The 144,179-nt window shown below is 40.2% G+C and overlaps 1 protein-coding gene across 2 annotated transcripts; it reads left to right on the plus strand.

The window, feature by feature from the left end:
• Nucleotides 1–2,424: 2,424 nt before the first annotated feature.
• On the plus strand, nt 2,425–116,026 carry NRP1 (neuropilin 1). Of its 2 annotated transcripts, none has more exons than XM_053947876.1 (17): nt 2,425–2,636; nt 5,875–6,049; nt 48,463–48,644; nt 53,115–53,342; nt 60,901–61,056; nt 63,740–63,906; nt 82,113–82,268; nt 84,955–85,099; nt 86,541–86,872; nt 91,383–91,527; nt 94,397–94,501; nt 97,481–97,540; nt 104,650–104,781; nt 108,520–108,791; nt 109,280–109,373; nt 110,962–111,021; nt 112,265–116,026. In XM_053947876.1, the coding sequence occupies exons 1-17, from the start codon at nt 2,570–2,572 to the stop codon at nt 112,552–112,554; spliced, it is 2,766 nt and encodes a 921-aa protein (XP_053803851.1). In that variant the 5' UTR covers nt 2,425–2,569; the 3' UTR covers nt 112,555–116,026. The 2 variants fall into 2 exon arrangements, with proteins under 2 accessions (XP_053803851.1, XP_053803859.1); XM_053947884.1 differs by having other exon boundaries at nt 94,397–94,480.
• Nucleotides 116,027–144,179: the final 28,153 nt, after the last annotated feature.

Here is a 144,179-nt window from a genome sequence, read left to right on the forward strand (position 1 = left end):
GATCAAACTGCATTTTAGTGCACAATATTAGGGAATTGGAATCACGGAAGAGAAGGGGAATGTCTGGAAAACACTCAGAAAGTAGTGGTGAGAGAGTGTGTAGTATGAAACCAGCAGACAGATTTCCTACAGACTTAATCTCCAGACTTCAGCTGACCTTAAACTCAGGGCTTCAAAAGGGCAGCAAGGGAGAGTGAGAGTAGAAATCTCAGACTCAGAGCTAGAGACAAAGGGATGGAGGAGGCTGGATTTGTGTATGGTTTCTGTACACAGATGTAACACGTTTGTATTTAATCTGTGTGGCTGCAGACTGACAACTATGTTTGAAAACTATTTCAAGCAGGGCTATATCTTTAGAGTGGACAGGGGTTTACTGCCATGGCTACACTTGGAGGATGGCCCTGTCCTCAGTAAAGTCCAGCTCTTTTCCCACTGCATCCTTCAGAAAAACTCCTTATGGAGTAGGTCTTCTATCAGGCCTTTTTCCGGATGAAGCATTAACAGAGTTTGCCTTGACTGTGCCCCAGTAACAAATTGTTTTCAAACTGCCCTGGGACATGACAGTGGCTGACATCCACCACTGGCTGCAGGTAATTTTCCTAGCACAGACCCATCTTTGGGGACCATTTAATACTGTGTTTCAGCTTTCAGCCTTGGAGCTCTTTCTGTAACCCCTACCCCAGCAACTGGATTGTCCTCACATAGAGGGTGTGCAGAGTAGTCCACATAAAAGAAGCAGTTGGGTTCAGCAAGGTGATCATTCCCCAGGTGCAGGGACAGCTTGTAAGGCAGAGCAAAAGGGCAAGAAAAGACAGGGCCCATAGGTGGTGAGCACCAAACCGTGCAGCCAAAGCAGCAGGATTCAGAGCCTGGTATGTCCCTGCTTTGTTCCACTCCTCTGGTGCCAGTGGTGCTGGTGGGGAGAATGCTCAGGAGGAGACACACACTCCCCAGTGGGGATTTCATGCTGCACAGCCTCCTTCGGGAGCAGAGCCGGCCCTGGGGGACCCCAGCAGCTCCTCAGCCCCTCAAGAGGCTTCATGAGAGACAGACAGACTGAGAGGGGCAAAGCTGCAACTGGAGCTGAGAGAGACGGGAATGACAGCCCGTCTCTTGCTGAAGGGAGGTGGGAAAAGGGTAGGAAGGGAGGGGCATACAGGGAGGTCTCCCCCTGAGATGCCGATATGCAGTGGCCAGATGAGCCTGATACCTGGGGGGTCCTGGCAGCTCACCCCACATCAGCACAGCCTACTTCCCCTAGGACAAGAAGGGACGGTGGTGTCCCACTGGGGAAACGGCAGGGACCTTCGATGGACACGTACTGTCGCACGAAATAAAAAAAAAAAAAGTGTTGGAAAGGGAAGAAGGTGGCGGAGGAGGGAAGGGCGGCAGAGGGTATGGCCCGGGAAGGGACGGGGCAGGGTTCCCACGGGGTACCCGAGGCGAGCGAGCCAGGAGGTGGGCAGGGATGGGTGTGTGTGTGCGTGTCTGTGCGTGGGGCCGGGGCGGCAGGGCACAGCAGGACACGGCAGGGCACGGCAGGGCAGGGCCGGGCAGGGCTGCGCGGGGCCGCGCAGGAGCCCGCGGGGCGGCGGGCGCAGGTGGCGCCGCCGCCCGCATCGGCTCTACCTGCCGTGGCGGGGGCCGCCGCCTCTCGCCCCCTCTCTGCTCCTCGCGTTCCCTCTCGCCAGTCCCCGCTTCGGCTGAGTGCCAGAGCTGGGGCTTGCCGTGTTTGTTTGTTCGTTCTTCCGCGCTGCCGATGTCTTGGGGGGCTGAGAAGGAGGAGGAGGGGGAGGAGGAGGAGGAGGAGGGCGGGGAGGGGGAGGGGACTGGGGCTTGGGAGACGGCGGTTCCTCGGCCTCTCTTATTGCCGCTGAGTTGCGCTCCTCTTCCTCAGGCTGCGAGCAGGAGCCGCCCGGGCGCTTCCCACTTCCCCGGCCGGCCGGCAGTCCCTGCTGCGGCAGCGCGCTCGCTCGCTCGCCTCCCGCCGGGGCAGGTGAGTGCGGGGCACCGCCGGGCACCGCCGGGCACCGCCGCCCCGGGGCTCCAGGGCTCCGGCCCCGCGGGAGCCGCGGCCGCTGGAGAGCGGGGCGGGCAGGGGGGAAGCAGTTTGCCAAACTCCAGCGCCCCGCTCACGAGCTGGTCCCCGCTCACGGCCGCTTTCCCTTCCTTATTTCCCCTCCGCAGAGCACCCTCGCCCAGCAGAGCGCTCCCGAGGTGTCGGCAGCCGCCAGTATTTTTTGTCTGTCTAGTTTGTATGTTTGTTGGGTTTTGTTTTTGTTATTTTTTTCCCCTCGTTTTTATTTGGCTTTCTAGTCTCGCTGGGAATGGCAGGGGCAGCGGCGCCTGGAGAAGGAACAAGTGTGGGGAAAGGGAGAGGGAGCCGGAGCTAAATGACAGGATGCGGGCTGCTTGAGGCACAGAGAGAAGCCAGCCTCCTTCTGTCCCCGAGACTGCCCCTGCGGACCGTGCTTTCTGCTCTTCTCTCCGGCTGGAGGATTTAAGGAAGAGTTGTGCGTGGAAGGCATTTTTATTTTTTTTCCTCCTTTCCCTGCTGTCGGAAGGGAAAATGGATTGGGGACTTCTCCTACACTGTGCGGCCCTCACCTTCACCCTCGCCAGGGCTCTGCGGAGCGGTGAGTGTCACGGGGGACGTCGGGTCTCAGCTCGGGCAGCTGCGGGGCCGGGCTCCGGGGCTGCCGGCGCGGGGGGCGGGCGGTGGTGCCCGGCGGGCCGCGGGACCGGCACCAACAGAAACCCGGCTAGAGGGAACTTTCTGCCGGAGGAGGGATACGGCGCAGTCCTCGTCTGAGGGTCGCCCTCCCCGACATTGCTTTCCGACTTTATTTTCTGGTTTTTTGGGTTATTGTATAAAGCAGGCTGCTCATTCTCATTAGATCAGGACAGCCAATTATCTTAATAATGTCCCGTTCCATAGGCAATTAAACGTCTCTCCTTCGATATCTGAAAGATAATGAACACTTTAAAGGGAAGGCTCTCTTCCTCGCCCGCCCTTTCTCTTTTCCAAAGCATAAAATTTTAGATCATGCCTCCTACTATCTGTGTGTGTACCTGCGAATAGTCTTCACACAGAGGACTCTCTAGAGTACCCCTTTCCCAAGTCTGCAGTTTACATGCAACTTACACTGTGCCAAGAGAGGAGCTGAGCTGCTCTGTGAAGGCTCGAGACTCCCTTCCAAGAGGAGAAATCCCATAACAAATGAGTGGTGTGGCTAGTTTACTGTCAGGCAACCCTTGAAAACACAACTAATTAAAAGCTGCGTGCTCCTCCTTTCCCGAACAATGCCGGGGCACTGTGAATATTCCACTGCATTATGCATTTTTAAAGATGGTCTAATTGTGGGACTGCTTGACGTTTAGCTCTTGCACATGAAACAGGTCATGTGAATCTTCCTTTCCTGACAAATCCTGAGCAATTATTATTAACTAATTATCAAATATTTACTTTTGCCTGACTGGGTTTTCAATCAGAGTAATTAAAAGAAGAGAGCATCCTCCACTTACATTGGTATATTGTTTTAATAAGAGACTGCAAGTGGTGTGTCAAGCAAGAGTATTAAAATCACATGTTTTATGATGGAAGTTAATCTCTTTCCCAATATGTTTTGAGGAGGCTGCTTAGTTTAATCAGGAAGAGCTTCCTCCTCCAGTGCTGTGGCACAGGAGCAAAGGTGCTAGAGGAGTGCACCAAGCCTGGTGTGGGGATGCTCCGAGAGGTGCACTTTGCTCATCCCCCCAGTCCAGCTCGGGGTGTGGGCAGCTGCCTCCCACATAGACCCATACTGCCACCCTGTACCTCTGAGGGACAGAAGGGGACAAATGCTCTTGTTGATCATTTCTCCCTGTGAAGAGGAGGATAGCGAGTTGCTGGGCATCCACCACAAAATGTGGTGGTCCTGCTGGAGTCACCAAGGCCATTAACCTCCTCTACAACCCACCAGACCTACTGATGCCACCTTCACCTACATGCAGTATTAGTGTCCACTAAATTGATTCATTAACCTTATTTGGAACTAATGGTCCAAAGTAGTTAGAAACTGCTCTTCTTAATCAAGTGTGAGAGAGATTGCACAGAGCCAAGGAGTCTAGCAGACCGCATTATCTTATTACACTGTCACTTTCCCAGAAGTCGCAGATTAAGGAGCGCTGGTGGTAGTGAGTCCACCTCAGCGTCCTCTGAAGTGACTCTGTCAAGTGACTGGAAGCAGCACTGCTTTATTTCAGGCATTTAACAGATGCCAGACCCTGCCATGATGTTTGCAGGGCTGGAGTGGGCTTAATGAGACAAGATCACTTTCTGAGTATGCTTACACAGGGAGGAAAAGGCAAGATTCCCTGAGAGCCCCAGACAGCGGATTAGCAAGATCACCAGTGACAGCTTTTGAGCTTTAAGCACCAATGCCTTTTGTTCTGGTTAGGGGAAAAGAGCCTGTTTGCAAAGGCAAAGCAGAAATATAAGATAGCCTTTCCCAGTGACATGCTTGGCAGTATATGGGTTTTGACCATACATCTGAGTACCTATCAATCCCTTCCCTCCTAATTTATGGCAAATAATTTCTATAAAGAGTGTTGCTTTATGCATTTTTGATGTGCGCTTCCTCATTCACTTCCATTTGACCTGGTTTTTCCTACAATAAAATCCTGTACATTTATAAATTCATGCTGAGAGCAAGGATTGCCATTTTGCTTTCACAGGGAATGTATTAGATAGAGCACTGGAGCCTGTATATACCATTATTGAGATGTAATGATATATCGTCTTGCTTTAGTGGGGACATTCTTCCTTTCCATAGTTTACTGTCATGTTTTATTGCTCAAAATTAAACAACCAACACTTGGAAAAAGTTTTTCCTACCTGAGAGTCCACAGAAAGAAATCCATAGTAGTAAAAAAAGTGATAACACAAACCTGCACTGGACAGTGAAGTGAGTGACTGTGTAGGTTGGATTTTTTTTGTCCCTCTCTTTTTTCCTATAAACCTTAAAATGCAACCCTGACAATGCTGACCAAGGGAGCAAGACACAGCATACCACATTTCACCGTCACACTTTGTGATTCTAGGAACTTTTGCAACTATTTTGCTATTAGAAATAAATCTTTGTTGTTGTTCAGGGGAGGAAGGAATGAAGGGAAGAGGAAGGGAGGTTGTTCTGCTCCATTACTTTGATGCAGTCTCCAAGCATGAACAAACGTCCTTGAAAGAGTAAATAGCGGATGACTTCTGCTTCACTAGAGCTACTTTGTTCTCTTCTATCCTGGGTTTGAAGAGCACAGATAGTTTCAACCTGTCTAGATTTATGGACTGATAAAACAAAGGGAGGGTGTCCTGCAAATGAGTTTGGATCCGCCAGTACAATCCTGATCGTTAGTGACACAGACCAGACTTATCCCATAGCTGGGCAGGGGGTCAAATGGCATCTCTTAACATCTACCAGCTTTTCTTGGAACTTTGTACTTAAGAAGAGTATAGTTTTTGGAGTTAATTTTGTCCCATTTACCTTTCTCAGCCAACATTAACTCTGTTATGAGGATGCAAGGCCTTAACGCTGTAAGGGGTACTGTTGGAGTGCAGGGCTTTTTAAAAGGATACTGTTTATAAATTGGGATGCCTTCTGCTATCTGCTGCCTGTCCAGCCACTGAATTTAAGGAATGGGAGATGGAGAGGGAGTCCTCTTCCCTCCGGTAGAAAGTAGCCCAGAAGCCTTTAAAAGCAGAAGGATGCTAAGTTAGCCTGAAGAAGGCTGCAGGGCCGTAGCATTCCCACGGCAGTCTGCCGGGTCCGCTGCCGCGGGCCGCGCCCGGATTCTTGCCGGGGGCACTGAGACCAGCCCATGTGTTCGCTTCCCCCGCAGACAAATGTGGCGACACGATCAAAATTTTAAGCCCCGGGTACCTGACGTCTCCCGGCTACCCGCAGTCCTACCACCCCAGCCAGAAGTGCGAGTGGCTGATCCAGGCGCCGGAGCCCTACCAGCGCATCATGATCAACTTCAACCCGCACTTCGACCTGGAGGACCGCGACTGCAAGTGAGTGAGCGAGCGAGCGCTGCGGAGCGCCACGGCGACACCTGCCGGCCGCCGCGGGCAGCTCCGCGGGCAGCTCCGGCCCGGGCGAGCGGGGGAGGGAGCTGCGTGTGTGTGCGTGTGTGTGTCCGTGTGTGTTCGTGTGTGTGTCCGTGTGTATGCGTGTGTGTGTGCGGTTTAAAATGTCTTCACAGCTTTCTGAGATGTGTACTCTGCGTCTGAGCTGCGCCCGCCCGGTGCGCTGCGAGCGGGGCGCGGTGGTGATGGGCGGAGTGAGGGTGCGGTTGTGGTGAGGCACCGTTTGCTGGCCCGCTTGCTTTTGTAAGTCTCTTGTTTGAGTTTGAGTTTGAAAAAGGAGCTTCTTTTCCTTTTGTACCCCCACGACTACAAACAGCCCATGGAAGAGACAGGCCATTTATAAATTGGCAAATCTTCTTAACGCAGAGTTAGTCTGGCATTTACCCTCACCCTTCAAGGGGCAGTGGACTGGAGAACTAACTGATAGTCGTATTGCCTTCTTTCTCCTTTTGCTGCTGATTTATAGCCAGTAGCTTTTCTTTCCCCTCCTCCTGCTCTCCTGTAGTGCCCTGAGAGGAGAAAGGAGAGAGCTGAACTCCCTTTGTCCCCTGTCCTTGCATTCCCTTTGACCACCCGTTCCAAAAGTGACGAGGAGAATTGGAACCTCCCAGAAGCTGTTCTCCACTTTTCCCCAAATCTGTAAATCTCACAGCTTGCACAAGGCAACATATGGTCAGATCATTCCCCTCTTCAACATGCCCTCTGAATTCAGCCAGCTTGTTGCACGAGGAAAATATTTTAGTGATTCATTATTTAAATATTTCTGGAGTATCATAGTTATTTAAATATTTCTTGTGTATCATAATTTTTTATCCCCTACTGATAACTGCAAGAGAGTTGCTGTTGATTAATGCTACCAGTCAAGATTTTCTCTGCATGTCAGAAAGATTAAACTCAATAGCCAGTGGTGTTTGGTATTTCATGGTAGCATACAGGATTTGGTCCCATAAAATGATGCTCAGTTTATCAGGAGTGGTTGTGATAGACAATGAGATGAGAATGTTGGACTTAGGGAAAGAGAGCAACTGTATTCAAGCCTTAATTTTTACTATGCATGTCTTTGTCCTATTATTTAATAAATTGATTACTTAGATCACAATTATTGTTTTCTCTTGAAGTTTTTAATGATGTATTGTGGTACTTAGTTACTTTTTTGTGGTATTTTATAACCACTTATAGATCAGCATTTCAGTGCCATAGTTGAGTGATAATGCAGGAAAACCCTGTGCTCATAAAACTAAACTTTGTGAAAATGAGTTTTTACTGTGGTGTTGGAGCTGCAGTTCATATTCACACCATATGTTCACACCCTGACTTCCCATTCTTTAATTTTTAATGTCTTGTACTCAGGCAATGGTTCACTTCTCTGTGTCTTCTTGATACAGGTTTTGCTTTCATTCTGTGGAATGCTGCTAATGCTTTAAAATATTTGTCACTCTTTGCCTCTTAGAGAGAAATTAGGAAATTAAATCAAGCATATTTCAGCATCAAATCTTTTTTCTCCCTTGCTAGAATGCATGTTTTTCCAACTCTGTAAAACCAACATGGTCTTTGGCAACAGTAAAATGGTGTACAGCATACAATTATTTGAAGAACAAGTAATCTTTGTGGCACAGTGTTGTGCTAAACAGTGCTAGACTGAGCTGAACTGGGTCCAGGGGAAGGACTGACTCCCTCCCTCTGTTGCTTCCTTCTCAGTGTTCATTGTCCACTCTCCCTGCTGCATTATTTCTGCCCCTGAAATGGAGCCCAAAGCAGTAGTGAGATGGTAGTGGGTGGAAGGAAGTCTCTCAACAGGGTTGTTTGCATTGTGTTTGCAGTGTATGATAGTGATGACTTTACCATTATTTTGTCTGTGCTGAAACGCTAATTTTCTAGGCTGTGCTAAATTACTCAGCTGCTACTTCATTTATATTGAAAATTGCTCTTTTTAACTTGAGAGCGATTGTGTTTGTGGGGGGAAAAACCCAACAACAACAACAATAACAACAACAAAAATCCCTTAGGAGCAGAACAATTATTTCAGCAACAGGAATTTGTCAGCAATCTCCATGGTCTGAAATTTCAGCATCTACTTATAAAATTCACATTCCTTGTACTGAATATTGAATTCAACAGGCGATTAATGCAATAAATGTATCACAAGATTTTTTTGTTTTCCAGCTAAGTACATTTTGTTTCTCTAATATGCTTAGCTTATTAGAAACCCAGTTTGCAATCTAGAAATGTGTAATTTAGGTTACAGTCTAGTTTATTGAAAGGTTTAGCACTGGAAATTAATAACCACTTAAATATGAAATGCAGATAGAAAATGAGAGATAAGGGAATTCATGTCTGGGAACAAAAAATGTCCCATACAATTAGAGTAGACTAGAGAAGATTAGCTTGTTGGCCTAGCTCCCAAAATCCTCTTTATAATGCTGTTCGTTGCAACTTGGACCTTAGTTAGCATTGAAATCAACTTTAATAACAGGGATCCCCTGAGCCCAGGAAGGGAAACATTTTGACTTTGGAAAGGTTACCTTCTTATTCCATTGTACCAACAAGAAAATCAAGAGGCTTTACCTAACTTTAAAAAATATTGCTCTATATAGAGGGCTAGATGTATTGAAATGTAAAACTGGTGAAAGGTTGATTCTCTGGGGAGAATCAAAAGCAGCACATTTAAGCACTAGCTGTTACTGAAGCTGTTCCCAGTTAGTCTCTTTGTATGTTAGGGTTTGGAATTAATTTAAGAATATGCCCTTGATTTACCTACTTATTATGCTATGCTTTAATGAATAAGTATTTCTCAAATGACTGCTAATAAAATTCATATATGTATGTTTTTCTGACAATCAGAACCATTTGAGTTGTTTTAAATTTCAAGTAAACATGGTGAAAATTCCTTTTTCTCTGGAGGCATTCCAAAGAACTCAACTTTCGCAGTTTTGAAGAATAAAGATACGCAAATAATTTAAATTATGCTCACACAAGCTAGGTTCATCTAACAAAGAATCTTCTAGACAGGACTACTGTACCAGCATTATGGAAATGCTGGGTTTCAACAGGAAGTACACAAACATGTCGACCACAGATTGTTATCAAGGACATAGATAATGAAAAAAATAACAGTGTCTTTTTAACATTTAACTCTAATGAGTGTTATGCCTCCTCTTCAGGAAGCGAAGAAACAGAAATTATGGTTGTACTTTAAGAGAAAAGTAGATTTTTTTTTTTTCCATTTTGCCTTTTCTCAAGCAAGTTCCAATAATAAGCATGCATTCTTGGAGTCAGGAACATGGTTAAAATGAATAGAAGAGACAAAACATATGGCCACATATTAGTTAAAATGCTCCAGTGTTTGTTGCATGTGGCAAATGCTTTTCAGCACTTAGTGCAGGCTGTACAAGTCTCGTGTTGTTGAAGTATCCTACTGTGTAAATGTAGCCATCTTGAATCCAGTAAAACTTTATACCTAGATAATAAACAAGAATGTCACTGATACAGTACTTTGAATTTATGGAACTTTTCCGGTTTCCCAGCAATGCACACTATCAGCATGATAATTTATAATGGTTTGTGACAAATGTTGCTGAGCAAAGAGGTGTGTGGTTACATTCAGATCAGATGTCATTATCTAGGGAGCAATAAAAATTTCACAGACACTAGGTTAAAAACATTAAGAAAATGAATGTGAAGCTTCAGAAGAAAAGGGCTTAAGAAAGGTGGAGGGTTGGGTAGAAAAAGCCCAACAGTGGTTTTCTTACTGACAAATTATTAACTTTGTTGCCAGACTTGACTGTATTGTTTTACAAGGTTTTCATAGATATGCCACACAGCACTATTATTTTAATGGCCATCATTTATAGATGTAGTAAATAAATATCATTCTTGCTTAACACTTGTGGATTATATACAACAGTGCTGTCAAATCTCTCAGAATGGAAAAATGACCCATTTTGGATACATTCAAGTTATAGGAGAGAGTTACAGGAGAGATAATTATTCTTCATGTTGCTTTTACTAGGGATTAGTTACACGAATGAGAGCAGAGCTATATAGAAATTGTGGTCAGTTATAGAATATAGAGAAAAAAAAAACCTATGTTTGTTTATATAGAAGAAAATGCCTCCTCCAGATCCCTGGGTAAGGAAGAAAGCAAAGGTATCAGACCTACAGAGTGAAAGTATAGCTCCATATAACTCCCATAGACCTTAATGATGTTAGAAATTCATTCATCCATTTTACTTCTAAATAACGTCAATGGATTTATGGTACAAATCTGTAGGTATAACAAACTCAGGCTGGTAAAATAAACAGGAGCAAGCGAAGTCATGGCTCAGCCTTTTCCTTTAGTTTCTGCATAGTTTAAGCTTTCATTTGCTTTTGTCTAAATCCTGGTTCCTATTCTTCCATGCAGTGAGGTCTGCTTTCTGCAGGCCTTGTGCCTCGCGTTTGTTCCTTTTGTGCAGGGGCGGTTCAAGCCCTTTGGGCTGAGCCGATGGAGTAAGGGTGCCCATGTCCTTGCTGCCCAACTGCAGAACCACCCATGAGCCATCCTGCTGGGCTGCCCACTGAGCATGTCAGAAGGCTTCTGCCATCAGCTTCACACAACAGCTGCTTCTTGACTGCCCCAGGGGCACCTGGAGCCTGGACAGGCTGCCTGCACCCTGAGCTGCTCCCACAAACTGCCCCAAGGCGTTCTGGGCTCAGTGCAGCCCCACTGCCCATGGAAGCAGTGGGAACTTTGCCCTCCACTCCCACAGAGCTGCCTCCCATCATTCGTGATGACTGTGGGGAAGGGTTCAGCACAGGCCCCGTGGGATGGTTAATGACTGTATCAGCTCTTTGGATAGCAAATGTCAGTCAGAGATTCCTAATTCCCTCTGCCCGGCCACCATGGGGCTGGGCAGGCAGAGAGTGCCTGCAGCTGACAAGGCAGGGTGAGCAGCACAGGAACAGAGTTGCTCAGGTCTGTGGAAGGCAGGGATTGTGTTTGCTTACCACTGAGCAGAGAGGTCTGAAGGAATCAAGGCCTCTGAGCTTTCCAACAGAAATATGGCTTGACTGGCTGGGCCCCATCAGCTAGCATCAACACTGGCCTTTTAGTGGATTTCAGCAGGACAAGGTATCCAGGAGACATGGGAATGCCCCCTCCTCACTGCTGAGGGCAACTGGAAGGATGCCCACACTCCCCTGCTTGCTCTGGACTGGATTCACTAATCCACCCAGCCCACAGGTGTGGAGTCACCCACCATGGGCTGCACTGCCCGGGCAGAGGTGGGCAGTGACCTGGACATGTCTCTGTCAAAGCCAGAGTGGGATGTGGGCACTGACACACTGGGAAGGCCATACCTGGGCTGAAGAGGGAGATCCTTTGGCAGATCCTTTTGGTCTCCCTCAAAAAATCTGTCCCTCAACAGCTGTTTGGGGTTACCAAGAGATAATTGGAAATACTAAAGGGATGAAGGGGGCCATCCTTCACTCTATTCCTAAAACAAGAAACAAGTGGTTTTGGCTTGACATGAGTTGTTGCAGTACATTGGGGGCCATGTGGTATCTCATGTTTCTGGGTGTGCTTTGAGGGCATTTCTCTGCTATATATATTAAGCACATGGAAAGCTTTCTCAGGGAGCACTCAGCTAGACCCAGACAGCCCTTCTGGAGGCCTCTGCTGTTTTGTACCCTCCATATGGCTGCAGGAAAGTTTCCTGTCAAGGAAAGGAATCAGCTCAGACCCTGTGCAGGACCAAGGAAGCAGAAAACTCTTGTACCCCAGAAGTTTTTCTTTAACTTGAAGATTTTGCATTATGAAAGTATATATAATGTCTCTTTGCCATGTATTTGCACACACAGATGCAAGTATTTAAAGATAAAGATGCTGTTATTTTATTGTAGGGACCAAATTAGAGTTAAAAGAAGTTGTAAATTATATTATTTTCTGATTATACACTGTAATGAAACAATTCCTTTGGTTTTCATCCAAGCAGTTAACTCTTGTGAAAGTCTCTATTGTGAAACTGTTTAACGATTCGTTCTTTTAGAGTAGTGGTTTGAGTTTTCTCAGGAAAAGGTATTAGGAAATCCATGAAATCCATTAGGAAATCCAAACTGCCTGGTCATAGCTAGAGAGTTTGTGCAGGACTGTGTCAGGGCTGAGGGGTGGGATGCAGAGCCTGGTGTTGCACTGTGTGTATGGGTGCATCCCCTGTCACAGCAAAGTCTTGACTTGGGTCTCGGTACAGCAGCACCTTAAAACTGTAAAACCAGTCATATACAGATGTTTCTATTACTCTGAACACTTAACTGTGGGGAGAATTCTGTCTAGATGCACTAGAACCAGATGCCCTTCAGAGAGGAAAAATTTGAGGGTCAAATGTGGATTCCCTTAAGCTTAATCCTTCATCCTTTCTGTGAACAGAGATAAACAATTTCAGGACAAAGGTCTAAGTCCTTTCTAAATTGAAACCCAGAGTTGTTGGAATTAGCCCCATGAAACTCTCAATATGTTTTCAGTCAACCTCACACTGCTCTTCTCTCCACCCTCCTCTCCTGTGCTAATCTAATTGAAACAAAAACCTATGTGTTTGTTTCTGTTAGTTTCTTAGTTTCTTAATTATAGTTTATTGAAAGCTATAACATTGGATCATAATTTGATAATTATGATATAGAGATCTTTTTACAGGTAATGTGAAACCAAATTAAATTATTTTCTTTTGCAGTATTTCCAAAGAATGAAATTATGTCTGAAAAGTGGATATACGTGCACTCATATGTATATGTCTAGGCTTATATATCATACTAAACTGCTTGGATATAGGCATATTTTATGTGCACCTCTTTAGGGCTGTGCATATATGCATGTATTTATGTATATGTTATAGATTTCTTAGTTTATGTAGAAGTTCCTAAAGTAAATCTACTAATTAAATAGCTAATACCCATCTTAAGGCTGATAATTAGGTATAAAGAGAAAAAGAGACAGGATTAGTGTTCAGATCATGTTCCAAATGCCTCTTAATTGGGTATTTGTAATCAATCCTGATTGCAAGAGGCAGTGGTTTGGCAGAATAAAGAATGAAAAAGGCTTAGCCCTACTATTCTCCTGTTAGTTGACTTGGCTGTAGTATTTTAGGACAGGACCCAGTGTTAAACAAGGTAATATTGTCAGCCTTAGTAATCCTTATAAAACATCTAAAAAATACTTTCTAATGATATTTTTTTCAAGCTAATAACTCTCTCAAGCTAGAGAGTTATTTTTATCCATAATCTTAAAAATTGTTTTCAAGTGAACCACAGGAAAGACTTTGTTCTCCTGGCCTCAGTCCACCACTGACTTCGGAAATCATGTCTGAGTTCACTGTGGGTTTTTCATTGCATTGACCTTGGTACTTTTCTCACCAAGCTACAGTTTTCCATCATAAAACCACACAGCTTGGTATAATGATTATTTCTTTATCCTGAGTAACCAAACAATTTTTTAAACAGGGTGACAGATTTCCCTCTTGCACTGTGGGAAGCAAGCACCTGGCCACTTCCAAATAGACTTTTAATTAACTTCCTGAAGGAGATTTGAGAGAAGTTTAATAAGTCACCTGCCAACTTTTTGGGAGCATAGGTCATTTGCTTTTCTGTAGGATTTCACAAAAATGTGAGAATAACCCCCTTCCCAAGTCCAAAACTTCCATGGAGGAAATTGATTTTCATGGGCAGTATCAAAGGTTTTTAAAAGTGTAACCTCAGAAATAGAATTTCTGATTGTTTCTCATGCATAAGGTACTGTGCAACTGTGTGAACTTTATAATAATTTATTTAAACATGATCAGCTTGTGCATATTTAGACTTATCTTTAAGGTTAATATCATTACAAGTATTATATGTAATGCTATAAAATGAAGAATTTAGATGGCTCAAAAGGACCATTGAGAAAATATCTCCATATGTGCAAGAGACACCCATTTAATGTGGCGATTTCATCCAGAAGAAACTATGCACATCCCAGAAGCTGGGACAATAACCAGCTGTTGTTCAGGAGAAACTGGCCAGTTATCTGCTGCCTTCCACACTGATGTGGAGTTGCAGTGGCCACACGTCCCATGCCTCCCCTAAATACAGATGGGCTGAGCCTCACGCTGAGTGAGAGCCTGGCTTAATCCCTTCCCTACGCTCCCAGCACTGGGGCCCTGTTGCACATTTGTGCTCTGGGCTGCTCTGTGCCCCCATGTGAAGACAGAGCCCATCAGAGCTGTGGTGTGGGAGTGGGAGTGGAGCACCCCACTGCAGGTGGGGCAAGACTGAGCTAAAATCTCAGCCCTGCGCTGGGGCCATGCCATTCTTTGAAAAAAATGTACTGGTAGTCCTTTTCCTTTATTTTTTTTTTTTTTTCTTACAACACTCAGTATTAAATTGAAAGTTGGTAACCTGGAGAAAACAAGTGGTCTGTTCAAACCAGAGTGATTATTCTGCCTCAAGCTTTGAGAAATGCTCCCTCAAAGCCAAAGTTTTGCTCAGTCACATAAACAGTCACACTGAAGTCCATTAAAACCACAGACTCACTTGAGCAGGGCTAATGAGTAGGACATACACTTCTGGCACTACACAAATTAATAATCACTTTTTATAACTGTGGTTTTCAGATGTTTGCAGAGTAATTTACAGTACAGTAGAAGATTCAGCCTCATACTTCATAGATCACCATGAAGAGGTTATTAGTTCTTCTCCAGCTCTTAGGACTTACTAGGGGAACGAGTTCCTAAGTGCATGAGTAACAATCAAAGTTTGCCTTCTTATGCCAATCTGTCATTAAGCCAGACAACTTCTACTGACTTTCTTGTGATGTATTCATCTGTAACAAGGACAGCAGATCAGCAATTTAGAAAAGGTTTAGTTTGATCACCATGTAGAAATGCAGGCTACACTGCCTATTTCCATAGTGATCACACCACTTTGCCAGATGCAAAATGAGAGGCTTATATCCCTCATGCTAAAAGCCCTTCTTAGAGGAAATCCTAGGCTGTCGCTTCATTTGATTAGCTTTAGCTAAGTCTAGAAAAATATGCAAAGGTAGCTCTTAAATAAAAACTCTTTTTTTTTTTTTTTTTTTTCATGTTTCAAAGTCATCTCTATAATCTCTTTTGGAGACAGAGACATAAGATATATTAACATGGAAGGCATATGTTCTGATTGCTGAGTGTTTTTTGACATTCCCAGAAAACCCCTGGGACTTTGTGTCACAGTTCTGTAAACTTTATCTATTTGTATATTCATATCTGGGCCTAAATCCAAACCTTCTTTACATGCATTACAGCAGGCAGTTTAGGTTCATCTCCTTGTGTTCCAGATGGCAAGCAGTTAAATCAGGTACACATTTTAACCACTCCACATAATCTAATGCGCTAATGCATTTCAAAAGTTTTCCAATGTATTCTTATAGCACAAAGACTATAAAATGTACATATATAAAATAGATACGGACTACAATGAGCTGTGAAGCAAGTGAAGACAGCTCCACTGATGCTAGTAGAGCTGCACCTGCTAATAGCTCAAACACAAAATACCATAAGTATTTTGGTAAGTAAGTATAAGTAAGGAACATAATTATGTTCCTTACTTGTTTCCATTTTCATTTATTCTCCACAGCTACACTAGATGATGGCCTTCCAACAGTATAATAATCATCTTTATCTCATTTCTCTGACATAATTTTCAAGCTCCTTATTACTGTTGAGCAGTGTAGCTAATAGTGCCCAAATTGCTTCTCATTCTTCTCATTAGAGTAAGTCATTATTCAAGAAACCATCCTTTCCCACACAAATATCTCTCCCCCAAACTTAAAACTTACCTCCAAGCACCAGTCTCACATTTGCCAATTAGACTCCTTCTACTGGCTATTACATTTATACTTTGCACATTTTTACACTTTTTTTACTAATTGTACCTGTGTACTCCTTGGAATTTTAATTTTTGTCTTCTAAGCCTAGTCTTCATGCACTGATTTTTGGACCAATTTAATGATTTCAATTAAGGTTTTGTTTGTGTATAGTTAAAACAATTCAGCATACACTGGGGGATACATATATTCTAGTATAAAGGTGCCTAATGTCAGTATTTTCGCAGAGTAAACCTTGCTAATGTCAGCAGTTTGCAGCAAAGACTGCACTGCTTTATCCAGAAAGGTTTCTCAACTGGTGAAGTTCTAGTGCCTGTAAAAACAATGTACAAACCTACTTCTGTGTGACATAACTAGTCACCAAGGCTAGTAGATTTGGGATCCTGTATTAGCTATATTTGTCAGCAGAAGTTAATTGGATTGCCTTACTGATTGCAAGTTGCAAATTGCAGTGTAGACATAGCTGTGCATACTGGGGGCCTTCCTGACACATCCATTCTTTCCCAGCTTTTAGTCTTCAAACAAAAGCTTAGCCAAAGTGTCTCAGCTAAGCAGTTCCTCTGCCTGCTGTAACTTATGCTTTCCAGGAAGGGTTTTTTAAACTTGTGTTACTAGGCAGCTACATAAATTACTGTAGTATGACCTTCAAGCACCTGACTTACTCCATGGAAATTATCCATATGCACACTCTCACCCTGTGATCTTCTATATGGCATGCAAGTTTCTTAGTTGGTCCTCCCCATACCTGAAATTACAAAGTAAAAACATGCTCATAGGTGTAACCACAGCTCATCTGATGATCTGAAATCAAACTCTGAGTACTCTGAAAATAAATACCGGATCACCAGGTAACTTTTGCACGTCCCCATATGCTCAGCATAGAAAAGAAAATAAATCCTTCCTTTCAACATCCCAGCTTCATCTTTTTCTCATCTGAGAGACACCAGGTAATTTTGATTTAAATATGTAAAGAAAGAAAGCTGTTTTTCATTGGCTATATTCCTAATTTGTTTAAAGATCATTCTACTGAACTTAGTAGAACCCCTGTGATTTATATCAGCTGAGTGAGGAGCTGACTCTACACTTCCACAGCTCCCTAGAAATTCTCAGAAGAAAGGTCAGTATTGTAGCTGAACAAATGTTAACTCAGAGTGAAGGCAGTTAAAGTTTTGCCATTCATCAGGATTGCACTTTGATACTTAGGCCAAATGGGTAGGAGCTTCTTAAAAGTAGATGAAATAAAGACAAAAGTAATTCTGTATGTGTACAAAACTCTTTCCATTAACATCTTTAAAGAAATGCACAGGATTGGATGCTGTGGTACTGTGACTCTTTATAGTGATAACTCTCTCCTACTGCTTGATCTTGGGACAGTCAATCATCATCTTTGTGCTTCTGTTTCCTTAGAGAGCGTAATATTTCTCTGGTTTTCAAATATCTGAGGACGTGCTTATTAATGTTTGAAAACCCTTAGAGACTGCTGGTGGAAATGTAGAGCAGTATAATAGTAATTTCCCATTGTTTTGTGTTGTTCATCTTCTAGCTGTTAATTTTTTTTAACAATACACTGCTATGTAAAAATGCATGTGGCAATCATCTAACGTTCAGAGAAAAGTGTTACCAAACAAAAATAAAGCATAGGGCTCATGCTCACAAGAGACACATTATCTGTGATGAGGAGAATCTGTAACAGACATGGCACTAAGTCAAAACTGTGCAGCAAACAGCATCCAAATGCAAGCAATTTCAGATGTGTGCATATTGCCAGTACAAACCAGGCCATTCTGCAAATGCAGAGTCCCCCAAGGAGCAGTGAACCTCACAGCAGCAGCACTAATGGCTGTCTTCTCATGTGCAGCGGGGGAAAGCAGCACTTTAGAGCTGCCTTGGGCAGCTGTTAAGTTATTCATTCTTAACTTACTTCTATAAAGCTGTTATTGGGTGGAAGCAGATGACACAGAAGATTTTGGACCTGTTCTGTCTGCTGTGGGGGGAGCATTCCCCATTTTTGCACACAGGGTGAAATTCTGACTTCCTCCCAGTCAATGACAAAATTTCTCCCCAGTCTTGCTTGAACTGAAAAAAAATTATTTTAGGCCCCAGAAAATCCTTTTTTGAAGAGCACTTTAATGGTGCCAGTGTCTCTTGTAGGATTTTTCTCAGTGTGTACATTATTTTCCTTCCAATGCACACTATTCAAAGGCATTTGTACTGCTAGAACAATAGTGAAATAAAATCAAAAAACAACCAATCACAAACAAAGCCAAAAATCATCCCACAACCATTTTCTGTTAGAGTACATGTAATGCATGAGGTACTGTGCTGGTCATCTGCCTTGTTTCTTAATCTCCTTTCAGAACATTTTAGGCTGGTTTATGATTTGCTTGTTCCACCTGATGCCTTGTCCTTCCCTATCTCCTCTCTACAGCTGATGTGAAAAAGACTCTCCTCAGTACAACACAGCAGCTCCCTTTATCAGTTTTGTCCACTCCAAATTTTGGACATCATAAGTCAGGCCTCAAAAAATTGTGAAACTTTATAAATACCCTTGTATCTCAAAAATTAGTGCTGGTTCCTGTTTCATTTTTTATCAAGTATATTTTGGGTGCTTTCCTCTGCCTAAATGAGAAGTTTGGCAATACCATGATATCAACGGCTGATGCTTTAAAATATGTAACCAAATTTCATGCTACTCATGCTAAAAATAATGAGAGCTGGTAATGTTAGATTCTTCCTAAAGTCACAACTTTCTGATGCTTTTGCTGTTCTCAGTCATAGCCCTGAAACTGAAGGGAAGATTTACAGAAGAAAAATAGAACCAAAAGGAAATTGAACTGTTAATTTATATTGATTTCACTTCGTGTCTGTTTCTTCACCCTATGATTTATGTTTGATCACTGTATGATCAAAATTTTCAGAAATCAAAATTCATCCCAGAAAAAAAAAATACCTCTGACTTTACCATCCTTTTCCCTGAGAACACTGAAATAGCATTAGGAGTCAAATTGTTATGCTGGCTACATATTTGCTTGGCTTCAAAGCCAGATTACAGGAATGAGAAAAAATTTGATTGAAAGCCATTAAATACCAGGACATGACTTTTGGCTCAGGAAGATCTGCAAATTGTTGGCATGGTTGGTAGAAAGATCACACTGGCTGCTTCAGGATCCTTTCCCTGTGCCACAGCTGTCCTCTGCCAGTCCTGCTTTTGATAAATTAGGTGCACTGACACAGAAGAAACTTGCCTGTGCCATGTTCTTTTATGTGTTGTGCAGGCTTGTTTGCAGGGGATTGTTCTCATTCAGATATTACACAAAAATATGGTGCAAAGCAGCTAACACTGACATTAAGGGGCCCATCCTGCACTTAACTATACCTTTTTTTTTTTTTTTGGTCAGCATGTTTCTAATGTTTCTGAAGTAAATGAAGTTGTGGCCAACCACTTTGAATTTCCTAAATGGTTTGGATCCTTCCCTGCTGCAGTTACAAGAGTAACTGCAGTGGGTCTAATATGATGTGCACAAGCTGAGAAGTGGATGCATAGCTCTAAGCTCAGGGGCTGTTCTGAAGACAAAACTAATTTTTGAAACATTTTTATAAACTCAAGGAAATCTTAGTGTCTTTATTTTGTTATTGCTTTACAATAATAATCCCAAACTGGCCTGGGAGCCATTAGTCAGTGAGCACTGGCCCCTTGGAAGGTTTCAACTTGTCAAGTTTAGCCATTTTTTGAATGCACAGAGGAAGTCATTAAGGCACATCAGGCTGCTGATTGCTATTAAACTCTGCAGAGACTTCTGTGCAAAAATCAATGCCATAACAGGGCTACAGGAACCTAAGAGGTGGGAAAAGCATTTCTTTACCCTCTGGTAACTCAAAAATGGATTAATAGATTTTGTGAAACTTCAAAAAAAAAAAAAATCACCTATAAGCTAGGGGCCAAATGTAAACCTCTGTGACAAAATAATACAGCTCAGAAAGCTCCAAACATGTGAAAATAGGTTTATAATGGAACTGTCACTGCTGTAACCTCAATTGAATGTTTCTGTGCTGGGGAAATCTCACACATCTGCACATCTACGCATGCACGTGCTTATTTATTGCATCCCAAGGAACACCTTTTTTTTGCTGTACTGCCACTAAGGAACCTGGAGGGAAAATGCTTTTTTAGTAAGGTATGATCTTAGATAGCTTTTTGCAGGAAAGCACTACAAGAATTTTCCAGATGAGTTCCATCTCAGCATCAGAGAAAGTGTTATTAAGATGGTTTTGACTAGGGGGGGGGGGACTGCACTGAAAAACACAACACAGTTGCAACAATTGCTATCAGTTGAAGACTTTTGTAGAAAATATCTTTATGATGGGAAAACTAGTTTAAATCACATTAGGAAGTTATATTGTAAACATGTATTGTATAAACCTGGCAAAGTCCATTGTCTGACTCTGGAATGTCTTAAATTCCAACTGTCCAGTTCTCTTCTCCCACAAAGCAAAAGGGAAGCATTAGATTCAATTTTTGTCATGAATTTAATTTGAATTTTGATGATAAAATGATGAAACATCTTTACAATTTGATTTTTTAATTATTATTCTTATATGAAAATAAAATTTTACTATATTGTATTAGATTTGTTTCACCCTATCCTAGGAACATTTGGGTTAGAAGGGACTAGGAGGTGACCTCATTCAACTTACTAATCAAAGAAATTGCATTTTAGTTAATGCAAAACATAAAATGAAGCAATCCATGTAAACCAAATGTTTATTTCCATATAAAAAAGGATCTAATTATGGTGTTTCAGAACCTTTATTTCACTGACTATCCCAGCCTTTCTGCTTAAGTCAATAATAGTTTTTCCACTAGTTCTGGTTATTAATTTTAAAATGTTATATCAAATGTTTTTATTGAAAAGAAGCTTCACTTCTGTTTTTTCTTTTTAAAATATATGGAAGTGTCATGTAGGGTTGGCCTTCCCTAGGAGGAGGGCTGAGGGGTAGGGCCACAAGCACGTCCCTGCACAGCAGTCGCAGGGCCCTGCTGGGTCATGGTCCATCCCCTCAGCTAAGCCCAGAAAAGACTCCTTTTAAAGAAAGATCATGAAGATGGGACACCTCAGTGTTAAGGCTCAGGGCAGACAGGACTCAGGACCAAAATACCCAGCTTTGGTCCAGGTGGAGGCAAACTTTTCCCAAAGCTCATCAGGGCTGCAGCTGTCTGACAATTTCCACCCTGTACTGAGGAATCACCGCTGTACCTCCACCCATGGCAAGAGCACGCAGTCGCGGCTGCAGCCACCATGGCAAAGCCTCCCAGAGTATCTGGAACCAAGACTGAGATCTGGAGAAGAGGATCAAAAGTAGGCTTTCTCTTAAGGACTGTATCAAGCACAGTCAATGGAAAAGCTTTTAGCAAATGAGTTGTTAAACCCTGTTGTAGTGTTATGGTCTGGACCAGCTGCAGTGAGGGGGCAGATTGTGGACCATTGCCCCAGCATGGTGCTGGGGAAGGAGGCTCCTATATTCTCATTATAGCAGGGGAAAATCCACTTTTCTCACATGGATAATTTAGAAGTTATGAATCAGCCTGTTGTTTTTATTTCAGCAGAGTACAGACATGAGTTGTGCAAAATGAGGCTGCTGCCTGTCTGTCAGGCAGCTGTAGTTTTTTACCCTGCAGCTTCTTTTAATGTGCATTCTTGGCAAATTCTGAAGAGAAGCAGTCACAACTGTGCACTCAGACGTTAGAGCAGATCTCATTCCCTCGCCATTGAGCCAAGAACTTCACTCATGCATCGTCCCGTGTCTGACGCAGCCATTGAGCACCCTGACCCAGTAACCAGAAAACTGAATTGGTGTCCAAGTTAAAAGACACTCTAAAAATATGCTCTTGAATGTCTGTTTTTGAAAAGAGATTAATATTTCCTTGCAGTGTATCTGCTTTTCCTAGGTGTTAAATAGACTGTTTGCTGTCTGCTGTCTTTAGGATTTTTAAAGTAGGTGTTAAAGGCTATTCCAGACTAGCTCTACAGGGTTTTAAGGCATGAGAGACAGTTACCTGCAGAAAAGTGCCCGTCTCTCTCAAATAATTAGCAATTATCTGTCAAAAAAGCTTCTGAGCTGACTACAGTGAGAAAAATACTTTTCATCTTTGGCTTTTTTGACTCTCTCCTTCCCTCTCCTCTTTGCCTCCCTTCCACCTTTCCCCTAGCATTTTTTTGAGCAGCCTTTTCCAAAGGAAACACTGATGAAAGTATCTTTCAGTGCCTGAGCAGTTCCCTCGGACACCTCCTCCCTGTCCACCCCCAAGATTGCAAGAGACATCTGCCTTTGTACACACCATGTCAGCGTCCTGCAGAGACATTTTATGTTCATTGTTTCTCCAAAATAAATAAGAGCAGCACAGACGATGCAAACTGGCTGTAGCTGTCCCATTGCTAATAACACAGCTATGCTGGTAATTGCGAATAATGATGCAGTGTTTCAGCATGGGAACACTCTCCTAGCTGCAGTGTGGATAGGGCCTGAATAGAGTGACACAGATGATAACATTATTGCATATTTCTTTGTAGAAGAAGTTGAAATTTTGCTGTGGGAAATAAAAAAAAGCATTCCTACATTTTGTTCCAATTATTTCTTTAATATTAGCAGCACTGGCATGCTTGATCTGTGAACTGTGTCAGTGCCACCTAAGGAAATAGCAAGAGGAGTCTGCAAAGTGAGGAGAAGCAATTGTTTCCACTTAGCAAAGGAAGCACTTAGATGCTATTTGACAGAATTGCATTTGCCTTCTTTGGCAAGAATGACCCATTTTGATCACACGCAACAGCCAAGCAACATCCAATTTGCAATAAATCAGACTTTAAACATTTCTGTAGCTCCTAGACTGATCCTGGAGTCTTGTCTCATGTACCAGAGCCCCCACATCTGTACCTCAGTTGTCCGGGAGTGCTTCACTGCATTTTGCAGGCACAAACAGCAGGAACACATGGCTTGTGGGCCAACTCCTGGGTTTCAGCTTCCTTTGATGCCTGCAAACTACGTGCTCCTCTGGGAATGCCTGACATCCTCCCTGCTTACGTGCACAACCACTTCAGCACCCTAGTGAGTCCCAGCCAGTGGAAGCACACGGTGCTACTTTGGCCCGACTGCAGCACGTTTCCTTTGAAAGGTGTTTGGAGAGCTGTGGCAGCATGTCAAAGATAAGAGAGGCAGGAATTGGTTGTATTTGCCAAGCGCCTGCCTTTGTTGGCCCTGTCCATGAGAGCAGCTACCCTCACTTTTGAACTCTCCGATCTTGCTGCACGTTCATCCACAAAAATTGCTAGCTCACCCAGACCTGGAGTGTCAGGACCAGAGCTGTCCTTCCTGCAAGATTAGGTCATATCATTAGATCAAAGTCCTATTATGCCATTTTACACCATGTGGATGCAACACCAGCCAAGTTTCAAGTCCCAAGCACAGGTGTCTAGTAACTGTCTGAGGCACACATGAAAATTAGAGCCATAAGCCAAACTTAGAAGCTAAATTTCCTGTCTTTCCCCAACGTTAAACTTTTCTCATCCACACTTATAATTGCATTTCCAACTTAGATTTCAGAAGAGCACTGCTAATGTCTGAAACTATCTTACCTGTTGTTCCTTTGCAACTTTTTCTCTTCATCTGGCAATTCAAAACTGCTCTTAATGAGGCCCTTTAAAACAGCTGAGAAGCAGTGATCTGCCAAAGATTCTTTTTCCTGGCAAAAGGAGTGCTGCCCAGTATTAATTTCGTTGTAGAGGGAACATATAGCAGAAAACAGTGTTGGCACATGGGTAGGAAATAAACAGGGTATTTGGCTGCAGAGTTGCTGTGTAGATGGAAGTGCAAGGCATAAGCAGGAACGATAAGCAAGTGTCATTTAAAAATAATAATGAGAAAAATGGTGAAAAAGCATCAAAAACCTAATTCACCTAATTCATCTTCCAAAAAAATGTTTGTTTCCTCTAATCTGGGTATGTGGGTTTTTTCTGTGGCATATGGAGCAAAAATAAATCCCACCTTAAGACTGATCACCAGGATAAATCATTCTTTCCAGGTGCCTTTATCTCTCTCCCCAGACTATCAAGGGATAACTAGCTCAGAGTATCTCCCTGGGTTTTAGACAACTCTTATAAGGTGAAATAAATTCCACCCAAAATCCTCATAAATGGCTGCCCTAAGTGGACAGGAAAGCTGGCAGACTTAGATAGCTGCTGGAACTCATTTCAGTCATGGCAGACACAGAGCTGATTGCCAAGGTTGGTACAGTATTGACCATGTCAATAACGTAAAAAAAATGTTACTACTGTTTTGAAATTTTTTGCTGTGTCACAGGCTTAATGCACAACAAGTGGCATAGTTGGTTTACAAGTGAAAATTAAAACAGAAGATGAGCACAAGACCTTTATGTTCTGCTCTTATAGAAGTAAACTTTTCTTCAAGAACTGAAAGAGTTGTGTTGCACTGTATCACACGTTGATGTGTCAGATTGTTTGCTTAGGCAGTCTTGCCTGCAGCGCCCGTGGCTTGGCTCAAAGCCTGTGGGAGTCTGGGTGGGACAGGCTGACAGACCTGTGCTCGCTGGTCTGTGGCTTTCAGTCACTCCTGCTGAGCACAGGGCCCAGCAGTTAGAGATCTCCTGTAGCAAAGATACTTGGTAGGACACAGTGATATGAGCAATATCCCTGAAGTGGAAGGGAATGGAAAGAAAAATACTGGTGTGTAAGTGCACACAACACAGGCTGCCTAATTCAACAAATGTCTTTAATTCACTTAGACTTCCTCATTCTTCTCTCAGCACATGCTCAGTCCTGTTTAACATATGCTTGAATCCTGCTTAATATAACATAGCCAACTTACAATTAAGCACATGCTTAGTAATGTGCCTGAATTAAGGCCCAAAATATTCCTGCTTTAACACATGGACAAGACTGTTTCCATTAAGATGGAGCACTGCACGCTAGGATTTGTAATCAGTACAGACCACACCACATGGACGATGAAGCACTATGAAATGCTTCTGTTCAGAAGACTGTTCATGTGCATCCATTTGGGTCTGAGCTCAAAACTCTTTTTTAATCAGGGTCAAAGCAATGACTGTCTTAGACCAATTTATGAAGCCCAAATCCTCAAGTTCCTGTTGCTTTCAAAACTCCCACAGATTTGAAACGTGCAAACTGGATGCAGTTCATGGGTCCCTGGCATATGGTCAGGGCAGTGTCCTTAAGTTTGTGATGTTTTGTTAAACTGTAGTAAGAGGTTCTGTTTAAAATTCAGGAAAAACAGAGGACACTGCATTTTCACTTACAGTCTGATTTGTTGTCTCTACCTTATGTAACTAAAATAGGGTGGACTTGAACACCAATAGGTTAAGCAGTAATGACGCCAGTAGTTTCTTTTGCTGAGGCTTTAGTCTGGCTAGGGACACAATGTTAATCTGGGGTTGTTTCTCTTTTTCCTTAAATAATATTTTTATTGAGCAAGAAGCGGATGTCAGAATGGCCTTTTGATCAGCTAAAAACAACAGTGTCTCTAAGGGAATCTTTCCTGTTTATTGTATGCTGCTGCATTTGAAAAATGCTAAGCCACAGTAGAGCAAGACTCCTTAACATACAAGAAGCAGGGCAAAACAGGATGAGGCCAAAATGGGAACTGTATATCACAGGAACTTGGAAAGACAGGAAGTTACAAAAGAAATAGAAATTCTTGATTAAAAGTATAATTGTACCAGCTTGTGCAAGAGGATAATGACTTTCAAATGTCAGCCTTTGTGCCTGTTCATAATGATAAAGCTATTAAACCATACATACTGTTCTTAATTCCATTTTTCATGGCAAGTAACTTAGGATCTATAACTATTCTGTCCACTAAAATCCAAAGTATTTCTTCAGTTGTGCACTCAAACAGTAGATTAAAAGGAGTGCTACCTAAAGCAGAGCCATCCAGGACTGCTGCACAGTAGTTTAAACTGCATTGGAGATTCTGTTATAAGACCCTATTTTCAAGGGTTTAAATATCAGCCATAAAAATTCACTCCCACGATTAAAGTCAACCAATGAGTGAATATTTAAACCCAAATTATTAAAATAAAAAGGCATGATTTTTACATGTAAGAAGATTCATGTGTAAGGAAAGAATAAGCTCTTTAAACATTTTTGTAGGTCTGTGACTGAAAAGTAAATCTACTTTAAAAATTACCTCAATAAGAAATTAGCCCTTAAGGCAGTCAGTGTTTTTTTTTATTTCAGAAAATCAGTCCTAGCAGAGATAGTCACAAAACTATTGAGCTTGGTCCAGTTCTGGCTTGCAAATGGGAAAACCTCATTTGTATCAGTGAGATTTAGATCAATGCTAACTTCCTCTTCAGGAAGTTGAAATCTGGAAGAAAAACTAAGAGCTCAGTTTTACAATCACTATGCTTGTTAAAATTGTCACCTATAATATCAGCAAAGTTACTTCCAAAGGGAGGAAGACAAACACTGTGCTGGTGTCACCACGGGTGCCTCAGCCTTACCAGCATTTCAGTCAAAGTGTCAGTGCTCCTGATCCCAGGCTGTGGGATGGTGCTGCTTCCAGACCAAAGCTGCTAATAACTGGTTCTATAATTATAGGCACACAAAACCAGGAAAGCAATAGAATAAATTGCCATTATGAGATGGTTCAATGTTTTTGGTGAGGAGATATTATGGGCAAATTCTTCAGCAGTTTCTGCAAATCTTACCCAGCAGGTGATATTTATGGACTGTTTACAAGATTTTCACATATGGCGTTTTAAAGGGGTTTGTAACTTTTATGCCCATCCATCCAGTTTATTTATTTTGCAAAAATGCCGCTCCAAAGGTCTGTCTCAGCAACTCCAGGCCTAGGGAAAAGTGCTGAATGTAATCTCAGCATGAAGTAGTTATACAAATGTGCTTTTAAACATGGTAGAGATGGTTTTGTCTCTTGTTCTCATATATCTTAGATTCTATGTCTCTTGGCTTTACACATCATTTAGATGAGAACACTGTTTAGCACCTCTTTCACATTCAGATGATGTATTTGTGCTCTTTTGTGTGGAAATGTCTGTATATTTTCAACACTTCTCAGTTCATGTGAAAGCAGACAGGAATAAACCAAGGAGACAAAGATTATGTCAAAGTGGCTGAATAATACTGAAATGATCATGATGCATCTATTCTTCTTTTCAAAATCTTTGGAATAAACCCTTCTTTCCATTTCCACCGTTCAAGCAGTGGAAGGAAATTTGTTTCCAACCCCTTCCAGCCTGACACTCTACTCTGGGTTCCCAGCTCTGACTCTTCCCCTCTGCTCCAGCTGATTCATGCCTGGAGGCCAAACCCTAATACTGCCTTTTCCTCCTTACCTGACAGCAGAACAGAATACCTTCTCCTTTTTTTTACTGTATCTTATCCATATAACTAAATAGATTTCATGCTTAGTAATAAACAGGTGAAATTATGCAAACGCAGCTGCTCTCATCTAATTGATTCATTTTGTAGGTTAAAAGCATGCTTGCACACAGGGAAGTCACAGATCAGCTTTTTAATGTATATCCTAAAAGTCACTGTAGCTGGGAGGTATTAAGTACCTCAAAGTTATATTTCCTGTATGTCTTGGTTTAACCTGGCAGGTAGCTAAACACCACACAGCTGTGTTTGGTCCTCCCCACACCCAGTGGGATGGGGGAGAGAATGTGGGGGAAAAAAAGTACAGTTTATGAGTTGAGATAAAGACTGTTTAATAGGAGAGAAGTGGAAGGGAAAATAATAATAACAATAATAGTAACAGTAATAATAATGTGCAAAACAAGTGATGCACAATGCAGTTGCTCACCATCCACTGACCAATATCCAGCCAAGTGCATGCAGCCGCCGGCCAACTTCCACTCTAGTTTATCAACTGAGCATGACACTGCATGGTCTGGAATATCCTTTTAGTCAGCTGTCCCAGCTGTGTCTCTTCCCAGTTCTTGTACCCCCAGCCTACTCCCTTGTCAGGTGATGTGAGAAGCTGGAAAGTCTTTGACTTAGTGTAAACGCTGCTCAGCAACAACGGAAAGATCACTGTTATCAATATAATTTTTAGCTTAAATTCAAAATACAGCACTGTACTACCCACCAGGAAGAACATGAACTTTATTATGGTTGAAGCTGGGACACTGTAGAAGACCAGTTATAAAAATTCAACAGATACTTGAATAGTTGAATCTCTCATTCATAAAAGCAATACGATTACAGAGAAACTATTATTTGTATAATGTTTGATTTGTGATATATGTGTATAAGCAATTGCAAATTACGTGCTTTTCAAACATCTGCAGCAGTTTATTGTGAGTCTATTAGAGGATATCTAATATCCAGTAAGAAATAATGTGTAAGAAATCCATTACCTCTTTTCTGTCAGGCGAGCCCTGTAATTCAAACAGAGGCTGTCTATCTTCCTTTTTATATCAGCCTTCTGGATCTGAGGATCTGAGGCTTTCTGCAAACTATCATGAAAATACATTCATGATGTTTTCACGTCTAACATAATGAGCCTGTTTGTTGACCAAGGGGCAAAGCAGCTGTACATGTGAAATATATGTGAAAACTGGCACAGCTTTAAAACAGGCATTAGTTCAAAGTCATGAAAGAATGTTCTTAGAAAAATAAAATCCATGTCTTCAAGTCAAAATCACAAAATTCTTATTTTCATCAGCTACCTGGTAATATCACAAGCACTATTTCTTTTAGGAATACAGCCCAGGAGTATAGATTCCCTTTGCTCTTAGGAGTCTGCCATACCTGCTTCAGAGGCAAGATATCTGGTTGCTTATAGGATGCAGTGGGAGGTTTGCAGTTTCTGGTCTTATGTGAGTTTTGTCAAACCGCCACAGTTTATGAATTCCACATTTTTCACTCAAGGAATTCCACAATTCAGCTGCAAGGTATAAAAGCAACTATCAAATATACCTACTGCTACATGTTTATAGGTGCACTAGGAGGACTTGCCTTGGGCTAGACCTCAGCAGGTTATATTGCTTCCACTTAAACTAATGGAGCTGTGTCAGTTTTCAACTTTGGTGGAACTGGAGTGGTGGGACAGGACGGGATGAACATCCTGCAAGCAGGACCAGAAAAGCTCTGTGAGAAAGACTTGAACTTATTTTCCAATTGCAGATTTCAAATTGCTCTTTAGGAGCTGAGATTCTCCGCTCAGTAACATCTTTTCCCCTCCTGACAGCATCACCTTTGTGCTGCCATACCCTCTGCTACCAAAGTCTGAAGAGTTTGTGTAGGTGCCAGAGAGGAGATTGTGGTTGTAAAGCGCAGATTTTTTGGGTTCCCTGTTGGGTAAGGTGTCTGTCAAGGTCCTCTGCCCAGGACAGTGGTTGCATGTCTCCCTTGGGGTTCCTGGTCTCAGACACAGGGCAGAGTGTCAGGTGTGTTTTTCCTTTTTATTTTCTTCTCAGCCTGGAAAAGTTCTGTTCTCTCTGTGGGAATTTAACTTATGTAGAGACTGTGGGATTGGGACTGCAGCTTACTCTGTTATACTTAATTAACCCTGGGAATTCATTTCCACAACACAGAACTAGGCCAAGTATATAGGTAGCTTTACAAAAGAAAATTAGGGATTTTCAATGAAGACATGGAATATCCACAATTACATTTCATGTGATACAAAATAATTAAAGGATATAAGCCATAATGGTTCATGGCACAATCCAAGTTCTAACAGATGGGGATACAATAAAATTTACCCATGGGAAAGTGATTTTGTAATTGTAAATGTGGGTGTATTCCATTTACTTCTGTATTTATGTTAGATGAATGTTTATATTTGTATAAACATTAAGGAAAAGCATCATTTTATAACCTCTGGGTATTTTTACCATTTCTTTAAAATACAGAAGTAATTGCTGCATACTTCTTACAGAATAAAAGGAAAAAATTAAAACTCTTGGTTTTCCCACCCACACATTTCTCTTCACTTCATACATCCCAGCCCTCAGATTGCCCCTCCCTCTGCAAAAGCCTGGGAAAAGATTCACAAGCACATGTGAAAAATGATAGTTTCACATGGCTGTAGTAGGTTCACATCCTTATTATGTAAATGAGTGGTTTTGGTTTGGGCGTCTCTTTTGTGGTTTTTGTGCAGATGGTTAAATGCTTAAAAACAGTGGGCCAAATTGTTCCTACTGGAATTTCACTGGCTTTGGCTAAACTACACCAGGAATCGAAATGGGCCGTGGAACCAAAATCTATTTTTGCATATAATGAAATAGTCAAATGGGTAACGGGATTGCTGCACAGTAGCAGAAAGGAAGAAGCAGCCATGAGGAGACTTCCCTTTGTCTGTTGGGTTACTAATGAAGTACCTGGAGAACAACAGATCTGAGAAGCTTCACTTTGCTCCTGTGATCTGCACTTCCTCCAGCCAGGTAAGCACAGAGCTGTGTGTGCTGGAGACTGATTAATTAGCCCAAGCCAATTGTAAAATCGTTAGGAAACAAGTGGTGTCTGTTTTCTTCTGCACAGGATGCCAAGAGATGTATTTAAAGTGTGAGAGTCAAAGGTCAGTTTGACATCATGTACTCTAAGAAAGAGCCCTTGCTTAGATCCCTGTTTCATGTTAGAAATGCTGTCAGCAAGCCGTGAAGTTATTCTACTTGATAAGAGAAGGAGTAGGATTAATCTGCAGCAAGGAAAATTTAGGTTAAATATTATGAAAAATGTTGTAACTGTGAGATCACTTAAACAAAGTAGCAGGCTGTCAGGGGAGACAGTCAAGGCTGGAAGTGACACTTTTCTATCAGTGCTGGTTGGGAGAATAATTAATAAGCATTTCCCCGTGAAGGGGGAGTGGCACCCGGCTCCCCCAGAGGCTTCTGCCAAACCAAAGGAGCCGACGGATCTCACAGATATGCTTGGAGCTAATGCCTATGTACACATAAAATGGAGCTTTCTGAAAGGACTTTTACAACCTCTTCTCAGCTTGTGTTACATATTCTAAATGTAAATTGAATGCAAATGCTTTGAGCTGTTTGCCACAAAGCAATTTACAATCTCCTATGCTAAATCTAAGCCACTGGAAATATAAGGGTCCGTAGTAATGCTTAATATAATTCTTTAGAAACTAATTGGGTTACAACGGGAAAAAGGTCTGCTCCCAATCTGTATGATTTCTCGTGCCTATTTCATTTTTTTTTTCACAAAATTCTTGTTATAATTTAATATCTCTATGTTTTTAAGCAATGTCTTCCCCTCTATCAAAGTTAATGATTGTGGTGTCCTTGCATTCAGTGAGAAAATGCATAAATTAGATGCGTGGCTCAAGTTCTAAACATTCTGCTAAGTTTTTTATCCTCAAATTTTTCAAGCTTATCTACTCTCACTGAACCAGTGATAATAAGGTATCTTTCTTTCTATCTTTATTCCGGAAAGATAAAATTTGTCATTTCTTAGCATTATATCCAAGTGCAGCAAATTGCAAAACAAACCCCTCTACATGATTTTGGGGATCCAAAAATCAGTGAGTATTATGTTAATTTTCAAAATCAGATTAGTCTCTGTCCCTAATTTGTGCCAACAAAATTGTCAAATCTTCTTAACAAAGGGCCTAAGAATTATTGCCTTGATAATAACAGAAAATCTGAACTTGGCAGTTTTATAGATTGACCCATGTCTAAAAACCTTTAGTAAATGTTGTTCTCCTATCTCCAGTGGAGTAGTGTTTTATAAAAGCAAACATTCATTGTGTCCACTAACAGGGATTTTGGCAAAGTGAAGGGGGGCATAGGCAACATGGTGTTTAATCCATAGCTTTCTGTCTACTGCACCCTACAGAGCCACAACCCAGGCAACCAGAAGAAAGAGATCAAAAGGCTTTAAAAACGTCAGGCAACAGGATCTCATTTAAATTATTAGGTGAGATGCCCTCTTGGGTTTGACAATAGCAAAACATACCACATAGCCTGTTTTCTTCTTTCCCTTTATGCTGATTTTGACAGGCTGCTGCAATTGCATGTAGAAATTGTACTTCTGCTCTCCAGAATCACTTTGGACACTGTTTGAAAATGTGTTTTTGTACAGCAGTGTAATATACAAAGGTATTTGAGTCATGCAGAAACTGGGGGATTTGTAACAGGTTCTTAACCTGTATTGACTGAAATAAAACTTATTTGACAAAAAATAACCCAGAAACCTGCCTTAGGTGAAGCAGATAAGCACTTGGGGAACACAGAAGGGCTTATCTGTAATTCTGTTAAGTGATTCAACTTTAAGAATTATGCATTTCTAACTCACATACATATGCTAAAAGGCTTTTTTGAGTTTTCAACAATTGAAATAGTTAAAACCATATAAGCAGAGATTTTTTTTCTTGTTATTTGGATTGGCTTTATTGCAAAAAGATAGATACAGTTCCAACCTGATGTCATACTGCGGAACATTAAAACCTTTTTCCCAAGCTCTGTGTGTAACCTCTATGCTGTTAAATCCTTGTGCATGAATAGTCTCACTGACGTCAGCAAAAGCAGGGCTGCACAGTCTAATTCTTAAAATAAGTCATATTCATATAAATTCTTGCTGCTGTCGTTTTTATCTCAGATTTTGTATGGTACAGCATATGGCCTAAATATGAGACTGGCTGAATATTAAAATTCTCTAGCTTAGTGAGTAATTCATGTTTCTAAATTGTATGAGTAGTGGATAGTACTGATTTAAAAAGCTCCAATCAGTCAAGACTTATGTGCTTAACATAAAAGAAATACAAATAGAAGGTCATCAATATACACATGATTAACAATCACACTTAAAAGCAGTTTTAACCATGCCTCCTAATCATGGATTTGCATGTCTGTGTGTCTGTTTGTATGAAGGATGGGCTGAAAGAAGGGGAAAAAGGATCTCAGCACCGTTCTGTGTTCCTTACTTATGGTAATGCCTTTGGGATTCTTTACAGAATAACACAGATATTGCAGATTTAGGAAAACAAAACAGGCTATTTTTAGGATTCAATTCATACGAAACCATGTTCACTCACCTTGTAGCAAGTCCCTGACTTTCTCTCACAATTACGTTGGCTAAATGCACATGGGCAGGAGACTGCAAAATTGAACAGAGAGGACTTGCATCCCTAAGGATTAAAAGCATCAGGAAACAAAATGCATGTTGAGGAGGAGCAAGCTTCTGGGTGTAAAGGGTGCTGGTCATACTGGCATGTCACATTCAGAATGCCTCACCACAGCAAAGTGTTTGCTAATGTGCTCTCATCCTCTCCTGTTGCCCCAGGTATCTAAGACAATTCCTACATGGCAAATGAAGGGAGAGTCATTTGTAATGTGACAGACTCATGCTAAGGCTGGCAGGGAATATCGTTAACCTCAGGAGTCTTGATGTGACTGAAGAGGCTCAAGATCTGTATGGGAGACAAATCTGAAAATTAACAGCCTCATTAATCAAATCACAATGTTTTGACAACTTCATGGTGTGTATGCAATCTATCCTGTATACAATTTAGCTAAGGCTTTTATCCAACAAGAGGGGTTTTTTTGCAATAACTTTATGTGAAAAGACTCCACCTCACAGAAAAATTACTGGATTGTATGCTGATTATCAAAGAGTAAAAAAGCATTATAAGATGATATTCAGATGGAAGATCCTGTCAGGATTATGAAGGAGGTAGCATACCTCCTTTTTTCCTACTCTATTTTACTGACAGCAGTATGATCATCATCATCACTTATTTAGATAGTCTGGGGGAAAGCTGGCCAACCTCTCACACCTGAGCTCAGGTACTGGAAATACTCCTCTTCAAAGCAGAAATCCTTTGAATCCACTTGCCCAATGTGTTTAGTGAAGAGTGAAACAAGAGTGGATAACCTGCTGGAGCATCCTACCATGACGTGCCGGAGCATGTCCCTCAGACAACCAGTTCTCCAAAGCAACAGGTCACTCAGGGTAACTCAAAGTAAATCTGCATCCCTCAAATGTCAAACAATCATTTTCTGCTGAAGTACAGACTGTGTCCCAAATCCCTTGTTTTTCAGGCTCCTTGTAAGTACCTACCCTAAGGAGCTTAGGGATACACGGTTGCCTCTTCTGCACCTAGGGATTTATGCAGAGGGCTTATTAATACTTCTGAGTATTAATTGTCTAAATCCCTGCACATCTAGGCAAGGCTACATCAGTGATTATTTCTGGGTTATAAAGAAATGTTGTTACTTGTTATAATGGGCTTCATAGAAGGTTTGATGTAGTGGCAAGAGTAGCAAAACACTGTATTTCACTATGAATGTTTTGGAATGGAGAGTCACAAAAAAGACACAGTATTTTAGGTCTCTTTGTTCTTATTATTGTCCATCTTCAAGGCTACAAGTTTGAAATCACAGCTAAAAAGGGTTAGAAGCAAGAATGAAGAGCTGTCAACTAAATAGATCTATTTACAAGAGATGTATTGCATCACGAAATTAATGACAGTGTCACTAGTACTGTGGCCATCTCAGTTCATCCTGTGCCTTCAAACTCTTTCAGGGAAATATCAATACCTGATTTTCCAATCCAGAAGGCTGTGGCAAAGGGAAGTTAGCTGACACTTGGCTTCACTGAAAAGCCATGGCAGATACAAAGAGCTTGTTTTCAGCCTTCCAGTCCAGTGTCTGCCCCCTTTTACCCATCAGCTCCTACGTCCCTAAATGACCTAACTAAGCCCCATTGTACTGAGGGTCATCTAGGCTCACATTTGCATCTTAAAATACCAACTCTCTCTCTAATCTCAGAACTTTATGGCCCTGCTAACTACTGTGTGAACAGAACAGAGCTGTAACAAACCAGAAAGCATACAGCTGACTGAACAGGCAACCCCTAGGCGGCCCAATTCCTTTCCTCCTGCCTTTCCAGAGAGTGGCTGTGATGAAAGCAGAATGACTCCCAGCTTCCAACCTGCCGCAGGTTGGGTATTTGCATCTGCACTGCAGTCAAAGCCGTGACTGCAGCATCCATAGCGGTGCCAGATTCTTGCCCAGTTAGTGGCAAAGCTGTGGTGCCACAGGATTTATTGCTCCTGGTGGGAACATTCAGCACTGAGCAGAGTCTATGACATTATAAGTACCTCAGCCAGTTAAATAAAAACAGTTCAGACGTGTGTTGTAATCACATCTCCAAATGCAAGGATTGCAGTTTTTGGTAGAGTTTATCACTGCTCTGAGCAGAACCATTAACAAGCAATACTGTGATTTTCCCAGAGCACAATGCTGTGTAGAAACTTTAGGTTCTTTCCAGATGACATATCCTTTTGTTACTGGCATGAGACATGTTTCCATGATCCTTATCCCTGTGGGGAAAAAAGAGGTAATCGTTCATCAGTTCGTCTATTATCTGTCTGCTAGTTCTGATTTTTGTTAATTCCCATGTGGAATTTTTACAGGGGAAGGGACTAAGGTTTGAAATTTTTCTCAAAGTTATCTGGCTGGAGTGGTTCCTATAGTAGCCATGCAGCAATCATGTAAGAACAGAGGACACTTTGTGGTATCTGTTTGAGGAGTAATGTGCAGATAATTGAGGAAAAGCTGAAAAATGAGATGTTATATGCCAAATATGTGAAAATTCAATTCGGTGGGGCTGTTTCAGGAATCTGTTCATCGCAAGATGTTGGTACCTTGTAGAATTGTGCCTCTCCAGTGGTCTGTAAGTCTCCTAACATCCCTTTGTTCAGAGAAAGAGGAACTGGCTTTACAGTGCCCGCGAGACCAAATCCGGGTTAAAGCTAATGAGGAATGTGAACAATTAATTTGTTGACAGGGTTTTCTGCATGTTTCAGGGAAGGGGGGGGGTTATTACCATTTCCCCCCATAATAAAAAACAGGATCCTGTATCTTGGAAATGTTTACAGTGTAACAAATGAGGTTATGTTACACTGTAAAATTTTAAAGGAGGACTAGCAGGGACACCTAGACTCAGCAGCATGAAACCCATGAGCTGTTTGGACAGGAAGGGTTTGTGTTTAAAATAATGTTTCAGGCTGAGATAAAAACATGTGGTTTTGACACAAAGGTTGAGACTTTTCCAGCTACAGACCCTCCTCTGCTCTGAAACTGTTGCCAGGTACCAACAGTTTCATTCAGAGTAGGGGCTGAACAGGATGCATTTACCACCTGGCTCAAAGCTGGGTGTGCTGTTGGTTATTTGGGTGCTGAGAGAGCAAACCCACAGGTTTCTCTTTCATTGCTACACTGCAAGGTGGCAGCGTCTGGCAGTAGTGCTGGCCAAGGAGGACAGCTCCAGAGGGGCACTGTGTGCCCTGCAGCACAGCACCCAGGGATCTGCACCACCTCAGACACAGCACAGGGAGTGTTTGCAGCAGAAGGATGGAGGCTGTGCTGCCAAAAGGAGTCCCCGAGTCCCTCTGTGCAAGTCAGACATCTCTGTGAGCCTGCTCAGAATGCTCAAAGTGAGGAAAGGGATGGTGTATTATCTCATTTCCTTCCCAGACTTCCTACTACTGTTTTGGGCAATTTATACCTTTAAGAATGCATAAGGCAAACAAACCTTGTTCTCCCTAGTGTGTGAAAGCCTGTCTTTTGCATTATTAAACCATAAAGGAAAGCCTGGCGTTATCTCGCGCAGATTCTCTGCACGTACAAGAGGATCTGGCCCAAACACATTTCACGGCTTGTCTGTCTGAGTTAGTGTGCTGCTTGCCAGGAGTGAGGGAGAGGAAAGAATCAATGCTTAATACCACAGAGTCTTACACAGGTTGCTCTTGGATGTGCTTATCACCACTAAGTAGACAAACAAAAGTAAAAGCATTTATAGATACCTACTGAAAGCGTAAACTAAACAAAAGCCATCAAAACAGGATTTTATCCATTTAATTGCAGAGTGTTTTCATCAATTGTATAATGTTTTATTGCCTTTCAAGGTTTATTTATTGTAATTAATTAAAGAAGACTTAGAACACCACTCCCTTATGCATTATAAAAGGCAAGAAGATACAATGCCATTTTTGTTTGTAATTCATTGAGTTATTTGCAGATCCCCTTGGTCTGTCAGTAATAAATTATCATAGCTCTGTGTCACATTGTCCATTTCTCTAAGTAGAAAGCAAGGGCAGAAGCCTGACCCATGAAATGCAGAAAACATATCAACGTCATAATCCATACTTTCTTGGACCCAGTAACAGCTTTTTCTTGAAGAGTGTCTTTTTCTTGATTACAGCTGTTGAAGCAGCCTGTACAAGGATGGGAGAGTGGTTCTAGGAGAACATTACTTCTGACCTCAAAAGCAGCAATTTCTTTGTGAGTGTGCTACTCCTGACTTAGGTTTTACACTGCCCTGATTTCAAAGGCAGGGGTCATCTCACAGCCATGCCACTCCAAAATAGATCTAGTGTCCACTGAGTACGAGTCCAAATGCTCAGCAGATTTAAGAGAGAGAGAGTTGAACTGATGAGGAAGGAAAAGGAAGTGGAAAGAAGACAAACTCAGGCCCATTTAATGAATACTTCCTTGACATTTGTGCAGCTCCCGCTGGGGATTTGAGCTGGCATGCATGTATTCAGTATGGTCCCAATTACTGAAGCCTGTGTATGTGTTTGTGTTGTGTGTATGTCCATTACCCTGCTTGCTTTCCAAGATATTAAGTACAAGAAGAAAACTATGCAAATTTTTTTAGCAAACGCTTGTGAATTCTGGTAGGTTTTCCACTTAGTTTTCCATTTTAAATAGTGTAGGGCAATGCACCTCAGATGCAATGCCACTAAACCCTGTAAATCTGTACCAGAGATGATGCTGATCTGCTGTGCACATTTTCCTTCCTGTAAGTCATTATCACATGCCTCTCTTTCTAAGAAAGACATTTTTATGAAAGGTGGATCACTGGGGTTGGTTTTTTTTGCATGGCTGGTTTGCCCCACATTCCAGCTATAACAATGCAGTTTCACTGGGCACTGGGTCATATGGCTGACCTCAGCTAACAAGCTGTTCCTGTTTTTAGGCTACTGGGAATGTTTATTGGCCACTGTTTTCCTCTTTTCTAAAGACATAGTTATTTCTTAAGACCCATATAAATCATAAGGTCAAAAAACACATAAAAACTGTGACATTCTCTGTGATATAGGATAAAAATGAACTAAATTCAGGCTTAGCAGCTTTAAATATCTATGGTATATTTTACCATAAGATAAATATATTTATTTAAGTTATATATACTTTTCAGTTCTAGGATACCCAGATTAAAATGGCAATAAAGCTGCTCAGTGGGACAAACTTTTGTATACTGATGTTTCAAATTAATACAGCTTAACTGTGAGCTCTATTACAAAGTACTGTAACTCTGAAACACTTTAAATAGTGATCAATTTGCAAAAAGCATTAAGTAATCATACTTTATAAGAAAACTGTAATTCTGAGGGTAATACTGAATTTCCTAATGCAGATTTCAAGAGCAGAATCTCAGGGAGAAGTTGCACTCATGTTGGATTGGCACACTGATGTGTGCAAAACCAAACTACACCTGTAAGGACATGCATAAGTTATCAACAGGGCTTTTATTTATAAAGTCTCTACTGAAATCAGACAACAAATTAATAGAAAAGCATTGGTATCAATTACTATAGTTTAAATCTACACAGACAGTCTGCTTCCCTGTTCTCATCTGCTCTAGTGGTTTTGAAATTAACGTCTTCCAGGCTGAGTTTCCCAGGCTGTTCTCTGGCTGAGAATGAACTTTAGGAAAAAACATCTGAAATTATTCAGGTGTTTTCTTTTATAAAGAATATAAAAATATACACACAGAAACACACACACACACATACATGCGTACACGTCCCAGTTGCAAAATAGAAGACAAGCCATGGGACTTTTTCAGGCAGCTCTTCAACCACACTTAGTCAGATCAGAAGTCTGGAATTTGGAAGCACCATCCTTGAGTAAATGTTCCTTGCACTGCTCTTAGGAAATATCATTCAGATTTCACAAAGCCAAGGCTCCTTTAAAGTTGCCAACCCTAAGCATTACTCATGTGCTCAAGGGTTGTTTGTTAAAGTGGCAATGTACACAACCAAATGATTTTGTGCTGAGATAACGGCTCGCCAGGAAACATGCAGCCGTTGTAAGTGGGTTGATCTCTGAACTACAAATGTTTCTTATTCAGCTTTGTGTGCCTCCTGTGCCAAAGAGCACTCCTAGATGTTATGGCCAGCCACTTTGCCTTCCCAAGTTTGTATTATAAAAAAGAAATAAGGAGATGGTTTTCATCTAGATGTTACAATAGTCTGCCAAAGGTCTTCTCAGCATTATGAGAATATTTACCTAATAATGCCACGTACCTCACACGCTTAAGAACTCTGTTTTCAATACAGAAAAGACTTGAAAGTTTAGATCTCCTTTATGTAGTTCAAACTCTTTTTCCTTGGTGATAGCTCAAGAGAGTATGACCCCCTTTTCCCCAGTAAAAATCCATGGGAAAAACTAATACATGCACATGATGAAACACTGACAAGCCAAAAGTTTCAAAAGCAAAGCTGGACATTTTCCAAAAACTCCATTTGTTTGTACATATGCCTAATCGTGTGGCTATATACAGGTTTGAGATACAGTCTCAGCAAAAAATCAATCTAATCATTTACATGTGTCACACTTGCAGGCAAGGAAGACCCACAGCAGTCATTTATTTCACTGCAAAGTATGTGAAGACACTAATCCCACAGTGGATTTTCCACTTGGCCCAAGGTCTGCCCACAGGGCATGTGATGCAGAAATCACAACAAAGGGAACAACACTGAGAAATATTGAGGTCCAAGTGCCTAACACTGCATCCTTAATATTCCCTTATATACTTCCTAACTGGAAATAAATGAAAATGTCCAACATTTTACTGTATTTACAGAGCTTCAGGACATGATTGCTATGGAAGAGAATTGCCATAACTTCTGATCTAAAGCTTATATGTATGTCTGTAATTTCCTTTCTCCTTTAGCCTCTTTTAGTTTCATTAATTACAGGTATTGGTCAGAGAGGTTGTGGACAGCCCACAAGGGACAAATATCTGAGTTTCCAAAGTGTGGAACTTATTTTATGTTCTGAACTTTCACAGTTTCTGTGAAAAACTTACATCTACCTTATACTTTTAAAAGTTGAGTTCCTAAGGTTGTGATTAATATACTACATAGATCCCCAAAGGATAATTACAAATTAATCAGGAGTTCAAAACTCCCAGATGGAGTGCTATGAGGTTGCCATAACTTTAAAGCATTTATTTTCTCCTTTCATGAAAAGAAAAAGGAATCACAACCGATTCTGATCTCCATTTGATACAGCTCTTTCTCTGTTCTTTCGGCATTCGAGGAAGCAAACCCAAGGCTTCTGTAACTTACCAATTAGGCAGGCTTTTTAGTGAATTCAGCAGTACATGCACAGAGCACTAATCCAACCACAAATCATTAAACTTGTTAGGCACATGAAAACAATGTTTGATGGATATAGAGGTGTACAGTGAGTGTGAGTGTGTATATATGCATGAGTCTCTGTATGCAAGTTATTTAGTCTAGTTCTACTACAGAAATGTATTTGTGATTCTGTGTGAGACTTTGCAGCCCCTTCTTCCAGTCATTCTATAGCTTAGGAAAACTTCCAAGTGTCAAGCCTCTGTTAAGAAGCTTTATTTGAAACACACAGAAGCCACTAGGAATCTTTCCATTATTTCAGAAGAAGCTAGACTGGGCTCTTATTCTTAAAACACAGTATATGGCTATCTCAGCTTTGCTCTTTGCAAAATTTCTGTAAGACTGCTGGCACTCAGTCTCTCTCTCCCATCTCCACACAAGTAAAATGAGAATGACAACTTTACCTCAGAGGAATGTCGCAAAGCTTCACTTATAAACAGATTGGCATACTTGGATGAAGTTGCTGTACTAACAAGAAGTTTTCTGATTGATAGGCATCTCTTGGGAGGTCATAGAAACAAAAACAAAACCATATAGTGGAGGTTTTGGATTTTTTTTTCTTTAAAGAGCCTATTCTTATGCCTGATGGCAGTTTGTGTCATCTTTCTTCTCTTTCTTATCACCTAGGATATCTTTCCAAATCTAACCATGTCAAATTAGTGGCTAAATACTAAACTAAGCCTAGGCATAAACCTCACACCTGAAACATCTACATGACAAGTTTGAGGTGCAGTGAGTAACAAGAAAGTTAGTTTTAAAAAAATCTAACTATTTTTCCAGTCTCTAAAACCCTTAGCTGTCTCAACATAGATAAAGTAACTATTAAACAACCGGTAAAATTTAGACTGCATTTCATTTTGTGAAGAACACTGGAAAGTTGGCAAGAGGTAAGATTTTGCAGTGAAATAGGGAAGTGAACAAGTTGTAAATGACTCTAATATCTTCCAGATGGCATATTTTACTTGGGAACTGAGTTTAGAGTAATTAGAGGCATGTGAAATTCCTATAAATACTAAACTTCACCAGTTTGACACTAGAAAGCTCCTTCCTCTCTGAAGTCTTTAAACTGCTAAGTGTTTCTTTTTCCCCCACTTAAAGTGGAAGTCAAGCATTTGTAAATTTGTCTTATTTGACAGACAGAAACCTTTTCCAAGAAAAGATAGCATTTTTCTATGCCAGAAAGTTATGAACTGAAGTTTCTCACTGAAGAGGTTTAAAATTGAATGTTTCTTCCCATAAGAGGTTTTCATTTTTATATACTGGGATCATTATATTATAATTTATTACAGTATGTGGCAAGCAGTGAAATCAGTGGAATTTACTGTAACTTCAAGATCAAATCTTTTCATTGGTGAAATGCTTTTTGCAAATAGATGTGCTGAAGACCTTAGCAGATGAATTTTGCTTTTACTTCCCTTAGGAATATTGTAATGGTAAAATGTCAAAACCCAGCCCATAACCTCTGGTTCTTCTTCGTTTTCTGCAAGACGTTACATGCATTCCAAAAGTGAATCCTGGTGTTCTCATTTCTGTTGAAGAATTTTCCAGATTTTATTTGGTATTAATAGAATAGAGCCAAGTAAATACAAGGTAAAATATTCTGTCACCACTTGCACCCTCTTTAGCTATATGTCAGTGTAAACTGACTTAGATCCATTGGTAGAAAGGGCCTAATCTCATTTGCAGCAGATAAAGATCTGGCTATTGTTCTCAGTGGAGCTGTACAGATAAAAGTGCAGATACAATCTTGCTTATTTGGTTCAGATCTTCAGTTCTGCCAGTCCCAGGTACTCAAAAAACATGAGCCAAAATACAAGGAGCATGTGATAAGATGAAGTATACTCAGATTTTAAAATAGTAATGATGGTTTTTGTTACTTCTGGGATTTGAAATATTATTGGTTAAGATATGATGCATTTCAGATTCCTTTGTTCAGCAGAGAATTAAAAGCTTAATTTTAAACGAAAGTGCAAATCCCAATGCATTCAATTATTCCAGAAACCAGTGTAATAACAAGACTGCTGCTAACATTAGTTGGAATTTAACTGTTGCAGTGGGTAACTGTAGATCTTCATTGATGTCTTTGTTACATCTTTTCTCTTTCTCACTATGGCATTGTCTTGTGCTAAAATAGACCCTCAGTAGTTCATTCTTAATGGAGACCCACCGTCAGTTAATGGCATTAGTAAATTACTGAACAGTGGCCAAATCCCAATGGCCTTATTCCCAGAAATCTCTTAGGCTGACAGGACCTTTGTATGAATAACTCCAGTGAATTTTGGCCCTGGGTGAACACCATAAAAACACCAGCTCACAAAAGACCAATGGAAACAAAGGCCCCCCAGACTGACAGTAAATTACAAATTGTTAATCGATTGCAAATAGTGCATTTAAATATCTAGCACTTTAAAGAACTCTGGGATTTAGATGATCTGTTGTCTCCCTCAGGGGGCTGCATCTGCACCATGAATCCAGTACAAGCAAAACCAGATTAAAAGCCTCCTGCCGTGGGCACTGACTCCCACCTTCCCGTCTCACAGAGTTTGCACTGCCTGGCTCATCCTAATTCAGCTGTGTGCATGTCCATCCTTGGAGAAATGATCTACTGGGCATTTTAGTAGACTTGAAGAAAAAAGGGAGGGAGGGAGGGAGGGAGGGAGGAAGGTCAGCAAAGACATGCCCACACCAACAGGTGATTTGTAAAGATGGAGAAGGGCCTCTCCATTAAGACTGCAGTGTGTGCCAGAGCAAGCAGTCTGGTAGGAACACACCATGCAGGATCCCATGGCACTAAACGCACTGGGAAGGGGCTTAAAAAGGGAAAAAACCCTGCAGTTCCTGTGCCACCGGTTGATCAGGGAGCACCTGTGCCCTGCTTAGACTTGTTGAGAACACAGCAGTCACCCAGGATCCTCAGAAAGCATGCTGCTTTCACCTCCATCAAGATGTCTTGTGAGCCCCACGTGTGAGGAATTCTATCCCCTTGGTGTAGACACCTCCACTGACAGTTCCAGCTACAGGGAAGGCTGGTGTGTCTTCACACAATGGGTCAGTCCCCCAGTGCCCATGAGATGGGTTACCTTACAGGAGACCCTGGAGACTGCTCAGGCTGCACAGAGGAGGCTCAGATGAAGAGAAATACAACAGATGCTGAAGTTACAGGCATAAAATCAGCCCATTCAGGGCTATGCCTAATTTTTTATTTTTTATAGCATGTGCTTCTTTTTCTTGTTGCTAATAAACTGGGATTAAGGTTGGTGTCCCTCGAGTGCCTGCAGCTTTTAAGCTTTTAGCTCTGGGATACAGATTGCCTTGTGCCACAAGCACTGCAGTAAATCCCACACCTCTAACCCTCAGTAACTAATGGGGCACAAAGCCACAGTGCAGAACAACTTGAAGCTCTTTATTTAGATTTTTTCTTGCGATGCCTTCTGTTCAACTAAAGTGGAGACTTGTGAGGAATAAAAAAAAAATCTTTATAAAATAAAGGCAAAAGAAAGATACATACTAAGAAGAAAATTTTCAGAATCAAAGCTAGTTTGACCAGGGTAGGTAAATTCATGTCAGGGAGAAATTTAGCAGCTTGGTTGGATGTAGAATAAGAGTGATAAAATAAAGAAACACTTGGGAAATTTTTTCATCCTAACAGGTGAATAGCCAAAGTATTCATAACAACCATATAGATCACAGTAGGCTGCAGAAAAAATATGGTATACTTGGATGTAAATTATAGTTTTATATATTTCACTGAGTGTTTTGTAAGATTAAATGGCAGATATTTAGATTTCAGCTGACTTCTGCCTATTTCTTGAAAAGGAATTTTTTAAGGAAAAAGGAGGAAGATCTCACTGCCCTGGTAATAGGCAAATGTGTAGAAGCAGGGTGTAGCTTGGCAGAATGTCTGGTTTCAGGAGCAGGCAGGACTTTCCAGCACTTGCACCTCATTTTCTGCAGTACAACATGCAATGGTGCATTTCAGGGATCTCTGGCATGTTCAAAACTGAACCCTTATGTAACCACTGTTACCACTTACTAGAAACTGGTATTAGAAAATTCACCAAAATTTGAATTCTGCAGGTCTTTATGTTTTTCACTGCCCAGGTCTCATTTTATAGGTATTGTTTGTCCTTTTCCCTAAAACCATAATTTACCCTTTCCTAAAAAGGAATAAATTCTTTGCAATTCCTTAAAGATTTTGTAAAGGAATTCTAGATTCCCTTATATTTCCACAGGGAATCTCTCCCAGACACGGCTTTACTAAACCATAAAATTAGGGTTAACTAATATGGCCTGTTCAGGCAGCAGCTGGGAGGAGCAGGAAGTGTGTGTGAGCTCTTGCACTGCTGTTCATCAGTCTCCCACCCAAAAGCCTTGCACACTACAGAGGGTCCACACAGAACTGGGATATCTGGAAAGACCCAGGCAAGCAAAAATGGAATGCTTTTTGCATCGTGGCAAAGCAGCTCCATGAACATATTCACTGATTGTCCTCTCTTCTGGGCAGGCATCTGCTGTTTTCATACCTGAACTCATGCTCTAGTTTTTCACCCAAAACTACACTCAGTGGCCAGCACCATGTTTATATTTACATCTCTCTGCCATAAGCCCTAAAGGACTATAAAATTACAAGAAATATTTGCCACACCATTGACAGCAGTAACTGAGTGAAGAATTGCCAAATGGGAAATCCAAATTTGCAAACTCAGTATTCTGGGCTGTGTGCCAAGTCTGTCTGGGTGCTGCGGAGGTGACACATTCAGTCTTCTCACAGGGATGCCAACGTGCCAACTGTATCCCTGGCACAGCATCTTCTGACAAACTTATGAAAAAGAACTGCTACCAAGTCCAGAGGGACATGCAAGCTGCTTTCTGAGCTTCCTTGGCAGTAACTCCATTTCCAAGTTGTGACTGTACTTTCTCCTATTTACAAGACCAGTTGTTTGTGATATGCTGCGGACTCTGGTAGGTTTTTGAAAAGTGCAAAAATGACAGCAGGATGTTGGTTTCCAAGAATAAACTAGTGAAATCCAGAGTAATTTTATTTCTCTAAGAAAAAATAATATAGCTACTCATTTACTGCAGCCCAGATATCATATGTTGCCACCAGTGTGGGAGAATCCAAATCCATTTGTTAGCTGCCAAATGTAAAACATGATCATTAGAATAAGAAGGTTGTGAGGCTGATCTCTAAAGCTTTCTCTTTCCAAATTGTTCTTCTTACCCATTGTCTCACAGCTAAACTTATTCTCTGTCTGTCAGTAATTTTTCAAAATGAAAGAAAAAAAATTTGAAAAATCCCCCAATCTTCCATGGGGCTGCATGACCTCTAACTTACAAAAATCCATTAGAAGAAAGCCTTTTAGTAACCAAATTGTGTCATTTACAACTGCACAGCAGCCAGGAAGAGTACCATAAATTACAATTCTGTCACTAAAGCAGACAATGGAAAGTGTGGGCATGCTATTGCTATAAAGGAGAAAACCTAGGAGAGTGATAGAATTTAATTAAAATGGAGGGGGATTTTGCCTAATTTACTTCATATAATAGCAAAATTGGTACTTACAGGTTAGTTATTTTTTGTCTGTATATGGAAAACTTAGCAAGACTATATAACATTATTTATTTTTAAGGCATAGCAGAATAAAAACATGTAATCCGCTTAAGCCTTTTGAATTTTTTATCTCCTTTATATATGAAAGAAAAAAGAATGTAAAATTTGCTTAGCATATTTAGTTAATTTTCTTTCATACCATTTGAAATTTTTTCTACTGTTGAAGCTTGAGCAAAGAATGGTGCCTGGGAAACTGGTGAAATAATGTCACCAGTGGGGTAAATGGAGCAAAGACTGTCACTGCGATGCTGTGGGTGTATGTGGTTACTCTTTCTTTTTAACAAGCAGATGATTATTTGGAGAAAGGTTGTCTTGTTAAAAATTCTCAGCATACCTTTTTTTCCTAAAATATAGAAGCTAATAGCATGTTTTCCTGAGTACTTTCAATAGGTTTTTCAGGGAACATAGAGCTGGAATTTTTAAGGATATTTCTGAGAAGGGAAAATAAAAACAAACTAGACAAAACCCCAACAATTCTGAAGTCTCTTTACAACTCTTCTCCTGACTTACAAATCCTGTTATACACATATCATAAAAACATTATAGAAACAACAGAAGTCTAATTTTAAAAACTACAGGCTACTTAAGTATCTGTAAAATTATCTCAGAAATGCATATTTCCGCTTTGTATTTCCACCAGTCTGCACTGGGACAGTGAAGCTAATGAGCTGAGCAATTGCTACTAGAAAAACCAAATACATAAGAAGAAATGCAGTTAACACAATATTTCACATATGTTAATGCTTACAGTTCCATCAGTGTCAGCTTTATTTTCTATTTGATATACACCAAAGCTGGCACACAATTTTAACTGATGAGGTAATGTCATTTTTAATTTAAGGAGCCTTAAGCTGTCCACTTTAACTAGTGATATCATCTTTGCAGCTGTCTCACAGGAGTTCATGTAAACATAAGTAATGTGCCCTGCATGGTTTGGAGCAGAGTTGTTAAAAATGACATTGGTCATCCTGAAGACATTTTTTTTCCTTTGATCTCTTTAAAAATGCCAGACACACTTTATTGTCCTGTCATTTTTAGCTCTTCCTTGTATATTAATATGCTTGGAACATTTCAGTAAGCATAACAGTAGAGTATAAAGGTCTAAACAAATTAATGGCAACATTTTAATGTCAGTCATAGTAAGATAATGAAAAGTAAATGAGATTGTCTGGCTAACAGCAACTTGTTAAATGAAAGGGCAGCGTGGCTGAGACACAGAGACACAGTGGCAGGGAAAAGCCTTTTGCTGCTGTCTGAAAGAGTCACGGGACACAACCCAAGCTCCAAATGCCACCACCTTTTAGGAGAAGATTAAGCTGATTCTACAGATTTGGTCTGATCCTCCTTCCTGTCTGAGGTCAAGTGAAATCATCTGCTAATAAAACTTAAGAACAGGCCTGTCTCTGCACCTGCAGCTTCTCCCTCCCATGACTTTCATTCTCGTTTGTATTCCCTGGGCTGGTTTAGCACCACCAGCCTGCTGGGCTTGCTCTCCTCAGCCCTTGAACACCAAATCTGTCAGATCAGACACTACACGTTGGCATCTCTGGTGACAGGGCTGAGGATCCCTAAAGTGCTGCTCACAGGCAAACTTTTACTACCAATCATTATTTGCTTATTATATGCTTTTCTTTATACAGTCTTAGGTTTGATGTGAATAATCACAGAGGTTTTAGCCCAGTCTGTCTAGTAATCACATGCTGTACAAATATGAATGTTGTAACATGCACTTCTTGATTCAAATACCTAAGCGAAGGTGATTTGTATTGAAACAATTTTTGTCTGAGAAAAACCAAGTGCTGTGACTGACTTGTGGATTTTGTGACGTGCTCCAAACTATTTGTCCAGATAATAAGGAAAAGAACAGATTTTTCTACCACTGATCTGCAGCATCATGGAGTTTTGAACAAAATCTAATGTTTAGGGATTTATTTATTATTCTGTGGACATATGTTTGGAGGACAGCATATGGAAATCAAAGTATTGTTCATAAAGAGCTACAGCCAAGAAGACATTTTTGAATTCATAACAGAACTTCACAGTTTGAAAAGAATGCTGTGCATTATGTATTGATAACAACACTACACAGACAAAGGAACACAATTTAATAATGCAGAATTGTGCTCGTGAGATTTCCTTTTTTTTTTTTTTTGTTAATTGGTTACTTTAGCTGACATTGTCTGCAAGCATAATGGACACCATTCTTCCTAATAGTTCCATGTTGCCAGATGATGTCTACAGACATAATGTAGTCCATTTTAATTATTTCATTTTGCTTACATCTTTCAGCATAATGCATTTTCCAAGCAAGCTAGCATTTTTCTTGATTATCTATGTTGTGTTATGGTTTCTAAATTAATTAGGTCTCCTTCTTTCCTGGAAGTTAAAAGTTTCTTCCTTCCATTTATCTACCAGGTATGATTATGTTGAAGTGATTGATGGAGATAATGCTGAAGGACGCTTATGGGGAAAGTACTGTGGAAAAATTGCTCCCCCTCCTGTAGTGTCTTCAGGACCATATCTTTTTATTAAATTTGTTTCTGACTATGAGACACATGGAGCAGGATTTTCTATCCGTTATGAAGTTTTCAAAAGAGGTAAGAAACAATTCATTGTTACAATGTGCATTGTGATTTTTACTTGCATCAGAAAGTTCACCTTAATTCTTTGGAATGGGGAAAATGAATAAAAATGCTTGAAAGATACAATCTTATTACTCTAGTCATTCCAAGGTGGGGTGTGTGTTCAGTGGGTGTAAATCATCATGAATTCAGTGGGTCAGCTGCAGTCTGAAGGGTTGACTCCTCCGTATGAAATATGGTAGTTTTTGTCAGCTGTTTGTTTCAACCATCTTAAAACCATTAGCTTTACTGCTTTCCTTTTTTAAAAATAATAATTACTGTATGATTTACAATGTTACTGCCTCAACAGCACTGAAACCTTCTGAGTCCCTGGGTTATTTTGGTTAGCGTTTTGCTCTACACTCCCAAGGGATGGCTGCGGGCTCGGAAAGGACCCGAGTACACGTGGGCAGCAGATGATGTTGCTGTTGCTTTCACAAATCATTTTTGGGAGGTAAAGGAGAAAAGCAGCTCACACTGATCACAGGCTGGATGCTCGTGCCAGGAGTTAGTGCCAGTGAGCACAATCAGCTTTACGGGGCACAGAGAAAGCCCAGAGAAACAGAGAGTGCAGGATCAACCAGACAGAGAGACACTCCCTCTTTTATAACACTCTTCCCAAGTCAATAGCTAGAAGGGCTGTAAGGTCACTATTTTTGGCATACTTTTTCCCTATAGCTGGATGGAGATAAATAATTAATATATTCCTTTCTTGGAGAATACAGGACTAAAACTGATCATATATGAAAAGACAATAACATTCATTTTATAGGAAAAAAAATTGACTTCAATATCAATGTTTAGGGTCATATTCACAAAAGCAGCTCAAAACTTCAAATTTCCAAAGCACACCACCCCCAGTCAGTGCCCCTTTTTCAGAACCAGTCCAAGTCCCTTTTATGCATCTAAACCAGAGCCAGATTTTCAGCTGTGTTCAGCACACACTCTTGGTGGCAGCTGTACTGTTAATGAGGAGAAGCACAGTAGTGAAGTCTCTTTTCTATTGCTATTGCAGCTCTGCACAGTGCTAATTGGGGCCACAGACCTCTTGTTCACCATCTTCCCTGTCTGTAAATCCACTCTTGACTCCCAGAAATTCTTTTACTGACCTTCAGGGTCACATTTTTTGAAAGAATTCAGCATCCAAATGACACCAAGCTTTCCTGAAAAAATATCTCTATTTATTTTGATATCCTTTGGAGCCTAAACCCTTGAAAATGTGTTCTGACGTTTCCCAGTGCTTATATGTGCAGTACCATCTTTCATAAAGAACAAGGCTGAAACACAAGATGAAGTGAAAGAATGATCTGTGAAACAATCTATTTTAGTAACTGAACCCTTTCAAGAAAAAGGTTTTATTTATTTCCTGACAGTTTAGTGACAACTCAGAACTCTGACAGGAACATTGTGTTTATTTCCTTGTGTGGTCATTTACATGCCTCAAAGATACACATTTACCATGTTAAGATGGCATTATGAATGTGATTTTACACACATGGAAGTCAGAAAATGCAAAATTATGGCTCCCAGAGCAACTTTAACTCCAGTTCATTCCACATAAACTGTATATTAAAGGCAGGACAGTTATCACCATGCGGTGTTAGAAAATGCCATGTGTACACAAAGGATGCAAATTATCATTGCTGTGGGAACACAGCCCTATTTAACTTCTGAAAAAATGCATATATGCTGTACCAGTTTTGCATTTTAATATCTGTGTCAAATAAAGCAGTTCACCCTTTTGCACAGGTGAAGCTCAGCTGCTCACACCAGACAAGTATGTCTGATTTAGCATATTCACAACTTAGTTCATAATTTCCCAGGTATGGGAAGAATGATCCCAAACCCAAGGTCCTGTGGTGCTGAGCTGAAGGCCAAGCTTCATTCCAGCACACAGTATATTTTTGCCCATTACTCTTTAGTTCTCATTCAGATCTGTAGCCAGAAAGACACTGAAGAAGTTGTAAAACTAAAACAGGACTAAAACATGAAACACATTTTGCCCAACACTTAGCCCACATGAAATGTTCATCATTTTGGCTTGGGCAGACATTCTATTTTAGGGTGCATGAGTGACGTATTCACTAGGAAAGGATCTACACAGTTCACATTCAAGATTCCTAACTTTAGTCAACTAAATTTATAGTGTAAACTGAAAGAAAAGAAAGTGTCAACCAAGAAGCCAAATGTTTTTTTGGCTCAGTGACACCTACAGATAGCAGATTAAATAATCCCCAATGTCATCTCTTTTTCTTTGCTCTCTCTCTCTGTTGCCTCCTCTCTGTATTTCCTTCAGTTCACATCTCTTCCTTTGTTTCATACACATGTACACATGTAGTTTCTCCATCTCAGAAGTATCTACTTTTTGGTATCTCTGCTGGAACCTTTTCTGCCAGTTTTCCATGCACATTGCCCCATGGAGTTCCTCATAGCCTCAGTATTGATATAATTCCTGCAGCTGCTTCACAGTGTCAGTAAAGGGTCAAAATCTTTGGAGGGCATTTTAGCAAGACAGCTCCCCTGAAAACAGTTTCTGTTTCTTGCAGCAGATTGATTCAAAGATGTTTAAAATAAAGCAAGCCGAGATACCATGTGTGAGTGTAAGAGCCTGACAATTGCGCACACTCGGAGCCAGGATCTGGCTGTATTTAATAAAGCAATAATGATCCTGGCTTACATTTTATATTGCATCTTTTATTGGATTCCAAGAGGAGCACAGAGCACTTTATACTATGAATGGCATAGCAAAGCTATTTTATCCTGGAACAGCAGCTACTGGTGGGAGTGAAGAGCAAAAACCAGAATACAGCCCTCCCCTACATGACAAGGAGACAAGGGAATGACAGGGAGAGAAGAGGAATATTCAACTAATGTGTAAGGGGGTGATTTAATTATAGGCAAAATGTAATTTCCCAAATTGGAATGGGTCAGGTTACATGAGCATCGATATCCACATCTTCCAAAATATGCCATGAGGTGTTCTGAATATTGATGTGATAGTTCAAGAATTTCCTCTCAGTGTCTGTTGAAGGGCAAGAAAACCTGAACTGAGCAAATTCATTCAGACCTCTCTCTTGCGTGCTGAATTTAGCTGGGAGGTGGCCAGATCTGTGGGGGGTAATATGTTTGGCACATTCACAATGAAAACATTTTCTATAGTAAAATAAGAGTATTCATATATGCAACAAGCCAGACTGTTTTCCTTCAATGATCTGTGTTAGGCATTGGAAATTCTCTAAGGCTCTTGACTACAGTCTCTAAGGATGCTGGGCATCCTCATCCATGATTGGGGCCTCACACTCATCATCCTCCTGCACGGACCTGCCTGTTGCAACCAAGCTGGGCTCTCTGTGTCCTTCCTCTCCTCCATGTCTAAGGACCTTCATTTGAGTCATCCTACCCCAAATCCCCAGGCCAGCTGATATCCACCAATGTCCCAAGTCCTGTAAATCACTCTATTAAATTTGGAGTGTCAAAAGGCAGATCTTGTGGGAAGATGTGTGGGCAGTGCCTGCAGCTGACTTCTGAGCACACCTGCAGGTGTGGGATCCACAGAGAGGATTCCTGAGGGACCTGAATAAAGGAGAAATGAGATCTGTCAACAAGAGAGGGATTCCAGTTTGTCCCCTGTATTCACAAAGGCAAATTCAGTGGCCTGGCCTTTTATACCCTTACATCTTTACTGCCAGTTTCCTGCTCCACCAAGAGCACTGTTTGGAGCATCCCATTATGCCATGGTGGGAACATCAGGGAAAGCCGGTTTGTCAACACTGACATTAGGTGACTTCTAGCAACACTGCCTGTAATCACACAGTTTATCATGCCCACACTAACAGCAACATTTTACTGGTGCACCTGTGTCAACACCACTCAGAATGAGTCACTCACCCTCAGTACATGTACGAATTACCTTTCACATTTAGTTTGTCAAGGAGGCATAGGTCACATCTGGCAGAGTTACTGAGTCAGTGCTCCAGGAATCTGAAACCACTACTCCCTCTACTGAATTCACTCACCCGCTTTTGTAAAAAGTTCTATTTCACCAATAAAAACCTGTCAGCCATAAGATTTAAAGATCTGAGCTTGAAGGGGCTATAATTATTTCTCTAGGGCTCTGTCGAGATTTCTGCAGCTTACACTTTCATTGTTCCCACATGACTTTGTATTTGTCACAATTTTTTCTAGAGCTGCTACAAGTTTTCATATTGTTCCATACAAATTGAAAATTGAAGATCAGACAGTATATGTGGATTGGGCTTTAAATGACTGACTATCAATAATAGGAACAAGCTGGCTGGATGATTAATGCAGTGATTAAAATGAGGTGTTTCATTGAAAAGCCACCTTTGCTGCTGGAGAGACAATACAACCTAATTTGTTTTCCAGCTAACTGCTTTGCTTAGTAGCACAGTGTTAACCCAGTTGATTTTTCTCCTTCTCCTACAGGACCTGAATGTTCCAGAAACTTTACTTCATCAAGTGGAGTGATAAAGTCCCCTGGATTCCCTGAAAAATATCCCAATAGCCTTGAATGCACTTACATTATCTTTGCACCAAAGATGTCAGAGATTATACTGGAATTTGAAAGCTTTGAGCTAGAACCTGATTCAAATACTCCAGGGGGAACATTCTGTCGCTATGACCGATTGGAAATCTGGGATGGGTTCCCCGATGGTAAGAGAAAAATGGACTGTAATATGCATAACCATTACTATGTAGTGGCCTGCAGAAGGCATAGTCCCATTTTTTAAACTGTCATGCTAGAGAGATCCTTGCTTGATTTATGTGAAGTGAGTTGAATTAAAAAGAAATGGAGAAAATGCTCTGTAAATTCATTCAATAAGGCATATAATAGTGTGAATGATTTTTTTTTTTATGAAATATGTTCAGTTTTAACAGTTGGCTTAGCAGAAACCTCTGTGTTCAGTGGTAATATGTGATGAATCTCCTACACTAAAATAAATTAAATGTGCAGTCTTATAATGAGTCCTCAAATTTTCACAGCTAACCCAAGAGTATAGTCCAGACATTCCCAACAAATTGCAGAAACTGGACTTCAGGTACTGACCCTCTGACTTGCAGAGGAATTGTGTTACAGACCAGCTGCCAAAGCAGAGAATTTCTTTGCTAGAGAAAATGTGGTGTCCATGCAGTTGAAATCATAGTGACTAAACAATTACACAGGTCAGTAAACAGTCACTGACTTATTCATTCAGGTGACTTCAGTGACTGGGCACTGTAGGGTTCCTCCATTATAGTGCTCTCTCTTCCAACAGTTTAAGCAAATCCAAAGGTTTTATCTTAATTTGTTAATTTATAATCTCTGATTAGATGGCCTCATGTGTCAGGGTGGGTGTGTTGGGTACCCTTCTGGAATGTCTCTGCCATCTCAGTAATTTTCCACTTAGTTGTTGACCACACTTGACCTTGTGCACATTCACTAAGTGCATAGCTAGATATTAGCTAACCCTATAGAGCCAGAGAGCCCTCATTTCATCCTCTGCCCATATCCCTGTTTTACACTGAGTCTGACAAATAAAATAGCTACATGATTTCTATATGTTTTTCATGTACAATCTTGGGTCTGCAAGATTCAAGTCTCCCCTAGGCAGGGCAGCCATGTATCAATTCTCCAAGGACCCAGAGCCAAAAGCTGCAGCTCCAGCCTAAAAGGGATTGTTCAAGCTGAATGCCCAACCTTTAGGCTGCCCAAATGCCTACATGAGCTGTGTGGAAACAGCTATGTAAAGCTGATTATTAGTGATGCCTTTTTCACTGTTTCTGTGTTTGGCATAAGCCGATAAAGAGAAGCATCTTGAAACTGTCCTTTTTCTTCCTAATTTTTAATTTGTAGCAAAATTCAGTGACTGAAGATTTATGTTGTTTGTGTTGGGCACTAATTACAACTATTTGAGTTTTCCACTAGTGAATAACCCATATTAATAGATTTTTTTGTTTGTTTTATGAACAGCAGTGGCAGTTTCTGCAAACTGCTAATCCTACATTAATATTTGATTTAAATTAAAATATATAACTTAAGGAATATACTTTAATAACACATTAAAACTTGAGTGTTTTCCTAAATAAATCCCTGATATAATTTTGCTTAAAGCTTCCCTTGATGCTGCAGGAAATATATGTCTTTTAACATATATTTGCGCGTTTTTGTTCATATTTTATGCTTAATGGGTTTATCATGGCTCTTTTCAATCCATTTTGATAGAGAGTGAAGAAAGACCCATAACAGTAGCTAAAAGACTATTTAGTATTTAATGCCTCAATTAGAAAAACAATATTTTAATAGTACAATAATGTTGTCTGGAACATTTAATAATAGGTTTATTTGTATATAGGCTGAATCTGTCCTGTAGAGCTTACATTTAAACTGATATTTGAAAAGATGATCCAGTAAATCAGTTTATGTGTAATATAACCAAAAAGAAATGCATTATTGTCAGTGTAGAGGGTTTCAAAGCAGTCATTTCCTGGTTCAAGAAAGTGGCTGAGCCATACTGAAGACCAATTATCAACAGGCATTATCAGCCTTCTGCAAACTGTCTCACAAACTCTCTACACTCAAAATGATCCTGGCATCCACTAAGGGTACTTGCATGTTTACTTGTAAATATTCGGCAGAATTTGTAAGCCGGAAAAATGTTTTCTTTGATATAAACTGTTGGAGGTTGCAGCAGTTGTAGGAAAAATGTTTGCTGCATCATTTCACTGTAGGATGATCCTCAGCCAGCAGTCAGTCTCTCTTGTTTAACTTAACACTACAAAGAAAGAGGGAATGTGATTGCTTATAAATGCATTGCAGGATGAATCCCTGGGAGGGAGAACTATTTCAACTGAAGAGCAAAGCTGTCATGGGAAAACACTGGTACAACCTGGCCATGAACTGAAGATAGAGAATGTCTGGATACTGGAGAATATATATAGAGAGAGTATCTGGGGGAAAAAAAATCTAATTTGTACCCACATGGAAATAGTAAATTTCTACACAGTGGTAAATTAGACAATATGATTCCCTTTGATGGAGGAAGACTCACCCAGAGTGAGTCCTTGAGCCATTTGTCCATTTCCCTTTAGTCTGTGCAAAAATATTGTGCACTATTTACTGAAACACAGGTGTGGTTGTGTGCACTTCTAATTTGCTGGCGTACACCCTTGCACAGTTTTAGCACACATCAATTTGCACTTTCCCAAGAAATTCCTAAGCGTGATTTGGAGGACAGTGAAATCCAGGGATCATTCTCAGCAGGCAAGTTGGACATGGCCAGCCAGTTTCGGAGGGAAGAGCCCCATAGGGGCAAGCTGTGTCACTGTCTTAGTTTGGTCCCAGGAGCAGTCCCTGCCTACTGGCTGCAGGTCTAGAGGGTGTCCCCTGGCCTGCTCTGTTTAGTGATATATCCATAGAAAAGGAAGTTATTTTTCTTTGTTGTAATGCTGCTCACATGCCCAGTTGTGTTAAAGCTGCTATTGCATTTATATAAATGTGAGGTTTTTTTAATATGTGGAAAAGGGTTTTTTTAATATGTGGAAAAAAATGTTTATCCCTCAGTTCGTGGTTTCCTGAGATGATGGCAGAGAAAGAGTGAGAGAAAGATAACAGTTTAAAGAGAGAACAGTAATAGGAGAGAGAGAACAGTTTTTTGGAGAATAGTTGTGGTCTCAACTAGAGCAGAATTAGGTGGACAGCCCCCTGAACATGCATCTCTGGAAAATAGGCATGAGCATTTGAGCCAGGCACAGCTAGTCCCTCTGTTCCCAGCAGAGAACAGCATCCCACTCTGACCTGTCTCAACATCTGCTTTAGGACACAGTTAATGGACCTCTGGAATGTCTTGTCTCATTGACTGTCATGAAAGCTATGAATCCCTAAGTCAGATGTAAACTTCAGATGCCTAAGTTGGGGTAGATGAAACCCAACATAAGTGGAAAATATTTTCACTATAGAATTTGATAAGCTACAGTCACTAGAGATCAGCAGGAAATAAATTTGCTGTTTTATACAGTTGTGGTTATTTTTTTTCCTTCCTTCTCTCCCAAAAAAGCAAAAAATAAAGAAGAGAAATGTTCTTTTTAACAAATTTTCACAATGATGTTTAAAAGGATATGTCAAAGTCAGTAAGCTTCCATTTATATTTTATTTCTACATAATTTCCATTTCACTGATGGAAAACAATTTTCTGTTAGAGAATTTGACAGCAACTGTAAGTCATTCAAAAAGATGTTAATCCTGAAAGACTCTGTCACAGTCATGGAGTCCTCAGCCTCCCTGGTTGTCCTTTCAGTGGATTGAAGCTGACAAGTGCTGAGTATTTGCTACTTGATTCTACAAAATATGTGCTTATCTTTGAAGCATGTGAGCAGTTAGATTGCCTTCAAAAGGAATTCACCAAGGACACTTACAGGGCTGAAGTTAAACAGTGGTGTAAGTGTTCTGCTGTTTTGAGAGGGGAATGGTAGGCATTCAGGAATATCTCAAACCTGGCATTTTGTTTCGTGAAAAAAGCCCTGTTGAGGAATATCTGAGAACTACAGGTGCTTGTTGCAAATATTGTACAGAAAAGGGACCATGGTTTGAAAGAGATAACAGGTGGATTTAAAGCAGGAGAGTGAGTAGATCTCAGAATAGAAAGATATGATTTTGCATGAATAAACTAGATACCAAAAATATCTTTGCCCAAGGCACAGATATATCTCAACCAGCATCTGCTGAGAACACTCCATTGATGACTTTGAAGAAAAATAGCCCACTCAAAAGGAAGACTAGCTCTAGTGATGAATTGCACATATTCATCATGCAGCTCTCTTTGAAGCTCTATAGGCTGTCTACTAGGGCTCAAACGTAATTTAAAGAAGTTTACATATGGTTTGAGAACCACAGCCTAAGCATTGCTGCTTCAATACCACAAGAGCTTCCACTGAATTACAGAGCGAAGCAGAATGCTTTACTGCAGTCATTAACATCAGTGCAAATGAAGGTTGCTATTAATCTGAGCATGTTTCTCCTGTTGTGGTTGCTTTCTACACTCTTGTGAGAAGCCATTAAGATCTAAGAGCATACAGAAGCTCAGTGTAGTTGACTACTGGAATGTGAGGATGGAATTAATTGTTTGTTTGTTTCTTCTTCAGCATCCTAAATTGGGTGCAAGTATTTTTTCAATAAAAATCATAGTGATGTGAAAATACTGTCTACAACATAAGTGCATATTTAGAAAAGCAGCTTTAAAATTAAATATATGGCTAGTTAGCATAACATTTGTTTTAATATTTTAGAAGTCTGATATACCTTTTTTTCCTTACTTTTGGTTGTTGGGGGGGGGGGGTTCTTAACCTAATTCCAAAAGCTAATATTTTAGCTAGATGGGTAAAAGTGTATTTCAGTAATATTCAGAATTTCCTCATATCAATATTCTTTGTGCAGAAGGGCAAACAATAGTAAAGAAAAGAAGAAGCAGTAAGAATAAGGTTTCTATTTAGTCTTGAACCAACAGCCACTTACTATATATTCTGCACTCTGATCTGTAAACCTTCAGAAATACTTATTAAGGCTAATAAAGGATTTATTCAAGCTGTAGAATTAGATTCTGCATTTTGGGAAATGCATGCAAAATAGGTTTTTTTGTTGTCCCTCCATCTTTCAACCAGAAAGTTACTCAGTTTTCCACTATATAATACTGTGTCAGTGAAAAGAAGAGCCAAGGTCTCAGAAATTGCTACAGCATGGGCAGTCAGATGAGGTAGGTGGCTCACTGGAATGCCTTTGTTCTGCAGGTGATGTAGAAGCATCCTTGAGTTAGGACATAATCCAAGTGACTCACATTTGGAGTAGCCCTTCCTGAGGCATGCTGTCATAGCAACATGATGGTCCACAGTTAGAGGCTGACCTAATGACTTTTCAGCACCTTCTGCCCCAAAATTGCCATCTACATCTATTAGACTCTACACAGTCTAATATGAAATTTCATCTCATTTCCTAAGGAATTGTCAGGAAGATGGTAAACAATAACCAGTGGCATAGCCTACCTGAACAAACAGTCTCACCCCCTGAATGACTCCTCAGATGTGTTTCCTGCCCAGCATTTATTTGATGTGGTGACTCACTAAATATTTGATAATTTACTGTCATTCAAAAGTTTTCAAGACTTGAATGGAAAAAAAGAACAGAAGGGAGGAACTTTGTGTTAGCTGTTTATAGAAGAAGGAGAATTTCTATTTCATCCAGTTGTGCTCAGATCAATATCATATTAGCTCAGCAGGCTAAGGTTTACATGTTGCACAAAAAAATTCAATACCTCTTTGTGTCATATTCTGCACATTTTTGGCACTTGCATGCACATAGCTGGCAAAAGGAATGGTACTGTGATGGCAGGGCCAATCTGTTGAAGACTCAAATGCATAATCACTAAATATGTCTTAAAAATTATATACCAGTGAGTCATGGGGAATCTTAAAGCCTGTCTGCTTTAAACAAAGTTCTCTTCTGTTTGTCCTTTCAAAGAGGCTTCCCTACAGGAAATGGGAGGAGGGAGGCTCAGAGTACCATAACATGGTAGCCTTATTCCCCTTATTTTCTTGCAGTTCAGAGCACCATCAGCAGCTATAATCTTGAAAGTCATTCTGAGAAGGAGTAGGATCAGAGCTGTTTGCACACAGAAAATACAAAAGAAAACAAAAACAAATACAAAACAAAAAACCTGCAGCAACTGGAATGTGGGGGCATTATTTTGTGTTTTTAAAAAGCCGCTAATGGTAACAGTCTAAACAAATTTCTCTCTTTGAAAAATAAAACCGTGAAGCTTTAATGATTTCTAGGATGAGGAAGACTTCAACTCATATCCTCTATAGGATGTTTCATTCTATCAATGCTGCATTGAACAACCTTAGTGGGAAAAGTCTGAATTGGCAGGTATTTCAAATGCCATGGGATTGCCAAGGCAACTGAAGAGTAACTGTGGCCAGAGTATGGATAGAAAAGCACATGCTGGCAGCAAGAGCTATAACATCTGAGCTCCCTTCTTTCTGGCAATTCTAGGGCCTTACAGAAATGTGTAGCTTACATAAGTAAGTATTAAGCTATTCCAAGCTGGAACTGTTTTACTTGTTGGAAAATGCCAATAAAGGACTAGGAAATTATGTTAGCTGTAGATTTTCTTTGAACTGTGAATAATTAGGATATCTAAACATTTTATATTTTAAACTGAAAGTGTAATGGACTTCCTAGAGAAATGACAAGGTGTTAATTTAAGCCTGGAAAGCCAGTGGTGTAAACATTAGAATGACGCCTCATGATTATTTTCATGATTGACTCCATGGGTGGATTTTAGCATTATCTTCTCTTATTGTTTGTAAGCACAGATGTACCAACATTCCACAGCCTAAGGACCTATCTGTAGGGAATGCTCAAGTGCTAGAAGGCCACATATGTTGGTTGTGAATTGAGTAGCTTAATTAAGGAAAAAGGTTGTCTCACTGCACAGGAAATACTGAAAAATACTAAAATCAGGTTAATACAATATTAACATGAAGAGAGATCATGTAACTGTGTATGTGTGTGTATTCTGTGATATGGAGAAATATTTAAGAAATTCTTGCTCTTTTGAAAGGATTAAGATTTCACTCTCAAATTCTTTAACAATATTTTTTAATATTGACCATATGGGCAAAAGAACTATGGAAGTCTGAAAGCCAAAATAAAGGGGAATGAAGAGCCATTGTTCATAACCTCAATATGAGTAAAAAATGTTTTTCAAAGTTTGAGATTAAATTAACAGATCATCTGCAGTATTAAGCATAAAACCTGGAAGGCACTGTTTGAACTCCTCACAGCATCTTGTGTACTAGGTTGGCAAATCAGGCCATTCAGTTTCTCTTGTCATAAATTGGTGCTTCAATCACACTTTGGAAAATACTTGTGGTGCTTTGTATCAGTAATTTTGTGCATCACTGCCCTCTCTGCACACTTTGAAGGACACTTTTCTAAATCCTGGTTCTGTACATTTTCAGAGGTTCATGGAGTGCTATCTGGAGCATTTTAGAAGTACAATTACTAGGGTAGGATAAACAATTTATTGTTCATCACTAAATTATGAATGGCTTTGTTATTTTGAGCTGTTACAGAGGTTGAGCGTTTCCTGCTGAGGGACTGTCTTTGGGAGGATATTGTAGTGGCACCTATTGTTACAGCAGCACTGGTAGTTTACTATTGTATCCTGTTTCTTTGCAGTTGGCCCACACATCGGACGTTATTGTGGGCAAAACAACCCAGGACGTGTCCGGTCTTCAACAGGGATTCTTTCAATGGTATTTTACACTGACAGTGCAATAGCAAAGGAGGGCTTCTCAGCAAACTACAGCGTGTCACAGAGCAGTGTCTCAGAAGGTCAGTATTAATCTATCCCACAGAGCTTCTTGGAAAATACTCTCTGTTATGTCTTCTTGCACACCAGGTGTTGTCTGAAGCTTTAAAGAAACCTTAAATAAATAAGAGGGTAGAGAAAGATTGGTTCTGTTTTCCTTTTTTTCTTTTTTTTCTTTTTTTTTTTTTTTTTAAGTACAGCTGCCCTTTGAAAAGAAATGCAAGAAGCAGAATTCTCCTTACAGTTTTATTCCACTGTATTGCCAGGAAGTTGGGATAATTATTGTGAAAAACTGTGCTGACCAAGGAAACACAGGAATGCGGAGTAATTGAACACTTGCATTAAAACAATGAAACGTGAACAATGAACACACTATCCAAAGTCTTCTTTTATTACATGGAATAAGCTTTGATGATCGATTTAGTGAATAAAAAGAATACATTTAATATATATGCTCTTGTTAAACCATTTCATAAGCTATCTAAGCTTTGTTCTCTGTCTCGTATTTTTTCTCAGTTGACTCATTTTCATGCTTACCCTTTGGACAGAGAATGAAATGAAGTGAGGGAAACAGGAAAATAACATGCTGTGTTACACCATGTCCTTGCAGATTTCATTGCTTTCCTCAATGATAAAACACACACTTTATATCAAACTCCCTCTCCTTTTTGCATCTTCATGGAGTTTCGAGCAGATTCACACAGATTTGATGTACTTGTTTAATCAAAAAAGGGACAAAAGGAAAACTAGTAAACTGAAAATTTAACTGTAACTCCCCATCTCTCCTCTGCTCCATGCCTTTTTAACAGCTTTCTTACACACATGTAGGCAGGAAGAGGGAATGGGGGACACACAGCCTCTGTGGATGGGAAGCATTGTACCTTCAGCTAGTTTGGTTTCTCCTTATGTGGGTGCTGCTTCCATCCCTTCATAACTAGCACAAGTAACTTGTGTCCCCATGTTTACCTCCTCCACAGTCACCCTCCCTAGGTTGTAGATGCACCATCGCACTGAAGTCAGAATTAGTAATATCTGCTATGCCGAGATGCCTTCAGCTCTTAAACACAGGACAGCAGAACAGAAGTTGGTGTGTATGAAAACCCTTCTGGATGGCAAGAGGAAGCATTTTATATGCTGCAGACTTAGATAGAGAAGTGAATTCTCTCATTTAATTTCAGCCACCCTTACTCTTTGTGTTGTCTGGTCACCTCCAGAGGACAGCCCAATCTACTTATCTCAGACATGGGAGGTGTCCCAGGAGTTACTTGTCCCTCTCAGTAAACTACAGGGAAAGCCAATGCATCTAGATCAAAGTAGACACTTTTTAGGTACTTTGATATTACTCCCACCTATCATGTTTTGCATTCTCCATAGTGGCTTATGGCTTTCCTTTAGGTTTCAAGCTAAAGTTACTTTCCTTTGAGTCTTACCCTACTGTAGTTCAGCTTCAGTACTTCACCATGTACCTAATACATTGAAGCAGCACAGAACTGGGGGAGTTCCTCTATTCCACAGGAAATGATGTTGGTATGACTGAGTTGTGGGAAGCCCCAACTACGGTTCCTATATAATACCCTGATAACATTTCTGAATGTAAATTTTTGCATCCCTGATAAAAGATTTAAGCTTTTTTTCCACAATACTTTAATTTTCATTGAAAACCCAAAACTTTGTTTATTTAAAGCTCATTTTTCCAACTCATGGTTATTGAAACTTTCAGCTCAGCACCCACGCCCATTAGAGAAACATCAGTTCCAGAGAAGGTGCAATAAAAAGGAGCATATATCCAACATATATACAAATCCATTTTGGAGGTATTTTAGCTTAAATTCTAATAAAGGAATGAATTCTATTTTTATAGTGTTAAGTCCTTGAACAGAAGCATAGGCACATGGGTTTTTTTTCTCCTGCCTTTGTACTGGGGTGCCCTTGTACTGACATGAAGGCCTAGGAGCACCTGGGTGTGAGGATCTGTCTGAAGCTAGTGGCTTCTCTTGCCTTAGTAGGGGCTGGAGTCTTTATTTTTAAAGACTGAGAGAAGAATTGAGTCACTCTGCCCTATCAACCTTTGAACTCACTATAATGATTAGGAAGTCAATTGATTCTAAATTAGCTAGATCATTTTTGTGTAAACAAAAAGAGATTGAATGGAGATGATCAACTCATTTACAATACACCACATTACAGAAGAGCTAGTAATTTCCTTAGGTCAATAATTCTGTGGCCTGAATTAAAATTTTGATTTACTTCATTCCAGTGTACAGAATCCAAAGAGCATTTTATATTTTTTGTACTGAAGTAAATAGTTTTAAAATCAAATTATTTCATAAAGTCATCTAATTTTTCTTTTCTGGGTTTTTGCATAATTTTGAGGTGAACATAGATTGTTCTATATTATGAATCTATAGGAGTGTCTGTGCTAGCCTAGGATAGACACTTCTATTGTCCTATATTGAAATGGCCACAATACTGGGCTAAAATATTTGTATAGCATTATTGTTGCAGGAATTGCCATGGCAACTGAAATGGCAGTATTAAGAATGACACCATAAGCCCAACACTGTCTCACTTAAAGTTGCTAAAGTATTCAAAGTCACATAAAAATAAATTCTTTAGATATTCATATTCAAAGCAGGTAAATGTTCTTATTCAAAGTCTAAATCAAAAAGCCGACCATAATAATGATGGTAATTTATTTTTCTTCAGATTTCCAGTGCATGGAACCGCTAGGCATGGAGTCAGGAGAAATTCACTCTGATCAAATCACTGTCTCCTCCCAGTACAGCGCTATGTGGTCTTCAGAAAGGTCCCGGCTAAATTACCCTGAGAATGGATGGACCCCAGGGGAAGATTCAATCAGAGAATGGATACAGGTAAAAAGATAACATTTTAAAGATGTTATTAATAATACTCTGTGGAGTTTATTGAATGTGAAGAATGCAAAAGAAAGAAAAAAAAATAACACAGTGAAGTACTTCTACATAATTTAAGAATCATTGCAAGTGAATCACTCCTATTCCACATTAGACAGACAAAAAAAGACTTACTCCCAAAGGCATAGAAAAAGAAAAGGTCAGGAAGATTAATTCTTCTACTTCCCACATCTATTGTTATTGCAGTCTTCTGGGCACAAATAACAGAGATTTTGGTTTAGTGGAAAAGTCAATATTAGTCTAACATGCACTTAAAGTGGAATGTCCCAGTATACTGAGCATGTGCTATGTCTCTAGCTGATTACAGTTAAGCATTAATACAATGTGGTGTTTTCATGCACTCAGATTTCACCTCAGAAGACCTATGTCCCTTCTAGAATGTGTTACTCACAGAATGAGCTCGATGGTCTCTGTCTGGTGGCTGTTCTTCCACATCCTTAAACACAACGTTCATTACCGAGATGGGCTGCCTCGGCTTTCTCTGTTAGCACAGGAGAAATCCTGCAAACATTTGTTACCATGAAGAGCCTCCTTGAGTTCAGTCAGTCTCTTTGTACTTGTTGTTTGCTATACGTTATCAGGTCCATAGCTGAATGGCACATAACCCTTAAAAGGTTCAGATTATTCATATCAATTACCATGTACAAAAAAGCGATACTAGCAGGCAAGTATTAATATCATCATATGAAAAACCACTGATCATTCTCAATTTTAAGTTGTCTCTACATTACTTACCTGAAACCTAGAATCTATTTCTGTTGGCAAAAGCTAAGAGAAATGCTTAAGCATATTATATCTAAATACTAATATTGAAAACTTGTTCATAGATTTGAAACATTCCTCCTACTTCTGTTATTTTCTATAGGAAATTACTAACTGACATATAAAAACAATGCCTTATTAGCCTTTCATACAAGTGTTCACACTGATGTTTCCTGTGAGGTTTGATGTCTGCAAGAAAGCTCAAAAACATGTTGAGTAGTAGTTACTAAAGGGAAGAAAGAGGGGGAAATCTTTCATTTCTGATCCCTGGCACACAACGGGACTCTCAGGTGTCGTGCTTGGGGGCCCCTGTGCATCCTGAGCTCTTGGCAATCGAGTACAATGGACCTAATCAAAGTTCAGAGTGGCAAAAAAAAAATCTGTTGATCCTTTTTCATTACTTAGGAATAAACACTAAAATCTCCTCGACCGTATCTAAGTGCAAGGCTTGTTATTAATCATTGCCACTTGCAATCCATGGAATGCACATGGAAAAAGTATGGAATGCGTCAGAATCAAATTCCATGTGTTTCATCTGGTCACAGGGCTGCCACTTTCCTTTGTTTCCTTCTTTTCTGCTGTCACTTGCACATTTATGACCAGATAATCAAAACAAGAGAGTTAGTCAAATCTCATTCATGTGTTCTGTGTGCTTATTAACTTTATTAAGTTATGATAACTATGTACCTATATATTACCTATATATATATATCTTAATCCTTTCACTTAGAACTAGATCTTTCTGAAAAAAAGTTTCAAAGGATTTCTTTTGCCATAAACTTCTTTAATAACAGACACATAACAGAATTCAAACTACTCCAGGTTTTATGTTTAGAACAGCTCAGGGTACCTCAGGCCTCTTGCACATGAATTTCTCAGCCTCTTTTTCCTCCTGCCATAAACCAGGGTGCTCAGGGGCTGAAAAACCCACTGAGTATAATTTTTAGCAGCTTTTTGCTGCCTTCAGCTACCACATCCATCCAGAAGTTGGTGGTTATTTGCATGCTGTGCTGCTCATGCCACAGCTCTCATTTTCTTCACCCAGCTCCTGGTCTGGAAAAAGCAACACAAACCATTTCCCTGAGCAGTCCCTTGGACACCTCACTCGCTGCCTGGACCCCTTGTGGAGGGACCAGCATTCCCAAGGCAGATTTCATAACGGAGCAATTGGGCTGTAGCCGTGTCCTGTTGGCAGGAGTGAGCCTGCAAGTTCTTGCTTGAGGATTCACTGTGTTAAGATGCTTTACACATGCTACGGAACACAACCTGTGCAGCACAAGGAACTGAGCTAATTCAGAGATTCAGTATATCATCCCCTTTCACAAGGTACAACAACTTAACTCATCTTTGGCTCTGATAATTCTTATTTGGCTCTGATTGTGCTTATTTTATTGTGGTTTAGTTCTACACTGACACTGATAATTCAAACTTCCAACTGTGTTCTAACTGCTTTCCTGTTAATTGACAATCTTGTGATGAGTGCTAAGGGCTTCGGACCCCCAGAAACCTCAATAAGAGGGTCCTTGTGCATATGAACCTTCATCTTCTACAAAGTCTTGATGCCACTGGCAGTAAGTGCATGTTGTGAATTTGTGTCTGGATAAAATATCGAAGTCCCATATTTCCTCTGTACAAATATCCCTGGGAACAGATGTTCATCTCCATAAGAGCTTACAGACAAACAACCAAGGACATGTAACTGATAAAGTACTCTGAAATTACCATAGGAAAAAAAATTCATTATTTTATAAAAAGGAGGAAGGCACTTGTATGTGAAGGACTGAGGTCACTTTGTTCTGCTTTGTTGTGCATGCTATTGTAAACTAGTCATTTATGTGAAGTATTTGCTTTTGTGCAGTGCAGCATAAATGAATTTTTGCTGCACAGTGCAGAACTCTAGAAGATATTCAACAGCAAAAAACAAAGGTGAAGGATACAGCAATGCTGAACTTAAAACTTTCAAAGTGAAAATTTCTGCCTATATGCCCTTGTCAGAGAGAGACAGAAGTTTTGTGTATATCAGTTAATCATTAATTTTTTCATAATTGCAGGTTTCCATACGTACACAAACACTGCAGCTGGTTAAATAGTGATATCTGTCTTTGAGCTGCTCATGTGCACAGTCAACTAGGGCATTTATATGAGCTGTGTAGTCATACGTGGGCAGAACAGCTTGAAAATGCAGCTCTAAATATCAATTTTCTCAGTGTTGGATTTTTTTTTAATAGGAGAAATATTATAGTTCTCCTTTCTCTTCCTTTTGCCTCTCCCTTTAAGGTTAATGTTTTTGTTAAGACAAAAGAAACAGAAAACCTTGTTGAGTATCAGCTAGAGGAGATTGGTATCTATAGAGGACATCTAGAGGGCGTGAGATATTATTGTATCCTTTGAGCTGTTGAAGTCTTTTGGACCATTTTGATGAAAATAATTAGGGAAATAGTGTTGGCTCGTTATTAGTAATGGATTTGCATGAGTTCCATCTGTGGACCTGAATCCTATTCATTTGTGGAAAAACTAGATTGCTCCTTTGTGGCTGAAGGTATGAACCCCCGAGTCCATCTGAGTTCCACCTGCTTACAGGGCTCTGTTAAGTGAAAGTTGCCATTTTCTTCATTTCCTTAGTTGTTTGAAAATCAATTTCAAAGCTTAGATTCAAAATAACCATAGTACAGTCGCACTGTAAGTCGGCACTTTCTCCATTTTATTTTTACCCTCAAACACACTTTGAAAATTGCTCAACTAACATGAGCTTTGGAGTGATTTCTTAATCAGAAACAGAGTTGTAGATTGAATTTCTTCTTTAAAAACACATTAATAAGTCTGTGAATTTTCCAATATGAATGGAATAAAGATATGCATGAGGGAACAAGGGCTGCCAAAAATATGTGTGAAGGTAGTTTATTGTTATATGGGATGTTATTAGCATCTCAACCTTAAGCTCAGCCTACTTGTTTATTGCACTTATGTTTCACACACTTGACTGCCCTTGAGTTTGAAACAGCATAATTTAAAAAAAAAAAATAAAACCAGACCTTTAATTTAATCAAGAGCAGGGAACTGCCATTGCAATGTAAGTCATTGTCCCTCATTAATGGATCCTTTCACAGGAAAAATAGTATAGTGTTTCCATTTCTGTAATGTGAACAACAAACATGTTAATAGGTATCAATTACCAGCCAGTTTCAGTACTTAGAACCAGTAAGAAGGCCCATGCAAGGGTTTCACATCTGGTTTTAGTGAAATTGTTCCTGTCTGTGGTATTTAAAATTTAAAGAACTCCTGTTATTGTGCAATTGGGAATCCTAGGGGAGTACAATGTTAATGAAATCCATAATGCACAAGGATTTTATGATTGCGTTTTCAAGGCATTCCTTCAAAAGGGACAACTGATGCCTGCCATGGCAGCAGTAATTGTGTTTTTACAGAGTAGATTTAATGTTCACATTTAAGAAAGCAGTTACATTTACACTTATCTGAAAAAATAACATGCAAAATCTTTATACTTAGGGGTCTTCTTGCATCTTGTTTCTCAGTCCTTTGAGAAGGAGCCATGGGCCATTGTGCATGGCAAGACCTTCTGGCTCAGGGATGCCCCGATGGTTTGTGGCCAGCAGCCCCAGGGCAGGAGCAGGGGGAGCTCCAGAGGAGCCCCCACAGGGACACTTGAAACCCACGTGTGTGGCTTTGAGGGGAGACTGATTGCCTATTACCAGGGTCACTGGGAACCTCGGCTGCCATCAATCCTCATCATGGGGTGGGTTTTCAAACCCACAAGGAGCAACACCTTCTGGGCACTTTTACTGCAGGATCTTTATGTTTTCTATCAAAATGTTTCTTCTAATGCATATAACACAAATCTTTGCATTCCCACCAAGCTGGATGACAGTTTCTGGGTGGCACCATTTTTCTCTCATCCTGTAACAGTGAATGAGACCTCCAGCTTGCCCAGAGACCAAAATGTGTTTGTTAATAACACAAGATGTTCAGTTCACATTATGTCTGGGGTAGGACAAAACCATATATCCAGCTTTAAGAATCCTAGTATCAAAACTTTGCAGCCATGAACCAAAAAGCACTAGTCTGGTATAAATACACTCTGCCTGGTCAAATTTGTTCAAAAACATTAACAGGGGGTTAACATAAGTAGACATTTTGCTCTGGATTGAGCATTATCTGTCTTTCTGCAGCTGTCATAGGGCCATACACTAAGAGGAACTCCTTATTGTGTGTTCTGGCTAATAAGACATAAATCCAGCCAATCCAGCCCAAATTTATACTGCTGGGTTTTTCAGCAGGACACAGACCTGATACCAGGTGTGAATCTCCAGACTCGGGGGTTGGCACAGGGAGCACCAGGCTCCCTCTGGCCTCTGTCTGCCAGTCCCTATCTCACTGCCCGCCCATCCCTTTGGCACCTACAACCCCTGCAGTAATTCAAGACATCTAGAGCAGTGAGCCCTAGGAGTGCCAGCTGATCTGGTGCAAAATTCTCCCTCTGCATCTTTCAGCATTCAGGAGTCTGGAGAAAGGCCAGAGAGGTAACAATAGGTCTCCTCAAAAAACAACCTGGGAGATCCCCCTTTCCTTCACTGATTGAAATATCAGTTGTTTATTTAACACTAACTCTGCTGTGCAAGGAAAATATACTCCCATTGATTTAAAGCATTTCTCTCTATACACTACTTCACCAGAATTGAGAGGGAACTCTGAGATGGAATTTGCCTTCCACATTTGTCTTCATTCCTTTAGTTCTTAACCTACATTCTTCATTATTTGCTCCTTTGTAAGCATAACCCAGGAGCATGCATCACTGATGTGAACTGGTATATAGATTAATACTGATTTATTTCCATATCACTTCTGAAAATAATTGCAGTTCATCATTTGGTGTCTTGACCTTTCATCTGTGTCATAGCTGATTTCCTTATCAGGTATTCACTTAAAAACATAGTCAGTATTTTTATTTGCTGCTACACAGAAGATTCATTTTATTAACAGGTTTATTCTTATGTCAGGCAGATGTTTAGGCTGACTTTACCCAGCAAGCTTATCTAAATACTTCACATAAAAAGTCATGGATGTGCTTGTCAACAGTGCCTGTTATTTTTATTATTATTTCTGTTTCTTTTGGAGTTTGGTAGGGAAGTGAAGTGCAGCATATTACCGTATAGTAATATATATTATATAATATAGTAATTTCCCGTGGAAACTGGGAAATCTCAGCCTCCCAGTTTTCCTGGCCTTTGAAGGACAGTCTGAGAGCTGGAGTTCAAGGCTTTGTGGTGGGGTTTGCGCATCATTAGGGAGCACACTGACATTAAAGCACAAAAACTGTCAGTCCTTTGTCTTCTCTACCATTTTAGATTACAAGTCATGAATTTAGTTCATGTCATTTTACAGTTCATAACTGCACTCCAGAAATCACAAAAAGCAGAGTTAGCTTTGTGTAGAAAAGTGTTACAGTTATCTTAGCGGTCTTAACATGCTTTGCACATGGGCAAAGAATGACAAAAGAATATTCCTTTCTGGAAATCACAGCCAGCACAGACTGTGACACAGCACAGAACCAGGGTTAATTGACCCAGCAGGATACATTCATACCTTTATTTACTGTGACATGGGAATAAATGGTAGAGTTTCACAAAGGCAAGTACTGAAATTAAACTAGAGGGAGAGGGAGAAATAAAAGGGCCCTACAAAGTATGAAGGTTTTTTGATTATTCAAAGTGCTTTCAGAGCTATTTTAGTACCAGAAAGTTCCCAGCCATAGATTTATCACTCTGGGGTGGCTGAAGAGATGCTCAGAGAACTGTGCAAAACCATTGGCAGGCTTATTGCTCTGGAAGTGCAGGTGCAAAATGCAGTTTAGAAGAAAATCCTCTCTACCTCCCTCTGAAATGTTTCAACATCAGGCCTAATACAGAGGGGAGTCCTGTGTGGCTTCAAGCAATCCTGAGTGCAGCATATGGAGGAGCAGCAGAAGCAGAGCCCCTCTGAGCCTCCACTGCCAGCCTAATCATTATAACAGTTTCAGTTTTTTTCAGGGGATCCACTGTGCAGAGATCTGAGTAGTTTGTATGTAGCTCTGTAATTACCTATGCATCTACTTCCCAGTCCAGCCCTACATCCCCTCAATGGCTGTGAGACAGATGGCCCTTTAGAGCTGAGATAGTGAATTAAAAATGTGTCCACCAAAAGCACTGATTCAGCAGCTACTAAAATAATTTTGTAAATTTATCTCACTTTCACTACTTCATTCCATGAGGCAAAGAAATTAAAATCTTTAAATCTAAACTAAAACTAGTTTTAAACTAACCACCACTGGCTTGTTTCATTTTATTTTTGGCTTTTTTTACATCACATCTTGTTCTTCTTTATTTCACAGAAATTAAATCCACTTACTCTGTACAAAGTGGTTCTTCTCTCTCTCTTTTGTTTTTGTTTTTATTTTTCCCACTCACCAGGTTCAGATATTTGGCTTGGCTCAAAATATTTGTTATCGTTTGCTGGGTTTTAAGCTGCCATCGTGCCAAGAAATCAGTTGTTTTTACCATTCTGCTGGGTAGGGGAGCTCTCTCCCAGACAGTTTGCAGACCCTGTGGGGGCTGAGGCGGCTTTGCCCACTCAGTACCAAACAACACATCTTAAGAAACACCACAGCCAGGACCTTGTGCAGATGTGAAGGAAGGTATCTCAGAGGGAGATTTTTCTGAGTCTGGCAGAAATAAATTAATCTACGAGACTAGGCAGGTGTCAGACTAGGGTGAGGTAAAGCTCAAGGCTAGAAGTTAAGTGACTAAGGGCAGTGGCTAGAAACAGAGCCTTGGGTAAGAACACACAGCTGAGGTGTGTTATAATAAGCAGAGTTATTACTGAGCTAAAGGTCTCTGTTCTCATGGGGCCAACCCTGGGCTGGAGATGAGAGGTGTGCTGCTGAGTGCTTGGCAGAGACGATTGTGCATTTTTTTATTCACTCTTTCCACATCTGCACAGTAGTATGAAGCTGTAGAGTTGATGAGTCCTATGGGCCCTTCCCCATCCCAGCATCCAGGCTCCAGATTTTCTGTTGCTGAGCTATTATTTACCTCTCCTGTCCTTGTGTCATCCTGCTTTTCTGTCCCAGTTCAATTCTGTTCTGCCCATTAGGTGACATTTTCACAGCAGTAGCAAAATAGGTAGAGTGGAAGGATAAATGAGATTTCTCCCAAGTGGTAAATACCTGCCCTTCAGAAAGCAATTTGTCTTCTTGCCCCCACAGAAAAAAAGAAAAAAAAATGTATTTCAAAAAAGGAACACTTAATTTCATTTTGTCTTTGCTTCTAATGTTTTCATTTAAGGTTTCAAAAAAAGTATTTTAAAAGGTATCAGAATAACCTCCAAAGCTGACTGGTAAACAAAAGCTGCTAGCAGAGAAAATACAGTTTACCAAACATTAATCTGAGATTCAGTTCCCCTGTTTTCAGGCACAACTGGCTTCTCACCAGGGAAGTACTGTTTACACATAACTTCACCAACCAGCTGTACCTGTGTAGTCTGGTCTTTCTCTTCATTGCAGCATTCTGTGTTGAACACTTCAGGCTAAACTCATTTCTGGTGTTGATCCTCTTGAAGATGATGAGAGGATCAATCTGTCCCATCACATATCAGACCAGGGTATATTTTAACTGGTTGCATTTAGGTTATAGATTATTGTACTAAAGACTAAAGTGTCTTTCAGCCGTAACAGACACAGGAGCTGGTTCTTCTCCAGTGCAAATACTGTTGACTTCAGGCAATGAACTGAAGGGTTAACATAGCACAGAATAATTTTTAATGTTCTTACCAGGCCTTTAAAATTAGGACTCCATAGGAGGGTTCCCCCTTTTCATGATATGCTTAACTAAGAAAATACATCCTGTGTTTATTTTCAAAAGCCACAGCACTTAAAAATCAATAGCTTTTCTCTTTACATAACTGCAGATAGAGTAACTTTTAGATAGGTAGAGTGGGGATACAAAAACCAGGCACCATTATCTGGCCAAAGAAACCCTGTAAATAAAATCTTCCTGCCTGAATTTTGAGCGTGCTTTGCTGAGGGAAGGACAGAGCTGGGGGCAGCCAGTCTCCCAGGTTTGCTTTAGCACCTGGGGGAAGTTATCCTGGTAGTCAGTGACCTGTGCATCCCTTCTGCTGTCCCACTTCCTTCTCTGGCACAGGACAAGAGCACCACTCTCAGCAGTGGGTTTTCCAAGTCACAGCTTCACAAGTATTTAATCTACATGTGTTCATTTCCTCAGAGCTGTGAGGAACATACCAGAAAAAGTGAAATAACCTTTGCATGTGCAGTCTGTCTCTCATTTTTCACTGCACATTTACAGCACCCTCACCACACTGTCTAACTGTAGCTACCTGACATTTTTCTAGAAGGTAGCAGAAACTCGTATTTTAAAAAAGCAGTGACTTGCTTGGTGACCCAGCAGTAAATTAAAATCATCATATACAATGTGTATGAAATAGAAAATCGAATTTTGATGCAACAAAACTGACAGTTCCATTTAACAGAGAATAAATGAATGCAGACTCCTGTGGATGAATGACTGATTTAAAGAGACTGTGCTGATTTTCCAAGATGAGAAAGCTGATCAAAAGAAAATACATGTATTTCCATGTGACACAGGTTGTACACCTATTCCAGTGAAATTAGGCTTAAAAAGTATTATATCACAGACACTGGCACTTTGTCCTCATTTTGCTGTGATTTTTTATAGAAAACCCAAAGCCTGAACTCTCAAAAATAGTGTAGTAAATTCCAGTTATTTCAGTGGAACTGACACTGAACACAGTGATTGCACAGTCAGATCTATCTATGCAGTCAAGGTGTGCTGTCTGAGACAGGAGAGGTTTAATTTTACACAGCATATCATCCCTTGCTTAGCATCTTCCTGCCATTAGCATAGGTATGCTGTGAAACAGGAAGCAGAAGTTATTACTGTGTGTTTACCCATGTAGCATTGTACTTATACTCAAAATACCACAATTATAAATCAAGCCCTTCTGCCTGTTCCTCCTGATTTTGACAGGACAGCAGCTGGCACAAAAAACCAAAAGAACTTAATAGGCAAAATTCAATTTTTTCTGCCCAAAATCTGGTTATTCATATGTGAAGAAGGCTGAATGAGAAGCTTTGGATTACTTGTTTCCCATTTGTGCATTAGTTGCTCAGTACACTTAGGGGAAAGAAAGTCCTACAATTATGTCCTTCTCTCAGAAAAGAGTGGTTCTGCAAGTATTGCTATAGAGTTTCTCTTTTCTATAGTTTCTAACACAAACCAGAGAAGGTCACATTCAAACTGCACTAAATAGTTGCCTTCATTCCAGATCAGAGGATTAAGCTCAGGTTTAAAATTAAATGTAAATTACAAATAAGTATTCAGAAAACGTTAATTAAAAGTATTACGTTCCTGACTCATTTATTGCTCAGCAAGGGTTCCTAAGTATCTTAGCTGGAGAAAGGGGCCATTCACATTCCTCCTTTTTTTTGACCAAGTCATTGTATATGTCTTAGGTTATCCATTTGCAAGTTAATGTAGTGCTGAAGCAAAGGTTTTCATTTTAAAGAAGTAATATTTCACAGCAAGATATGTTCCTGCAAGATGTAAAACAATCTTTTTCTAAAGCACTGGGAGTTAATCAACCTTTCTCTCCATTGCTACAGAGAGGATTTGAATGGCATAAGATGCTGATTGCTTAGATCCCAGAGTCTATAGAAAACCCAATACGATTACATTTTCCTCCCTTTGTTATCAGAGTTTATTGTATCTTGGTGTTCAGGTTTTAAATAGTGTTCAAGTAAGAAAAATAAATTAGGAAAAAGGTATTTTCTGAGTCTTCTGAATAACGATGGCGTTGCATCAAAGCCCCACATGAATGCGTGAGATGGAGCTTGCAAATGAGTGGCAGGGGGATGGTTCCGAGCCCCTGCGTGTGCCCTGGGCGCGTTTCACGCTCGCAGCGAGCCCGTCTCTCTCGGGAGCAGCGCCTGGCCCGGTGAGCACTGCGGCCCCACTGTCACACGGGGCTCCGATGCCACTGTCACACAGGGCTCAGGCCCCACTGTCACACAGGGCTCCGGCCCCACTGTCACACAGGGCTCTGGTGACGCTGTCACACAGGGCTCCAGTGCCTCTGTCACACAGGGCTCAGGCCCCGCTATCACACGGGGCTATGGTGCCGCTGTCACACAGGGCTCCGGCCCCGCTGTCACACGGGGCTCCGGTGACGCTGTCACACAGGGCTCCAGCCCCACTGTCACACAGGGCTCCGGTGCCTCTGTCACACAGGGCTCAGGCCCCACTGTCACACAGGGCTCTGGCCCTGCTGTCACACAGGGCTCCGATGTCACTGTCACACAGGGCTCCGGCCCCGCTGTCACACGGGGCTCCGGTGACGCTGTCACACAGGGCTCCGGCCCCGCTGTCACACAGGGCTCCGATGTCACTGTCACACAGGGCTCCGGCCCCGCTGTCACACGGGGCTCCGGTGACGCTGTCACACAGGGCTCCGGCCCCGCTGTCACACAGGGCTCCGATGTCACTGTCACACGGGGCTCCGATGCCACTGTCACACAGGGCTCAGGCCCCACTGTCACACAGGGCTCCGGCCCCGCTGTCACACGGGGCTCCGGTGACGCTGTCACACAGGGCTCCAGCCCCACTGTCACACAGGGCTCAGGCCCCGCTATCACACGGGGCTATGGTGCCGCTGTCACACAGGGCTCCGGTGCCATGTCACATGTGGCTGCGGTGCCACTCTCACACAGGGCTCCGGTGCCGCTGTCACACGGGGCTCTGGTGCCACTGTCACACAGGGCTCTGGTGCCACTGTCACACGGGGCTGCGGTGCCACTGTCACACCAGGCTCCAGTGCCGCTGGCAGCGCTGCTCCCGGCCCCCTCACTGCATTTCTCTTTCCCATTTGATCTTTATAGTTTCCATACTGGAGCGATTTGGTTTGCTGAATTCTGCAAATGTCTCCAGTTAAAATGCTAGTGTATTAACCTGCTGTACTGAGTCTCTTTTGTTTCTCTTTACCAGAGTGCTGCTTGCCAATTTTTATGACTACAGCAGATTTTACTATTCAAACAGAACCAGATGGAACACCAGTTCAAAGAACATGTCAGAATTAAATATTTCTTTTTTAATTAGTTGCTTCTGATTTATGCAAAAAAAAAAAAAAATTAACATAAGAGTGGGAGAATGTGCCATGAATCCAGATGCAACACAGCCCACACAAGCATTATCTTTTCTCTGTCAGAGACACAGAAGCTTTTTCTTTTATTCTTTTCTTGTCTTTTCTTTTTTCCTTTATGTTTCTGGATTTCATTTTTCTTAGGCCTTCTGCATCTTTTCCTTCTTGAATCAGCTTCATAATGATGACTGAGGTTCTCTTATGTTTATCAGTCATAGTTTTTCACCATTATCCTAAATTTTCTCCAATAGAAACTGGATGATCTGCTTCTGAGAAAAGTTGCTGTACTTAATTCTGTGACCACAGCATCAGTAGCTCAACTTGATAGCATCTTTTGACTCTATTCTTTGTTTTCAGTTGGGGGAATCTTTACACTTAGATTTTTTTCTTCTGCAGAAAGGGATTTGCGCAGAAGATTTGAAGATTGTGAGAAATATATATTTCAACTGCTAAATAAAGGTTCATTTCCCTTTTGCTGCCAAAAATTCCTATGTCTTTGGCTTGAATGTTTTCTCATCTCTTCTTCCATGCTTCCCCATTTTGCCAAGTCACATAAGCATCAGTTTAGTAAAACATGCTGACTGGGGACAGTTGTTAGGCACAGACTACAAGTTGAGCATGTGATTAGCTGCTTTCCCTTTTGGGGATTTCAGGATGTTGCTGTCAAGGTCAATAAGAAAGTCTCTTCAGGAGAGATCTTAATAAGAGCAATATTTTCTCCCCACCTTCTTTATGGAGCTGCTGCAAGTATCACTGAGAGTTTTGCACAAAGATTTGAGGTAGTTTATAGGCTTAACTATTTTCACTTAAATCTAGGATGAATATTTACAACCTGTCATTAATCAAGGAGTTGTGTTCTTGTAATGACTACTCATGTCAAGAACGAAGACTTTTGGAAGTAATTTTCCAACCAAACTAATTAGACTATTTTCAGAATTTCTACTGGAGCCTGCCCCATTTTTATTTAGCATTACAATCTAAGAAATTAAGGAATTAAGTCATAGTTGTATATACCTCATGAGAAAGCATGATTGGCCAAATCAACAGCAGTGTTAAGAAAGTAGATCAACTCTTGTTTAATTAAATATTTGAAAGAACAGTGAAGCATCACAACAGTTAATCTGACTCAGAGCACTGTATGCTATCTAGGGAAATGACACGGTTCTCTAAAAATATTTGCTTTGGTATGTTGTGTCAAGTGATGGATTGTACAGCTTTTCAAGCCACAAGAGATGCCCACAACAAAAAGCTTCCTGTTGTTAATCAAACTCCAGCACTCAGTACTTTATTTTCTCAGGCTGTTGAACAGACCTACAGTAGGAGTGTTAAAAGCTGGCACAACTGTTCCCTTGCTACAGCTCTGTCAATGACTGTATTTTATTTAACAAGGCAGATTTTCATTCTGAAGATAAGGTCTTCCATACTACAACCTAGTTATGTATGACAACAGGAAGAAGCATTATTAATTTCAAGCAGTGTATGTTGTGTCTCATTCTTTATCCAGCAGTTTGCTCAGATTTGCTACATGATGCACGGTGCAGAGCTAAATGTTATTTTTTCCTTCTCCTTAACTGGTCTCAAGTAAAATGCATATGCCACCCCTTGCATATCTTTGTCTTAAAAATGTGTCACCCACCTGCATTTTTTGGAGATAGGAATACAGCAATAAGAATATTTCTCCTGGATGCTAGGAGATATTGTAGAAAAAATACAGAGGAAGTAATTCATATGTAGAAACAGCTAGTGCCTTGTAATATGCTTCTGTAGGAAATAAATTGATTTTAGAAATGGGAACAAGTGAGGCTTTTTTGAAAAAAAAAAAAAAAACATGAACATTTCTCTCCTGGAAAAAAAAAACACTCGAGATGCTCCTAATTTTTTTTTTAAGTTGGTAGTATTTCCTGTAGGAAAGTCTGCTCCCAGACTTGCACTTTCAAATAATGTTCACATTGCAGCACAGGCAACTATCAAAGGCTGTGTTTTTGGATAAGGCCCTTAGGCATCATTTTTCAAGACAGATATGCTTCTTAATCTGAATGAAAGTGAAAATTAAAAAAAAAAAAAACAACTTGAAACATGCTGCTGTTAGTTAAAGCTGAAAGTCTGGTCATGGAAACGAAATGTGAAGATTTCAGGTTTGGAGACAGCTGCCTATCTCAGATCACAGCCATAAGGCTTGCAATAACTTACAAAACCACTTGCATTTTCTAGAATAAATACCAGATGTTTGTTTATCATATGTGCAGAACGTTAAATGTCAAATAATTACGGGGAAATGCATTTGATGTTCATCTTCAAAAGTACTGTATTTCAACACCACATCTCTTCACAGTCACTCTAACATGAAACACAAGTTCTTGAAACAAAAAGGACAAGAAGGAAAAAACAAAAACCTAGTTATTAAAGACTTATATTACAATCATAGCTGGAGTAGCCTGCATCTGAGAAAAATGGGTTACCTTTGGTCACGTTAACACTTGGAGACTTCTTTGGAGAGGACATACTGTGTGGACTGGAACTTATACAGAGAGGTGGACTCTCTAGATAGAAGCCTTCAAGATGCAAAAGACTTCCTGTCTGGTGACACAGCTGTTCCAGAGCTATTCCTCTGCACTGACTCCTCTGGGAAAAATAGAGAAGACCTGTGTCTTATCACAGCTACACTCTGGTACCTTCAGGATCCAGTTGTTACTAGCAATTGATGAGGTTGAACCTCAGTTCTGTACAGTCCCAGTGACATTTAGAATCTGTGTTTTGGACAACTTTTTGCATTTTATAGAAAGCAAACTTTCAAAAACCATTGGAACAAAAACAAAATGCATCACAAAGTGATTAATGAGGGGGAGCTTAACAGCCCATTAAAATGTGTCATGCAGTTTCCGAGGTAGTCTTCTACATAATTCATTTCTATCACCTTACTTAGAGAAGATTGCTACATTTAGAGCTTAATTTGCAAACATACTTAGGCACCACGGAGGGGTGCACAGTTGTAATTCTGTTTGCATGAACCTGGAGAGGGGCAGCTCCCCTCCGGGGGCTACTGCAAAGAACTGTCAAAGGGAAGTAAATGCCTTAAGCCCTACCTCTCTCCTGGACTTTTTCACTGACACAGAGTTAGTACTCAAAATTCCAAGAGGTCCTTCTGCTTCTCTTTTGTTTAATCTCACCTTTCTTGTTTGCACTGCTTCTTTCTCACAAAACACCAATGGAGAAATGTTATTCTTCTTTCTTTTATCAGCTTGTGAGCAAACAGCCCCTGGCACGCAGCAGGTCTGGGGTCACAGCTTGCTTTTGCAAGGGGTTTAAAGCTGTGCTGAGCACTCGAGCTGTCAGACTCCAGGCACTCCAGGAGAGGACCACTGTTGACATAGTTCCAGTTTTCAAGAGCACATAAAGATTTGCTGACCTGGAGAGAAAGAACACCCATGTGAAGAGATGTGCTCCCTAACAAGGAGAGCTCTCCTTCCTCCACTAATGTCTTCTCAGTTACTGGAGCCAGGAGTGCTAATGAGGTTGCCTTCCCTTCCTTACTTATAGGCAATAAATCAGAAGTCCTCTCAGAGTCTCCCTCTCTCCCAGTGAGAGAGTTCTGCCAGGTTCTAGGCATGAAAGTCCATGTCTATATCCGTTGTGTGTTTGGGACTTAATCCTGGGCAGTAAGATAGAAGATAGATGCTGTAGGATATTCAGTGCTCTGGAGTTAAGAAGGTGTATTGAATCCCAGATTTCAGGACCAAGCAAAATTTGGGGGCCTGAAGTTTTCTGACAGGACAAGCCTGAGGCCTGAATTGTCAGTGACTGGTAGCAATTGATAAGTCAGGCATCAAATAATCAAATCTTCCTAAGCCACCAATGTTAAATTTTAACTTGGCTTCAAATACTCAGAACTCTTGTAAAAGGCCATTGCTTGACTTTATTCACAATGAAGTACTTACTGTATATTAAAAAGCCTCTACTAGAATAATTTCAAATCAGTTGGAATGGTACAGTCTTGGGACCCTAATCATTTCAAAACTGAAGAGCTGTTTCAAATTGTAAGAGAGGCAGATCATTTAAATAACTTAGCTCTGTGCTCCCTCAGACTTCCAGATTTTCAAGTGCACTTCAGCCTGGAAGTGAATGTGGTATTGGACATAACTCAGTGCAGCACACTTTACAATCAGCAGAGTACAGCTTGGAGAGCATTTGAAGTTAAGCTGAGATTGCTCAGAGCAACGATGCCCAGATTCCCCCATTAACTTTCAGATTGCAACAATCTAACATCTGAGACTCTCCAGTTACTTTAAATCACTTGATTGTTTTTGTGAGGTGGTGCTGGGATTTTATTTATTTTTTTTTAAGACTGAAATTTTTTTATCACACAAAAACAAAATGTTGCAGTATTTCATCCCTACAGACAAAGGCTAAAATGTTACATATAGACTTTATGAGCCTTACAAACTGGGGCAGGGGCTTTGCCCTGAAAGCCAGTTCTATCTGTCACACACAAGGCTGCTATTCTTGTGTTGGAGGACTCCAAAATGCCTTGCATATGACATGGGCACTGAGAGAGCAGACACTCTGTCCTCAATAGCACTTCCTTCAGCCTTTTGAAAGAGAATGCACAGCATGGTGATTTAACTGCTCCAGTGCCTTTGGATATATGACATACATCCAGGAAAAAGGATGCCTGTGGGACACAAGACACATATATTCTGCATCCTACGTACTTTGGAAATAATGAAAAAGACTGGGACATTCATGGGGCCATTCGCTTGAGAAGGTTAATTCAACCTATTATTACCCTACTAAACTCTGGACAACTGAAGTTAGGGGAATAAATTACACTGATTAATATTTTGTGAATAGGGTCATTTTACACTGAAATTAAATTACCTGCTTTAGGAAACAAAGAGAAGGTTCTAGCTGCAGAGAAAAAGGGTGAAGAATTTGATTTTGTTTGGTCTGTCATTATGGCTAAAAAAGCTGTAAGGAAACGGCAGAAGTTTCAAAACTGTGGTCACCAACCTGACTGTAAGAAAGTTTTGTGCCTGGTTTCAGCTATTTGGCAACTGGACTTGTGCACTGGGATAAGGGTTTCTTTTGCCAGCAGAACTGAGTAGCCAGCTACTTGAATAGCTGTATTCCTGCACACCATGTCATCCTCCCAAATATGTTGATACTTCTTCGATGCCACATGATGAACTAGATAAGGAAAATACCTGGATGAAAAATAAATAATGGGGGAGAGCAAGGTTAACCTAAATCACTTGTCCATTTGTAATGGACAATGTACTTCCAAAGGAGAAGGAGAAAGAGAGAGAGAGGAGTGAAGAAGTGAGATGACCTCTAATGCACATTCATGTGCATTTCTCCAGCAAGTTCAAAATGACATTGTTTTCTAATGATAGAAGTTCATGGCATTTGACAGTTGGAACAGAATTACTACACTTGTGTTAATGCATCTTTCTGTTTTCCTCAAATACATCATACAGTATTAGCAACTAATTTGCCTTTTTCCCCACAAAATCACACAGTGATTTGTAATTATCTTGTGACAACTAATATACATTAGGATTCTTCTCTTCTATTTGCAAGTGATGATCTTCTGGGTTTTAGCAGAATTTCTGTCATCATTCCATAAGTGCACAACTTTGACATTATCCTAGTAAATTCCACCCCATTTCTACTGCCATGTCCTCTGGGTCACTCAGGTCTCACTGCATGAGTCTCCTCTGTGTTGGCAACACCTTGCAGCTGAGTGTCCTTAGAGAATTTCATTAGCATCTATGCAAGTGTTTAATGAAAGTATTAAGTAAGGTTGTTCAGCAGACTGGTCCTTGAGGAATTTCTCTAGTAACTCCTCTACAGTCTGGTGGTTCCCACTTGCACTGATGGTGTCTCTGGTTCCTCCCTCACAGAGGAAACAGAATTCTCTGGTGTGTGAATAACATTCCTGGCTAATTAGGCAAATTTTCCCATCTTTTGTAAACAGTGATAACACTATTTACAAAAGAGGAGTTATGTCTATGTTATTGTCAACAATATTTGGCAGTTTGCTCTTTATAAAATCCTTGTTGTTTTTGTAAAACAGGGTGAGGTAGAGAGGGTGCCACTGCTGCAATGTTGTTATGCTCTGAACTGGTTGTCCTCACATTCCAAATTACTCTCTTCCACAGGTAGACCTGGGCCTTCTCCGCTTTGTTTCTGGAATTGGGACCCAAGGAGCCATCTCAAAAGAAACAAAGAAAGAGTATTACCTGAAAACGTATCGTGTAGATGTCAGCTCCAATGGAGAGGACTGGATTACACTGAAAGAGGGAAACAAGCCTGTTGTAAGTATTTTTTTTTCTTTTTTTTATCTCTCTTCAGCTGAAGAATAGTCTGTTGAACTGTTTAGTTGTTATTACCTATTTAAAAAAGAGGAATAAGGTTTAGTCAGGTTGATCAGCACAGTTTCCCAAATCCAAAAGCCATCTTGTGTCTCAGTAGTAATGGGACATAGAAATTGTTTATGCAAAGCCTAGAGCAGCTGAAAATGGTGTAAGGTGATGTATTGAACTCACCATAATTTGAGGCATTTTGTGTCTTTTTCCTGGATTGTTCTGCTGTTTCCCTGTTTCTCAGAGATTTTCTATGTGACCTTGAGAAAAACATTATGCAGAATTTTCAAAAACTGTGTCTGTCCTCCGTATGCAGTGCAGCTCTGGATATGCAATGTGTCAGTGCCTCAGCTCCCTGTGCATGGCTATGCAGGACTGCTAGCAGGTGATTAGTGGTTTGTTAGACTTCCAAGTACCTCAGTGATAGGGGTCATGCAGACAGATGATTAGGCACATCTTTCCATCCTTATAGATTTTTATCACCTTTCCATTTATCAGCAGATTTGCTCTCTGTGACCTCCCTATGAAACAGCTTTAGACACTCATAAGAAAAATTGTCATTATCTGCTACCATGAGCATAAAGCTCATTACTGAGAAGTCAGTTCTGCTCCAGCTCACACATGAATAGCCTCAGTGAGGCTGTGCCTCCCTTCCCACCTCGCTCAGGATGTGCCTGAAAGCAGCATCCCCAGAGGCTGCCAGGGGCTGATGCAATTGGGAAAGTTCTGTGGTACCTCCCTTCAAAACAGCTTTTTTGTGACCCTTCTGTAAAGACACAGAGGAGCTGTACAATATCAAACTCTATCGGTGTAACCCTATCTAGCTCTAAATATTTGGTTACTGGTTTGTCCCTGACTCATCTGCAAGTGCTATGCCAAGTCCACTACATTTATCTAATCAATGTGGTAGCAGTGTTTAACAAATACATCTTGCTTTTTTGAAGCACTTTGGAAAACAATAAAAAATGAGTACTGAAAGCTTCTCTCTGACAGGTATTATCCTGGTTTTACTGGAAGTTCTGAAACTCAGATGACACAATGTGGGCACTGTACAGTGATATATATAAAGATACAATAATTGACTTGCCCGAAGTCACAAGAGGGGCCAGCACAGTGGCTGGTATGAGACACAGGGTTTCCTGACTCTGGATTCTGTAATCTGAACAAATGCTTCTTTCAAAATCAGACCATGCCTGATTTTCATTACCAGCTTCAATTTGTAAACTCTCCAAAAGTGTATTTTACATGAGTTTCTCTTGCACATGCTGTCTTTAATTAGTGAGAACATTTCCTAAACCTGTGTCACTTGTACAAAGGGTTCATTAAAAAAATAAGTTTTCTAAAATGGCAGTATTTTGCTGTTGATCAAGACAAGAAAAACATATGCACCAGTCTCCCTCCCAGATATTTTAATTCAAATTAAAAGTTTGCAGCTGCAGGTCTCAAGGCAGCCATACACCAGTGTTGCACTAACTACATATAAGAATCTGTGTACTTTTGAGAAAAGACTTCTTTTCTCTGTCAGATGCAAACTTTGAGAAAACTACAGCAGGTCCTCACAGGAAAAAAAAAAAAGTTGCTGGAAAGAAATGCAGTTCCATTAAAAATCTCTTACTAGATATGAAACTCTGATGTTAAATTACTTGAGCTGTAACTGATCCTTATGAGTTGACAGCTGTGTGCTGTTGGCCTCCGCTCCAAATTAATGCAGCTACTGTAAGGAACAAACAGGAAAGCAGGACAGTGTGTGTAAGAAATGGGAGAATCTCCCATAAAAGGAGAGGGGTCTGCATCCATGGAAAACAACAGGAAATTGGTCCCCTCTATGGGAGGAAGAAGCAGGAAGCTGAATCACCTTCTTTGGACTGGAACATTGCAAGGTTTTGGCTGGGCTAGGAAGAAGTGTGTCTGCAGGATCCTCAACATGAAAGCACAGCACAGTCATGTGCTTCTGGTGGAAGTCTCATTGTTCATCTAATTTGACTGCCAGCCTCGGGGGATGCAGGGAAAATCTTGGAGCCTGCTACACAGATTTTAAATAGACTTCAATCTCAGTATGCAAGGAGAAAGAAATTCTGAGACCTTGTTGAAAGGGATTTGAAAACAGGGTGTTAACAAAGCCAGGTTTGCTCAATACACCTTAAAAAATCTTAAGCCCAAGGTCAGCAAAATAATATATATTTTTATCATAACACCATATAGGATTTTTACATGGTCTAATTGAAATCCAGATCTTTAATTTGAGCCTGAGATTCTTTAGCTTTCTGCATCATTCTATGAGTGTACAAGAAATAAAACTGCTTTAGTGGGGCATTGGGGGGGTTCTTGCAGAACACAGAAGTTGCTGGGTGACGAAGACCAGTGTTTGTCATTCCTGCATATAAATCTGGGCATTAGGAACAACTTTTCTAGTATCATTGAACACCTTACATCTTCTTTCCTCCCCAAGGAAAGCAAATCTGTCTGCAAAAGTTGTGTAAGGAGATTAATGAAATAGTTTCCCATGCAAGTCTTTTGTCTTAACCACCACAGCCAACCCTGGTTAGACCTCATATCAAAACTGTCTGTAAAACACAGAACTGTAAACACCAGTTAAGTGAAAGCTTAACAAATATATACTTTTTCTTTCCACACAAAGGTGTTTCAAGGGAATAGCAATCCCACTGATGTTGTTTACAGAGCTTTTGCCAAACCAGTTTTAACACGGTTTGTGAGAATTAGACCTGTGTCTTGGGAAAATGGAGTTTCACTGAGATTTGAAGTGTATGGCTGCAAGATAACAGGTAGGTGTTGGGAAAGATTATAAAAACAGGGGGATTTATTGTGCCTATGCTGTGGGATTTATTTTTATGAGTAAAATTCATGATTATGATTTCCACCATGATCTGAATGTAGAAATGTTAAAAAAAAAGACAATAAAACACCACAATCAAAACATCCAGTGTTATCTAAATATTTTTATGACACTATATTTTAGCTTTAATTACTTTTATTGCAGTCACTTTACAGCTTCATGCAAAATTCCTGAAATACACAGATATTTTGTAAATACCCATCTCATTTTTTTCCCTTCTAACACTCCAGTCCCTCTCTCTTATGTCTGCTATTCATAGGTAGCTCTCAGCAGGTTTCTCAAGGAACAAACACACGTGACTAAGTTTAAAAGGATTGCAAGGTACAAACACTTAGATCTGAAGTCTGTGCAAATAATGATGTTTCTAGTCAAGTTCCCAGCCATGATCAGTATTGTAATACAATTTCTTTATATCACACAGTTACCTGTCAAAAGTTTTTTAGAAATATCTTTTTTACAGTTTTAAGTTTTCTATAATTTCTCTGCAGTGGAAGTGCCTTGATCTTTAAAGCAGAAATACAACTTACAGTTGAAAGAAAATTATAATGATTTATTAGACTTTAGAAAGCTATTTTTTCTAGCACATTTTTTAGTACTTAATACAGTTCAATGGCACTCATTTTTAATACTTAGGGATATTTTTTTTTCTTTTAAGGTGTTTCTTTAGTCTTGAAAATGTTTCTTAGAACTGGTTTCCATACAGAAAGAAAATAAGATTACTGATAACTTTGTTAGAGAATTCCAAGTCATTCTATGAAATCTTTTGAGATTAGATGTAAGTAATCAGATCTACTGTTTCATTGTATATTAGAATTCTTAATTTCTTGTTACCAGGTACTTCTAATTTATTTTTATCTAGGATCATAAAAGAAGCAACTATTTAGTTTCTGTGTCACCTGAAAAAGTCTGAGAGACAAAAAAAAAATGCATTAGGAAAATCTCAAGTGCAACAGTAAATTATATTTTAATGTATGAAGATTTCCATTTCCAATTTCACCAAAATTAAGTAATCTGCAACCAGGTTTTGGCTGGTTTTGGAAGTTTTCTCTGAGGAAATATTCACAAATTCAGATGGCCCTACACTCTTTGCCTTAGCAAGAAGAATAGAAAACAAGAATAGAATAGGATTTTCTGATCCTTTTGGTTCCCACCAAGCCAAAAATACTTGTGGTATTTTGGTACTTCCTGCTAAAACTAAGATGTGCAAGTTTGAACAAATGAAAATTATATACAAATCCAATAGATTATTTGAATATAAGAAATAGATAAGTAATCAGTTGTGATAGTTGAATTGACTGATGTGTCCTGTTTCTGTTTTGGTGCTTGTTCAGAATACCTATTTAATTTATGTGGATGTTTTTTCTCTGTAGATTATCCTTGTTCTGGGATGCTGGGTATGGTGTCTGGCCTTATTCCTGACTCTCAGATTACTGCATCTACTCAAGTAGATCGAAACTGGATCCCAGAAAATGCTCGTCTCATAACGAGCCGTTCCGGCTGGGCTCTGCCACCAACTACTCATCCATACACAAATGAATGGCTTCAAATAGACCTCGGTGAGGAAAAAATAGTGAGGGGCATAATTGTCCAAGGAGGCAAGCACCGAGAAAACAAAGTGTTCATGAAAAAATTCAAAATTGGCTACAGCAACAATGGATCCGATTGGAAAATGATCATGGATTCCAGCAAGAAAAAGATAAAGGTAAGTGCGAAAACTGCACTAAAGAAAAGTTGAGTAAAAAAAAAAAAGTTTGCATTACATTTCTACACATCTCTATCTGACCCTAGAAAAGGCACGCAGCTGGGGTGAAGCCAAGTAGGAGGACTCCAAGGGTAGCAGCCCTGAAGGAATGCTGTGGGAGCTGTCTTGCCTGACGGCAAGAGCTGGCCTTAGGACATTTGCCTCTCTGGCAGCAAGGTTTGCATATTCAACAGTTAGCTCAGGCTTGACTCCTGGCAACATTGGTGCATCTGTGGCCCACAACTTACTGCAAAATCCCATGCAATGGGATTTTAAAATCTACTCTAAAAAGCCAAACTGTAAAACTGAGAGTGAACAAACTTATTTGAGACAAATTTATTTGAATTACTTTTGTTTTGTTTCTTTCTGTCAGAGCTATAGAATGAGAATGGTGTTACTCAGCTCAATGGGGTTTCTGTTGTGTTTCTCAACTGCCTGTTGATTGCTTTGAGAGTTTCACAGGCTTTCTGTAATGATCTGATCCAAGTCTCTCCAAAAGAAAGGGATGAAGTTTTGGTCACCTTATCCCATCCCAAGTGAGAAGTACTATTGTACTCTCACAAGGGAAGAATCTTGGAGGTTGCTTGGGAAGACATTTCCAGAGGAGGGCCAAATGAATTGTTGGGTTAGATTACAAGGAGAAGAAAATAATTGTGGCCCAGAAGAGTTTCTGGGAATGTATCTGTTTTGATTTGGTTTTGGATGTATGCATTTCAGGACCTAAATTATACTGGGGGTTTAGCTTATTTACACCAGATCCCACTGAATTCTTCCATCCCATTTTGTTATCTCTGCTCACAAAATGCATTTTTGCCTCAAAAGGCACAACACTTTCTTAGTCCTGCTACCCAGTTCCTTGAGGAAATGAGTAGGCATGCAGCCCTGTTCACAAATTGGTGTTGTAGTACTGAGATGACCAGGGAATCATGTATCAAAACGTGCCCTCAAAAGGCAAATTGTTGTGGTGCTTGGCAGATGGGAATCCTGGGAGTTGCTCCATATATCATCTGTGTTAGTTTGAAAATTAGATGTAAAAGCTGTTTTGCTGTATAGACTCATCCATTGGAGGAGCCTGTGTTTCCTTAAAGGAAAAGCTGAGTGGGCCCATGGATGCAGCTTTTCCAAGTGCATTTGGTAAATATTGGACTTCATTCTCTCCTGTTTTAATCTCACTGAATATGTCTGCATTTTCTCACTTTTCATCATTTGTTTGGGGGATTAAAACTAAATGGATTCAGCCTTTGCAGTCATCTCCTTTCTCTTGTTACCATGAGTTTTGACTTCATCATAAAGTGTGAAGGGAGTGTAAATCAACAATGGGATCTTACCATTTTCTTTTTAAAATAGATGTTGTTTTGACATGTACTTCTACACTGTGGCTCAACGAGGGAAAAAATAATGCCATATGCTTTCAAAGCAGCGCGCCGTCTGCTGCATGGCTTTCTGTTTTCTAATACAGGCACTTGCCATCATTGTCAGAAGTTAGCAGTTTGACAAGAAAACTAGTGTGCTAACTAATGCACTGAGCCCATCCTCAGTTTTCATCACCACCAGAAATTAACTTTCAAGATTAATGGAATGGAGAGGGCTAGAATTCAAATCTCTTGTGGCATAATTATAATCCTTCCTAAAAACTCAATATATTTAATAAACTTTATTCCAAAGCAGAAGTCTTCTTTAAAAAGAATAGGATAAATCCCATGATTTTGGAGCCTGAGGAATTGAAAATGTTAATGCTGGAATGTAGTGTTTTTAACTGTAAGTAGAGCTGGATGGGACAGGATGCTATAATGAGTCACAGCAGGAACGTGGATTAGAAACAGCCCTGTTATATGAAATGAAACACATCGTTTCATTTGGTTAAAGTCGTGACTTTCAATAAACAAACAACTGCGTTTCAGAGAAGAAAGAGCAGTGACAGGCTAAACATAACAACAGAATGTGTCCAAAGGGTGAAACATCACCTTGTTTCTTAACATGATCTTGTCATTCATGCCTGCAGCTGCTTTCACAAAGACTACCATAACTCCTTCCTCTTCGACTGACCCAATTTCAGCTATTTTTGAGTGTGCAAAATGTTTCCCCCTTTGAGTGCTTTAGCTCAAGCACTCAAAGGAGTGAGAATCACAAATCATCAAATAACGATGCAGAACTCCATTTCAAGATCCAATTTGTATTTCTTGTCCATGGGCTTGCTTACTCAAGCTTACTCCGTAAAGTCATCTTTCTCTTTCATACTTCTTTCATCCTTCTACTTTTTATGGGGGTGAGATGAGTTGTTTTGTGGGAGTTTTTTGCTGGTTTTTTTACAGTTCCTCTCATAATTTCTGGTACAAGAAACTTCAGAACATCCTGCCATTTGGAACATCCTTTTAAAAATTTTCTGCAATGTTTATTTTGATTTTAAAATAAGTTAGGCAGATTTTGTTCTGCTCACCATCTTAGCTCCTCTTTTGTTTAACTACTATTTATTATACCTTCTCTTTGTAGTGGAGTAAAGCAATTTGTGACATAAATTGTATAAAGGACACTCACAACGTGAAGTTTTACTGTACACTCCTCTCTCCTCTCCCACAAAGAATATCAGTATGTGTTTTAAATTAACAGTCAAAATTCAATCACAGGCAGCTCTGCTCTACAAAGGACAGTGATTCAATGTAATTCTAGATGCCTATTGAATCCTAATGTCTATGTGTCAGTACTCCATAGTGATGTCTTTTATAAATCAGTTTTCATTATTATATGTTGCTATTAAGACTACTATTAAAAAAGGGAGCAAGGATTCCTCAGATACATGTGTCTGTCTACTTTTTACAGACAAAATGGCATTCATTCTTTTTCATATAGTAGGTAGCTTTTCTGATCATTTGCACTATATTGTTATTCAAATATAATAATATGTAATTCCATGTCAATTAGATCTGACAGGCCCTCTACACATGAATTTGTGACAACTGTCTTCCAAGCACTGGCAGTACACTGGGTCAGCCAGTGCCCCTTGAAGCCACCTTGGAGGTGTAATTTCCCTAGGAAGTAGAAGAAGCGGCATTGATGTCAAAATTTTTTTTTTGTTTAGTTCTTCACAGTGTCTCATCATCATTGGCTTTTGCTACTGGCACTCTGTAAGCAGTGGCTGGAAGGATTGTGATCATAATGCAGAGGTGTACAGTAAAAACAAGGAAGGCTTTTAGAACTGCACTGAAAATACAAGAAGCCATCAGGATTACCTGTGCTGGTTTTCTGCCTTAGGAATTCTGACAGCTTTTCCCATGGCCTCTGTTTTCTCTGCTACAGATGAATATAAGGAGTTCATTGCAGGTTGGGTTTTGTTCTCATCCAAAATGAAGGACATCTGATGGTTTCTTCCTGAAGAATGATTCCAGTTTCACAGCAATATCTTAGAACTATCTTAGGGTAGCACTTCTAATCTTAAATTTGACCTGCAGTTCAAAGATGTTTTTTAGAGTTTTGCCATATCACTAATTCATGGGAAATGTGAAAATAGTTTTACTTCATTGTTATATGCATTTTCATATTTTGTACTTTAAAGACTTCTGTACATTATATTCTGAAGGCATTTTTTGTTATAAAATAGGGTAAAAATAACTGCTTTTGCCTATCTTGGGCTATAAAGCTTTCATGCCAAGAACCGTTTCTTTGTTCAGTTGATTCCTTCTAAGGACTGATCATCTACATGGAGGTACTTGAGGTGTTGCTATAAGTAAAAATTATACAGTGCTCTATATGCAAAAGATTAGTGAAAATGAGAAACTGAAGGTATCAAACAAATGCCATTGAGAGTTTTATTATGTCTGAAGAGCCCAAAGTGCAATTCAGAGAAGAGATTTTTTTTGTCTGAAATGTACATTTACTGACCTGCCTTGCCTGTTGGATTATATTGCAGTTTTGTCAGGAAGCAGCTTTTTTCTCTTTCTTCTAATTCTTCTTCAATAGCAGACTCACTGGAAAAACTCTTGCAGCTACTGCTCCTGAAGTTTAATTTATACCTTTTGAAATAGCTACAACTTGTGAAGCTCTGTCACTGGGGGAAATCAGATTGAAATTTTCTCTTGAATAGTTGGATTATTATTGTAACCACTTAAAAGGTGACAGGATCTTCACCTCAGCCATTTTTTTTCCCTGAGAAGTGTTGGAAATGTCACCCAGTTAAACCTCAGATCAGAGCACCATTTAAAAACATGTCTCATTAAACACTCAGCTCTTGTTATGACCCTGATGGATTAGTTGCTACTGAGTTTATGAAAAATGAAATGCATTACTTTTCCGAGAAGCATTAACAATGTATTTTCCATTCTCATTTAGGATAGGAATGCCTGACACTTACTAAGCTGTTAGAATATGGCCTACAGCTCACCTAATTCAAAGGCTGGAGAATGAAGGAAAAAAGATGAGTGTGAAAAAATAGACTTCTCTTTCTTTTTTAACAAGTAGCATTTGTCATGTTTTGCAGACTTTTGAAGGCAACACCAACTACGACACGCCTGAGCTGCGGACTTTTGAACCTGTATCGACACGATTCATACGTGTCTACCCTGAGAGAGCCACACACGGGGGACTGGGGCTGCGAATGGAGCTGCTGGGCTGTGAACTTGAAGGTAATTGCTCTGCTAGAAATGAATGTACTTTATTTTTTTTATAAATACATTCTCTATCTGGTCTGCTGCTGAAGACTGTTGTGTCTGCACAGGCAGCACATCGACTCTCACTTCCATGACTGCCATTAGTGATTCTTGGCCTGATCAGTTCCTCTCTGCAACATTTGAATTTGCCCAAGGCACAATTATTATTCTTTTTCCCATTCCTTTGTTGAATCACAGTGATACTCTCCACATGGTTTTCCATTCCCTTAAGCAGCCTTATGATTATACTTTTGAGAATCATAGAGCTATTAGCAGAGAATAAAGACAGGAACTTAAATTTTATGTTACCATGATACAACCCTGGAGATGTTTTCCAAGAATGCAGAAGGAGTTTTGCACTATATATAGTAATTACGTCCCTCTATCCTTCAAAGGGCCTGAAAGTCACACCACAAACTATGGTAGACAAAGATCACTTGACTGGACAGTGTCTGTGGTGTTACTTTTGGGGGGTAAAGGGGGCCTCTTTGTTCTTTACTAGCTTTAATTTTGCAAGAATATGTAGGAGATGAAAGACCAGGAAAAGCAAAGTTTAGGCATTTGTCCTTGGACTGTGACATAAAGCCTGCTTTGATTTTTGTTATATAAACATAATTATTTAACTTCATAGATAACTACAGATAACACTATGTGAATTTAACAATTTTATCTGGTGGATGATGGTACAGTGGTGAGGCTTATAAACCACACAGTTTAAAAATACAGAATAACAAACCATATTATTTGGGGTTTCATATGACATCTCTTATAGAAGCAGCTGAACAGGCTCCCATGATGAATGGAAACAACTCTACCTCCATTTCTTTCTCACCATTTCTCCCTCAAGAGGGAAGTGTGGGAGGCATTTGCTGTGAGAACTGATGAGTTCTGTGTTGTTTTTTTTAGTTCAGTGATTGAATTAGTATGATTTTACTTGGCCCGGAAAGTGGGGAGGTTGGAAATACTTCTTAGTTCCCGCAGGAAGTCCTCATTTCCTGTGGGAATACTTGGTTCCTGCAGACTATTGTGCTACTTGCTCAGAAAAAAAAGAAAACCCAGCACCTGCCTTATGTAAACTCACAATCTCTGGGCAAAGCCCTTCAGCCACAGGGCTCCTGTAGCCACCCAGCCATCCAAGAGTGAGTCTGTGCACCACCTCCCAGGAATATATTGCTCAGTGAGATGGAGGACCCTTTGCTTTTAGGCAAACTGAAACAGCAAGTACATTTTTGTTTTTCCACTGGGACACATCTTTTCACATGTTTTCCTTCTGCTGTGGTATACTTTTGATGTATGCTCACCTGTAGGTCATCGATGGATAGGTGAGGTCAATTCTCATTTGCCTGTGGGAGAAGCACAATAATGCTTAATGTTGTATAATTGTGTTTTAAGAAGGGAGTTGAATGAAGTCACTTGAGATTTACTGAGCAAGAAAAGAGTTGAGATGAGAAAAGAAGTGTGGAGGTTGGCACAGAGAGGAGTAGAAATCAGCTCTCCAGCAGTAATGAGCGAGGGCAACTTTTGTGTGCTTGAAGCACCTCAGGGGGGCATATATGAAATGATGGCAGAGATGTAGGCAAGCTTGAGGCTATACAGGGACACAAAGATCAAGATAAGAAACTTAACTGGATGTAGAAATCTAGAGGGATCCCCCAGAGGGTTTTTTATAGCAATGTGGGTAACAAATGTTCTGCATAATTCATAATAGGTACAGAACTCTTTCTTTAACTAGGGATAGCTTGAACCTGTAAAGCTTAGGTCAGGGTCCTAAAGAGGCATGTTTTATCCCATAATATAGCTACTTCAAAAAGTACCACCTCTCCTGACATTTTCAAGCCAAGAAGTCAGCGTATGTGATCTTCTGAGGGCAGTAGAAGGGGAAAGAAGAATCTGCAAAAGTCATACATTATTGCATAGCCTACAATGAGTGAAAAAGATTGTTGATGAAAATAACAGTAAGTGAGAAGAGACAAAAGCCTGGATCACATTCCAGGAGTGCTTATCTTAAGCCAGGGAACTAAACGTGCGGCATGAAACACAAACGTAGCACCGAGTCTCTGTGTTCTGGTTTTCCAGATGTGGCGTGCTTTGCAGATTCTGGGCTGTGTGTTTCCTGGCATCTTACACAAACCTGAAGCTTTTAACTGTAATGACAAGGTTCAGACTTTTACTGGTTAGGCAGCAGCTACCGGAAAGTTACCACCAGCGAGAAGCAGGCAGGTGGCCGGGAGGGATGACTGACATCACTGATGTCTTATTTATTTATAACTTCAACAAAAATCAAGAAGCACTTTCCATGTGTCCTCATTAAGCACAAAGTGATTCCACATCACACTGCCTTCCTGCTGCTGTTACCAGAACCGTGCTCAGACATTTCCTCTCTTATATGGGCTCTGCAGAGAGGTTTCTTCAGCAGCTCATTGGGTGCTAGAGAATTACCACCTTGAGCATGCATCCCCCCCTGTTCTTCTGCACAGGCTCACTCACCGGGACTTCGGAGAGCAATAAAATTATGAGATCTCTACCCCACACACAACCCTCCAGGACTCTCATTCTGCCTAGCCAGGCTTTCACTATTCCTTGATAGGAACAACAAACAGCCGTCAGCCAGTGAATAGACAGCCTGGGGCTTTGCTGCCCAGCTGTGCTCGGCCCTTCAGGTCAGATATGCCTCAGTGCAGGAGGCAGAACAGATACTCTCCATTCCAAAGAAGTACTAAGCAACCTGCAAAGTAGAGTTGCTTCAATCCTCAGACACAACACATGTGCTCATCAAGATGTTACTCCCAGCTGCATGCTGCTTCTCCAGCTCGTGTTTTAACTGAACAACTGGATTTTGTTTCAGCTCCAACTGCTGTCCCCACTGTTTCTGAAGGCAAGCCCGTGGATGAGTGTGATGACGACCAGGCAAACTGTCACAGTGGCACAGGTGATGACTACCAACTGACAGGTGCAGAAACCATCCTCATTCCATTGCAGCTTCGTTGTAGCTCATATCCATCACCAGCTTAATGTTTGCACTGATTTAACCACTCAATACTAATGGACATTAGTATGCAGTTTGTATTGTTAGTGCTGTCAAAACATGGGCATCTGCCTTTTATACATGACAATACTTTTGATTGTTTTCTCGGCTATGTAATTTTTGAAGAAAATAATAGTGACTAGATGGAAGAGAGGGAAATTTTTTGAGTGGTAATTGTGTCTAATCAAATCTTCTAATCAAACTTTCTCTTACTAAGAAGAAAAGCTGGACAATAATCTTGAGATTCATTGTCTGAGATTGAAGAACTTGAAATATTGCTTGGTTTACATTATAGGCTATATAGTTATAGGCTTCCTACCTAAAACTTAGTATAGGACTCAAATCTCATCCCTAAACCTTTCCCAGATAGAGACAAAACAGACTTGTTTCAGCAAAGTGCACTGCCACATACTCACACTGACAGAAATATTTCCATGAGCTTCCCTGCCTACACAGTGTTACAGCCACAGAGGGGCTGATGTTCTCCAAGCTGCCATCAGCAGCAGAAAAGTAAGAGGGGGACATGTAACATAGACTGGATCTGAAATAGAGGAAGAATGCTAGGTTTCATATCCTCACACTTCTGCACAGAATCATTAGCCCTTCTAAGACAGCTGACACTGCACCTCTATGTTTTTGATCTCTTCTTGGAGGTCACTTGTTCCACAAATCTCTGTGTCTGTTTGATTAGGTCTATATATCTGCAGTAATTGAGCTTGGTTTTAGATGCAGCAACACAAGTTATTTCATCACTGCTCCCTGATGTGCTTATCTAATAAATGTTTATTGCTTCTTATATCCATGACATAAAATATCGTTAAAATCTGGCAATAGCTGTCCAAGAGGTCATTGGGTGAGCTTAGGTAAGAGATTGGCTTTTTAGAATAAGCCAAGTAGAACATCAGGCAACAGAAACAAATGAAAGTGAAATTTCAATATCAAACCCTTTCTGAGCTTTGCCAATATCTCCTGGAATTGCATGTTGCAAATCATAAATTGAAAAAAACAATTCTTGAGTGGAAAAGACAGTGCACCGTCACTGTCACTGCTTTTCAAATCAGTGTCTCAGATCAACCTTATTCTTTTTGAAAACAGCCATGAAGGGAGTCTGATAAAGTAGTCTGTATTTTGTTAAGGTAGCTCGGAAAGCTTTCAATGTTACTAAACAATGTAATTTATTTATTTATTATTCAGAAAAGAAAGAGGCAGGTCAGGAAACACTAGAGCTTCCGGCAGAGCCCTACAGTGTCCTGCAAAGCCCAATAGGTAGAGACATACTGCACATAGAGGAGGCTCTGTCAAGGAAAGCAGACAGATCTATGCAAGCACCATCCATGTTCATAGTCTCTGCACTTCAAGGAGCTCAGGACTCCATCCCACATGTCCCTTAGGGAACGTTTATTGAGCAGAAGAAAAACCTTCATTCAGCTTCTGCAGGTTGTGCTTAGGGGGCAATTTATAATCTCTAAGACAAGGGAACAGCTGCCAACCTTCCTGAGCACCATCTCTTCTAGGGAACTGAATGTTTCTCAGTATTAATACTGAAAAATACTGCATAGCCCTCCTACAAAAGTGCAGATGTTTAAGTACAATTTATTTTTACAACACCTAGAAACCCTAGGCAGTGCATGCCCAGTTCTTCTGGACATTGGAGAAATGCTCCATTGTACGTATGGTTTTACTTATAACAGCAAAATGCACAGAACTGATTCGACCAATAAATTAATTGTAAACATTCTTTTCTTCCTCCAAACTGCATAGAAGGCAAGTGTGTAAGTCATGTGGTCCATTAAGCAGGGCAGTGCAGAGGGGATTTCATGAGTGCCTTACCCCCTCTTACCCGTTCCCAGTGCAAGCGTGGCGTGCGTGCTCTTGTGGGCGCCACTGCAGAGTCGCTTCCCTGACAGCACTTGCACATATATGAGTACCACAGTGAAGCCTCCCTTGCAATTAACTATAATTGTGCTGTAGGCCAAATTCCTTCCTGCTCTATTTGGACCCCATACAGAGCTACTCTGTTTGCGTGGTTTATAGCATTTCCCATCAGATCATTCTCACAAACATAAAGCTGATACAGCTAGGGCATTCTTTCTCATTGGAAGTCATCATAGTCATCCTTTCCATAACACTTTAAGCACTTGCTTGCTGGAGAAAAGAAAAACAGGAGTCATTGACTGGCAATCAGCACCCCACCGTGCATTTATAATTGTACTAATTTCCTTTTTGTTTCCTTATGAATATGAGGCTTGCTTTAAAAAGTCAAGTATTTTAAAAATATCAATTAGTAAGCCTAGGAGAGGGCCATGACCCCACTCACCTCTTGTTTATCTGCATGAAGAAAAGGACAAAGGGGAAGTCCTTAATTCTTCCTTCACTTTGAGACGTAAGTGAAAACTACCTTAGACTAGATCCTAAAGTCTGGCAATTCCCATGCACCTCTCCTGTGAGCTGGTCTCACAACACAGCTGTGAAAAAAACTTACAGGGAGCCCCAGTTTTACCTCATATCCCTGGTATAAAAACAGCAGGTCATGGGTAAATGAACAAAATAGTGACTCTTAGGTGGTGTCATGAAGACCAGCTGCTCACTTCCCATGTGATTTGGAGCAAATTAGTGTCTATAAATCAAGGACGGTCACAGGGACATGGTGAGGATGATTTAGTTGGTGTTTGCAAGGAATCCAAAGATACACAGCTTTATTTAATGATGAGTTCTTGTGAGGCTTTTTTGATAAAGGAAACCAGACTTTTAATGTCATATTTTTATGCTTAAGCTCGCATACTCAGTTACCTACATGTCTAACAAAGACAGTAATATTTCAGGTTTATATATAGGTTATTCCTAATGACTGCTGTGTCCTTTGTTGTGTCACATGTATCATGATACGCATAATTTCTTTTCCAGGTGGGACTACAGTGCTGAATACAGAAAAGCCAACAGTAATTGACAATACATTACAACCAGGTAAAAAAATTCTTATTAAAACCACAATAAATTCCATACCCAAATTTCATGCCAGAGACAAAATAATGAATTGCAGCACTTCCTGACTTACCATTCCTTGAAGTCTCTGAAGTAAAGAAGCATCTGGTCTCTTAGCTCTGTACAGTAAATATTTTATTCCTTTCATCCACATGTAGATACAGCAGAGAACAAGATTTCCTTCTGCATCAGCAAATGCCAAGTGCTGACAAAATTAAACTAACTTAATCACACAGTGCACTGTTTAAATGTGGCATGTCAGTGACACGAAGTGTGTTTGCAAACTCCAGGAAAACAAAAACAGCCACACAGGCCCACTCACTATTTATATCCAGGGTTTTACAAAACTAAGACAAGCAAAATTTGCCAGTTTTTTCCACCAGGGAGCTGGCAGTTCTACAGTATTGTTTTCTAGCAAGTTTTCTTGAAATGGGGTTACATAAACTGCTACCATGTACTTGAAAAGTGAAAACCAAGTTGTCAGTGGCAGCAGGTCCTTGTTACGTAATACAATAGCTAGAAGCTTTTAAATTCCTTAGTTTGCTGCTTCCTCAGCTTTCATACCCTTTTTTAATATCCTGTACAATTTACTGGGAGTGGGGGAGAGGATGAATTTGGGCAGAAAACCTGAACTCCAAAAACTATAAGCACTGGTTAAAAATCCTTTGCATCAATAATTGTGGAGCGGTAAAGAGGTCAGTTTTCAGTTACTCCCATTTCCTCCATTAAAGCACAGTCAGGCACAGTCTTGCAAGTGATTTATTAACAGGGTGGGTAAATGTTTATCATTGTTTCCTCAACCATGTGACACAATCCAGTCTTGCTTCAAATGAAAGGGACTAATAATGTAAAAAAATTCCTAAAGGACACTTATGGTGTTGATCTGATTAAGAGATAGAGCTGACTTAGCTCAGACGCTGTACCCACTCTCAGCCTCTGCATTCAAATATTGCAGAGGCCAATGCTTTTACTCTCCTCAAAATTTGTCTCCAGGGTCACCCAATTGCCTAAGTCAGCATACACTATTTTTACCTCTGCCCTGCTTTATGAGCAAAGGCAAATTGTGGAGCACCAGTGCAATAAGAAACACAACAGTGAGCCAGTCCCCCCTACTGGGACACCTCTCCACCCTCCTCTTCACAGTCAGTGCTGCTGAAGGGCTGGACGGCTGCTGCTGGTCTCACAGTTCTGCAAAGGGGTTGGGGATGCAGAGGAAGAAAAGATTCTATGTGGTAGATTTAGAGCACGGCATTTTAATTTTTATGTCTGAAATTATCTGTTAGGTTTCTATTTTGATGAGATTAAGGATTTTTTATAGTTTTTTTAAACTATCTTCTTGCATTTAAACAAATTGCAAATTTAGAAAGTGCCTCTGTGCAGTACAGTTTCACTCCCTCCCAAGCAGTGCCAGCTGCTTTGCAGGTTGTGTTCAATCCCCTTGGCTTGGGTGGGACTCTCCAGTAACAGATTGACTGTTACTACCAGAGATTAAGATATCCTCATTTTCTCTCCTTACTTCCCTCCTGCACCACCTTTGCTTACTCTGCGATGTGCCAAGTTTTTTCTCTATTAAAAGACTTTCTGAGGCTCTGTTCAGAGCATGCCAATGTTACTTCCCTGCATTGTGCTTGTAGGAACCATTTCCTTCCGGGGAATAAGGGACGAGTTCACATCCCAAACTCCAGGCTCCCACATGGCAGCACATTACAAAGATCATAGATAGAGATCAGCCAGACGCTAATAAATAAGAATAAGGTTTCCAGAATTTCCAGTTAAAGACATAAAGGTTTCCAGCTGCCTCATAATCCCTCACTGAAAACCAGCCAAAAACTCCCAAAAACGGGCAGACAGAAATTTCCCTCAGCATGAGGAAACCCCTCCTGGCCTGGAGGTGGTATAAACATTTCCCTCTGCTGATGGGACATGGCTGGACCCGAGTGCCACAGTGAAACGCACGGAGCAGGAGCTGTGCAGCCGGGAGAGTCTGTTCCGTCAGCCACAAATAAACTGTCCTTGAAGTTCCAGGGCTGCTTGGGGGCCCCTGGCCCTCTGCTGCCTAAGGATAAGTGCACTCTTTCAGCTCTTCTCAAGCTGAACAAGGTAGGAATTTAACACATCAAGGACTGAGCCTTCAGCTTTGGCTTTAATTCCCTTTAAGGCCTGGTTTACCTTAAGATGCTAATGCACCATGAGGTAAATGATGAGCTCCAAGCCAAGGAGCTATTCCAGATCAGTTGCAGTTTGCAGGCTCCAGCGGGTGACCTTGCAGCAGGAACATGGTGCCAATGGTGGCCACAGCAGCTTGTGCCACAGTGATGGGGACAGAGATTGACCAGCCCTCGCAGCAGCAGCACGTGCCATGGCACAGGTACCCTGCAGTAGGTGCCAGTGCCATGTACTACTGTCCTTCTGCCTGCATTCCAGCCTGCAAATATCCCTAATCTTGTTATCCCAGACTAACATGCTTGTATGTGTCAAAGCCTGAGATTATCCTATTCCAACCAGCTTTCATACACTATGGAAACAGTTAAGAGCAAATAGCTGGAAAGCCTCTGTGTATAAACAAGCTGTTCCATCAAGGACTCATTTACATTTCGTTTCAAGAGGACTGAATTGAAAGAAAATAAAAAGAATCATGATTTCAAAATGCTAAAAATGTTTAAAGGTTTGGACTTTTTTTTTAAGAGAGGATCTACTTTTCTCCTCAAACTTAAAAAGATGCCTTTTACAAATCCATCTGTCAAGGTAAATACCTCAGTTCTCAGCCCTAAGACTTTCTAACATCTAGTCATTTTTGAACACATTTTTTTCAATTCTAAAGGACTATTTGAAATGCTTGTCTCTTAGCTATTTACATACAGGGCAAGCTGTTCATTTACATTACATGCTCTCAGTGTGTAATCTGAGTCCTTTGTAAAGCAGACAGTTCTGAGAAGTACCTTGTTTTTCACACACGTAATAGCTATGTCAGAAGAATATAACTAAAAAATCCTGAAGTTAAAAGCTCTGCTAAGAAATAATTTAAAGGTAGAATAAGTCTGATTCTCATTTATGCTGGAGCAACTTTGTATCAGTAAAGGGATATTAAGGCTGTTAAATTATCATTTACTATCATTTAAGGTAATTCTGTGCTGCCAGCATAAATGGTATAAAAAGGTGAAATGCAAATATAAATCAGACCAAATATTACTTTGAAGTGGTCAAAATTATGTTTGTAATTTCCCATTTTAATGTTGATTTACCCTTTGGCAAGAGCATCTTAGAGAATATTTTCATATCATCTTTAATGCCATTATTGCTTCTTCTTGCCTCTTGTTGGAGGAGTTATAAAAATATGTCAAAGTCTGTGGGCCACGAAAGATTAATGGACTCGCAAGAAACTCACTCAACTAGATTTTCAAATTACTTTCTTGTTCATGTGCAGTAATGGTCCCAGCTGTGAGCAAGATGTGGTCAAAAAGTACAGCTGTTGGTTATTCTTTGAGAGGATAAATCTGTTTTAATTCAGTATCACGTACCCTACATTTTGAAAAAGGCACATGGGATTTCGTCACACCTCCCTCTCAGATTCTCATCTGAGCTGCTGCTATTTGATTACATAATAGCTGGTTTTCTTTGTCCTCTCAATACACACAAACCCAGAGATCAATCACCTATTGGCAGGAGAATGATCCTAACATGGGAATGGGCCAGCAATGCAGAGGGAGCCCAACAATTGCTACTCGTCCCTAGTTTCCTTCCTTCCACCAGAGCTGCCAGGCTATAGTTCAAGGACAAAGAAGGGGACAGACAGACTGCCTGTAGCTTGCTGTGAGCTACTGTATCAGCCCCCTGGGACCTGTAATAGAAGGGCTGAACTAGCCTGTCTTTTCTGGGGCAGATCCATTGTCCATACTGAGCCATAATGAACCTATCCTGATGCTACAAGTGTCCATTATTAATTGGCTAGCAGGCCTATTTTTCCTTTTTTATGAGTCCCTGGGAGAAGCTCTGGAAGAGACATAAGAATAGGCAATAAGAGATGGCATGTTTAAGAAGCTCATAAAATAAGAGCACTCTGAAATGCCTTGCCTTTGACCTTCAATCCCATTGCTGTGATTGCCTAAGGAATATAGTAACACAATAACTTCTGAGAAAACAATAGGAACCTAGCAAGAAACAGCTAACTGCGTGCAGGTTACTGGTCAAATTCTCCTCAGTTTCAGTGGATTCTACTCCTGCGTGGAAAACAAGTTCATTTTTATGCTACACCATGCTGTCTCTGAGTCTGAAGCCAAGGAACACAGGCATGGCCAAAGCATATCAGACTTAGGCTCTTTGCCAATTTCCTGGACTATATATTTCAAATGAAAGTGTAAGAAAGTATTTATTAGATGGAGCTGTGAAATTTAGCCCTGTTTTGAAACTCTCCTTCTGATCCCAGTGTTCAGAACTGTCATCAGAGCATGAAGTAAAAGGCTTTTGTCACTTCCTGCACTTTAGAATTAACAACTAAATTCTGGATGTTTTCCTTGTCTGTGTCAGTGTCCAGTTCTCTTTGAATTGTGTTCAATCTTAGCAGCATTCAGGGGAGCAAGTACCACTCACATCATATGAGAATTTTTCTCCTTTGATCCACATTGAGCTCACATTACTTAGGCTGTGAAATGGAGAAACCAGAATATTGTTCTGTTCTGAGTCTCTGGATTCATCATTCATTTACATACTTCTCCTATGTATTCTGCTATTTATTTTTATTCACAGTTGAACAATACCAGTCCTGTCTTTGTGCTATGTGCTCATTTCTGCTGTGTGGTATCTTCAGATGGATGTGATCTATCTACCACTGTTCTCCTTTCTTGTGGTTTGAATACCACACAGGCTATCAGTACTTTGACTGATATAATCCTTTGGGATTAATAAGATTAATTTTGTTCTACATTTTCTAAAACCTTTTCTAAAGTTCTGTCTCATGGCTCTGATGTCAAAGCCATGCAATATAGCTCTCCCTAGGCTTGACAATGAAAGGCTATTTGTCACAATCTTAAAACTCTTTAATTCATTGCAATGTCACTCTGTTTCTTTTAAAACCCCCCTTGATTTTCAGATGTCCCCTTTTGGGTAAGATGTCTTTGATCATAGCCCCATTGTATAGAAAAAAATACCTAATACACTGATGGAAGAGACATAATTCCAGGATTGCCTTTCTGCACTCATGAGTGCATAGACTCAGTTCTGTTTCTTCAACGTTTTGAGCCCAAGGAGAAATTATTCACCACAATCTGCTTTTTTCCTAGAAAGGGCTAGGGTGCTCCAGGAAACATCTTTCCTCCACATTGAGTTCTTGTGCCAGACATTATCTGTTGAATTCATTTGTTCCCAACTAGGATGCTGCATTCGTGACAATGTGGAATAGACCCCTCTGGAGGCCAGCAGGAGAGAGGGGGGGAGGCAGACGAGATGGGGAGGATGAAAGAAAGGAGTGAAGAATGAGGGCTCAGTGCAGAGAGATACCACAGCACAGCCAAGGCACTGACAGGAAGAGCAGAGGGGCAGGAGCTGCCATAGGCTCAGATGTCTCTGCTGACAGATTGAAATTTTCTAGGGGCCAGAGGGGAGAGGGCAGAGTGGCCACAATGCAGGAATCCAGTGAGTTGAGAAAAAACTGTGTCTGGGAGCAAGGGCCTGCCAAACAAGGACACAGCAGGCAAGGAAAGAATGATAGATGAACCATTTTTATATCAATTCTGTCTCAACCTACTCACCTGAGGTTTTGTGTTGTTGAAATTATTATTCTAGTTTACCTTCCATTAAAATCTGGGTTGTGAGTTCAAAAGCTTTACCAGTCTTCCCTGGCAGCTCAGTACATGCAGGAGGTCTTTGCCTCTTCAGACTGGAAGAGCTCCACCTCAAAGGTCTGGCCAACTGCAGGTCTCAACACACTTCCCATATTTCTCATTATTTTCCCACAATAAGCAAGCATGTTCTAAGAGTTGCATTATCTTTTCTGGCTTTTTTTATTAATAATGGGCAAGAAACACAATTCTTCCCCCAGAGCTGATATTGATGGAAGCATAGAGTCCTTTGTTCTTAGTTCATACTTGCACAAAGCATCTCATTAAAATTAACCTAAGTTATTCCTTTAATAAGAAATGAGTCATGCCTGAGAAAATACTCCAAGATTTGGTCACATTGCTGTTGGGAGGGTTTTGCTCTACTGGGAGTTGTCACTGCTCAAGGTGAGATAAAAGTTCATGCCAATGGGGTAGGAACCAAATGCTCAAAAGATTTCAAACTGCTTCTGAAAATAAGAACTGCAAAGGATTTATATGCTATCTTTGTATAATCTTTCCATTGAAATTCCTAGTTCTATTGAAGAAAATAAGCTACTATGTATTAAACCTTTGGGCAGAATTGAAAAGAAGCTGAAAACAAGATGTGATCTCATCCTGACCATAATACCAGACTTCCCTTATTTTATGCAGAGCTTGTTTTGAAGCTTATTTTGAGTTCATTTGGCAATCAGCCACATTTGTCCCTTTTCCCTCTCAATTTGTCCATTTCAGTGCTGCCATCTTGTGGGCCTACTTAACTGTCTGGAAGATGCTGAAAAAAGTTCCTTATTGAAGCCAAGAACTGTAGACTTCAGCAGAAATCCTTTCCTGCCAAGGATATTCCATTAATGTTTCTGGTTGTACTTATTTTTGTCCAAATCTTATTGAGAGTTGCAAATTGTGGCACCATTATGGTGCAGAGATATTGACAACCAGAAAATACATCTGATAAGTAAGCCAGAGTTTTCTTTATGAGTCTTCTGTGCTGCAACACAGTTATCAGATAATGCGGGTGAATCAGAAGAATTAATCTAACCACAGAAAAAAAAAATCTCATCATATGGGTCATAAAGAGACAAGAAGCAACCACATCTTTTACAAAAAATAGTGATTTTTCATCTGTTTCCCAGGAGGGCTGTTCTTGCTATGGCTTCTCAGAGTCTCAGGAGGGAATGGTTCTGTTAATGGTCAAATGTATGCATTTGTTTTGAAGTACAAAATCTGAATTATGTAATTAATATTCACATTTCATCCCCCATTTTCCATCTTTCCTTGCAGAGCCACCACTATACAACTGTGCCTTTGGCTGGGGATCCCAAAAGACTTTGTGCCACTGGGAGCATGACAACCAGGTGGATTTAAGATGGGCAATCCTGACCAGCAAAACTGGGCCGATTCAAGACCACTCAGGTAATCATGAGTTCATGATGTAGCTGCTTTACATTGGGATGAGATTGTTCTTTTTAATGCCAATGTTTTCCAAAATCACAGGCGAGTGAATTATACCTAAAATACATAAAGTCGCAAAGATGGTTCTCTAGTAAACCTAATCCATTACCGGTAATCACAACTGACTGTAACTGTCCTTTCTGTTGAGGAATAAAGATTGTTTCTTGTCAGGAACTGAAGATATTCCCTTCCCCTGACTTGCCTTTGGGTAATCATCACCTGGGGTAGGAAAAAATCTGAATCGCCAAATATTTTGCAAATATCGCTGACCAAGTAATACAGTCAGTCAGTTAATGACCTCACATTATTCCTGTTTGTAGTTACAGGGACTATCCACTGCAAGAAAGTGTTGTATGTAAGCGAAACTTCCCAGATGGGTGTGTTACCACGCCCCTCTCCTTTCCAGCAGGAGTTGGAGATTATAGCCATCCTCTGCTCACAAACAGTTTTTCAAGAAATATCTCGCTGGGGAATTGATTGGTTTGTTTTGCAGTAACTAACTCATAGCTCAGCATAATTAGGCAATAAATTTGCTGCAGGCTAGTGAAGAAGGGAGGGCACTGTGCGACCTGCACAGCCTCTTACTTTAGTGTTCACGCTTGCATACGTGCAGATTAATCAAATGGGTTGAGATGAATCCCCCTTCCCACTTCTGCTACCCTTTGCTTAATGAGAATGACAAGGAAATTAGACAAAATTGGACTTTTTAAATTCTGAGACACTTTCAATTGAATCTTAAGACAAGTACAGTAGTTTCAGGGGAAAAAAAAACTTGCAATACTTTGACTATAAATGGCATTGTACAAATAAATGGCATCAAATTAACTAAATGCAGTTAGTTGAAGTGAAGGCTGTAATGGTGGAAAAATTGATGTAGAGTAAAGTGAAATGGCTCAGTAGGATCTGACATTGAAAGGAGGTTAAAAGCTATGTTAGCCAGAGACTGACAAAATCTAAAAGGCATGCATAAGTAAAGCTCTAATTAAGACAATGAAGACAGAGTTCCTGACCTGGCACTGCAATAATATTCTGAAAATGAGAGCTATCTGCACTTTGCCATCAAGGATTATAGAGAAAGAACCAGTCTTCAATCAGGAGATGAAGAAATTATATTCTTCAAATGAGATTTTGCTGTTTCCACTGGGCCCTGCTAGTACAGAAAACTTATTTGTTCCATGAGCTGTAGCTTTAGTACATCTTAAAGGCAGTCCCTTTTTCTTCTACTGCACTTTCTATATTTTCCAAGATTCTCCTTGGACTCTAAGAGCACCTTCACCTGCCAGTTTCATGATCTGCCTGCCAGCAGGCAGAGTGAGTGGGGTGGCTGTGAACACAGATCATGAGCAGTCTGAATGGCACTGATGTCCCAAACAAACCCTCAGCTGCACAACAAGGCCACCCTGCATATTGTGAGAACCACAGTGAGCAACTCCCAGGCATATCTTTCTCTCAGACACGTGTAAAGCTGAAAAAATACACAGAAGTTATCTTCAACAGCAATTGCTTGTAGACAGCAGGATACACTGCCTGTCACTTGCATGTCAAATTATATATCTTGTGATGAATTCTGGCCAGTGTTAGGTCTTCCAATTCAGACAGCCATCCTAATGCTGTGATTATTTTCCTTTTTTCCTCCCTCTGGATTTCCCCATTCTTTGATGAGATTTGCACGTTGTGCTGCTGTGCACAGAAGCGAAGTTGGAGAGAATGTATAGTCATAAGCATTCCTGCTTAAGAAGCTGGACAAGATGTTACTGCAGAAAGACAGAGGAAAAAAAAAGCTTAATTCTTTTACAATATAACATCATCTTCTCCTATACAATTCTTCAACATGCATATTGGGCAGGATACCTCTACGGCTCACAGAAAGATCCAAACAAAAGAAAACACCCTTGTCTCATGTTAGAAGAAATATGCTTATTTCTTATTTATTAGGTCTAGCCACTGGGTTTAACCCACTCCTCTTCATTCCTAGTCCCTAGGAATCTCACTACTCTGTTCCTTCTTATGCTTACCAGAGTAGCAATGCTCATCTTCCTGTCTTCACTGGTGCAGGACTATACCATTGCAATCCAATAATACACTATTTCACATGAAATTCAAGGGCGTTATGTATAGGCAAAGACCAATGCTGACAAAACACCATCCTTCCACGACATCTTCTTTTGCCTCTTTTTACTTTTCTTTTTTGAGTGTCAATATAAACAGTGATATGTATACTTATTTCAGCAATACTCAAGAAATAGTATTTTTTATTATTACTTTTATCCTTCCTACTCTCAATAGGATGATGTCAATAAATGCTGACTCCATCCTTTTGTGTGAGTGCATTGCACATGCAATCTATTCTTACACACCTCAGGATGAACTTCATGTTTTTCCACCATGACTCTCTGCAAAGACACTGTTCAAAAGCTGACTGGAATGGATATGTGGCTGATGTAATTCAGAAGCACTTCTCTGTAGTCAGTATCTTACTTAGCAATTTTCTGTTACCAAACTAATCACACTCTCACGTGTTTCTCTCTCAGCATGATTGAGAAAGTAAGTTTCCAAGTTAAGGGTATTCGGTGTTCAGATTTCAACAAGTATAAATCCATTATGCCCTTGAGAAAGTATCAGCTATAATCTTACTCTTTAAGGAAAATGGCTCACAAATATATAGAGCCCAACATATTGTTACAAAAATCAAGGGCATAATTCTGACACCATCTGTGACAATGCTCAGGCTCTATTTGGGAACATGCTTTAAATCTCTGTTCCTGATCTCTGACCATGGCTGTTCAAAGCCATTTCACCCTTCTCAGCGTTCTTCCCATTCTAATCTTGCCCCTTGAGCACAGATTACTTCAAACAGACTTTTTTTAATAGCTCTTTGCGCAATTAACATAGAGTAGGCCCCAGGGATTTCTCTCTAGACTGCTGAACCAGGGATGGCTGTTTTCAGGAGGTGCACACTGACTAATGGAGTACATAATGCTGTCTCACCAAACATGTTTGTGCCTCCTTCCCTTAACAAAAGCAAATGCCTTGTGTGTTTCACACAAGGGCGCACTGTTGGCACGAAACATCCCAGTGAACAGCAGAGGAGATGGCCAGAAAAAAGTGTAGAATAATAGAATTGCTTGGGTTGGACAGGACCTTTAAAGGTCATCTCATCCAACCTCCCTGCAGTGACGAGGGACATCTTCAAGCTTGACCTTGGTTGTTTCTGGAGGTGGTGTGTCTTCTTCCTCTCTGGACAACCTGTGTCAATAATTCACCATCCACCAAATTTCTTCCTTATATCTAGTCTGAATCTACTCTCTTTTAGTTTAAAGCAATTACCCTTTAGGCTGTTCCTAAGGGCCCTATTAAAAAGTTTGTCCTCATCTTTGTTGTAAGTCCCCTTTAGTGGCTGAAAGGCTGCAATAAGGTCTCCCCAGAGCCTCCTCTTCTCCAAGCTGAATAACCCCAACTCTCAGCCTGTCCTCAGAGGAGAGGTGCTCCAGCTCTCTGATCAGCTTTGTGGCCCTCTTCTCAAAGCATATCAGCTTTCCTAGAGCTCCCAAAACAACACACTCTGACTCTCTTGTTTGTGATGCTTGACCCATCAGCATGGAAAAAAAGCAAAAAATATGGGGTGGTCAGAGGTTCTTATGTTGACAATGAAAATTAAAGCTGGTGGCTATTCTTAACACAGTCCTTCTGTCACAGTAGGAGATGGCAATTTCATTTACTCACAAGCTGATGAAAGCCAGAAAGGCAAAGTCGCCCGACTGCTGAGCCCCGTGATTTACTCGCAGAACTCTGCCCACTGCATGACGTTCTGGTACCACATGTCCGGCGCGCACGTCGGCACCCTCAAGATCAAACTGCGCTACCAAAAGCCGGATGAATATGACCAGGTGCTGTGGACCCTGAGCGGGCACCAGGCGAACTACTGGAAGGAAGGACGTGTTCTTCTTCACAAGTCTGTGAAACACTACCAGGTGAGCTTGGCTGTTCCTTGCTGAGCTACCATGGCCAAGGCCAGCAACACTTGCTGGTCATGTTTTATACCCCACAGTAAAAGATGTCACCGAAGGATTTATGTAGACAATATTACACCTACAGATGAGCTACGCTTGCTGTGACTAATAATAGTGAAATATTTCATGTATCTCAGATTACTGTGATACAAGCACTTTCTTATCAGAGGCCAAATAAATACTTTATATATCATTTATCATCAGTCACAAAACTGCCTTTTTGCCACAGTTTTGCTGATGTAAAAGTCTTCCATAAAGTTGTATCAGTACACAATTTACATTTGCCTGTATGAGTTCATAAAAGCAATGCTGATTTTCAGGCCACAATTGAAGCACAAGTGTGACATCATGGCAAGTGAAGATGTGTGTCAATAACTAATTAAGAAATCTTGACTGCAGCAGTTGTATGCTAACATGAAAACAATGTGAACACTATCTTGTTTTTCCAGGTGGTTATTGAGGGAGAAATTGGAAAAGGAACTGGAGGAATTGCTGTGGATGATATTAAAATTGACAATCACATAGCACAAGAGGATTGCCGAAGTAAGTGTGACTAGCAAGAACATAGAAAGTTCTCATCCAAAATATTGTTTATTTCATTTTGATAGCTGGTTTTATCTATGAGAAAGAGATAGATAATTATTAGTTATGTTTCCACTGAAAATATCCTGATTCAGCCCATGGCTTTATTCATAGTCAGTGCCACTGGTGTCACCTTGGTATGGCAGCAGTCTGGATCACAATTGGCATCCGACTGACATGGGTCACAGCAAATTCACAATTTCATGTCTCTCCCTGTATTACATATTGCTGCCCTTTTTAAATTTCTCTGCTTTTCCTATTGAAGGACCCTGTTTTACCTAATGCACAAAATCCAATTTTATTTCTTCACCCCTTTTAGATCACTTACTAGGCCTTCTTAATTTTTCTTAAAGGGCCATATCAAAGCCTTACAGGATAAGCAGGTAGGGTGAAAAGGGCTCTGCTCTGTCCTCTGCTGTCCTGTCATTCTGAGTTTGCTGTGGCTCATTTGCTGTAGTCGTCAGCTCCCAGACATGTGGGACACAAAGCAACGTTAGGACATGGCCTTTCCCATATCTGTGCCAGGCTATTCCTGAGATGCTCTTTGAGCCCTTTTATTCCTGGCCAGTTATTTATTCCAGCCCTTGAGTTATTCCAGTCACCGCTGATCATATGCACATTGCATACTGCACGAAATTTGGCAGCAGCAGCCCCAAATAGACACAAGCAACAGAACACTGTCCTCCATAGTGGAGATGAAGCAATTACTTTAATATAAAAGAGAGAATAGAAATGAGAACTCTTAGCATTAAGAAGATACATTTATTCTGTGTGAGTTAACAATACAACTAAGAGCAATAATAGAGGGTGTTCCTCACCTTTTGTAGCTAACATCCTTTTGAGGGTAACATGACAGTCTTCAGCTACGTGGTAATTTCACTGCAGGATTAGGAAACAATCTTTTTACCACGTGGTCCACCCCCTGGGGTTTATCAAATGCCACCACAGTGGCAGTTGGCAGAAAAGGGAGGCAGGACCCACTTCTTAGTCCCCCTGCAGCATCCCCAGCGCCAAGAGAGGTGCTAAGACCACAATGTCTGCATTTAATTGACTCCAGCACGAGAAAAGAAAATAACTTCTTTCCTACCTCTGTGTTTTGGTTGTTCAAACCAAATGTTGAGCAAAGATTTCTGCCTGAGGGAGCTAAACCCAAAAGCTCAGTCTGAAATCCAAACACAAGTGGTCTCTCTGCAGCCAGTGAAACTATTCTTGTGATTAACTATGCCTATGCTGATGAAGTGTTATGGAATTGGGCTCCAAAATTGTAAATACAGTGAACGAGATGCTAATTCATCCACTGATTTCTCTTTCCCAGGCATGGAAATCCCCTGCTGATAACTAAAATTGTGCCAAGACTGGGCGGAGGGGAGTTTTTTAATCTTTCTTTTTTTCTCCATTAATTTTCAGAGCCCATTATAATGAACAGCTCTGTCAAGCCACCATAATGATGCTCTGACACAGGAAAATCTGCTATAGCATTATTGCCAGCATGATAGTCAATCAGTGTTTGTAACCCTAATAATCAATGTCAATTCTTTTGCTTCATTAGAATCAACTGATGTGGAGAATGAAATAGATGAAGAAGAAGACCCAGAAAGTAATCAAACAGGTAAAATTTGCGTTCTTTCTTAAAAGGGAATGAATTTTAATGTGCATTTTAATGTGAATTTTTGCATTCTATTTATTTATTTATAGATTTGTTCTCTAACTGCATATTGTATTAAGGTGTTATGATTTTTCTGGATGAGATGATAAGAAGACTTACATTTATTTGAAGGTTGTAATAGTTTTATTCTTCTATGTCATATGGACTTATGTCCTTTTTATTATTTTTGCCTATCTCAAACAGTTCAAATTTCATATACCAAATTTGTTACATTATATTCATATATATGCAAGCACATTATAGCCCTTCAATATTTTGTTACCTAGAAGGCTTGTCCACTGCTGAAGAAAGCACTATCATTATATTTTACAATTTATGACTCGCACTATGCCTCAGTAATTAGGCTCAAAACTCTTCAGGTTAAATGTTTCACAGACCTGGTTGAAAATGCCATTTTATGACCAGTCTAGCAAAGCATTATCATTTCCAATGATGATAACGGCAAATGGATCATTAAATAGATCATAATTTTCATATTGTTCCAATAATAAAACATACTTGCATTTTTCAGGCAATGAGTTTTTTTTTTTTTTTTTCCTGTTACAGTCAACAGGATTGCTATAATTGATTTCAGTGAAAGAGAGTGAGTTTGTCCAAAAAGACTTTTTGGCTTTTCCAGCATCAATTACAGGGTTTGCTGCTTTTGAATCATTTTCATAAACTAAAAAAGTTGAGGGAAATCATTATGATACCCAGTGAATATTTTACACAAGAGGGCAGAGTGCTCTTCTGTGTCAGTTCTGCCACTATTTGCACTTCAAGATCCAATCCTATAATCATTGAAGTAGAAATAAAATGGCTAGATATTCCTAACTGATGTCTAACCTCTCACACTGAGCTGAGTAGGATTTGATAAACATTTTTGAGCTATATACTGCAACATGGCAAAATATAATTAAAAGGCCTCCTTATTTACTCCCAAGACTCTCACTTAATCCAAGACAGAACCACAGCTCTAGTAACAGATTTAAAGACTGGAGAACAGTCTGGAAAAAATCCACAGCTATTTGGGCCACATTACAGTTTTCAGCTATTTATGACTACTTGCAGAAGCTAGGTTTTAAAATTACGTAAAAAAAAACTTACATAAAAAAAATTGATGGTCTTCTCAAAATTTCCAATTCATTAAACAAAGTTCTCACTAGGCTCAGTTCTGAAAATTTTGCAATTCTTTATTCAATTTCAGGGTTTACACCTCCATACCGCACAGGTGACGACTATGATGACAACATCTCCAGGAAGCCAGGCAATGTCCTGAAGACCCTAGATCCAATCCTCATTACCATCATAGCCATGAGTGCACTCGGGGTGCTTTTAGGAGCCATCTGTGGAGTTGTGCTGTACTGTGCCTGTTGGCACAATGGGATGTCGGAGAGGAACTTGTCTGCACTGGAGAATTATAACTTTGAACTGGTCGATGGTGTAAAACTGAAAAAAGATAAACTAAACACACAGAATTCATACTCAGAAGCATGAAGGCATAAAGCAACTGGAGAAGTCAGAGAGTCGGGATGGAAGGACATAGCTCGGATGTGCTGGGGAACTGTTGATCTTTTACTGTACAGGCTGAAAAGTGCATTGATGACACTGAGCCAAGCTTTTCTCAGGAGCTTCAATGAGTGTGTAACCGATGAACATGGACAACAATCTGTGTTAACAACCTGAATCATGTACAGTCTGCTTTTTCTGTTGGTTTTATTTGAAATAATCGAATGCTGGTGTTGAGACCAAGTATGATTGACTTATAGTTCATTTTGTCCTTCTTTCTCTCCCTCTCTTTTGTTTTCCGTTAATGGATAATTTTGTTTTTACTGTGCAAAATCCAAGATGCTGTCACAAAATGTATTCAGTCGGGTCCTTTGGATGGACATGCTGTCTGTAGCTCAGTGCCCAGAAAATATTGGAGTAACAGCAATTTAGTGGACTTCTGCACCTGTATTTGTGTATAATTGCTCGTGTTGTGCATAGGCAAAGAAGGGTTAGGATGTTTTTGAAAGTACTGCTGCATCAGTACCGATATAGCGTGTCAGCTCTGTTTACGAAGCAATACTGTCAAATTTTATTGATGTTTTTCAGTGTTGTACTAAATTTTGTGCTTGTGAACTCCATAAAAGAGTATGTGCCATCATCAGACACAACTGGTAACCAAGTGTACTGCCTAAAAACTAAACAAAAAAAGTCCTTGGCACTGGCTAGTGTATGTCCTCTCAAGTGCCTTTTTGTTTGTACTGCTTCTCATTGTGTTAACATTAACTACAGCTTCTCTGCAGTTACGCCCTTGTCTTTAATCATATTCTGATGGCTCACTGACTAAAAGAAAAGTATATTTTAGTGTAAGAAAACAGCCTCAGCCAAGGCAAGGGCTAATCAAATTTGACAAACTGGCTTGATTGTTCTGCTTTCTGTATTTCAATTCATGTCTCTTGACCCTTTTGTATAAAGCTGCAATATCCCCTTTTATTGTTCTTTCATATAGAATGTATTTTCAAATGTAAAATCTCTCTCCCTTTCTCTTCTCTTTCTCTCTCTCTTTGTCTCTCTGAGTAGGTTTCATAAGCATTTGCCATTGCCAAGGAAAGAAAACTTCAGCTTTAACTTGCTGGTAATGGCAAAGGATTTTATTAGAGTTTGTGTTAAAAAAAATAAGGGAAAATTCTTAACTTTATCCTCCAAAGTCGAACTTTGGGTTTCTTCTTAACAGCATAAAGTGACAGTATCTTTTTTCCTGATGTCATGGAACATGTCTTTTATCCTGAACAGCTTGCCTGTTAATTACACTGGGGAAAATGCTTCCCTTACAGAAAAGATTGCCTTTAAAACAAGAAACTTTCCTTCTCCTGCCCCTACCTGAACTCAGAGTTCTGTTCTCTCAGTAACCATGTATTTTCATGCTAATCAATGCTAATTGGGCTTAGGAGTGTGTACTGAGGGCAGAATGAAATCCCACAATGTATGTAGGGTATGTTCTTACTATCATGTTATATCCAATAGGCATTTCATACCAGGAGGTTTCTGTTTGACCACAAGTGCAGGCAGTGACCAATGCAGTGAACTGAGTACTCTAAGCTGTCGGGAAAATGTGCTTGACAATGGTGGGACAATTTTTTTTATATTTTAGGGCAAATACTATTGGTCAAATAATATTCAACAGCCTATGCAGCTGGTCCAACAGGGTAAAAAGAAACAAGAGCATGTTTCCCACAGGGGTCTGTACAAGGTAGTGAGAGAGCAGAGGGGTCATTCCCCTCCTGCAGGTGCAAGGGGAGCCCCTGGGTTTCTGCAGTGACCTGCACACAGCACAGCCATAACTGGGGGGCAGCGTCAGCCTTCCCCTGGGTATCCACCAAACAGCAGAGAAAACCAGTGCAAACATGGGGAAAGGAACATCCTACCAAGTGCTGAACTCATGTTTTTCCTCATTGAAATTCCTGAGTAGAGTCAGGGAAGTGCTTGGGACTTTCTGAGTTAGTCTTTTCCAAAATTGCTTTTGTAGAAGAGCAATAAAATATCCTGTCCAGGATTAGGATTAAAGAAGGGCTAATTCAGCCTTGAATTACTTGGAGCAAAGGAATCCACCTCTATTTATATACCATATGTTTTGAAGTGTATAATTTCACCAGTAAGAACTATAAAATAGAAAAATATGTAGAAAATCCACTAGTAACCCAGAAATTGAAGAAAAAGGAGTGAGACAGTAGGTGAAAAGGAGGTTTGAAGTTGAAAATATTTTAAAGGATGACCCAATAGAACAAAGCATGGACAGTTGCTATTCCAGAGGAGTCCTAAAGGCAATGACTATCACAAAAACCCAAACACCCACTTTGGGTCATAAAACCTTAGATTGATGGAAGAGCTACCTCCCCAACCTCCCAACCTTGGGTCCTCCAAAGGGTGAGACAGTGCACCTAAGGTCTGAAAGTTTTGCCTAAAAGTTAGTCCGTGAGATGTCCCAAGCGACAGACCCACTTTGTCAGAGGTAGAATTTTCATTGGTTTCTAACACTGTAATTTGACCATAATGGCATTGCAGCAGCTAGTTAATTAACCCAAAGAAGAAAAGGATTTTCCAAAACTATTTTCAGCAGACAACCACTGTGTGAGTCAGGAATTAAGAGTCTATTCTCCTTAGCTGAAAAAACTTCTAGTCCACTAACTTGACTAAGAGTTACATGCTTATATTGCCTTGAAGAGAAAATCCCATTGGGGAGCCCAAGCCCAAAACCTTTTGAAATATTCCCACTGATTTCAATAGATTCCAGACCAGCTTTGGTTCTTGATCTATTTGAACAGAAAAGCTAGTATTTGGTGGGCTTTTTCCTTCGTTTAACATACTGAGAATAGTGAACATTAAAAAAAAATATCTCCTTTGTGGTCTTTAGACATTACTATGATAATGAGGATCTAGCACGGAAGATTTTACTTCTCTGAAGGTAATAGAATTAAAGTTGCCCTTCAATAAAGGAAAAATGATACTGCAACTTTACATTGAAAAGTATCTTGCACTGATAAATATATTTAAAAAAATTATATGTTTATAAAGTTATTAATTTGTAAAGGCAGTGTTACAAAATGTTCAGTTTATATTGTTTTAGATTGTTTCATAATTTTTAAAGTGTAAAATAACATATTTTTTTCTTTATTGAAAAACTATAAAAATCTTCTGTAGTAAAATGATTTCATTTTACTGGTATATTATTGCTTCATGTTTTGTACCATCATAAAACTTTGTGCAAATTTTTTTTACAGAAATTTTTATTTTCTATGACAATATGACACTTGTAAATTGTTGTTTCAAAATGAACAGCGAAGCCTTAACTTTAAATGACATTTGTATTCTCAGACACTGAGTAGCATAAAAAAACCACATAGAACTGAACTGTAACTTAAATTTCCAAACTATGACTACTACATTCCAAAGAAACAGTTGAATTAAACATTTTCATAAAATATCCCATAGCTGATGTATTTTATTATACTAAAATTGATTGGTATTATTAAATGGATGGTTTTATTTAGCATCTTGCCACAAGCACAGTGTATTTGTTAGTAGGCAGCTCCAATGGACATCTTGGTGGGTTTGTTTATTGTTTAGGATAGAGGCACTCGCCTTTGCCTGACCCATTCTCTTTCCTTGCTGGAATACACTCCCAAAACCTGCTTTTTAGCCAAACAGCTGGGATTTAAGAGGACAAATTTGCCACCACTGCCTCTTGCCATGGGCCGCCCAATGTAACACCCAGTGCAGTTGTTGCATCCCCCTTGGGCAGGGGTGAGGTTTACTGCCAAGTACTGCCCACTTCTGATGTGTTATTACTCCCCAAAGTCTCTGCTCCTCTGGTAAGGTTTTCACCGATAAGCTCCCTGCAAATTTCCAAGGGAGTCATCAGGACTTACTCAACCGTGGCCAAATTTCCCAGGGCAGAGCACAGGTTGATGATTGGAGCAAATGCAGACAGGGTGGCCTACTGGATCTGGTTTGGCATCAGCTGGGTGCCAAATTCAGCTGTGGAACATATGGTCATGTGCAGAGAGACCTTGACTAAGCTTACATCCAGATCAGAAGCTTTAGATTCAACATTTCATGCTTTACGCAATACTTACCTATTTTGTTTCCTTTTAATACTCAGCACTCTGCACATTAAAGTTTGACAAATCTTTTCTTTACATTGCACACATGAACAAAGCACAGACTGTCAGTATGTCATTAGGTGGAGTATAAACATTTTACTTCAGCTACTTTACTACTGATGGGAAAAATACTGTACTTATTACCATATACTTGATCATTGTTAACACTTGAAAAGAATGTATTGAATCTTGTCTCCTCAAGGGATCAGCACTGTGTGTACCTGTTTAAAACATGAGATGGAACTCCAGCAAGCAGCTGAGCAAAATTCTTGCTCAGAGTAGGGATTGCTCCCAAAAGGTGGTTGTGAAAGTTGCTGTCCATAGAACCACTATACCCAAATTCATTAGAGGTGTACTTCATGGCACTCTATTTGCTTCTGTGATAACCAGCCAAAATCAATGGCAATGGAACTGATCAGTGAAAAAGGGAAATCTATAAAGTGAATCTGTTGAGGATGAAGCTCAGGAAAGAGACACAAGTATTTAAAGTTAAGAAAATTCTCTTTCTTTCATTCAGGGAACATTAATTTGCCTAGAAGCTAACAAGTGCTTTGCACTAAACCTTCAGTCTTCCACACTAGATAGGCTGCATAAAGCAAGAACAAAAATGGTTCAATGCGATCTGAATTACTTTTCAGAATATAACCCGCAAACGTGAAGAAAAAGAGCAGATGGAAATAACAGATGGGTCAGCTACAGACAAACAGTGCCAGAAATACACAGCTATGACAGTCATGGTCTGTAAGAGGGGTCTGTGGCAGGTAGTGAAAGCAAACCCCTTTATTATTTCTCCAATCAAACGTACCATCCCACATCCAGCAGCCATGTAGCCAGTCCCATTTCCTTTCCTTTTGGCAGGACATAAAATTGCACAGCAAAAGGCAGATGCAGAGGAGAGGGTGGGGGCAGCACTGCTGGTGTAAGGTTGTGTGAGGCCTGTGAGCAGCATAGAAATGACACCTGTGCCACCTTGCCCTCTGGAGTGAAGCTGACAGTCCTGGTGGAGATGAAGCCCCTCCAGCCTCAGAACCTACCTTTTATGAGGCATATGAAGACCTGACAGGTGCAAGTTAATACAGCCATAATTTTGACCCTCACAACTCTTTTCATATGTACAATTAGTGTGTTCCCAAGTCAGTTCTTCTAAGCTGTTTTGCCAAAGTCAAATGTCAAAGTTGGGTTGGATTTTCGGATTGTAGCATATGGACATTACATCCCAGAAGTAATTCCCTTCCCATTCCTTAATTGTCCTGTCCTTTGCAATACATTATGCCTAACAGCATATTGGTTCAAGCAACATTAATTTATTAGAGCTTTAATTTCCTATTTTATACCATTTTATGCCTCAAGTCACCCATAACCACAATTTTATCTACAAATGTCTGTTAAATTGTAACAGAGTATGTCTGATTTTGGTATTTTTTTTTCTTTGCCACAGGATATGTTGTATAGCTGTTTTATTTGCTGATTAGTCCCCCTGTAGTCCCTAATTGCTTTTCCACAGTAGGTCAGTTCTCTATATACATTTCCATTCTCATAGCTACACACAATCAAGCTCTAATCTTATCACCTCAGGACTGATGGTGTTTCAACGTTTATAACTGAAAATCTCATTAAAAAATCTTCTGGCATTTTTCACAGATGGATGGAGTCTTATCATGTGTCCAAACTTAATTCCATCTTCAATAATCATATTTTCCTATTTGAATTTACATTGTTTTTACTCATCTCTCAGACATTTGATTCATGTCCCTGTCGTCTTACTCCATCACTGTGCACGATGCGCTGTGTTTTATTACAGATAGTTGTGTTTCCATAATGAGTGAGGTGGATCTGAATTGAAAAAGGAATTGCAGTCTTACTGAAGCACTATTGGTACCAGAGAGAGAGGTCTGGTGTTTCTCTCGAGGGTAGAAGGTAAGGACAAGGGTTGGCAGGGTTTGGCAGGTGCTGCCCTGACAAAGACTGAGGGATTCGATGTTGAGAGTCTGGAGGATAAAGGGCTTGCCTGAGGAAACAAGTGCTTCTGGTAACAAGAGATGCTAAGAGAATTACCAGGAAACTCCCTTCATTTTGATGACTTCATTTTCCCTGACAGAATAAAAAACCCAACTTCACAATTTAAAAAAAAAATAACTGCAATATAAAAATGCTTCTAGCATCTGCCAGACACTTTTTAAATCCACAGGCATGGAAGAAGGGAATGGGGGTACCAACCCATCTGTTAGCTGAACCTAAATGGTGGATTGCTTAACTCAGAGAGGCAACAGGTGTGGATGTGGCTTTGAAGATCCAGGCAGCATCTCAGGGCTGTAACACTGGCATTCTTCATGCAAGATTTTTATCTTGAAATCTTTTCACGTTTATTCCCTTTCCTCTGCAAATGTTAGTTTACGCCACTTGTTTCAAACTAAATTGCCTGGGCTGAACTACTGGCTTGTGCGGTCTACTATTAATATATTTTTTCTGTAGTGCAATTATGATTCATTCACTGCTCAAATACTTCTATATTTCCCTATGCATTACTAAGGAAGTAATAGCATGAAATAAACCACCCAGTGCCACACACACCGTGTGTCAGAAGAGAGAAGAAACCACTTTTTCCAGCACCTCCTCTTCCACATCCCTGCCAGGGATGTGTACTCCATGTCAGAGACTCAGACATTACATCTTTAATAAATAATCTACCTTTCAGGAAGTCTCAATGCTTTCAACATCATGCCTGATATCTTTGCATTAATTAAATATTGATATCAATATTCTTACTAAATATTTACTTACTAGCTTTATAACTGTGAGCATACCAGAGTGGGTCAGTCGGTCGCACTCATTTTGCCTTTTGAGACTACTAAGTAGACCACAGTGTTTCATCTTTCTCTACTTTTAACCTGCTAATCTATGTTTATCATAGGTCTATCATCAAGAAAAACAAAACAAACAACACAAAAGATAGCTCTATCCACCTTCTATTTACATTACTTTAAAAAAATCCACTGAATATGTAAAGAAACATAAATTTCTTTTTATTTTAAAATATATTTTTGTGGAGTGAAGAGGAAGGTCACTAGACTGGTTGAAGGTAGTATTTGAGATGTCTGTGAAGCAGTAAGGAGACAGCCACTGAAACCTTCTGAAAATTAACCTGTAACATCTGGAAAGGGTTAACAAGTCTGCCAAGTGATGAGAACACAGGAATATCAAAGTAGGCAAGTATTGGTTTTACCCCAAGCATGGCTGACAAAATGGAAGAAAAGCAGGAAAATATTAAGTGTTAAGAGCAAATCAGAAAGGACCTTCTTGTTCTTGGTTCTATTAGTTTCTCTTTTAATCAGTCTTCAGAAGATGGGAGGCAAAACAAGGAATGGACTGAACTACAACTTGGTCCCACCTACAACTCACATGGACTAATCCATGTCCTAGAGTTAGCATGTTGCATATAGATAAAGCCTTCCAAAGGGGAGGCCTTGTAAAATCATGGCTCATGCCTGCTACGTCAGCTAAGCAGAAAAGGACTGTGGGAAAGTGACTCAGCTGAATATTAGAGGTAGAAAAACGAGAAAAATAAGAAAAACAAGAGAAATAAGAAAAACACGAAAAAACATTGCATGTTCACATTGTGGTGGTTGGTTGAACTTTTTGCTATGATTAAAAACTATGTAGCTGATGACCAGCTAATTGCTTAAAAAGACCGGGTTTTTGGAATAAAGGGCTCTCCTTTGCACCTGCTTGGGGATCCTGTGTCACTTCAGACCCTCTCCTCACAACCATGCACCTCTGAGACTGAGGCAAGGAGAGGGTGGTACCATGACTCTTCATGTGCAAGATCACAGGCCCTCAACACCCTTTGCATGTTCTCCAAACAGTTATATGCAGGAAATGATACAATTTCGTACTCATAACCTGCATTTCAAATGCATTTTCCATGCCCTATACCACATTATCTTCCTTTCTCATTTCTTTGGCCTTTCTTCTTCTTAAGATGAGGGCTGCCAATTAAGGCACATTTCCCCAGGCTCTGTCTTGTATGGTGCAGGGCGCCCCAGCTCCCATTTACCAGCTCGGGAAGCCCAGTGTGGGATCAGATCTCCCATTCTCTCAGCTGATGCTGCTCCGCTGACCCAGCCTCTCCTGGCTTGATGGTTCTTTTACATCACTATCTTGTTTGCAAGGGGAGGTCACCAAAAGTTCACCTGAAATCCGGACTCTTATTTCACTGCCATAGTCTTTAGGTGACTAAGGATCATCTTTGCTACTTTTAACAAGTCTTTTCACAATCTATACCCTTTTCTTCATGCGTACTGAGGTCTTAAAGTGGTCAACTGAAAGCCATCTATCTTGATAAAGTGGCTGAATTACTGCTGCTGAATGGGAGGCCATTATCTACAATTAGTTTATGGCTCTTAATAGCCATTATTGCAAAAGATGGATTTCTCAATAGGGTAAGTGTCTTACCAAAGATCCTGTTAGTAGTCCTGCTTATGAAAACCTGAGTTGTAGCTGCTTTCTGGAAAAGATCAGGTTGCTCTCTAAGTGAAATAAACCATTACCAGCTTATTACTATGGGTAATAAATAGGTTATATGCACTATAATAATCATTATAACTTCATATGGGGACTATTTGGTTCTTCTGTGCTGTGTACTGTATGCAAATGCATGCAGCACTAGATAGACAGACTGAAAAAAATGCTGTGAAGATGTCACCATATGGTTTAAGAGAAAAATACCAAACATCTCACAACTAGAAGATGTAGTAACTTGCCTCAGAGTAGCAGCTTTTCTTTCTCTGTTTACAGAAGTATGGTGGTTAGAAGAGTTAGAATGTGTGCCTGCCAATTCATTGGAGAAAACTATGGATTTATGAATCTCCTTGAGGAAGTGCTTCCTGATGAAGGACATGAAGGAGCAGAGAGTAGAGGCAGAGTAGATGGGGTCATGAACTTCATTTTACTTCTCATCATGAGTAATAGTGCTAAACTGATAGTCAGTCAGATCTCTCATTTTCTTTAATTTAACGCTATACTTCTTGCTCCTTGCATTACTGACCCCACATTATAACTGAACCATGCGTTTTATTACAATCCTAAGCGCTCCTTTAAATGCACGAGAAGATTTCACTGCTTTTTATACTGAACAGTTATGTGTGGTAAGTTTTGTTCTTTTCACATGAAGAAGCAATTCAGAGCTAACAACTTGTATAATTTTAATCAAGTCTCATTTCACACAGCCTGTGAACTTTAATACGATTGCTGTTTCTTCTGGGTTTCAAATACAGTGTACAGTTCAACACAAGCCTGACCTTTGTGGTTTCATACGGGCACATACTTGCTAAAGTCACTTCATTAGACGTCAATGGCAATAGAGCTTTCAACCTTGTTGCCAACTTTCTTCAGAGCTGTTGCTGATTAACAATATATACATTTTAACCAATGTCACATTATTCATGCATTAATTATAGAAAGCACACAGATGTACATATCTGCTGAGATGCAGCTGTGGCTCTACATCAGAATGTGAAGGAGTACTAGAAGCACTAGAATGGAGTATTTGCCGAAAAGTAAAGGTGTGTGCAGTTATTTAATATCTGAAAGTTTTAGTCAGGTTTGTGGATTGCTTCTGATAGTATAATGCATTTTGAAATGCAAAGAGCTTCTCTACAAGCAGAAGTATTTTCAGGCTGTTCTTTCTGTTCTTTTAGTTCACTTCCTAATTCAGATTTGAGAAAGTCTTTAATGTTTGGCAAATACTTTGCTCTACTATTTTATGCACATAATATTCTTTGAGATAAATGAATTTGTATTTAATGTTTATTAAAGGATTACAATTCATGGTCCTGTAAAGCTAAGCATTATTAAAAGATACAGAAAATGTGCTTTCCAACCTCACAGAGAGGAGCTGTAATGGCTGCTGTGACCACAGGTGGTTCTGAACACAGTGTGTTCATCAAGTGCCTGTTTCCAGCTCTGTCTCTCGTATTTTCCAGAGCAATTACTGGATTTTAGGATCAATATATCAAAAGCATGGGATGCTAAGAAGAAATGTGGTCAATTAGTCTTCAAGAGTAGCATCCAGCTTGTCTATTACTAGCTATGTTGGACATCATGTCCAAAGTGTGAGTTTCATTCACTGTTTCAAACACCTTCCTGATGGGGTGAATTTTTCTTTTACAGCCCCAGTTTCTCTTGTCTGTACAGTAGCTTGAATTAATAGTTTCGATTTAAGGACCTATATTTAGATGGATAAAATTAAATTAAAAAAAAAACCCAAAACTCCTAATCATTTCTAATTACATGCAAACTAGTTGTGGCTTTGTTTGGTTTTACCAAGGACAAGGATCTTAACTCCGTTGACTGATTTTTACCATAGCTTGTTGTTTTGACATCTGGAAGCATTGTGCACCTGCTAGTCAGTGAGCACAAGCAAAATTTCACCGCTTAGGCCATAGTAGGAGTCCCAAAACCGACTGGCTCAGGTTTGGTAGTGGATGCAAATATGTAGTTTGAAGGTAGATCCTTCAAACTGGATCCTTCATCACTGTGTCAGCCACTGCTACTTCCAGATTTATGATATGCCTTGAAGAAGAAGCTTTATCCTACCCTCATACTTAGGTAGCCTTGGGTCTAGTCATGTCTTTATTCAGAGTCTAGAACTAAGAATTCAACCTGGTTTTTTATAGGTCTGCTAAATTTGCTTCTTAAATTGGTTTTGCTCTGGCTCTACAAGGTAATTATAGTGTTTCCTACAGTGCTGCAGTTCAGACCCATAGTCACCTATCTCACAATCATCTATTCATTTTCTCACTTCTTTTTGTGTTTTGGTTTTGTTCTGATCTATGTGTGTAACTTCACATAAAGCTGAGGGTTTTCTTCTTACAGATTTGCTGTACCTACAGTTTTATTCTCTTGTCACTCTGTGAATAAAAAGCATCTATTTCAGAGGTGCAGGTCTTAATTCTCTCCAGGAAGTCTCAAACTTCTGAAACTTACAGCTTTATAACTTCACACACATTTCTAACCATTACTTTAGATGGTTTGTTAAGTATTTTTCTCAGCAACAAGCATACTTATGTCCATGACAGGCAGCATGAGGATGACCCAAAATCATAGTCTGCTTTTAATACAGAAAAAGGCTTAGTGAGTATATTAATGAAACCTGTCAGAACCCTGAAATGAGCTGGAAGAAACTATCAGAAGTGTTAGTAAGAATAATTACAGTTGTTATTATTGACACCATTGTGCTTGTAACAAACCTCCAGTTCTTTTCTGATTGTTTTTTATTAGAATTCTTATCTGAATGTATATTTTAACAAAAGGGCCATGACATGTCTTCTTTCTTTTTGCATTTATGTGGGCAAACAGGACAGGTCCCAATAGATGCCATATGAATCACCATATTGAAGAATCTTGTTCTAATGTTTTGGTGCTTGCTACACTAAAGAAACAGAGGTATTCATATTATTTTCATGTTACTTTTCAATATATTTGCAAACCTCTATGGTTCATATTATAGTCACTTCCAAGCACAGTTTCTGTTTCTCCATCCTCACTGTGCAGAATGAAGATAAAGATTTTCTGAGTCTTTCTTCAATCATTCTAAAAAAACCACTTTTTTTTTTCTTTTATGATTATTGTCTCAGGTTAGTGCATGTTCTAAAGCAAATACGAGTGTGTACAGGAGACATCTGTGATCTCTTAGGCACATATGTTATCAAATGTCTGAAGATATTGTGCAAACAAAATGCACAGATGATAGAGAAATGGAAAATGACTAGTCATTTCCAAGCCCTCTAAATCAGAGTAATCAGACATCCCCATAGCTGCTGAGCTATGCTGAAGCTGCAGAAAGTACAGAGCAATCAAAATGTCACTGCTCTTCCTGCTAATGGTGCTGCCAGACCCAGTTCGACAGGTCTTACTCAAGTAAAGCAGCACAGTAAGTCAGATGGAGATTTTTTGGAGAAATGTTCAGGGTTACTGTTCACTCTTGCCACTGAAAAACAATGTCAGTGTCTTAGAGGACTACTAGCAGAGAAGTAGTAAGTGCCATAGTAAAAAAGACTAGAAAAAATTGAAAATGCAAAGTTAATGTTAACTGATTGGAGAAGCAGAGAAGACTGGTCATTAGCAATTCACACAGGCTTTCAAATATGAAATAATCATTATAACTGTTTGCACAGACCACAGTTTCAGCCTTTTATCCAAATAGCTTAGCTACATCTCCTAGCACTGAATCTATTTTTACATTCAATGCAGTATATTTGTTGACTTTATTGTATGAAAACCAGGATCTGTAGGTTTGTAATGTACATTCAGAATGTAAGAAACCCCCACATGGCAAGTTTCAAACAACTCCTGATGCTAACAGATATACAAAGCCACTTTTTACATCATTCTCTAAGGTTAGTAACTCCTCATTCCTCAAGCAGGTGAAATAACTTCTGCTCCCTAGACATGCTGTTTGGTGCATGACTGCAGCAGATACGGGTTCACCTCAGGCACATAACTCACAGAACTCATTAAACATCCAATTTAGCTGTTCTGAATTAGAGTTTGTGAGAACTTATTTCTCTCAATAGAAAAGAAACTTTAGAAGACAAGTCTCGTCTTCTCCTCTCCCCCAAATCAGTTCCAGTGCTCAGCTCCTGCTGTAAATTATTATTCAGTGCAAGCCAAAGTCTCGAGAACTTGCTGGCCTGTTTGCTATTGGCAAGCATATCACAATCATTCAGCAGTTTTTCAGGTTTTTTTAAACCCTTCTGCTCTTTATTTCACTGAAAAGGATAAAAACAGAAGAGGTTGATTAACATGGACATAGGATCTATCCAAGATTTTTGACCCAAGAATGTGGTAGCCATCATGTTCATCAGCAAGAATACTTTAAAATATATCTGTAAGGTTTGGCATCATCTCAATATTCCACACACAACAAAACTATATGACTGTAAAATCTGTTTGATGGCCATTGGTACTGACAGGATTTGTCTTTTTAAATTCCATCTCATCTCTAGAGTAATTGAACTCTATTTGCACCATAGTTTGGGTCTTAGAAGCTTGAATTCCACCTTCCAATAAATCATTATCATTTGACTACAAAGACTTCACTCTTTTCCAAACACTGAAGAGCAATGCAAGTCCAGCTCTGAGAATTAATATTCCAAAGACCATGGATATTTTTAGACCTCTAAAACAAACTACCCCCATGGAGTGAATAAAAACATACCTTGTCAGCCAATCAAGATGAAATGATCCCCTGAAGCAGGGATTTGGCACTGTGAGGACCTTTTTAAAGCTTGCTTTGAAACTTGCTTGAACACAAGCTCGAGTATATTGACAGAGTTACTGAGGAGTAGTTAAAATACTATATATTTTATGTGTGACCCTAGATTCTGCATGGATAGAATAATTAAATATAAGTGAAGAGAAATAGTTCATTAAGCAATGAGTGTAACTGCAGTTTCCTAACATATGTCTTCATCTCTGTACAGACAATGGTTTCTATTGTTTTCTTTAGCTTGTGAAATAGAACCAGCTGTCACCAACACTGTTGCCTCTTCAGAAAACAGAGCATTTAGCTGTGGCAAATTGTTTCATTTTTCTAACTATTCAACATACAGGTTCATCTGTCTCTTTTCTGAACATTTTGCACTGAATGGCTAACAAGAAGATACACAGCTTAGTCATATTACTGCCTTAATTAAAGAGGGTGCTACTAGAAAAGTGGATTTAATCCCAGTGTTTTAATTGAGTTCTAGCTTGGCACAAGTCCACCTGCCTGGCTTCAATTGGATATAGTTCTTGCCTTCTTGCTCCAGACATTACTGTTTCCTGCTACCATTGAACTGCTGCAGTGATTCTCCCCTTGCATCTGAGCACATATAAAGGCAATCCTAGAATACAGAAAGTCTCCTGCATAAAAAGGATGTAACATAAAGCTACTATTTAAAACTAAAGCATTTCACTGCTTACATGTTCCATTGTCTGAGGAAGGCTGTTGTGTTCACACTCTGACCTCATGCTGAGTGTGATGGTGTAGCCACAACATGGAGCTCAACACAGACAAGTAAAATTAGTTCAGAAAGGCAACATCTGTCCTGTTAGCAAAACCCAAGTTACCACTTCAAAATCCTACTGGACAAGTTTATACATGATGCAGCGACTTCATAATGTCACAAACAAAGGGGACAGATTTCCCACCCAGAGTCACACAGTGGGTGAAGCCAAAATTCCAAATATATTGACAGTGGGCAGTATTTTGCAGCTTCATTTTACTCATCTTTGAAAATTCTAACTACTTAAACACAAAGGCTTTCAGAGGAGTAGATTTCTACTCCTTCTGCTGTTAAAATTGTTATGTTAGTTGTCCCTAGGTGGTAGATTTCCTAGAAGTGGAGAGGAACCCAGTACAACCCAAGGTCACAGTTCAGTTGATCTTAGGGCAGAGAGGGCTCTGAATCCTATAGGTCACCAGGCTATCAGTCAGTCACAAAAAGAAAACAAAGCAATACAAAATGGGGCTCTCATTTTTTCCACTTCACACAACAAAATTTTAAAACTTGATATTGCAACGTTTCAAGTCAGGATATTCTATGATCCTATTCCATTATTCTATTTGCTGTTTCTAAGCAAAGAGTTGATCAGGCATATCATAAGGAAGGGGAAAGGACAAGGGTGGAAGGAAGCAAAGAAAGGGAAATGGAAGCCAGAAACTTGGAAGGAGTGAGTTAACATCCTCCAGCAAAACACCAAAAAAAGAGAGCAAGCAGTCAGTCACAGCAGTGGGATTCATCTTCATCTCTCTAGTCATTCAAAGTGAGGTCTAAACCAGCCATGTAATTTCCTTCTGTGAGTAGAGAAGGGCACCTCCACATGGCAATCCAGCTCACAATTCTCAGGTGTCTGTCTGGGTAAGATTAACCCCTCCTGTTCCAGCAGCCATGTAGTTACATCCACCTCTGAATCAAGGTTTCTTGGTTCATCGAGGGTTGAAATTTCAATATATGCATTGCTCATCACTCCCACAGCCTTGATCTTCTCTCACATCTAACTTCTATTGCTCATCCTTTTAGTCCCTCCTTCAGATATAGGAAATAACTCTTGAAAGACACTTGAACTTTTAGAGTCAATGAGATTCGTTATGTTTTAGAACTACCAAAAAAACAGACTGGTCTCAGCAGAGACACCAGTACACCTGGCCTGTACCAGTATGATGGCTCTGTTTCCTCTGAGGTGGCATATGTGAAATACTGAGACTACACCCCCTCCCCACATGAAAGCAAATACTGAGGATTGCACATGTTTACCAGCCTGAAAGCCCTGCCACATAATACAATTATGATCTGTCAGGCACTTGCCAGTTTCACTCTCTGCAAAGAGCATTTTGCCACTCTCAGTTTGCCCATCCATTCTGCTGCTAAAAAGATGACTTTTTGCCAAATAAGATTAGTAATAAAGAAGGATTTATTAAAGGGGGCGGCAGGGAAGGGGGAAGAATGCTACATTTCTTACTGGAAGTTATTTTCTTACTGAAAATAACTGCATAATTAAATATCACAGTGTGCATTATTGGGCCTGTTGAACTTACTTGACTGCAACATATTATGAAACTAAATTCATTCACTTACCTGGTAGGAGGCAAATGTCTAACTCAAACTTACATATCCCCAGATTGATCTTTTTAGAGAATCATAAGATAACCAGAGGCATGGTTTTTTTCTGTTGTTTTAATTTAGGATAGACTCACAAGACTTCATACTGAGCAAATTCTGGAGATTAAAAAGTGCTTTCTAAACTCATCTAAACCTCAAGTGCCCAATATCCTCATGATTTTGAGAATCACCCCAGCCTCAGCACTCAAACAGCTGGTCCAGGGAGCAGCTCACTCTCTCCCCTCCTCTGCACAGAGCTACTCCTTCCCAAAAGTAAAACTATGATTCATATCTGCAGTTTTGCCGTCCTTCTCTCTTTCATGACTTCTACTTTTAAGATGATGCCAATGCCACAGGCAGGGAATTTTCCTCCATGAGGCTGTTCTCTTCTCTCTGTCTAATGTTGTAGATATCTTGTTATTTTGTGAGTTAGCGTATTGTTGTGATTAATCTTCAAAGGCTGGAATACGGGCTGACTGCCCTTAAAAATAGATATAGATATAGATGATATAGATAGAAGTGTTTTCATTCTCTAAGGTCCCCTACATCAGTTAGGCCACTACTTGGGCTGGTTTTTGTTTTACACTGATGGAAGGAGGTATTACAGAGGAGCAAATGATAGCCCTATTCAAATGAGAACCTAAGCTTCAGTGTTCTTTTACCAACTGAGACAAGTTACAGGCACTAAACACAAGTCCTGTCAAGCTTTCATCAGTCATTTTCCCCTTCCCCTTTTTCTTCCCCTTCCCCTTCCCCTTGGAATAACTGTGCAGTTTTTCCTCTCCCCCACCTACCAATCCCACCAGCCTGCAGGAGACTCAGTTTTGGTCTCACACCTTCTCTGGCAGTACTAAGGCTGCAAGGGGATCTGGGAATAAGAGAAACAGCAGGCAGCCAAATTCCTTGCTTGTGCCTAACATGAGGATCACGTCAGCTGGGCATGAAGCTGAAAGCATTTCTCAAAGTGTAAATAGCTCCTCACTTTCAGGGGTAACCTCCCACAGTGGCACCATCACTTTATACTCCCAGCACTTGGTGACCACAAGGCAGGGTGTGTGATCCACACAATTTGGATTACCATTACTCCCAGCATGGTCTCACTTTCTTATACGTAGATGTGTGGCAGCAGCTCTCTGGCCACAGAGAGCAGACACAGACTTTCCCAGGAATTTTCCCAGAGAAGGCTGTGAGAAGATCAGAGAAAAGAATGAGAAACAATTCTCATCTCCACTTGCACCTACTGTTGTGCACATGTGGAATGTGTCATGGAGATTTGTTTACCACAGGGTGATTTCTTAATTGGACACTGGGTGGTGTTTGGATAGATTGACCAATTAGGTCAAAGCTGTATTGGACTGGCTGTAAGGGTTACTGAATTTCTTAATAAGTATAGTATAATATAGTATAGGATGATACAATAAAGCAATTGATCAGCTTTCTGCAATCATGGAGTCAATGCTAATTATTCCCCGGCTGGGGGCCTGCAGTGACACAGATGTACCAGAGCTGGGGAGAGCAGCAGCTCAGACTAGAGGACGGGAGATGTGTGTGGCAGGTGAGAAGGCCACTTTGCTCATGGAGGCCTGCAGGAGGCAGGAGGGATGATTCACAGGCGCTTGCCTCTCTCCAGCTCGGCGAGCTCCATGATGTGCAAGGAGCCAGCAGATTGCAGAACTCCTGTGCCGTGTGGCGCTCGGAGAGAGCAGCTTGTGGCACTGCAGGTGCTGGAGGTGCTGCTGCTGCCCCTGCCTGCTGCTGCTGCTGCCTGGCACTGCCTGCCTCTGTCAGTGCTGCTGCTGGACCAAGCAGGGACCAGCAGGGACACACAGCAGAGAGGGTGGGCTAGCAGCAAGGTGTGATGGTCCATGGAGATGTGGCAGTGTGGAGGAGGCAGTGAGGGATTCAAGTTTTTGGGGGGCTTGAGGGAAGCAGAGGGGGATTGTTCAGTGTCTGGGGGGCATCTGGGTTGGGGCAGTGGGACTCACAGGATGGCTGAGAGAGTCACTGGGGAGGGAAAGGCTCCCAGCCAGATGAACATGTTGGATTGTTGCTTGCAGGACCTGGCAATCTGGGCACCCCTGTCATAAGCATTTAGAGGCACTTTGGGTTCTGTCTTTCCCAAATGAGTACTTGTAAGTCGCCTTGATGTTAATGAGAATTACATGCACGCATCAGGGAAAGAATAGTCCCTCTACAATGGGCATGTGACAGCTAAAGAGCATCAGTCAGGAGGGAAACAAAAGAGGTCATAATTTATGTAAAAGCTTCATTTTTAATGTAAATTCTGCCCCCAAATGTTCTGCTTACCAGCCTGAATATGTGGTATTTGGCAGCAGAAAATGAAAGGGGTGAAAAACTCACTGCTGGCAGGTAACTGCATAATGTGATAGATTGATTTAAAATCCTTGTCATCTTTCTTTTTCACCTGCATACATAACGATCCTCTGTTAGTCATTAGGGCTCCTTGTACCTTCAGCACTCTAAAAAAAAATATTGGCTTTGAAATGATACTTCATTGTTAAGGAATTTTTGTCAGCTAGCTCCATTTATCGATGTATCAAAGCCATTTTACAAGAGATAGGCTCCACTTTGGCACGGATAGCGCATACATTACACGCCTTGCGAGGACTCATCTCATTCCAGCACTGAGTGGAAGTGCCAATTGCCACCGCGGTACATAATGAGCCATGTCACCCGGCGCTGGGGACAGCAAGGAGATGTGCATGAATCAGCCCCCAGTGCTTCCTCCCAGCCTGAGATGAGAGGAGCGGGGACACAAGGGTCACAGCTGACACATGCTTGGGGTACTCCTCTGCCCAGAGGAGCAGGGGACTCTGCTGTCAGGGCTCCCAGGTGAGGGGGAACATATGCCACCAAGCTGCCGCTTTCTGTTGTTCTATTTACACCTCCTCCCCCGACAGCAAGAGCCAAGCCAGGAAACACTCTTTTCTGCAGCCATATGTGTGTCTGCAACAAGAATTTTTTCAGCGTATCGGCAATAACTGAGGGTGTCACACTGCTTTGTGAGGAAAATTTTGTAGTATAAGCCAAACAGAAAGACTACCAGCAACTACCTCCAAAGCTGTTCAGGCCATCTTGGGAATTAAATAATTTTTCTTTGTCCTTTTGTTTAGATCTTTACCTTGTGTTGCCAAGCAACTGCACATGGAAGGTTAATGGCAAAGCTGTCCTTTTGGACCAGGCAGGTAGGAGCACTTTGAACTGAGTCAATCTGGCATGGAAAAGACAATGGCTAACAGAGGAGAAAAAGCTCATGGTCGTTTGGATCTTCTTGTATTTTCCATGCATCCTAGAAGCAGAGGATGTTGCAGCAGAGATAGCCAAAGACAGGGCTTTCCAGTGTATGGGTTATTACTGTGCAAGTTCAAGGAAACTGAACCCAAGCACAGGCTATGTCAAAAATAAAATGTGATTTCCATTCTGAATTATCCTACCAACAGGCTTTCTACCTCAAAAGGAGAATCTCAATTCACTGCCACTCAAGTACTCATAGTCTGAGCCTCTGCAGCCCAAGAAGGAATCTCTGTCTCCATTAAATCAGAGTGAAGCTATAAATGATGTCACAGCTTTGTACCAGCAATAACTATTTCACCTTCCAGGTGAAAAACCCAAAGCTCACAGATTCCCTGTGAACTGGGACATGTATTTTTTTTAGGCTGAATGTTCATAGCTTAAATAGCAAAAAAGGGGCCCAAGACTCTGTCTCATACTGTTTGCCACACTCAATTTGCACAACTCACTGAGCACAGTCACAGGAGTTGAGGAGTCCTGACCATTAAGCTCTTCCACGCCCAACCAGCAGACTCCTGAGCCTGGTCTTTTCCATTCACTGCCTTGCTTTTTCTTTTAGGAATATTATTAATGATCCCAATCCTGTTTTCTAGTTACACCACATAACATCCATGTGTCTCAAAGCCAGGATTTCAAAGGACTCGCATTATTCCTAATTGCATCCTTCATTTTGTAAACTCCTGGGTTTAGAAGGGTTTAATTAGATTGGCCTAGTTAGTACTATTTTCAATTCATGATTTTTTCCATGCCTCATATATTTGGCATTATTCCCAGGAGCTCTACTGCTGGCCTCAGGACACTGCACAGGGATACTTCCACCTCTCTTTGCAAAGAAGAAACCCAATGAAAGTCAAAGCTTTTGCACCTACAGGCTCAGAAGAGCACCAGTAAAAGTGTTAGTTAAAACAAGCCTCTTGAGTTTTTAAACCAATCAAGCCGTACAATGACATTAGAGGTTCTGATTTTAATACTACTACTAATAAGTTGAACTAGTGTCAGCTCAACTATTTAAACTCTGGTCCAGACATACCCAGAATAAAGGAATTCACCTCCAAAAGCTATATGTGTTATTTGTGCCTCACTTAATCTCCAAAGGCCAATAAATACATCAGCAGGATCATGAAAGAGCTATGCATGGAAGCCAGAGATTCAGTAAAAAGCTGGTTTAGTTTCTGCTGATTTTCTATGGGAACCAGAGGGAACATGAAAAAATACATAAGAAAGGCAGAGAATTGCTGAGGGCTCATGGAATGACTTCAGTTAAACCAAATGGAGCACAACCTCTGTCCCTCTGTCTCTCTCACTGATAAAACCTATTTAGAAGTGAACATTATTCTATGTCTGTCATTCACACTGGGAAAAAAGTTACTATTGCAGATGAAAAACTATACCATGATTACGGGGACTTTCCCCAACACATGATAAAAAGAAACTGCAATCAAGCCTAATTTTTGTCACACAGTATCATAGGTGCAGTCATGAGAGTCATGCTGAGGCTTGGTTAAAAATACTCCTATGGTATTTTGCAAAGTTTGCAGGCTGAACTGACCTGGCAGTTTCTGTGTTTCTATCAAGTCTAGCATCCTGTCTCAGAGAGACACTTACAGCAGCAGCTTCAAACAAGAAATGAAACCTCTCACAGCAAATGATTGATTACTGAAGGCAAACTGGCTCAGCTTTGTAACAAATGCCCCATATGCAACAACAGCATAGTAGTTACAACTCGTGTATGTTAAAAATCAAGAAGTCTTTGCTTTATCATTAACAGCATCGTGGACCTTTAGCAGCTGTAGAACTGCTGCCAGCTCTCTCTAACTATATTCTGAACACAGTAAATGTTAGATTATTTAACCTAGCAAGGTAAATTCAGCTGTGAGCTATAAGAAAGAACAAATACTCCTGTATGGTTAAAATTGAGGAGATAACAAACCTAAGATCTCAGCTAAAACTATAGAAATCCATCAATTGCCAACATCATAATGTAATTGTACACAGCCCAACTCACAGTACTAATATGGTTTAATTTTTCCTTCAAATTTTGCCTGAAATTAACAAACATTTTATTCTAGTTTGGTAATGTTTTATTTCTTTTAATTCAAAGTATTTGTGTTCATATATATGACTGATAACCTCTTAGTTCTCTTCTAAACAGGAAATTACACTGTAGAGTTCTCTTTTAAGATCTCTGATAAAGTTCACACCTGTGTGTACATATGCATATCTGATTAGGGCTGGGATGGAGTTCATTTTCTTCTTTGTAGTTGGTGCAGTGCTGTGTTTTGAATTTAGTAGAAAATAATGTCAATAACACACTGATAGTTTAGTTCTTGCTTGTGGCACTCACTCTAAACCCAGAACTTTTCAGTTTTTCATGCTCTGCCAGCAAGCAAGTATGCAAGAAGCCTGGAAATTGCACAGCCAGGACACCTGATCCAAACTGGCCACAGAGATGTTCCATGCCACAGAACATGGTGCTCAGTATATAAACTTGAGGGAGTTGTCCAGGAACCAAAGGTTGCTGCTCAGGGATGGGCTGGGCATTTGTCAGTGGGTGGTGAGGAATTGCACTGTGGATCACATGTTGTTTTTAAGTTTTATTCCTCTCTCTCCCTCTTTTTCATTACAATTATTTTTGTTGTTTTCATTTGTGTTATTAGTAGCATTATGTTTTACTTTGTTTCAATTATTAAACTGTTCTCATCTCAACCCACAAGTTTTAATTTTTCTTCCAATTCTCCCTACCCAGAGGCAGAGGTGTGTGAGTGAGTGGCTGTGGGGTGCTTAGTTGCTGGCAGGGGTTAAACCACAACACAGTATTTGTTGTTAACTTGTACTTCTGTGTGACACTATATGTTCACACATGAAAAATCACTTTATCAGGAAAGACAATAATAAATTCCTCTTTGCAAGCATTCTGTGTCTCCAGAATTCCCTAAACACCATTAAAGCCTTTCTGGTTCTTTGCAACCCATGTTAATTAATATTAATTATACATTAATAAGAATACTCTGTGGCAGACAGCAATTCTAGACAGACCATAAACAGATCAAATCATACCTTTAATTGTGTTTTAAAACATGCAAAGTATAAATTCTATATAATGCTTTTGAAGTTGAGAGGGCTAGGAGGATGTTACGGTGGTCTCTGTCATCCCTAAGACAGATGAGAGAACTCACTGACAGGAAACCACCAGATAAATACATACTCAGAGCTCAAGGAAAGTGTCTTATGAGTTCCATGTTAATTACCCTCCCTCCTCACACACACACTGCTTCTTTATGGACAAAGAGACCAGTGTGGCTGAGCACATTTCAGGCACACACAGGTTGTTTGCCTAGAAGCACCAAAGTCTGGTGACATCAGACAAAGCTTAAGAGAGGCATCTGCACCTGGGACTGCTGCCACCAGAGTGAGAGAAGGCCACCTCCAAAGAGACTTGGGGAATAAAGCAGCAAGAAGCCCTTGTACAGGCTGGCAGGCAGAACTGGCAGGCTGTGATGCTGGAAATCGGAGCTGCAGAGCCTTCTGGTGCCCAGGAGATAAGGACAGGTGCTGAGCCTGCCAGGAAAACCAGGATGCAGGATCTAAGGGTTTGAATGGAGCAATCACGTGCACACACCTATAGCTGAACTACACTACCTATGGCCAAGCAATTGCCAGACACTGCCTGAAACTCACAGTCTCCTCTGATGAACGAGATACCTTCTTCAGATGGTATTAGAGACAAGGATTCAGGGTGTGGGGAGTTATTGGGAACACAGGCACGAGCTATGGAAGGGTGCCTGTAGCTACTGGGGCACTTTTGTGTCTCTGCAAAGAAAGATTTTCTCCCCCTTCAAGAAATGCCATGCAAACAGCTGACCATTCAGACCTTGCTGACATCTTTCCCACTGGCTTCTCATGCTAAAAAATTTTAATTTAGCAGAGTACAACCTTCCAGTTTTCTTTGTGTCATTTTTTTTTTCAAGAAAGATATTCGGTTAATGCAAAATGCTGTAGTTAGGAAATCAAAAGCTTTCTTTTCCGTCCCCAGTTCTGGCACTGCCTCTCTCCATGCCATCAGCATTGTCTCAGGGCTCTCACCCTCCCAGTACCCACAAAAGATTGCAATGCTTCAACAACTGGAGGAACTTGCTGGTTACATTTCACCAGCCCTATATAAATAGAAGGAATTTTAAGAGCAAGAAACTATCTATAAGGCATATGGCATTTATATTAATATATTAATAAATTCCTCCCTAATTACAACAGATGCTCAAGTCAGTAGTTTCACCATAGAACACAATGCACTGTTATGTCCTTTTCTGTGAGCAAGAATAAGCCAGATGCTTTTCCACAACATACTGGCAGAAATATGGTGCTATACAGCCAGAAAAAGCAAATTTTACCTTAGCTACAGATGAACATCTACAGAACAGCTTTTTCAATCTTGCTTCCTTAAAACTGATTAATTTTGACAGAGGATTTTCCTACCAATGTCTATCCAGATGATCAAATACTTTTGGAGCTGAGATGGCTTCATCATCAAGCAATATGAAATTCCCCTGATGTTAGAATTATATTTTTCTTATTTCTTTCTATAATACGAAACAAAGGAAAAAATTAGTGATTTTCATTTTTCCTCCATTAACTACTTTTTTCTTATTTATCTTCTCTATTCACTCTCATTTATCTTTCTTCTCATTTCCTCAAAGAACAAAGAGTGCTAACCTGCTTTCCTACTTCACTCATTAAATATAATTTTAATTATTTTTACTTCACCCATACCTGTTAATTCTCTAAAGTTCTCTTCCAGCTGCATAAATTAGCACCTCACTATTCTAATCATTCTCTCTTGCAAATATCACCACCTAATTTTGGCATTTGATTTTTTGCTCTTTGATCCTTTAATTGGCATCTACTGCTGAATTCCTGTGGGGCTACAGACCTCCCAGTAATTCACATTACCAACTCTTACCTGACCATATTTCACAAATTGTTTAAGCCACCTGAAGACTGCATGGCCACCAACCAAGTGTTATCCCGCCACTGGCACTGGCATTGCCACTTGTGCACCCACACAGTCAGCCAGACCACAGCTGCTCTTTCAGCTCTTTGTGCCTTTTTTGGGAGCTAAATTTTCTGCCAGATCGTGCCCAAAGGAGCCAGCAAGGAGATGAGCAGAGAGGGAGAAAGGCAGGACTGCCTTTTTTGCCCACAGGGCACACAGGAGGATTCACAGCAAGTATGAAACTGCCATCTGGTAAGTGCAAAAACCACACAGTGACAGGAGGAAACGTGCATTTAGATTCTTTCCAGCTACCACTTTTCTGTTTTAATCACAATCACAGTTTCATGTGGGCAGTGCATTGCCCTTGTGGGGAGGGGGTTGCTATTTGCTTCACTGAACTGTTGAACTCCTCCAGGCCCTCAGATCAGCCAAGAGCAGAGCACACAACAAGAAAGGGACAGGTTTTGCAATCCTCGGTCATCAGTTTCAGCAGGAGTTTGTCTGGAGGGGAGGAGGGAAAGCCGTTAACGAATGGGCCTAAAAATAAATGCAAGGGTTTCCTGGCATTGTTTTCTGGTCCTCTGTATTCCCCCTATAAAGGAAAAAGAACAGTGGGATTCAAACTGCATTTTAGCTTGTTGTTAAAATTCAGATCCCAAGAAAATATATGATAGGACTTGGAAACAAAAGCAGGTATTGGATGATGACCTTCACTTCTGTTGTCCCTGGGGGTTGTAAAAGAGAAAGGAAATCACCCATCATTACCAACACCCCTTCAAATTATTAGGTAGAAGCTTAGGTATCCAAATACCAGCTTAGAGGACCTTCTTTTCTCCAAAAGCTAGACCACTTTTATAGAAGAAACCAGTACATTACATTTGTAAGTAACATCTTAAACTTTTCCATGTCAGAGAATATAATGAAAGCTCTAAGTTTTTCTTTCAGTGTGTTTAGGGAACCTGTCAGAAATTCTCCCACATCTGCAGCAGCCAAATATACAACTTTTCTAGCTATGTATCTGTCTATGTCACAGGAGAGGCTTAAAAAAGAAGCAGCAATATTGATCTTTCAGAAATCTATACAAAAACTATTTAGGTTCATCTATCTTGGATACCATAATTATAGAGCACAGCTCTGTCTAGCTGTTAGGTTCCTCAAAACAAGCTGAAAAGTAGTAGTTTGAATATTTCTTTTCTCTTTTGGAGTACCTCATTGCAATTGCCCTAAAGATAAAAAAAATCTACAAGTTTTCAAAAGCAAAAAAGCCCATTTTAAGTGGGAGGGCTGTACAAGATGTATATAACAGGCAAACTCCACTGGAGTCTGGATGTATCTGGGGTCTGTTGTGCTGATGTAGCTGTGTATGAGTTTTCTCACTGTTGCCCTTCTGGTGCCCTCACCCAGCTGCTGTGGGGGAGTGAGCCAGGGCCTGTGTGAGGCTGAGCTACCTACCAAGGTTAAACTAAAACAACTTATTTCACATTTTTTTGTGTCCTAGTCAGTCTTGACTTCATGTTACAGAGCTTAAGAACCCCCAGCTTATTGTTGGTTGACCTCATAAGACCTTCAGTACACAGAAATAAAGTAAAACTCACTCACACAGTTATCACAAAGATATTTGCTTGATAAAGGTTTCCAGTGTGGGGAACAAGAGCCAGTTTAACTGGTATAATTTGCTGCTGGCTTGATGCTTGCCAGATGCTTGTCCTGGTCCTCTGCTCCTGCAATACCAGCTGCTTCAGCTGTTTCCCCCAGTGCTCTCAGGCATTTTGTTACCCCTTGCATATCTGCTGGCATCCTGAATCCTTTTGACCACCCTGACTTCTGCTGGACAAGAATTACAGATGCTCAGAGCCACCTGCTACTCTTCCATCCCTTATGTCCTACCCATAAAGCCACACTGCTCTTGTTTGTTAGGGGCCAGAGTGCTTTGAACACAAGACAAAGATGTTATCAGCATTATTTCTGTGTACATATCCTGTTTCAGTCCTTTTTTCTTTTAGGTCCTGCCCTCCTTGTGACATCTCCATGACCTTACCACTTGCTCTGTGAGAGTGCCTCTGGTTATTGTGCTTCTAAGCTTAGAAGCTTTCCTGTTATTGCTTTACCTTGATCTGCTGCGTGCGTTCCCAGCAGACAAACAAGTGGAAAAGGGCTGAAGCTGTAGTCAAAAAGCATTAATTTGGAAGTTTAGCATATCTATCTGAGGCACAGGGGAATGAAAAAGATCTCAAAACCAAGGAAGTGGAGTATATAATAGAAATATGTCCACAGCTTCCCATTTTTCTTCTGATGCAGTTTAACATGACAGTTCAGCTTACAGAGATGACCTGGATGCTGTCCTTCACCACTCTGACCAGTGAGCACTAGCTCAGGAAAGTGGCTAAATATTATATAAACTATTATCAGAGACAGCTTTGTAAAATATACACCTACAGACCCAGGGCTGTCCCTGTTTGTTCGAATTTTAACTCTCCATCTGACAGATGCCTGTGCTCTGCTGAGGGCAGGGTGTTCCTGGCTGGCTGGTGAAGCTGGAACATCATCAGTGGAGGCAGAACACAGCAAGGAGCCAGCCAGGCTGGGAGGCAGCTGCCATCATCTGCACTGATGCAGAGAGCAGCCACCAGCTCAAATCCCTTCTCCAGCTCCTGTTCATCTCCTGATAATACAATTACTTGATCAAGCCCCAGATTCATCAAAGACAAACTCGATCTCTGAATCATGATGTGATCTTGGGACAATGAAATTTTTACAGTCAGGATGAAATGCACAACAGGAGCTTTTACAGGATCTGGGAACAGAACATTTTTGGATGCTGAGAATTGACACTCTTCTTCCTGAAAAAAGATAAGCCTCAAGTCTGATTCATAGAATAAAAATAAACATTATACATGAATATAAAATTGGTGACCATTTTCTATAAAGCTATGAATAGAATTTAAAATAGGAATGGACCACCATGATAATTTGTTTTGATCTCCTACAAGATATTAACTATATGAATTCCCTGAATTCTTGATTTAAAAAAACAGTTTGACAATATTTATTACAAGCCTGTTACTAATTATCCTCCTTACTAATAAATTGTACTTTTATCAGTGAAAATTAAAATAAAATATTGTCATTCTACAGTGCATGTAGTGTGGTAATACATTAGTTCATTTTCTTATAAAATGTTGAATTTACAGGTTAAAATTCATATGAAAATGCAAATATGTAAATAGAGATTTTCACTGTTCTGACAGCCTTTAGAAATAATCAAATACACATAATGCTGGCATCACATAATGCAGGTATAGAAACCTGGTTTGTATCCAAAGTAAATTAATCTCTTTCCAAAATGCATTCTAAATAAGAATTGATTTGGTAACATTTTAAAATTGTATTATCAAGAAAACCAGGTCTAAACGTACCATTTTAACTTGATTTGCCATTTCTCATTATCATTTTACTATTTATTTTGTCCCATTTTTCAATTGAATGACTTAAGTATTGCCCTTGAGATGCTCCTATTTATAGCATATCTTAGAATTTATTAGGTTCACAAAAATTCAGTCAATGATGTTGACCTTTACAAGAAAGAATCACTCAGACTCCTTAATTCCATTTCACTGCATTGCAGTGGTAGCTATCTTTCTCCATTTTATCTAAATTTTACCTATTTATTTCACTATCCTAAAGTTCCCTCAAGCAGGAGGACATTTTCAAGCTTCAATTTTTCATAGCCTCTTTATTAAATGCAAATTTCCTCTTTTTGTACTTTTCACTGAAAACGTAGAACAGACAAAAAATCCCTAAGATCTAAGAAAAAAATATTGGTTAGTGAGGTGTTGTAAGGTATGTTCTGCAAAGACAGAGATGCCTTTCTTTCCACAAAAGCATGGACAAGTCCAGATGAGGGTTAAGAATCAAACTGAAGAGTGACCATCCAGGGCAACTTACAGTAATGTGGCTTTTCTGCTTCAAAATTAATAGCAGGGCCACTAACTAAGATTAGGAATACCAGCACACAAGGGAAAAAAAAAAAAAAAAGCCAAAACAACTCATGTAAAACTGAATTAACTCAGTAGATTACCAAGAGGTTAAATAAAATGTCTGCACAGGGAAGAACATACATCACTGAAAAGCTTCAGCATACCAAGTAGATAATGGGACTGTGGATTCACGGAAAATAAGGTGATGGCAGGTTAATTAACCACATTTCATGTAGCCCTAGAAAGATCACAAAAGGGGAAGAGTCTCAGAAATGGTAGTTAAAAAACTATATTTTAACTTTCAAAGTTGGAATTGGCACGAATTTTGTTTGCAGTAGCTGTCACTAACTGCTGACTGTTTCATGCTGGGGTTCAGGAGTATGCGCACAGTGACAAATGCCTCAGCACAGAGACTCTTTTAGAAACTCAAGAGGAGCTAGAAGGATGGCAAACCTAGAGAGAATCATGATATTTACTCAACCAGAGCCAACAGCAAAAGCACCAGCACCAGTGCAATGACACACACAGTAGGCACGTATTTATCAGGGCCATAAAGTGATTTTGTCACACCTAAGGGGCAGCAAAGTTCATACTTCCAATCTTTCTTCTCACTTTCGTATGATTATGAAAAAAAGTGGCAAAGTAGCTTCCTCTTTGCAAATATAAGACCTTTTCTACCTCACAAGCTATCTCTGCCACCCAAAGTCACCCCAGGATCCTGGCTGCTGGGAGAGCCAGCAGAGCAGACGAGGACCCCAGCCCCTCTGAGGCATCACAAGGAAAATGAAGTGATGTCCAGATCAAGCCTCTGGTAAACTCTCCTCCTCTTAATTTTGGAAAGTCAAACTTACCAATTTACAGCATGCACTTGCAGATAAATGGATGTTCCCTAACAGACTCTGCAGGGACTTGTAACCATACAGTGTGTGGTGCTGAAGGAGAAATCCCACAGCTTCAGTGACTGCAGCTACAGTATCCAGTGTCTGCCTGGTAATAGCAGCTCAGTTCTATCCCTACAAGATGGGGATGAAAGATAAGGACCATTTCATTTAGTAAGACACAGATTAAAACAGAGATCTGCAATAATAAAATTGTGACACAAAACTACAATGCAGGGTTTTCCCAGTAAGGCCAACACCTTCTCAGCTGTTCTGGTGAGACATGTCTGTCCCTGTCTATCACCTTTGCCATGCTTGAAAAACCTCCTTCTTTTCTGTCAGGATTTTCCAGTGACAGTATTCTCTGTGACAAGTCACATGGCAATGTGAAAAACTAGATTATCCTTTCCATTCCTCCTTGATGTTTCCATGAATCACATATTCATTGGATCCCTCTGCTACTTATCCCAGGAGGATTATTTTAGTGTGGGAAGGGTGAAAATAAAAGGAGGGTGAGATTTGTCATCACACAGAGAAAAAACTCTGGAGTGTGCTATTTATGGGACACATCTACCTGCTCACTGACCTTACTTTCTCTGCACATTTATATATCCATTAGAATTTATTAACTATGAATACATTAGGCTCCAGGTGCATAACATAGTGTCTAGAAAATGTATTTTAATAAAATATCCCAACAGCATGTCCAGATAATGCCTGCAATGTCCCCATATGTCTCACTACACAGATCACACAACTTAGTATGACCTGGTAATATATGAGCTGCAATGGTATCATCAGCTACACTCATTACCATTTAAGACAGGACAAAAAGGCAAGCTCCTATTAAGTGTTTCTGGTTTCTAACTGTTCTATTTGATACTTAAGAGCATAATATTTTAATTAAGGGGGTTGTTTTCCCATTATGGAAATAATTTTGAAGCAACTTTCCTCCTGGTTGCTTAAGCAGGTTCATTACAATGCAATGCAATTTACCCAGCTGGACAGGTCTGCAGGTGGCCAGAAACCCATTAGAGAGGTATCTACCTACTACAGGGGAAACTAATATTCAGGAGACAGGAAATCTCACAGGGACTTCGATTTTGCCAGGCATTAACACAGTTGACTGGGTAGCAGGTGGCTGGAAGCATAAATTTCCCTGTAAGTTATTTATTAGGTCTCCCTTGCCTCCCTTCTTCTAGAATTATGATATGCTCTTGGCATTGATAAACCCCAGCAAGGGCATACTGTAAAGACACAAGTAGCAAACTCTTGATAAATATTTTTTATCTATTTGACCTGAGCTATTTGAACCAAACTGGAGTCTTTTTCTTTTCTTTTCTGAGGAGAAAATAAAATATTCCTATGATGCAAACCTCCCGATTTAGAAATAATATATAACTGCCTGTCTTCCTGAATAGAATAAGAGTCAAAGTGGAATTAGATTCTTCTGTCACAGCTCCAAACCTCCTTTCAGCCAACTCTCTGCCTGGAAAGCTTTCCATCAGCTTTTTTTTTTCCCTACACTATAATCTGGTTTTCCTCTCTGTTTTTTCCCCTCTCCATCTTTCCATTATGTTTTCCCTACCACTAAAGTTTTAGTTCCTCTGCTCATTCCTGTGGAAATTACTTGAGCTACAAATTTTGGTTTTCACTTACCATATGCCTGTGTACTGTTTATATGTTTCAGTTACCTGTTGCCCCCAAGGAGCTCCTCTGAAGTTCATGCTTCCATGGAAGGCTCATCGTCACACTCCCCAGCTCTAAAGAGGTTTACTTCTGTGTAAACCAGAACACAGAAAAGAAGAACATTTTCCATTCATTCTGGCAGGAAAAACATAGACAATTCACTCATGAGTGCTTTGGGAGTAGTTACTCAAATTCCCTAGAATATTCTGAAAATTTCAGCATTAATCCACGAAAGCCGAGGTCTGTATGACCACACCGCACGGCTTACAGAGCTGCTGGTGAAGCAGCACTCGCGACACCTTCAGTTTCACAGCACACTCACCTGTTCTGCTACAGCATAGCAGAAACTTGCATTTAGGGTTTTTTTTTTCATGGTTCATTCAAGACAATCTCATATTCCCCCTCCAGCTCCATAACCACATGTGCCACTTGTGGATGGCTGTGGATTTGTGCAGATGTAAAGGATCTGCTTCAGTCCTCCCTGCTCCATGTGCCACACATGTCCCATGTCACAGTCTGACACACCACTAACTCTTGTACTGCACAAAGAGGCCCTGGAGGGGCACGGGAGTATATGGAGAGCTATGGTATCCACCTTTCAAGACCAAAAGTTTTTGGAAAAAGCATTGCCTTATGCATACTGAAGAAATAATTCTCCCTGCTAACACTCACATGGGTTTTCCTGGAACTCACAGTCTCCGAGTAGGCAACGGATCCAGAAAGTTGATATAGTTACTGTAAGTGGTTTGGAGAATGGAAGTAGGTCTTACATCTGCTTCTAAGAAATTTCATTAATAAGTAAACATATCCATAAATATTCTGAATAAAACAGGGGCAAGAAAAACATACATTTCATCCACTTAGCAGCAGGAAAGCAAGAAAGGATTTCTTTTCATAGGCTTTTCCTGTAAATTATATGGGAGAGCTGCATAAATCTTCTTTGACCCAGTTTAGCCATACACTATGTTATCCTGTTAAAATATTCA

The sequence above is a fragment of the Vidua chalybeata genome, chromosome 1 (assembly GCF_026979565.1).
Source record: "Vidua chalybeata isolate OUT-0048 chromosome 1, bVidCha1 merged haplotype, whole genome shotgun sequence".
Classification (NCBI taxonomy): Eukaryota; Metazoa; Chordata; class Aves; order Passeriformes; family Viduidae; genus Vidua; species Vidua chalybeata.

Coding starts and splice junctions, on each gene's coding strand:
- NRP1 (XM_053947876.1), top strand. CDS start 2,570: ATGGATTGGGGACTTCTCCTACACTGTGCGGCCCTCACCTTCACCCTC. Junction 82,269..84,954: donor AAGAGGGAAACAAGCCTGTT/GTAAGTATTTTT, acceptor TTCCACACAAAG/GTGTTTCAAGGGAATAGCAA. Junction 97,541..104,649: donor TGACAATACATTACAACCAG/GTAAAAAAATTC, acceptor CTTTCCTTGCAG/AGCCACCACTATACAACTGT.